The sequence below is a fragment of the Notamacropus eugenii genome, chromosome 6 (genome assembly GCF_028372415.1).
Source record: "Notamacropus eugenii isolate mMacEug1 chromosome 6, mMacEug1.pri_v2, whole genome shotgun sequence".
NCBI classification, from domain to species: domain Eukaryota; kingdom Metazoa; phylum Chordata; class Mammalia; order Diprotodontia; family Macropodidae; genus Notamacropus; species Notamacropus eugenii.
Window position 1 is genome coordinate 257,662,739 of NC_092877.1, and position 144,179 is coordinate 257,806,917.

General features: G+C 37.4%; 2 long non-coding RNA genes across 2 annotated transcripts; one reads left to right on the forward strand and one right to left on the reverse strand.

The window, feature by feature from the left end:
- The first annotated feature begins 5,902 nt into the window (after positions 1 to 5,902).
- On the forward strand, positions 5,903 to 115,940 carry LOC140512817 (uncharacterized). Its single transcript, XR_011969940.1, has 4 exons — positions 5,903 to 6,005; positions 32,336 to 32,546; positions 99,790 to 99,893; positions 115,148 to 115,940. It is a non-coding gene; the product is annotated as an uncharacterized lncRNA (long non-coding RNA).
- LOC140512818 (uncharacterized) lies at positions 26,013 to 64,228 on the reverse strand. The gene is made up of 3 exons (XR_011969941.1): positions 64,123 to 64,228; positions 29,105 to 29,209; positions 26,013 to 26,426 (listed from the first exon to the last, which is right to left on the reverse strand). It is a non-coding gene; the product is annotated as an uncharacterized lncRNA (long non-coding RNA).
- Positions 115,941 to 144,179: the final 28,239 nt, after the last annotated feature.

Here is a 144,179-nt window from a genome sequence, read left to right on the forward strand (position 1 = left end):
TAACTCTCTGTTTAACTTTGCAGATAGATAGCATTTTCCATCATATATTCTTCAGAGTTGTCTTGGATCATCATATTACTGAGAACAGCTAAGTCCTTCACACCTGATCATCTTAAAATATTTCACTTTGCACCAGCTCATATAAGTCTTTCCAGGTTTTTCTGAAAGCATCCTGCTCATCATTTCTTATAGCACAATAGTATTCCATCAAAATTACATAGCACAATTTATTCAGTCATTCCTCCAATTCCACCCAATTTCCAATTACCTTCCACCAGAAAAGGTTTATTTCCTTACAGATAGATCCTTTCCCCCTTTTCTTAAAATTTCTTTTTGAAAGTCCTTTTCCATTTGACCAATTCTACTTCTTTTCCTCATTGACTTTTTGGACCTCTTTTGCCATTTGGATTAGTCTATTTTTCAAGGTGTTATTTTCTTCAGCATTTTTTTGGTTCTCCTTTAGCAAGTTGTTGACTCGCTTTTCATGATTTTCTTACATTGCTCTCATTTCTCTTCCCAATTTTTCCTCTACCTCTCTTACTTGATTTTCAAAATCCTTTTTGAGCTCTTCCATGACCTGAGACCACTGCATATTTTTTTTGGAGGTTTTGGATGCAGAAACATTGACTTTTATGTCTTCCTCTGATGGTATGCTTTGTTCTTCCTCATCTGAAAGGATAGAAGAAAATACCTTTTCACCAAGAAAGTAATCTTCTATGGTCTTATTTTTTCCCTTTTTGGACATTTTCCCAACCAGTTACTTGACTTTTGAGTCCTTTGCCAAATGGAGGGTATACTCTAGGGACCTGTAAGTTCTCAGTTCCTCCAAGGTGGCACAATCAAGGGAGAGGAGTTTACTCCTCTCTTAACCTGCACTCTTTTCTGTGAGCAACCACAAGCACTATTCTCTACCCAGTACCAGCGAGTAGGGTTCCCTTTCCACCATCACCACCAGCTCCACCATGCCAGCATTCCTTCACATCCCAGTACTGCCACTCAGGGCTGAGATTCAGGTCAGCTACTTGATTCCCCCAGGGTCTTTAGGCTGAGGGCTCCAAAAGTGGCTGCCACCAGCCTCGGACTGGAACTAGGACCAGACCCATGCCACCCTCTCCCCTAGGTAAAAGAGCTTTCTCACTGACCTTTGAAGCTGTCTTTGGCATTTATGCGTTGAGAAATCTGGGAACTGTAGCTGCTACCCGTGATTCTGTCCCCTGAAGCCTGCTACAGTTCTGTCCATGTCTTGCTGTGACCAAGGCCAAGCTGCATTCCGCTCTGAGCCCTGTGTGATAGACCTTTCCTGTTGGCCTTCCTGACTGTCTTGGGCTAGAAATTTCCTTCACTCTGTTGTTTTGTGACTTATGCTACTCTAGAATTTGTTTAGAGTCACTTTTTACAGGTATTTTATGGGCTATGGGGGGAGAACTAGAGTAGGTCAGTCCTTCTACTCTCTTTAATGTCTTTTTGGATACAGACCTAGTAGTGGCACTGCTAGGTCAAAGGATATGCCCAATTTTATAGTTGTTTTGGCATAGTTCCAAATTGCGCTAAAGAATGATTGAAAAAGTTCACAACTCCACCAACAATGTCTTTATGTCTCATTTTCCCCACATCCCCTCCAATATTTGTCATTCTCCTTTTCAGACTAATTCTTATTAGTCATTCTAATGGTATAAAGTAGTACCTCAGAATTGTTTCAATTGGCATTCCTCCAATCAATAGTGAACTAGAGCATCTTCGCATATGTCTGTAGATAGCTTTGATTTCTTCATCTGAAAATTGTTCATATCTCTTGATAATTTTTCAGTTGGGGAATGTCTCCTATTTTTATAAACTTTACTCAGTTCTCTATATATTTGAGAAATGAGGACTTTTTCAGAGAAACTTGCTTCAATTTCACAGTTATGATTGCTAAATATAGTTCCCTCCATCCTATTCCCCAACCCTGTTTATTTTATTCTCTCGCTTCTTTCACCATGTCTCTTCTCAAAAATATTTTGATTCTGATTACTGCCTATTCTAATCTGCACGCCCTTCTATCAAAGGTCCCCCTTTCTCTTATCCTCTTCCCCTCCTACTTTCCTGTAGGGTAAGATAGATTTCTATACCCAATTGATTGTGTATTTTATTCCTTTTTTGAATCAATTCTAAATAAAGTTCACTCACTCCTGCCTGCCCACCTGCCCCATCTTCCCTTCCATTGTAAAAGCTTTTTCTTGTCTCTTTTATGTGAGATAATTTACCCCATCCTACCATTCCTTTTCCTTTTCTTCAAGTGCATTCCTCTTTCTCATCCCTTAATATTATTTTCTTTAGATATCATCTATCCATATTCAACTCACATCTGTGCCTTCTGTCTATATATACTCTTCACTGCCTTAATAATGAGAAAGTTTTAATGAGTTACAAATATCATCTTCCCATGTAGAAATGTAAAACAGTTTAACCTTAGTAAATCCCTTATGATTTCCCTTTCCTGTTTACCTTCTTCTCTGTTTCAATGTCTGTTATTTTTTCCCTGAAGAAGAATACTCAGTTTTGCTGGGTAGGTGATTCTTGATTGTAATCCTAACTTCTTTGGCCTCTGGAATTTCATATTCTAAGCCCTTAGATCCTTTCATGTAGAAGTTGCTAAATCTTGTGTTATCTTGGCTGTGGCTCCACAATACTTAAAATGTTTCTTTCTGACTGCTTGCAGTATTCTCTCCTTGACGTGAGAGCTCTGGAATTTGGCTATAATATTCCTGAGAGTTTTCATTTTGGCATTTGTTTCAGGAGGTGATTGGTGGATTCTTTCAATTTCTATTTTTCTCTCAGGTTTTAGAATACCAGGGCAGTTTTCTTTGATAGCTTCTTGAAAGTTGATGTCTATGCTCCTTTTTTTGATTACAGTTTTCAGGTAGTCCAATAATTTATAAATTATCTCTCTTGAATTTATTTTTCACATCAGTTGTTTTTCCAATGAGATATTTCATGTCTTTTTTCTTGATTCTTTTGGTTTTCTTTTATTATTATTTTTTTTAGTTCTCATAAGGTTATTAGCTTCCATTTTCTCAATTTGATTTTCAAGAAATTATTTTCTTTGGTGTTTTTGAACCTTCTTTTCCATCTGGCCATTTCTACATTTTAAGGAGTTTTTCTCCTTCAGTGAATTTTTGTGCCTCTTTTATCATTTGGACAAGTCTGCTTTTCAAGGCATTCTCCTCAGCTGTTTGTATCTCTTTTGCCATTTGGCCTGTTCTGCTTTATAAAGGTATGATTTTCTTCAGTTTTTTTTATGTCTCGTTTACCAAGATGTTGATTCATTTTTCATAATTTTTTTGCCTCCCTCTCATTTCTTTTCCCAATTTTTTCTCTACTTCTCTTACTTGATTTTCAAAATCCTTTTTGATCTCTTGGCCTGAGGCCAATTCATACTTTTTTTTAGAGGCTTCAGATGTAGGAGCTTTGATTTTATCTTCTTCTGAGTGTATTTTTATCTTCCTTGCTACCATAGTAACTATCTGTGATCAAAATTTTTTTCAGTTGTTTGCTTATTTTTCCAGTCTATTTCTTGATTTCTAACTCTTTGTTAAAGTGTGGCTGTGCTTCCAGGTAGAGGACACACTGTCTCAAGTTTCAGGAGTTTTGTGCAGCTGTTTTCAGAGATACTTCTAGGTATCTGTAAGTTTTCATTTCTTCTAATGTGTTATGATCTAGGCAGAGGAGTTTACTACTCACTTGGCCCATGCTCTTGTCTGTGAGTGACCACAAGCACTCTTTTCTGCCATGGAATGTGACAAGGGTACCTGTTCCCTTTCAGCTGCAAGCTCTAGTTTCTAGGTTTCTCCTCATCCTGGGACTGCCATCCAGGACTGTAACTTGAATCCAAGTATGGGCAAAGCACCAGAGTCCTGCCCCGCACAGCCAGAAAAGAGACCCTATAATCTCCTTCTGACCAGTAGTTTAATCCTCTTATCATCTGTGGGCTGAGAGCTGCGGAAGCAGCCACTGCCACTGCTGATTCAGTGGCTCCCAAGGCCTGCTCCTGGTTTGCTTGGGTCAGAGCTATGCTGGTGCAGCCTATCCTGGACTGCACTGTACTCTCACCCAGGTGTGCAGACCTTTTCTGCTGACCTTTTCACTTATCTTTGGCTGGAAAATTATTTCACCTTATCCTTTTATGGGTTCTGCCACTTCAGGAATTATTTTATGGCATTATTCAAAAGTGTTTGGAGGAGTTTTGAGGAGAACTCAGGCGACCTTGCCTTCTTGCCACCATCTTGGTTATAGGGAATCTTTGAAAATCATTTTGTTTAGGAACACTTCATTGACCGAAACTTGCTTTACTTCCTGCTTTTTTTCCTTTCCAAGGATCTCTTTGATGTTTGGCAAATTCATTTTCTGCAGTGTACTGTTATTGACAAGTCATCCCTCTGTGTTTTTTGACATCATAATAATTTTCACAGGAAAAATGCCAAAGACATATTTAGTCTATATGGAACCTTGTTGTCATGCCTGCAGAGAACCTTCACAGGCCTTGTGCCAGCAAGATTTTAGGTACGTACCAAATCACTGAAGACATTTGGGTACATGGACATGGGGCCACTGTGGTACACTTAAAGGTAGATGGATGGTGAACAAAGAGGTGTGACACTGGGCAAAAATACTTAAAAACTGATAAAATATGTATAGCAGAGGTTGTCAGCAGCCAATAATAATTTATTTAGCACCCATTTATGTACTAAGAACTGTGCTAAGTATTAGGGACAAAAACAAAAGAAAAGGACCATTTATACTCTTAGGGAGCTCACAGTCTAATGGGGAGACAATATGTGGACAACTACCTATAAACGAAGTTTGTAGAGGATAAGTAGGAAATAAATACAGAGGGAAAGCACTAGATTTAAGAGGGATTAGGAAAGGATTCCTGTAAAAGGTAGGATTTTCACTGGGATTTGAAGAAAGTCAGGAGGCGGAGATGAGCAGGGAGGACATTCCAGGAATAGGGGACAGTCAATAAAAATGTCCATTGCGAAGACATGGAAAGATTTGGTAAGAAATCCTTTCTCTTAGATGATGGACTTATGAAGTGTGATGATCTGAGAGTGAGCATCTGTGGAGTGTAGGATCTTCTAGGAGATTTGGGGTAGGGAATATGGCCATGACTGCTCCTCTCTGAAGAGTGAAACAGGATGTGTTACATTGTGCCTCTAATGTGCTTATTGTTACGTTGTTGACGTTGATCATTGTTGCGTGCTTCTGTGATTATGTCTTCATGTTTGTTGTGATCATGTTTTTCATTTAAGCTTTCATGAGCAAAATAGCTGTTAGGTCTTAGAATCACTGTAAAATTTTAGACCTGAACCCTCAGAGTGGGCTCAATTATTGTAGGAGTACTTGTTGAGTTAGAAAGACAAAGATGTTGAGAATGTCCTATGAGGTGAAGAGAACTATTCATAGAAGATACAAAATACTTCCTTCCTTCCTCCCTATCTCTTTTCCTCTTCCCCCTCCTCCCCTTCTCTTTCCCTTCCCTTCCACATTTCCTCCCTTCCTCCCTTCCTTCCTTCCTTCCTTCCTTCCTTCCTTCCTTCCTTCCTTCCTTCCTTCCTTCCTTCCTTCCTTCCTTCCTTCCTTCATCTCATTATGGGTATGAATCTGTGCTTACACGAATCCAGTGATTTGACTTAGTTTCCTCCATCCCCTAGCAATTCTCATTTGTTCTGTCCCTATCTTGTACATCACTGGTTAGGTTCACCACTAAAAATGTCATTACTTTAATTTCTATTTACACTTTTGTTCGTTTGTTTGTTTTGAGACCGTCACCCTATCTCACCCAGTCTGGAAGTAGTGTAGTGGCCTTCATAGAGTGATCCCAATACTAAGTGTTGCAGAAGCTTCAATGTGCATTTTTCTGACCCTTTTTATGCAGCCTGGTACAGTCACCTGATTGGCCCTAGCTCAAAGCTCCTGAGCTGAAGCAGTCTACCAGCCTCATCCTCCTGTAGTAGCAGAGATTACAGGTATGTGCTACCACACCCAAAAAGCACACTATTTTTTTTTATTTTATTATTAATGTGACAGATATCAACACATATGAACATCCCTTCATACAAGGAACAGGAAAAAGAGGACTTTATGTCAAGCTCTTACATAGAGCTCTTTAAGCGCAACTTTTATTTAAGTATATTTAAAATTTATTATGGTAGTTACAACATCAGTGTCCTCTGCTGAACTTTCTTTGGCCCCCTTCTGCTTATTTTTAGTGATAAATTAGCACTCTTTTCTTCCTTTTAATGCCATTACTTTATAAAGTTATAAAGTGTTTAATTAGATTAGATAAAAGGTAATAAAAGCAAAAGCATTACTACCATATGATATAGATGTATATTTCATCTGATTTGGCGACTGAACCCTTACGGAAAGTAGTCAAAGCTGTAACACCATAGATTTAGATCCTGAAGGCACCTTCAGGTTCATCTGGTCCAAACCTTTAATTTTACAGATGAGAAAACTGCAGTCCAGGGAGTCTGCAAATTTTCTGAGGGAGCTACATGTTCAGTAATTCAATTAATTCTGTAAACATTTATTAAGTACATATTATATATAATGTTGGGAGTCTTTCTCCTGTTCTAGCCCTGAGATTAGAGTTCAGTTTTTGAGTGTTCCCATCTGGGGAGCAGAAAAGGCAATTTACTTATAAAGAGGGCTGTACTGTCTCTGTCAGGAACCATGGAGTGACTGGTGGCTCTCCTGGAAGACACATAGGGTGGAACCAGCTGGGAGGAGGCAGCCTGTGTTGATTTGCCTTTCTTGTTTTTATCCATCGTCTCTCTCTCTTCTGATTGGGTGGGGACAACTATCCTTATCTTCAATCTTTCACTTCTGGAATAGGATCCCTTCAAAGATAAAGATATGTGGATAAGGGATCTGCCATGTCCTGGAAAACCTTCCTCTACCTCCCTTTTTCTCACTCATACCCCTTTTCCAGTGTCTTTGAAAAGCCCACAATTGAGGGACGTGTGTCCTGATGTCATTGTTTACCATAAAGTCTACCATCGGGAGGAAGTATGGCCTTACCCCAATTCCATAACTCTGCTGCTAGAGATAACTGCTACTGTTGGTGCCTTCTCAGGCAAACCACTCAGGGCACTCTGCTGCTAATGAGCCTTACAACTTTGGGAATTCACTTGTTCTTTTTATGTCTTCGTTTCTCTATCTATAAAATGAGGGTTTGACTCATTGGATTTATGAGACTGCCAATGGGGTCCGTGACATAGAAAAGTTAGGGATCCCTGGCCTAAATGATCTTTATATCATTTGAAGTCTTCTGACCTGAAAATTCTCAGTGTAGTAAAAAAAACCTGACGGATTTAGAGTCAGAAGACTTGGGTTCAGATCTTACTTTTCTTACTTATTACTTGTGTGACCATGAGCAAATCACTTAACATTTTTGAACATCAATTTCCTCATGTGTAAAATGGGGATAATAGTACTTGTGGTACCTCCTCCACAGGATGGTGAGAAAGTTGCTTTGTAGATTATAAAGTAATATAGAATTATGAATTATCATGATATGGATGCTGCTGAATTTTATTTTAACTTCTTGTCTTTCACGATCTGTCTTGACTACAGTCACATCCATGCTATATTTGCTGGTATCTACTAAGCTAAGTTAAGGAGACCCATTCAGAATACCCCTTTCTACCAATCATGTGTATTTCTTCTTCCTCTCTAACTGAAACTGTAGTTTGTGTTCATCACCTCTGAGTAAAGCATCGAAGTGACAAACTTTATTGAATGGAAAGAATTATCCAACTTCACAGATAAGGAATGGCAGTATATTTATTACTCTAAGGCCACATTTATGTAATTCAATGAAACAAACAAGTATTGGTGCCTAATATTTCTAAGGCACTGCACTGGATCCTGGGGATTGAAAGATGATAAAGGACCCAGACCTTGCCCTCAGGCTTATGCTTTAATTGGAAGGACAGGGAAATAAGATAAACTATGATAAAAATAATAACTGGGATATAAAGCAGACTGTGATAACTGGCAAAAGTGGATTTTGGACAGTATACGAAAACAAATTTGAGGAACATTTGTTCTAACTAAAGTCCTGGCAAATAAAAGGAGCTGTTGTATTTGTTCATAATTGTGCCTTTTAACATGGTTGATGGATGAAAACCAGTTTGCCTGGTACAGCCCTCCCATTGCATGTATTCAAGGTGAATAAATTCAGAGGCTGCGCCTTATTCCTTCTCACCCACCATCCCTAGTCTTTTGCTAGATTGGCACATTTAGCGTTAAGTTCCTCACATCCTTTCCTCTCATTCCTCATTCCTTATTACATCATTTTACTGGCTCAGTAGACAACAGGGAAGTCTTCCGTTGGTGTCCGTCAACTCCTTGTCCAAAATTCTATACAAGTTTGAATCTTGAAGAACTCTAAACCTTCTCTTGGTGAGATGAGGACTGTCCACCAAGACTGTTGCCTGTTGGAATATGTTCTCCTCCTCATCTTGTGAGTTGTAATAAAGTCTTGTTAAATGCTATCTCTATGTGGCTCTTAACCCAAACTCTCCTGTATGCTAATGCCCAAGGAAATTATCAAGACAATTCTGTCCTCAAAGAACCACATTTCCTGGATTAGAATCATACTAGTTTGATTTACATAAATATGTTCTTAGAGCATCAGATCTATGTAACTAAATTTGGAGAAAAATGGATGGCAAATAATGTTGACTGAAATTTTTTGTTTTAGCTTAATTTGCTTATAGTTGAATAACTCTGAGATGTCTTCACAAATGTGGTCCCTTCTTTCCAGCCTCTGTGCGTTTTTGATATGAACAGTACCTCCTTCAACTTAATAAATGTTTCCTGAACTGAACTGAATTTAATGTCCACGAAGTGGAGAATTCAGACAATCATCCTGATACTTCAGACCATAAAAGCCTTGCATTCAATAAATACTTGGTAATTGACTATCTGGTAAAGTGGATCTTTGGATCTGAGTTATCCTAGTGAAAGTATGAGGACAAAGCCATGGACACAACATAGCCCCCGTAACTGGCTGTGCTTGGGTTAGATTAATTACTTGCTCCCTCCTGGAATTTCTTCCAATATATTCAGTTTCACTATGTTTTGACTGCTTATATGGATGTCATAGCTCTTCTATCAGCCTGTAAACTCTTTGAAGGACAAAGTCTGTGTTTTATTATAGCTTTATTTACCCAATGCCCAGTATAATTCCTCAAAAAGAATATATATTAAATATAGTTTTATTGAATTGAATCAAAAAGATCCTCCTGGCATCAGACAAGGGCACCCTGTCTGGAGGGGAAATGCTTAGTAAAGTTCTTAATTTTTTTTTCTGGATCAAATAGGAGTATCTGATTTTAAAGTTAAGAAAATGTCTACTCTTCTTCACCATCATCATCTGTCAAAGCATTTGGATGCTGTCCACATAAGTATCTATTTAAGGCCATTTGACTCCACACGGTCCATTCAAAATGCAATTTAAAAGCGTTCACCTAATCTATTCCCCCCTGTAAACAATGAGTCTAGTTTGATTGTAGACAAAGAAATATTGGCAAATTTTTATTGGAGGGCTTTGAACATTGGGCAAGAAAAGAGCATCTTCAGGGGACTGGCTAAACACTTTGAAAACCCTGAGGAGCTTTGTATCTAAGCCTAACCTATAACCCTCGAACAGGTTTCTGAAAACAAGATCTTTCAAGGCCCATCGAAAAGACTGGTGTGCAGCAATTTGAAGAATGAGGTTTCCCTTTGTGTCAGATTATAGAACTCAGCTGCTTTGACCTTTATGTTCCATTCTGTTTCCAATTTAAGCAGGGGAATTATTCATCACTGGAAAATGGTGTTCTCTGGATCATCAGTCCTCCTCAAAGTGCTAACTTTGATCATCAAGTACATAGTGCTGAGAATACCACTTCATTCCTAGCCCATCCTTAACATAGCCATCAGCTGCCCTTTATTGAGGTTGACCCTCCTGGAAGTGTATTATTGGCTAGGTTAATTTCGGGGTTGTGGTCACTGAAAATGACTCTACCCTTTAACTTCAAATTCTTACTTTGCTTTTACAACTCACACTTTTTCTAATTCCTTTCAACTTTAGGGTTTTTTTTACATAAGGAAAAGAATTGAATTTCTTCTTTATTTAAGATACAACCTGATTGAGTAGAACATCAATGAACCAACAATCATTTATTTAATGACTTTTATTAAGTGCTAAGCATTGTGCTAGGGGATACAAAGATGAATTTAAAAAGCATTCCTGCTTTCCAGGAGCTGGCCTTCTATCAGTGGAGAAAATATGTATGTATGTATTAAAGCTTTAATAATATAGTAGTTATGTGCCAGGTGGTGTGCTAAGCTCCTTCTTTGATCTTCACAACAGTTCTGGGAGGCAGGTGCTATTATCCCCATTTCTCAGATGAGGAGACTGAGGCAAACAGAAGTTACATGACTTGCTTGGGGTGACACAGGTAGGAAGTGTTGGAGGCTGCATTTGAACTTAGGTCTTCCTGACTAGACCCAGTGCTCTATCCACTGTACCATCTGGCTACCTACATTTAATAGCTTAAAGCTTCAAAGACTGTTTGAACATCTTGTATACACAGTACATGTATTCATATATGAATAATGCATATGAGTATGTATAATGTGTATATATACATGAATGCATCATATATGTGTATATGTACATATAGACACACATGCATATATATATACATATATACATATTTATATACACATACACTATCTCTATCTCTCTATATAGCAGCTAAGTAGTAGAGTGGATAGTGGGCTGGGCCTGGAGTCAGGAAGAATTATCTTCCTGAATTCAAGTCTGGCCCAATACTTACTTTGTGGCCCTGGGCAAGTCACTTAACTCTGTTTGCCTCAGTTTCCTCATCTGTAAAATGAGCTGGAGTGAGAAATGGCAAACCACTCCAGTATCTTTGCCAAGAAACCCCCAAGGGGGGGTCACAAAAAGCCTGACACAACTGAAGTGACTGAACCATATGTGTAGTGGATAGAGAGTTGACGGAGTCAGGAGGCTCTGAATTCAAGATCTACATGTGACACATAGGTTGTGTGAACCTCTGCAAGTCAGTTAATCTTTTGGTGCTTTAGGCAATTCTCAAGACACCAAGGTGGGAGAAGGTATTGACCTACATTGGTCAAGCAAACTTCCTTATCCTGGAGTTATATACCAATGAAATCACAAGTCCAGTTCTGGTCTTTATGGTTGGTTAGTTGATTGGTTCTGGCCCTTCATTCTCGAAGAGGAGCCAAATAACATCACTATGTTATAGTCAAGTTTTACAGTGTGTCCAGCTGTGGCTAATCAGACCAATGTGAGCTCAGAACTCTCTAGCACAGGTCGGGCACAGATAACCCATTTGAACATTTGGGGTGGATTCTCTAAATTTGCACATCTTGTATTTCTTTAGATCTACTTCAGTTCTGCTTTGCTCCTGGAGGATAGCATCTTCTCTGATGAGGGTACACCATGCTGGGCAGTCGTATGCCAGCATCTCCCATGTTACACAATCAGTTTCAGAGCTCTTCAGAGGGACTTTGAGAATGACCTTACATCACTTCTTCTGACCACCATGTGAATGCTTGTCCTGTGTGAGTTCTCTATAAAATAATCTTTTAGGCAAGCATACGTTTGGCATTCAGACAATGTGGGCAGCCCGTTGGAACTGCACTTTCTACAGGAGAGTTTGAATGCTTGGCAATTTAGTTCAAGAAAGAACCTCGGCATGTTGATACCTTATCTTGCCAGGTGATCTTCAGAATCTTCCTAAGACAATTCAGATGGAAGGTATTCAGTTTCCTGGCATGGCTCTGGTATACATAAATATATATATATAGAATATACACAAAATTAATACATGGTAGCCTGGGGATTGAGGGGGGAGCTGAGGGGAATTAGGGAATTTTTCATATAGAAAATGGTTTTTAAGTGAGTCTTAAAGGAAACAAGTGATTCCAAAGGACAGAGATTTAACTCAATGCTACTCCACAATATGGCCAGCCAAGTCATTTATGAATCCTTCACTAGCTTTTCTTACCTTCTATTGTGGGGACTATATAAGAACTGACAAGTAACAGAAATCCACATGTTATTTTCCATTCTTATATCCTTTTCTTTGAGGATCAAAGACTTTCCCTTCTAGAAGGTCTTTTTTTCATGGACTTAAGATCTGTCTCATGTTGCTATGTGGGCAAGTATTACAGTTTTAAATGATTCTACTATTACCTATCAGCAAGGGGCATAATGGATAGAGCACTGGGCTTGTAGAAAGGAAGACCTGAGTTTAAATCTAGCCTTAGACACTTAACCAACTTTGTGACTCTGGGCTAGTCCCTTGACCCCTGTCTATCTCAGTTTCCTAAACTTTAAAATGGGGAGAATAATAACACCTATCTCCTAGGGATGTTGTGCAAATTAAATGAGATAATATCTTTAAAGTGCTTTGTAAAGTGCCTGGCATATAGTAGGTACTTAATAAATGCTTGTTTCGTGCCTTCTTTCAATTATTCCATGTGATATTTGAACTGATATTTCAGTTTAATTTCCTAAAAGACTTTTTTTAAGGTCTAAAAAATAATGAAAATTCGATCTAAAAATCAACTAGAACAAGATTATATTATGTATATAATTACAGTTTGGTAGTTTACTAAAAAACAATTTGCTGTTGTGTGTTTTCAGTAACAGCTTATGTACTGAAATTCAGATATCTGGCAATTTTACCTGTCTAGGACATGGCTAGGATAGGAAGTGTCAAAAATAAGTGAATAAATAAAAGACATCTAAGCAGTCAAAACCCATGTACTAAAAACTCCTTCACTTTATTTATGGAAAAGACTCCAAGATCTTTATCTGAAACTTCTTTCCTTATATTTGACACAATATTCTAACAGATTTGTTGAGTTAGTTTCCAAGTCCACAGCAGATTAGAAAAAGTAAGTTAGAAGAAGAGACAAGGCCTATATACTGACAATAGAGTGACATTGGGGGGTTCAGGGAAAACTAGCACTTCTGGTGTCAGGGCCTTCAGAGCTCTTTCAGGGCTGCTGTAACAGTAAGCAACTCAACATACACAGGGGAGCCTGCTATCACAGGTTCTTAGACCTGCGTTCATAAAAGGAAAGGCAACTTTTGAGGGGTTAACAATCACTTTAATCAAGGACATATATCATTCCTTTAACCAAGTACATGTATCATTCATCTAGTTCAGGGGAGTCAGCACCCTGAACTTCAAAGAAAATGCAGAGAAATCAAAAGTCAACATACATGGCTTCCTTTGCCTGACCATAATTCAACAGATAGGTCCAACTGTCTGACCATAGTTACCAGAGAGGGAAGCAACAACATCTGGGTTCTCAAAGCTGGGGCAGCTTCCCAGAGGGCATCATATCCTTTGAGAACCAGTGTCTTATTAACAAAAGGTGTGGACCTTCCTACAAATCTTCCCAGGCCCAACAATGGATGGGAAAGATCCTCCTTAATCACATTCAAATAGAGGCATTGTACTTCTTGATTATACTAAAACAAAAACAGCAATTTTACAGCTGGGCTTCCACCTTTTGTGTCCACCTTCACCTAACTCTCACAAGTGTCTCCAAGAAACTGCAATATGTCTAGTAAGCCACATTGGCAGATGGGCTAAACCAAGGTCAAGGTTTCAAATTTGTTGGTGACTTGGGGGATGTCTGCCCTAAGCATATGAAAACTCCCCCTGACTAGATGGATGAAAATATTTCATTTCAAAGGCCATAAAGGCAGTTGAAGCAGGCACTGGGGAGCACTTTGAACTTGGTCAAGCATCAATGACACCAAGGTCATCCACTATATCCTGGACCATGACCAGTCATCTTGACTTTTGTCCTGCCACTGTACTTTGTTAATTTAGGAATAAAAAGTAAGGTTGATGACATTGTGCAACTCTGCCTCACTTAAATCCAGTTCACTCACAAGTCAAGACATCACACTCCATGTCATTAAACGAAAGGCAAACAACAACAGGAAAAATGAAAAATTTAGTATGAAGATAATAATGGGAAACCATGGGGGTTTTCCTGGCAAAGATACAGTTGTGTTTTGCCATTTCCTTCTCCAGCTCATTTTGCAGATGAGGAAACTGAGGCAAACAGGTTTAAGTGACTTTCCCAGGGTCACACAGCTAAGTGTCTGAGGTGGGATTTGAACTCAAATCTTCCTGATTCTGAGCCTGGCACTCCATCCACTGTACCACCTAGCTGTCTGCTAATGTGCAATCTTTTCTTACACATTATTAAAGAGATAGTTTTCTAGCCTTTAGAAAAAGAAGTGGTGGTCCCTAAGGCTCATTATAGCTTTATCAAAGACAAACCATGATAGACTTATCTCATTTGCTCTTTTGACAGTTATTAGACTGGTAGATTAGATGTATGTTATAGATAGACATACTTTACCAGAAATTTCACAAAAAATCTGAGAAAGTCTTTCATATTAACCTTGTAAACAAGATGCAAAGATATGGGCTTAATCATTTGTGTGCTTGGTTAGATTTAAAATGATGACTCTAAGGGTAGTGATTATTGAATCAATGTCAACTTGAAGGGAGGTTTCTAGTGGAATGACCCAGAGATTTGTCTTTGGTGTTATGCTTTCAAAAGTTTTGTAATCTAGGATATGCATGGATGTTTAGATGTCACACCTGTTGAAGTTGCAGATGAAGTAGGAGTAATAAATTGTACATTGGGTAACAGAATCAGGATCTTTAAAGATCTCAGTAAGCTAAGGTAATGGGTTAAATTGAAGATGTCATTTAATGGGAATCAGTTTAAAATCCTATACTTGAGTCAACAAAAGAAAACTGTAGAAGCATAAGATGGAGGAAGCATGACTAGATAAAGGTTGGTGTGAAAAAATCTACTTAGTAGATTACAAGTTTAACATGAATCACCAGTGTGATATGGCAGGCTAAGGAAAAAATAATGCAGTTTGAGGATGAATTGAGAGGGATTATGTCCATAATGAAAGAGTTGAGGGTCCCACTGTATTTTGCTCTAGCTAGGATACATCTGGAGTACTAAGTTTAGTTATGGGTACAACATTTTAGAAAGAATATTGACAGGCTTCAACCTGTCAGGCTTCACCTAAAAATTGGTGACTAAAAAGTGAAGGGAATGAAAGACATTCATATGAGTTTCAGATGAAAGAAATGGGGAATTTTCACCTGCATCATTTTGGAGGCAGGGCATGATAGCTATCTCCAAATATTTGAAGTACTCTTATGTGACAAAGAATTTACAGTGCTTATGCTTAGTTCTGGAGGGAGAGTTAGGGAGTAAAGCATAGAAGTTGAAGAGAGGAAGATTTAGGCTTGAAATAAGGAAAACTTTGTAACAGCTAGAACTGTTCAAAAGAGAACATGGTTGCTTTGAAGCGGGAAAGGTTTCCCTCTCACCATAGGCCTTTAAGGAGAAGTTGGATGACTGTGTCAGGGATGATACAGAGGGAATTACTGTTCAGGACCAGACCATAGTAGATATTCCCTGTGGTTCAAGTAGTCCCTGAGGACATTAGCCCAGGATAGAAATGAATCTTCAGAACTATCACAGGATTTAGAATTGGAAGAGAATTTAAAGACCTCCCAGTCAACCTTTTTATTGTAAAAAGTGATATACCTCAGAGATTAAATAGTTTGCCCAAAGTCACACTGATTTCTTTTATCTAATAAACAAATCTACATTTCATTGTCTTTTGCACTAAAGGAGATGTTGAGACATGCCATGATTCAAATTCAGGTCCTATAAAGAAATATGAATTATCAAAAAATGTGAAATTATGTTTGGAACCCTCTGGAGTGAATGTCAGGAGAAGAAGTGATAACATTTTAGAAAGTTTCCAGCCAAACTGGTTAATTTTTTTTAAAGAATATAATTAAAATGGTAACTCCTGGTTATATTTTGTTAAGCACTTTAGAGTTCATAAAGAACTTCCTCACAATGGAAAGCAACAACTCATTGTAAAGACTGAAAAAACAAGTGAAGTTCCAAACAATTTGTTCAGTCATGGAAATCAGTCTTCTGACCCTAATTTCTGATTTTCTGACTGCAAATACAGTACTTTTTGCCCTATTACATACATAACATTTTTCTTAAGAATTTTGCATGTTATGTATAGACATATACATGCAAAGAAATTTATTGTGTATATACATACAAGTGTACACACCCCATCCAGACTATGATATCCATTTAAATGGCTAAGACTTTGAGCTAGTACATCAAAACATATACCTTGAACAGAAACTGCAGTTGGTCAGTGAGATGGACTTAGAATCAATTAAGATGAAGAGAGTGGGCTGCATTAAATCTAGGAAATTGTACAGTACTGCTCCCTGGCACAAAAACCATCTTCTTACTATAATGTCGCAGGGATGCTTATCAATCTTAGAACACCACGATTCTCAAAGAATCAAAGTGATGAGTGACTCAAAAGGAAATGGAAAATTAGTCTATGTTCCTTTCTGATTTAGTGGAAGGGTGAGATTAGAAACCATAGTACTGAAATTCCAGGCAGACCTTTGTTCATCCCTCTGAACCCTGATGCCTAATAACTCTTAATGGAACTGAATTCCTCTTGAGATTTCTCTAAATATACAATATATGACTAAAGTGAATCCGGATGCTTTCAATGAGACCAGTAACTGAACTGATCAATCTGTATACCCAGTAGCTCGTTCTACTTATTCCCTACAGACACTATGCCTGAAGGGGGTGCTGGAGAGCAGTATATATTGCTAATATACCAGTGTGCCTCAGCATCCTTCTTTATAAAAGGATCAATGAAATGCAGATTTGTTCTTTTGTCATCTAAAAATTCCTCAACTACATAAAACAGAACGCTAATAATTATAGTGGCTTATTGTTGAGTGCTTTAAGGTTTGCTTAACATTTTAAATTCTATTTGATTTTTCACAACTTTGCAACATAAATGTAGCAAGATGGTACAGTGGATAGAGTGCTGGACCTGGAGTCAGGAAGACCTTACTTACTAGCTATGTTACCCTGGGTAAGTCGCTTAAGCCTTTTGCCTCTGTTTCCTCATCTATAAAATGATCTGAAGAAGGGAATGGCAAAGCACTTCAATGTCTTTGCCAAGAAAACCCCAATGAGGTAACAAAGAGTCTGATGTGACTGAAACAACTCAGCAATAACAGCAACAATTTAAATTCCCCCATTTTGCAGATGAAAAAGCTGAGGCTTAGAGAGGTTAGCTGTCGTGACAGTGGTCTCAAGGCTAGTAAAGATATGAGAAAAGATTTAAACCCAAGTCTTCTGGACTCCAAATCCACTGCTCTGTCCATAGTAAGAATAGAATTTTCTCTTGTAGGCTGTAGCATAGTAGAAAGAGTTAGAAGTGGGAATCAAGAGATCTAGGCTCTGGCTCTGCCTCTAACTACTTGGATCAATCCACTTATGTACCTGAAATCTCCATTTCTTTACTTCTAAATTCAGATGTTAGCTAATCCTGCTCAATGATTCCATGAAAGAACACCAAGATTGGATCCCATTTCACATCCCTAGATGGAATTTAGGAAAATTATTTTTTACTATTAGTCCATATCCATGTCCACATTCTCTACCTAGTGATAGTATAATTAGATAATTTTCCAGAAACAATCTGCAAGGAGTTTGCAATCCAGACACCACTGAATGCACCTAGATCTTACATGTTGCCAAATTTTGCTCTCATCCAAAATCAAGATGTTTCATCATCTGATGAGATGCCACCAATTGTCAAGTGATAATGAATGCAGCATTAAATTTCACCTCTTTAAACCTCTATTACAAAAATTCCTACTTCTTCTTAAGTTTCGCTTTTGAAGATTATTATCTGGTATAAGCTTAAGTTTATAACCGGAAATTTTAAAAGAAAGAAGTTATAGCTGAACCAGGTCAGTTATTGGAAACAGGTCAATGTCGAATCAAGGACATCCTGTTTTGATAGCTACAGAAAGCTTCCTATTTAGTCATGTGACCCAATCTTGCTTAGGGGTTTTTGTATTGGAGGAGAGAATCACAGACTTTTTGAAACTCACATTCCAAAGAGTAAATGTGACAAATTATGAGTATTGTTATTGTGTAGATAACATATATGTAACATATTATATATTAATACTAATAGTAATAGTTATTAAATTATCAGAGATATATAAACAGGCTAAAAGTACAGGCTAATACTGTTGTTAAAAAACACAACTACATTTAAATATCAATTTTCACAAATTTCAAATTGCAGGTAACAAGAACTAATTGACATAAATTGTAGAGCATTTCTTAACCTTTTCTGTGTGATGGACTCCTTTATCAATCCAATGACGGCTATGGACTATTCCATATAATAGTCCATATGGATTATTCCATATAAAATTTAAAAAAAAACACACAATAAACCAGGATTACAAGGGAAATCATTTATAATGAAATTTAATTATCTAAATTAAAAAAAAGTTTGTGGGGATCAGTTTAAGAATCATTATCATAGAAGAAGACCCTTCATCAGGTGTGGGGAACCTGTGGCCTCAAGGTCATATGTGGCCCTCTATGTCCTCAACTGCAATCCTTTGACTGAATCCAAACTTCACAGAAGGATTTTTTGTTCCTAAGAAAATTATTTACAGGCAAAGTTAGTTATAAACAACCTAAGAGGAAATACTATCTCTCTTTCCCATAGCAGCTTTCTTCATCAAGTAGCATACTGTGTATGTATGTGTGTGTGTGTCTGTGTGTGTGTCTGTGTGTGTGTGTGTTTCCCCAACTAGGGAAATTTGATCTTAGCAGTGCCACCGATGCTTGGTAGGATGGGACTAATGACAAGAATTTGGCTTTGGACTGGAAAGGGAATAGAATAGAGGAAAGTCTGGTTGGGTGAAGTGGGCAGGTAGAATGATGGTCATGTAAAAGTAGTATTATATATTAAAGGCATATACTAATGTGAAAAAATATAAGAACCTGAGGATCCACAGAGGTAAAAGCAAAAGTAATAGTGGTAGGAATAAACTACAACTAAGTCCTGGTTAGTGCGAATAATGAATCCCATGAAGTGCACTACTCAAAGTTATGATTATATAAGTTATGATTGAAGTCTAATGGAGAAATGCAAGATGAAATAATTTGATCACTTCATGGGATTGATTATTTGCACTAGTCAGGACCTAGCTCTTCATATAACTAAGGAAAAAAGAGGGAATTAATTGCCAAATTTGGCAATCGATTACAAATTTGACTTGGCAGCTTAACATTGTAGTATGGAATACTTCAATTCTGTAGATATGTTCTGTCTCTTACTCTCTTGCAAAAACAGAGTGACCGATAACATTGCGACATAATAAAAACAATAGCTAGTTTTTATAGAGCACATTACTGCCTTATAAAGTGCTTTATATCTATTATCTCATTTGATCTTCACAACAATCCTGTGAGGTCGATATGTCAAGTATTACACCCCCCTTTTGTAGATAAGGAAATGGAGGTTCTTAAGGAGGAAGCAATTAGCCTAGTGTCACACATTTGACTGAAAGTTTCATTTTGATCATTGTTTGTGGGATATATTTAAAAAGCATTTTGGTTCAGCAAACAAAATTCAGCCCTAAAGGCTCTCCTCCAACAAGTTTTGGTCTTTTACTTGTCGACATTTTTGCCAGTTACTTGCATGTAGATCTAACTGACAAGTTTGTCAAATCTAAGGATTCCAACGAATAAATGAATGAGTAAAAAAGCATTTATTCTGTGCATACTATGTGCTTATTAATAATGTGCTAAACTCTGGAAACAGCAAATAGAAAATCCAATCCTTGCTTACACTCAAATTGGGGAAGATCATACATATAGGAGAGTTCAAATGCAAGAAAGGATGGAAAGGATGGGAGGTTCTGAAGATGTAACTCTAGCAGTTTTTAGAGTGCATCAGGGTTTCTGCATTAGAAGCTAGGGAGACCAAAGGAGACTACCTCACTACTATTAAATAAAAGGAAATTATCCGAAGGGTCAGAGTAGATTAGGAATTTTGAGATTCTTCTGGCAGGGGTAGAGATGGGAGAGGACCAGTGTGTGGCCTGGAAGGTAAAAGAAGAGGGAGGCAAGAAAATCCGGTAAGGAAACATCAAGGGCAATCCTCTTCTTGGCATCAACTCTGGTTAGAGCCTTCCAGGAATCCCACTAGGAGGGAGTACACTCCAAGTATATAGACAGTGCAAAGGCACTGGAGATATAAGGCCATGTTTGATGAAGAATATAAGTTTGGCTGGACTGTATCATATCTGCAGAATAAGGAATAAGAAGACTGGAAATGTGGCGTCCTGATTATGAAAGGTTTTAAATGACAAAAAGAGTTTATATTTGATCTTAGAGATAATAGGAAGCCATTGGAATAGGGGAATAATATGTGATTAGACCTATATTTTAGAAAAATCACTTTGACGTCTGAGTGACAGATGGATTGGAGAGTAGCGCTTGAGGCAGGGAGACCAAAGAGGAAGTGACTACAATAGTCTATGAGAGAGGAGATGAGTAACTGGTTGGAGGCTGGGTGATGGAAAGAAAAGGCAAGATATGCCATATGTTGTGGAGATAAGAATGACAGGATTTGGCAACCAATTGGATAAGGAGATGGTGAGTGAAAGTGAGGCATTCAGGATGATATGAAGGCTGTAAACCTGGATGACTGAGGTGGTGGAACCCTCTTTGGAAATGAGACAAGACAGTGGTTAGCAAATTAGTGAATTTGAGTTAGCATTAGATATTTATCATACGGGAGATGCATTAGTCCAAATATGAGGTGAAGATTTAAACTAGGGAAGTGACTGTGGAAATGGAAAATAAAGGATCACTCCAAGGGACATTGGGAAGAAAGAATCAATAGGAATTGACAATTGATTAGATGTTGGAGGGATAAGGGACAAGGGAGAATTAAAAACCAAGAGGCCGTTAACCCATTAGTGAGTTTTTATTAAAAGCCTACTATGTGCTCAGCACCTTTGTAGACATTGTGGGAAATAGGGAAACATATATCAAGGGTCAGTGCCCTCTAGGATTTTTTGGGAGATGGCATGTAAGAAAAAAGAGCAAACAGTGTAAAAACACTGATAAAAAAGTATTAGACTTTAAGCTCCTTGACAACGGGAGTTGTTTCATTCTTTCTTTGTATTTCGAGGGCTTAACACAGTGCCTGACAAAATAGGAATTTTAAAAGCGTTTGTTGATGGATAGATCACTAAATTGTAAAGCATAGAGGATGGCTATTTATGGGCTTAGAGGGTAGAGCTGTAGCTCTGGAAATGTTTCATGGTGGTGAGGCTTTTCAACTGGGTCTGTAAAGGCCTCATAGATTGAATCCTTGATCTCTCTCCCAACTCCTTCATCTCTTTTATCTGACCTTAGCCTCTGGGTTTCTAACCTTGACCTGGAAAATTCCCCTAATTCCTACTTACAGTCTTTGTTCAGTCCTCAGAACTTGACCTCTAAGGTCCTTACCAGAGCCTGGGAATCCAACTCTCTTGTCTTTGTTTTTGCTTATCGTTTTGGACTCTGATTTTGTGAGCCTGATTCTTAATTGTAACTTGGACCCAATTAATCTGTGGAGAGCTGCCTCCCCACAGGAGGCGTCAGAGTCGATTTCTAAGCCATAGTGCTTCCGAGAACTGTTTAATGGACATACTCAGCTACCTAAGGTTACTCAGGCTCTGCCAAAGAGCATTACTACTGTAAAATTTAGTCACTATGGCTTGTTTCCAAGGTGGAGATTGGGGACAGGACCCAGAGTCATTGATTTCACCACTTATTCCTGGGCTGTTTGGATAAGCCACAATCAAATTAACAGTTCAGATTTCATAGTCTTGTATCTGGTTCATCCCAATCATATAGCCTCAGTCTCAATTAAGTCATTTTCTCTGCAATGGGAGGGAGTCTGTTTTGTGAGTGTGCTAGAATATATGCATATATCAGCATTATTGTTAACTACATATGCACGTACATATATTTATACACATGCTCACATGTGCAAAGATGCAGTTCCAAACTTAATTAAAAATAGAAAGCAACCTAAAGTGTGCTGGTATTTTCCCTGACTTCAGCATGATCTACCACTTTGACAAAATTTCATAAATCTCCGGCAATAGAAAATTCTACAGTACGGAACCATTTTATGTTGCAATATTGGTACTTAAAATATTCAACAACTTTCATCATGTTTTGCCTCTTGGTACATGGAATTTTTATGTATTTAATAGTTACATATGTTATATATTTTAAACAGTATTTTTTTTACTAATGGTCCCCTACAGTACATTTTTCTGAAACTCTAACATCTGTGTTTTGTACTCTCAGCTTAGGCTCATCCTCTTAAATTGAACACATGCAACAACAGAAGATGGATTAGTAGTTATTTTTAAAGTGGCCGCATCCCATGGAGAAGGCTTCCATGCATTCAAGGCTAGGGGAAGAATTGCCTTGGCCTCTTCTTTCCTTCTCCTGGCCCCTGTCCCCTTGGTGGGAGGAAGGGCAATTCTTGATCTGGCATGACTGAGACGGATGCTGCTGCCTTCAGTGCCATGTTTACAGCAGGTACACAGAAACTCAGAGGAAAGGAACCATAGGGAATGTTCATTTGTTATTTATTTATGAACTTGCCATGCCACATCATGTAAAATTAAAACCTTTAGCTTGCTACTGCCCCAGTTGCTTGAACGACAGTCTTTTTTTTTTCCTTCATGCTGAAACAGGCTTTAAACAGCCAAGGCCACCCACAGGCTCAGGCTGGATGTTACTGTGTATTTGCTTTTGGTTGCTGGCTACACTGAGTTTACCTGCCGAAGCATTCCTAGAGTGAAACTGGTCAGCAGCCCATGCAAAAGGTCTGGACCATCAAAGAGAATGTTAAAGAAACCCAATCTTTGGGCTTGTGTATGCATGAGAATCAGGTGATTATTCTAGAGGTTGAATTGCTTTCGTGCTCTGGATAATGAAGAAATTTACTCAAACATTCATTTATTATAAATTGGGGAAGATGGCTCATCGCTTATGGAGCATCATGCTTCAGAGTCCAGGGGGTACCCTTCCTGTAGGAATTCATAAATAATCCATACAAGGAATGAAAAGGTTTTGTAAGCACTTTGGACATGTCTCTTTTCCTGGGGAGCAAATATCTACTCTCCCTCCCTGAGCTTTTAAGGTACTTTTAAGAGTACTATATCTTTGAGACAGAAGACTGTATGTTCTTGAATTAGGACCGCCCCATCATATCATAAACTTGGAGCTGGAAAGGGTTTCAGAGTCATTCTTTTTTGACAGATATTTATTAAGAGCCCTCTGTGTGCAAAGCACTGTTCTGGATGTGGGAGAAGATATAAGGTTCATATAAGATAGACCTCTCCCTACCCTCATGGGGCTTACAGGTAAGTAGAAGGATTAAGCTATTAAAATTGATAATGGTAATGTACATGATTTACATACATTTTACGTACATTTTAGAGGTAAAACAAAGGGTTTTCTAGTATAACCATTCTCCTAATCACGAATCCAGTCTGCAGAATCTCCCAGAGGGGAGAATTTAGCTCTTGCTTGAACACTGCCTGCCTCAGGGAGCTCATCCTTTCCAGACATAGCTCACCTTACTTTTGTACAGTTGTGATCATGAGAAAGTTTTCTTATGTGAGCCAAAGTCTTTCTTCCTGTACCTCCCTCCTCTCACCCCTGTTAGTTCTACTTTTACCTCCTGAAGATAATCAGATAACTTTAAAAGTTATTTTTTTTATAGGACAACTCACCTCATATGTGCTCAAGTTGTAGTCTGAAGAATATCAGGAAGGTTCTCCTCCAAAAACCCAAATCCAACAAATATCTTCATTTGCCCAGTTTTTGTGCTTGGAAATTCCATAGTACTTACTTACTTGGCTTAAGATAGTGAAGCTCTAGTTTATAGGTGACTTCTGGGAGAGGGAGAGGCAAGAAACTAAGCCTTAATTTTCCTTCTATAAGTGAATTAACTATTCAGATTGGCTATCAATCAAGCTGAGAAAATGGACTGCAAGTATGACTGCCTGTGATGAGTTGGGTCGGGACAGATAGGGAGAGAGGTGAGAGAGAAATGTAAGACCTGGAGGATTGTTGTTGTTCAGTTGTATCTGACTGTTTGTGACCACACTTGGGGTTTTCTTGGCAAAGATATTGGAGTGGTTTGCCATTTCCTTCTCTAGCTCATTTTATAGATAAAGAAACTGAGGCAAAGAGGGTTAAGTGACTTGCTCAGGGTCACATAGTTAGTAAGTGTCTGAGGCCAGATTTGAACTCATGAACATGAGTCTTCTTGATTCTAAGCACTATGCTCTATCCACTGCACCATGTACTTGCCCTGAGGTGTAGGTGGGAAGAGTGTTGAAAAAAGTCCAAAGTAAAACACCGCTTCAGAAGGATGATGAGAATGGAACACTGTTCCAAGTTGTCTAGAGCAGTCAGAGTTATAGTATGACTACTGTGTGGAGGTACATGGAGGACAGCGGGATATAGGAAAGGAACAGTAAAAAATAGAAAGGGAGAAGGCAATGAATCAAAGTTGGGGTACATATGTGGAGAAAGGAAAGATTAAAAACAGACTTCGGGATGCCCTAGGTCGAGTCCTCCTCTTGAATTAAAAAGATTTGAAAAATAAAAATATATAGCCATCTATGTTAAATCTATCTTTGTGAAATTTGTGTGTTCATATTTAGGTTAAAATATATGTAACCATGAGTTGAATGTGGTGGTACTCACCGTTACTACCAGCTGAGGCTGATGGACCTCTTGAGCCCAGGAGTTCTAAGTTGCAGTGGGCTAAGCTAATGAGATGTCCATATTAAGTCTACCATTAATATAGTGAGCTCTCTGGAGAGGGGAACACTAGACCACAAGGTTGCCTAAGGAAAAGTGAACTGACCTAGGTCAGAAACGGAGCAGGCTAAAGCTTTTGTGTTTATCAGTAGCAAGAGTCACCTGTGAATAGCCCCTGTACTTCTAACCTGGGTAAGATAGGAAGGTCCAGTTTCCAAATAAAATGAAATAAAATAAGAATGCAGAGACAGACAAATCCTTATACATGAAATGAATAACTGGACATCTATGGACTTTTGATAGCTTTTTAAGGTAGTTTTAAAATTTTACTCCTTTAACACTAATTCTCCTGTTATTCTTTATATAGTAGGGAGGAAGGTACCGTGATGTTTTGATGGGGATCTCTCATCTCTCCTACAAACAAGGCCTAAGAATACTTTATAGATTGGTACAGCTTCCATTTGGGCACAGTATCATATCATCATGAGATGTCTGGATAGGGCTGTCACCAGGACAAAGGGGCAAAATTCTATGGCTTAGTCTTGTTCCTTGAAGTTTTGTTTTGTTTTCATTTTTTGGTTTTGTCTTTCTATTCACAGCACCTAGCATAGTCCCTAACACACAATGGCTCCTTATCATATTGATTCTGGGTTCTGAAATTGATGGTAGTATGTAGACTGCCACCAGACCCTAGTAATGGTCCCCATTGAGGGAAGAACCAGTTATCTACTTCTCTGGTGCTGCCACATACTTCAAGAAAAATATGTAGTCTTGCCTGTCCACCCCCTTTGTGACACTTTTGCCATAGAAATAAACAGAGCAGTTTTATTTCTACCTTAATAAATTGCATATGATATATTTAAAACACAGACTGTACATAATAGAAGTTCACTGTTTCTTCTACAAGACTCTTGGTTGGGTTTTTAAAAAAAATATATTGAATGATTTGTTTTGTTGATGATTAAGTTCTCAATAAAACAGGGAATTTAATTTTAAAAAATTCATAATGTTTACATGAATGAAGATGAATAGGTTCCCCAAAGCACCTTCTGTACCCTGGAAGTTGAGCAGGACACAGAAAGCTCCTGTACACAAGGCAAGATGAGCCTTCCACTAGCTCTTACTAGGTCTTACTCAAGGGCCTCAACTGCACTCTGAGTGAAGGTAATTGGCCTTAGGCATGATAAATTCAGCCCAATGATATTGTCCTGAGGGGGGAAAGTGAGCTGATTGTCCTTCTTGAAGGCTTTATGAAAGCCAGAGGCCTTCTCAGTGGGTGCAGTGTCTGGACATTATAGATGCTCAGTGAGAGGTGAATTGAATTCAATTTCTTGTTCCTCAGGTGACACTGAAAAATGTTCTGTTCCTTTAAGATATTAAGACAAAGGTACGCAATATGTTAGAGGAATGGTACTGGAAATAGGAAGCAGTGGGGAACATGTACAGAATTTGGAATAGAAGGATCTCAATTCAAATCCCAGTTCTTCTGTTTATTTCCTGTATGGCCATGGATAAAATTCTTCACTCTTCTGGGTCTGTTTCCTCATCTATAAAATAAGAAGGAATTCATTAGATGGCCCCTAAGTTCCCTTACAAGTTTAAATCTTTGAATTTAAATCTGGTTTTATTGAAATCCTACCCTTCCCACCTTTGGGGACTGCTATGGTAGCCCCACCAATCTACGAAGGACCCTGTCCTTTCACCTGATTGCTCACTCACTTCCATGTCATTTTAATATATCCTGGGCCTATGTGCCAATGTGATGTGTATATTGGCATTATACAAGGGTCATCTTGGAGACCATCTTTTATCCAGTGTACTCCCTTAGTGGGGATATTGTATGTTTGTCCTTTCTTGAAGAGGACCATGTCATCAAGATAATGACATGACTTGCAGTTGACTTTGATTTGGGTGAGGGAGGATTGTGCAAGGTCACCAACCTCATTTTCTTCTCCCACCATAGATATTACAATACTCTCAAGTGAAAGACAGGGAAAAGAATTCCTATTGGCTGTTGCTGTCTGTTGGTTTTCAATGGTGTAGTCCACAGCTCAGGCTTTTATTCTTAAGGTTTCAAGTGATTTAGATGAGTCTTTAGAATGTTCTGATACATTTGGTTTTGAATAATTTTTTTTAACATATGGAACCAACCATGCAGCACTGTGTCATAGTGGATAGCATGCTGGTCTCAGAGTCAAAAAGATTTAGGTTTAAGTTATACCTTCCATATACACTGGATGTGTGCCCACCTGAACAAGTTAACTAAACTTTCAGTGCTCTAGGCAGCTCTTGAAGATTAAAAGTTGCTTATTCAGATGATTGAGAGAGTTTTCTCATTGGGAATTCTGTGCACCAATGAAAACACAGGTCCACTGGGGAAAAAAAATAACTAACCAACAGAACTCTAGAAAGTTTCACAGGCAAGATTGCCAATTTTTGCTCACTATGAAACTAACTAATACAGTGGGAAGAGCCTTATAGCCTCTTGGTTAGGGAAAGATTTTGGAGATCATGGCCAGTGAGGAGGTGTGATCATGCCTTCTCCCTTCTTAGCTTTCTCTGGGGTTATCTCAGGTGAAACCAAGACAAAGGTTGGGCACTAAGTGAGAGAAAATACTTTGGGCAATTTGGGATCTGGCAATTATAATACACTTCTCCTGGTGCTACAAAGCAGGAGTCCATGAAGTTGAATTATTTTACTCACCTGAGAAAGGCAATAATTCCCTATAAATATGTTGCCTGGAGAGTATTATTGCCCTTATAATATGAAATGGAATTCATGAATTAAAAAGAGGGGTGAGGGGGATGGCCCACCCTGTGCATTTGCTCGCTATTATTAAAGTGGGTATGACATCCGTCATAACCAATCAGACAGACCTCATAATGTCCAAAGCATTGCAGATGTTTCATAATTAAGTAATGAGACAAGACAGGGTGTGAATTGTACTGTATTAATTCATGCCGAGGGTGGTGGTGGCAGGCTAGAGGCTGAAGATCCAGTCCCATTCAAGGAGACAAATTGGAATTAATACTGTTCTACTTTCCCTATAGAAGATCTGATTATGATAGTTTGGTTATTAAAAACAAATAAAAGAGAGACACTGTATGGATTGATGAACTAATAAGAATTAAGTTCAGGGCTGTTTGTTAATCAAGAAAGTTTGTGCATTCTCTTTTCAGTATGTTTAGCTCTGCAATGTTACTCTTGCAAATCAGTCACACCATTTGATCTCTTCTATCTGTTTGTTTTCTACTCATTCGTCGCTACATTTAGATCCTAGGCTTTTCCATACACATTTCACACATTTGCATCTGTCAGGAACGCATACTGCGTGTATGATGTAAAGGGAAACAGATTCTCTTCCAGCTTTAGCTCTTGATGTTCAAGTCTGTCTACAAATCACCAAATGCTATTTTAAAAACAAAACAAAATGAAACAACCCCAGGGTTTCTGGTTTTCAGTAGTGTATTTGGCACAATGAAATAGACATAAGTTTTTGGTAAATATATGTCAAGTCAGAATAGATCTTTTGCTCTTTTCAAATTCAGAAGGCATTCCTAAGCTTAGAATGATAGAGATTATATTTGTCATGCTTTTATTTGACTATTGACTGTAGAAGTCTTTGAATACTGCCAGGATATGTTTAAGCTTTATGGTTTCTAGAGTAGAAGAGTATTTTAATATTATGGTCCCCTTGATGTACACATATATTATTCCAGAACATAGGCTCCCCCCAAAATCGATCAGTATCTACTTAACTTCTTGAAAGCTTTATTTAATTGGTCTCTAAGCCATTTTTTTTTTTTTTGGTCAGCATGCTCCCATTTTGTCTATACACACCATTTCATGGTTTGCCAAGCTTCTGAGTGAGCAGGGACAGTTGGTAAAGTACCTTTTCCCTGTTCAATCAGTCAACAGCCATTCTTCCACTCATTACCCCCACTTCCCTATATCCACAGTTTAAAATTTTTGAGGAAATAAGTAGTCTTAAAAAAGTTTGGGAGCCCCTACCAGTGTAGCACCATGGAAAAAAATAAATGAGGCAGGAAATGTTTGTATCCATTAGCTCTTCCCACATCTCTCTATATAAGTTGTGTACTTTGAAGGTCTCCAAGGAAAAGAGTATGGAGTATGGAGAGTATGGAAAAAGTATGAGTAGAATATACTTGCATAGAGAGGAATAGAAGAGGAGTTGTCTTCTTCTTGGTATAAGTCTCCACTTACTGGATCCCTAATTCTTGGGAAAAGTGTTTCTGTGTATTTCAATGACTTTTGGGCACTTTCTCAGGTTGTTATGAGGAGACTTCATTTCCCAGTTGTCCCAGAAGTCTAGAAGATTTAAGCAAACATTTATTAGTCAGTACATTTACTTATTTCTGTAATATTGTATTGATAAAATATTGATTTAATATAATTAAGCACCCTATATTTCTAGTGTTCATGTGGCTCAAAACTTTAATTGAGTTAATGAAAATTCATGCAAAAAATGGATAGCTAAACATTTCTTTGTTAGATGTGTAATAACAAACTATTACAGTGCATGTGTAAAAATTAAGAGATCAGAGAGATTATTTTTTCTTATAATGGCCTCCTTAGTCATAGTTAGAAATATAAGAAGTGATTTCCCTAATAGGAGTTCATCCTCTGATTTGAAGGCTAACAATGTTTGGGAAAGGAAATATATTAAAATAATTTAATATTTTATCATAATTAATAGATTCATCTATAAGGGATACGTTCAAAGATTAGAAGCTAGCTACACATATGTAAATGTATTAAATTAAGAAATGCAGGAGGAAGATGAGAACATTGTTCCTTGGATTTACATTTATTCCTATACCTTTTTTTTACTTCGTGTTCATTTGCTTTGGAGTCCCAAAGAGTTTTAGAGCTGAGAAACTAAAGGCACCTCAAATCTAGAGTGACCCTTGGTAGCTTTGTTGGAAAGTAGCACCAATAAACTAATTTTTACTGGGTTCGATTTAGCAACTTAGTATCAAAGAGAAAACATCCAGGAATTTCTAACCCTAAGTTGAGGTGTAGCCTATGACAGAAACCTTGCCCTTAGTGAAAAGAAAGTTGAGATTTAAAATGACAAAAGCAGATCTGAACAATTGGAAAAATAGTGATTGTTCATGAGTGAACAGAGCCAACATAATAAACATGACAATTCTACATAAATTAATGTACTTATTCAGTACAATATCAATTAAACTACCAAAAATATTTTATAGATCTGGAAAAATAATAACAAAATTCATCTGAATGAACAAAAGGTCAAGAATACCAAGGAAAGTAATAAAAATAAATGTGAATGTAGGTGGCCTACCCTTGTCAGATCTCATACTGTATTACAAAGTAGTAATTATCAAAACAAACTGGTACCAGCTAAGAAATGGAGTGGTGGATCAGTGGAATAGATTGGGTAGAGATGGTGATGTGGCTTTAAGGTCGGAGGTTCTGGGTTCAAGTCTCTTGTCTGATATTACCCTTGTGAGATTGGGTATACAATACACAGAAGGTAATGACCATAACACAATACTTTGTTTTGGTTTTCAGTTATGTTTGACTCTTCATGACCCCATCTGGAGTTTTCTTGGCAAATATACTGAAGTGGCTTGCTGTTTTCTTATCCAGCTCATTTTACAGAGGAGAAACTGAGGCAAACAGGATTAAGTGACTTGCCTAGGGTAACACAGCTAGTAAGTATCTGAAGTCAGATATGAACAAAGAAAGGAGTCTTCCTAATTCCAGGCTTGTTATTCTATCCACTAAGCTAGTGTTTGATAACTCCCAAGATGCCAGCTTTTGGGACAACGACTCACTATTTGACAGAAACTGCTGAGAAAACTGGAAAACAGTTTGGAAACTAAGTGTAGACCAACATCTCACATTGCATAACAACAGAAGGTCAAAATGGGTATATGATTTAGACATAAAAGGTGACACTATAAGCAAATTAGAGGAGTATTAGAATAGTTCACCTGTTAGATTTATGGATAAAAGAATAATTTGTGGCCAAAGAAAACATAGAGAGTATTACAGGGAGTAAAATTGATCATTTTTATTACATTAAATTAAATTTTAAAAGTTTTGCGCTAACAAAACTAATGCAGCCAAAATTGGAAGGAAAGCAGAAAATTGGGAAAACAATTTTACAGCAAGGCCTTGTTTCTCAAATATGTAAAGAACTGAGCCAAATTTATAAGAATGCAAGTCATTCCCCAACTGATAAATGGTCAGAGGATATGAATAGGCAGTTTTCAAATGAAGAAAGCAAAGCTATCCGTGGTCATATAAAAAAATATTCTAAACTACTATTGATTAGAGAAATGAAAATTAAAACAACTTTGAGGTACCACCTTCTACATATCAGATTGATTAACATGACAGAAAAGGTTATTGATAAATGTTGGAGAGGATGTGGAAAAATTGGGACACTAATTGTTGGTGGAGTTGTGAACTGATCTAACCATTCTGGAGAACAATCTAGAACTATGCCCAAAGGGCAATCAAACTGTGCATACCTTTTGATCCAGTAATACTAATACTAGATTTGTATACAAAAGAGATTTTTAAAAAGGAGAAAAGGATCTATTTGTACAAAAATATTTATAGCAGCTCTTTTTTTGGTGGCTAAGGTTTGGAAATTGAGGGAATGCCCTCTCTTAGGGAAAGGCTGAACAAGTTATGGTATAGGATTGTAAAGAAGTACTATTGTGCTATAAGAAATGAGGAGCAGAATGCTTTCAGAAAATCCTGAAACTGGTGCAAAGTGAAATGAGCAGAACTAGGGGAACACTGTACCCAGTAACAATAATATTGTATGATGATCAACTGTGAATGACAAAGATCCAACTTAATTCTGAAGCACTTATGATGAAAAATGCTGTCTACCTCCAGAGAAAGAACTAATGGAATCTGAATGCAGATTGAATCATACTATTTTTTACCTTTGTGTGTATGTATGTTTTGTTTTGTGTGTGCATGTATGTTTTTCCTGTGTATCCTTTTACAATATGACTATTGTGGAAACACATTTTGCATTAGTGCACATATATAAACTATATCAAATTGTTTGCCTTCTCATTTAGTAGGGCTGGGGAAAGAGTTTGGAACTCATAAATTTTAAAAATGAATGTTAGAAATTTTTACATGCAATTGAAAAAGTAAAACATCTAAAACCAAAAAATTTCAATTACATTTTTTAATAAAATACCAAAAAATTAAGGTTGGTGGTATTAATTGGCTGAAACTATTGTATATTCCAAACAGCTTGGTTGGAGCAAAGCATTTCTCTCTCAAGAAAAAAAATACCCATTCTAACAGAACTTGAGAACTGGATAGATTCTCCCAATTGTGTTAAAGCTTTATCTTCCAAAAGGGCTTTAGCAAAAAGGCCCTTGTGGTTTTAAATAAAAGATTAATGACAGAGCCAATTCCTTCTCTTTTGAGGACCCTAGATGAAGAAAGAGGCTGGAAATAAAGCAAAGTTCCATAGCCTTGTGGACAGTGGACCACCAGAGCGTCAACAAGTGGCAATCAAATGATAACAACTGAGAGGAACTCCTGGAAGAAACTACACATCCAGCAGAAACTATGTGCCTGGCCATAGTGACTGTTAATGGAATCCATTTTAGAAGACAAAACTGCGTATTCTTTCTATGTGAGTCCTTTCATGAATATTCCATGGCTAGCTATGCTCCCTGGGTGTATGATTCTCCTCATATATTCCTTAAGCATTTTTCTCTTGTTGGTTTTTCCATTTGTGTAAAACCTTAACCCCGGTTAATTGGGAGGTGATCTTTTAATTGCTTTTTTATGAATGTTTTTATTCTTTTTAAGAATGTTTCATTCTTATTACTCTAGTTGCTGTCCAGTTGTTTCAGTCATGCCCAAATCTTCATGACCTCATTTAGGATTTTCTTGGTAAAGATACTGGGAGTGATTTGTCTTATCCAGTTCATTTTACTGATGAGAAACTGTTACAAACAAGGTTAAGTGATTTACTCAGAGTCAAATAGCTAATAAGTGCCTGAGGTCAAAGACGAGTCTTCCTGGTTCTAAGTTCAGTGTTCTATTTACTGTACCCCCTGACTCCTGTATGATTTCACAATAGGGCAAAATATGTAGTGAAAACATTACTAAACTTGGAGTGAGAAGATTGGTATTCAAGCCCTGGCTCTGACATTCTGTATGTGATGCTGGTCAAGTTGTGCCTCAGTTTCTCCTTCTGGAGAGTGGGATAATATTTTAGCTGATTGCTTTAGGAGCTATTTTGAGGGAAGTGCATTTTAAAACTTATTGTAATGCATGACTGAGTTATTATCGTTACTTGTGACGATGATAATAATGTTAGCTATTTCAATGTATCAATGATTTCATTTATGGGGGAGACGGGTTCTTCCATTGGTACAGATTGCAAACTATTCATGACTTCTTTCTGTACAGTTCTTATGTGTCTTTCCATAAATCCTCCACAGAGAATCTGTTCGATGAGATGGAAGCCTTCCTTTAGATTCTTTAATATTTTATGGATACCAGGGTAACTTTCAGGCTATTCATCTGTTATCTCTCACTATAGGTAAAAATAATGGTGATGATACTAATGATAGAAACCATATACTATACAGAGCCTAGATAGCATGTTGAGTTAAAAAAAAATGTTTTCAAATATCCGTTTGTAAGAGTTCATGCCAACAGGAAAACTTATTTTTGTTTCAATTTGTATTGTGGATTCTTCTCCCTCTCCCGAGTTTAAATTTTCTTGTACACTACTGAAGAAAGGAAAGAGATTTTTACAGCTTCTCTGAGAAACTCATTGTTGTCTTTGGGAAAGTCACTTAACTTTCTGCCTCAGTTTTCTCATCTATAATACTGGGTTAATACTGTTTCTATTACCTACCTCACAGGGTTGTGAGAGAAAATAAACTTTAAGATACTAGAAAAATGTGAATTGTTGCCATTATTACTGATGGTTAGGAAGGTTTTCCTTATTGTCACCTTAAATATTTACTGAATTGATTCAATTTCTGTTCATAAATTTTTTTTTCTCTAAGTAAATACTAGGTGCTCACTTTCATGTAGAAAGTGGCTATCCATACGTTCAAAAGGTGTTTAATTTTCAGTCATTCCCTTCTTTTTCTAATTTCTCAGTTTCTCTGTAAAAAAAAAAACCCAACACAAATTCCATGCTCTAATCAACAGAAGCCAAAGTTAAGCCATGAAAACACAACAGAAAAGCAGAGTTGCAAACTTAATTGGAAAGAGAATGTAACAGGAGATCAAGCTACCTGAGAAAACAGAAAGATCCATTTGGTCAGTTGCTGCACTGAATTATTTGGGGTTTAATTTTTTTAAAGTTTGTTTTGGATTAAAATATAGCCTTACACAATGTGACAAAGCAGAAGGACATGGATTTGGAAACAGAGGACTTTGGTTTGAATCTCAGTTCTGCAACTTACTTCCTGTGTGATCTAGGGCTAGTCACCTCTAGGTCTCAGTGTCCTTATCTATAGGATGAAGGGCATGGGACTCAACGACCTCTAAATTTGTGATCCTATGAACTGCCTTGTGTTCTCTTCCCTCACTGCTCTACTTCGGCCTAGCATGCCTATTTGTCTCCATTTGGGAGCTCAGGTGTGTCTAGACTCTCATGCTAGTTTATAGCCCTGGGCAGGAGGCATATCAGAAACTCTTGGCTCAGAAAACCTGTGTCTTAGCAACAAGTCTCATTCACACTGGTGGTGCTTCATGCCCGTAACATGGACCCCTTGTATGGATTTCTGTCTTTATCCCCTAGTCTTCCAACCTTGCTTTGTGATCCCTACTGCCTGATCTGTTAGATTTTGGACCTTGCGCGACAGCCTAATATGATAACTAACATTTATGCAAGTGCTTTTATGATGATAAAGTGCTTTACGTGCATGATTTCATTTAAGCCTCATTACAGCTCTTTGAGGCAAGTAGACCAAGCATTACTTGTGGATGAGATGGAGGAGATCAAGGTTAAAGAATCTGGCCAAAGTTACATGATGAGGGACATAGCGGAGCCTTGAACCCAAGTCTAATTTCAGTTCTCTTTCCTACTATACCACATTGCCTATTTGATACCAGGCCCCCCTCCCCACTTCTTGCCTTACCTGATCTGCCTGGACTCAATTTCTTGCATTCTTAGACCCATGCTATCCACATATTTATTTTTTAAATCAAATCTTATTTTTTTAATGAATAGAAATCAGTTTTCCTTTTTGCTCAAACTCCTCCCTCCAATCACATAGAAAAGAAAAGAAAAAGCAAATTCCTTGCAATAAATACACATAGTCAAACAAAAAATGGTTCCTCATTGGACATTTAAAAAAATTATATCTCATTCTGCATCCTGAGTCATTCACCTCTGTGTTGGGGGGTAGACATTTGTTATCATTTTTGCCTTCTGTAAACTGGGTGGTAAATGTGTCTGCTAAAATGCCATCAAATGGAAAACTGTACACAAGAAAAGAATTTTTAATTGAGTATTAATAGCATCTGAGAAAGGGCTTTGTACATAGGAATTGAAATAATGTGTTGAATATGGTGCTGAATCACCAAACATTCTAATCTTCAAAGAGAAAACATCAATGGTATCTGACTAAGCTGCTCACCAGTAAAATAGAATATGAAAGCATGATTTTGTGTAAAGGTTTATGAAAGACTGCAAAGATGGTGTTAGGTTATTATTTAGTGTAGCAGGAAATGATCAGAAGGGACTTTGTGTTTTGTTTTAGTTAACTAAGGCTTTGAAATTTTTCTTGCATTCATAGGATCACAGATTCAGAGCTGGAAGGAACCTTTGAGGCCATCAAGTCTAACCTCCTTATTTTCTGTATAAGAAAAGTGAGACAGAGAGAGCTTAAGATATGTGCCCTGGGTAACATAGCTAGCAAGTAATTGTAGCACCATTAGAACCCAGGTCCTTCTGACTCTAAGGTCAATGTCTTATCTCTTACATCATGCTACCTCGTATTTGTTAAAATAAAGGAATGATTGTATTATTTATCTCATTTTTCAAAAAGGATGTTAGTTGGATATTTCAGGGCTTACTCTTTAATATAAGTAAATTTTGTAGTGAGACATTTTGAAATGCCCACGAAAACATAGTTAGTATAAACAATTGACTGGTCTAAACCATTCAGGATGATTGGAGAGCCTGGCTTTTACATGAATATTTACATATCTAAGGCTATAGTACGAATAATATTAAGCCTCATAGTCTCACCTCTTAAACAATCAAAACATATTTGTAGTTTAATTTTAATGCACATATTTTTTCCATTTGAATACTCCATGATTAAAAGTTCATGGCCTTGACAATATTATGTAATTTGAGAAATAACCAACAATGTCCGTGGTGATTAAATATTCAACTTTGCAATTATTTTGTAACTTTTGTTCTGCTCTTTGCTCACTTTAAAAATTATCATAAAATTTTGAAAGATGTCCTCAGTGTAGAATATGTCCATAAAATATTAAATATTCAATTTTCCTCTATCATGGCTTGAAAAATTCATAATTACATGATGATCCACATAATAACTCATTCTGAAAAGTCATATATGGCACTCCCTCTGTGACTGAGTTAATAATTTACTGCTGTGTGGGATTTTCACTCGGCACTGTTAGTCTTGGGAACATTTATTAAGCAAATGTTCATTTGCAAAGATCAGGATGTGAATGAAGAGGGTAAGAATTTAATGAGGAGTGACAGACAGGTGAACTGATTCCATATAGAACTTGAGGACAAGAGAAAGCCCAGAGCTTTATCTTTCATAGCCTCGATAGACACATGAAATGAAATATAGAAGGCAGAGGGTGGAAGAAAAAAAATACGATACTTTCCTGGAAGGGCCAACAGAAGGATAAATCAGTGGAAATCAGGATCACAATGCAGGCTGGTGGAAATGACTCCACAAATTGTGGAGACTTAGCGCAGCCCCAGCCTGCTTGGCTGCTTTGGATTGGAAGAGTTTTGCAAGCTTCCAAAGGGGATGATTTCTGGCTGCATTGTCTATATTGTTTTCCACGTTCCAAATCCCACCAACATAACTGACAAAGACATAGGCTTTAGCACAGATTCCTTATTTCAGAGTCATAAAGTATTTAATTCACATTTTCCTTAAAAGACGAAAGCAAAATTGTTCTGTGGTACCTAGAATTATGTCTTATAAAAAACGTCTATATGAATGGTCCAATTTCCAACATTTTGTCCAGGTCTACAAAACGGCAGCTCCTGGAATAGTTGAAGTAAAGCCTCTCCTCACCAGTTTCAGCTTGAATTAATGGGTAACTGAGGCCATGTAGACTTGGCCTTCCCATGCTGCCTCAGGCCAATCTCATTCTATTGCAAGAGCAGCAGTGGGCCTTATCATAGAGAGGACACCTGTTTAAATGATGTAGAATGGGTCTGGGAATGAAAAATGTGCCTGATTATCATCATCCATCTTAGCATGTATTGAACACTGGCAATGAGCTACAGAATCAGAAAGATAAGCTTTGGAACTTCTGAGTTCTAGTGCTCATGAGTTTCCATATGCATCTTTGGTTGATTCATTCAGTCCTGGGGACAATTGACTAACCTTGCTTTGCTCTCCTTTTTTCATTTGTAAAGAGATTGAAGAGCTGTTACAGAAAGGGTTACTATGGAAGGTTATACAAACAGAGAGGCCCTCATTAGTCTGGAGTCAGTTTGATTCATTTTTCTACAATAAGAGGGAGGGAAATGAAATAGCCTGGACTACTCACTATTCTTCTGATCTCACCCTGGTCTATCCAGTCTTTGTGCATTTGGGCATACTGGTCCCAATCATTGGCATAGGTTTATATTCTCTCCCTCACCCCATCTCCACTTCATTAAAATTATGTCCCTCCTTCAAGATCTAGCTTGACATCTTCCAAGAAATCTTCTCTCATCCCTCAGTTAGAAATTCTCTCTCTTAAATCACAGATCCACTCCTAAGTACTTTATCATTTAGCAGTTTGCATTATGGTTTTTGTGAACAGGTTTCCCTCCCTCTCTCCACGTTTCCCTCTCCCTCTCTTCTCCCCCCCCCCATTGTTGTAAGTTCCTGAGGGCAAGGACTATAGCATTCAGTGACATTTACATAATAGGCATTTTAAAAAAATGACAAATCAAATTTATCGAATTATTATTTTCTTTCTAGTTTTTTAAATGTAACTTTTTTTGAGCCACTAGAATTTATTTTCTCTTCCACTCTCCACCAAATGAAAGTAAAATAGAAAAAGAAAAGTCTTATAACAAATATCAGAATCAAATGATACAAATTCTCACAAAAAAATGAATCTCATTAAATGACCTTTTAATGTCTCTTACAGTCCCGAGGATTCTCTGAAAGTAGGGAAATAAAACTGAACTAAAAAACCTGGCATATAGTCATCATTATATATTAAAATGCAGATATTAATACTGTGTTTCATCCTTGAGCAGGTGCCTGATCTTTGCAGATCACTATCTCATAGTCATGTGGGGATAAAAAAAGATAGTTAAACTGGAAGCAGAACAGAGTCTATGGTGAGAGTCTTTAGAAATGTTTTCAAGGAGTAAAGTCTAAAGATAATTCAGATACTGCTTACCCAGACAGTAGTGACTTTGAATTTATACTCTCTTTTGATCCAAATTCAAACTGTTTGTCAGGTAAGTTACCCAGATCACACCAATGCCTGTATCAACTAGAAACTGTGACTATTGTCCAGGATTCCTAATTCAAAAATGGTCAGACAGATGTGTATACAGACATGAGTGTGTATATATATATGTGTGTGTGTGTGTGTGTGTGTGTGTGTGTGTGTGTGTGTATGTGTACATATACGTGTGTGTGTGTGTGTGTGTGTGTACGGTGTTCTCTATGTATACATACACACAAGTAGGTGGTATAATGGCTACACTACTGGCCCCAGAATCAGGAAAACCTGACTTCAAATCTGGCCTCAGTCACTTAAGCTCTCTGTGACCCTGGACAAGTCACTTAATCTCTGTCTCAGTTTCCTTATCTCTGAAATGAGGATACTAATAGTACCTACCTCCCAAGTTTGTTGTGTGGATCAGTTGAGATAATAATTATAAGACTTTAGCTATTATGAAAATTATTATTATTAACATCACCACAATGATTGATATAAATTTATTCTTTTTATTAGAACAAAGATAAAGTAATATTCTTTAATTCTGAAACAAGAGGGTACGTCCATTGCAAGTTACCTGATGGGTTGGGAACAATGTCTTTCTAGCTATTTCTGAAAGAAGAGCTTTCATAGAGTAAGCAGTTGTTTTCTTTATTAATGAAAGTCATTCAGGGAGTACTGGATCCACTGAGGTTGGTGTTTCTCAGTGAGTTCTTTCATCTGTTGTTCAATTTTCACCCTAAGTTTGTTTCCTTTATGCTGTTTCAGAGAGGTCTCAATGCCCACGTTAGTGTTCCTCACTAGTAAGTTTCCTTTGGAGGTAGGCAATGGTGTGGTCTAGTGAAAAGTACTCAAGTCTGGGGGATAGGAGGCCTCAGTTCTAGTTGCCGCTCTGCCTTTAAGTAGGCCACCCAACCTACATTGGGCATATCATTTAGCTACCCCAGGTCTCACTTTTATCAACTGTCTATATGGTTGAGGGGCTAGGTAATCTCTAAGGTCCTTTCCAAAACAGTGAAATTGGGTATAGAAGATATCAAAAAAAGAGTATTGAATACAATAGCATTTCAGTGATGAGGGCACAGTATTTAGAGAGAATATGCAGATTTGGTCTTTCTGGTAGATTATACAGAACATGCACAATATTTGCTACCTACTGCAAATTTGACACGTGGAACTTAGGAAGCCAGTTTTTGTCCATGACAGCCTGCGTGAATGACATGGTGGTCATGTAAAGTCTTTTGATTGAGGAGTCAGAAAGAATAATGACTCAGCAAATGATGAGTCAGAATTGAGAGGGAATGAGAAAGGTTTAAGAGGAAGATCTCTCACTCTATTTCCTGTTAACTTTTGGGTGAGAAGGATTGCTGTGAGCTGCTGATTAGAAGAAAGGCAGGCTTCAGAATGTCCCACCTGGCTGCCATGTGTCTCTGAGCACATAGTAACTCTTCATTTTTTCATTGTATTTCTTCTTTCTTGAACTTAGGTGAATGAGTACCTAGAGATGGAAATGACTGTGTTATCACCTTGTGAGCTTTCAAAATGTTGGAAGAGCCACCAGAGGTCATCATATAACCAAAGTAAATAGTAGGGGCTACCAGAGCTGGTAGCAGTAGTAGATGGATCCATTGAGGAAAAAAGTCTTGAGTAGTGACTTTGTTTGACCAAGTCCATCAGTGGAGGGATGCATCAACTGAGTCACTGAATCCTACAAGGAGACAATTTAGCTGACCAAGGAATTGACTCATCCATTAGCAACATCATATCCAGAAACAAGTTTGGTATAGACTGCATGAGATGAGAAAAGGACTCTCAGGTACCCTTCAGTCCCACATGTACATCACAGCCTTTGTGCTTTAAATTTGATTCTGTTTTCCCCAGGGAGTGTGTGTGTGTGTGTGTGTGTGTGTGTGTGTGTGTGTGTGTGTGTGTGTGTGCATGTGCGTGCATGTGTGTATAGAAGCAGAGTGTATCCCTCATTTCATGTATATTATTTGGTAACTATTTCTCTTGCTATCCCTTTTCTTTTGGTACAAATTAGTTGATGTCTCCTGGTTGGTTGATACTGGGAAAATGTCAATTAGTTGAATGATGGGATTTCTCACATGATGGGGGGTCATATGTGATACTGTCATTAAATACAACCCTTCAGGGTTACCCCTAGATTTCTGAGGGAAAAAGTAGTCAGCTGCTCTCTGGGACCTAACTAGTTAGTGTATATGGAGAGTTGGAAGAACAGGCCCCAAATGGGGCATTATATTAATCATCAGAGAGTGATGCTAGTGTTTTATAGGCTGAGAGGGACCAATTAGAAAAATCATCTTTTCCTGTTGCTACCCCTATCTTCTTTTAGAGATAACTGCAACCATGGGCAAGTCACTCAACTTCTTAGTGCCACAGGCAACTTTCTAAGACTACAAGTTATAGAGGAATAACTGATCTCCATCACTGGAGAGGCTTATACCCCAGAAGATCCCCAAACCCAGGTCCAGACCAAACCAAACCAAACCAAAGAAAAAGCATGCAACCAGTAGTCTAAGAGTGAGACAGACTTTCCCTCCAGAGTCCTTTTGGTTCTAGACACTAAATATAACACAAAATAGTTAATGAATTTGAATATTTTAGAATTCAACAAATAATAAAAATAAATACAAATAAAGGTTTTTTTTATTATTTTAAGAATATCTCTTAAAAGTACCATAAAGCATATTATCTGGGAAGTTGATGAATTAAAAATAATCCAGAAAGATTTGCAGGATAAAGATGAAAATCTCATTGTTATATTGGTATTCACAAAATGCCTATGGGAACACCTAGAAGGGCTCCAGAAAGTTAGAAAGGTCCTCCACAGAAATCTGTGCAAACCATGGACAAGAGAAGACAAGGAAGGACTGTAATGTTCACTGTTGAAGGTGTTAACTATACCGATGAGATCATAAATTTATTGAAATATGTTTTTCACAGATCATTTCCTACTCTTGGATATGGTGACAGATGATATAGTATACAGCTGACATCTGGGCCTTTGTTAACCAGTTTGATGATTGGTTTGACCAGCATACCCCTTCTGGAAATCAGGAGCACAAGTATAAAAAGAATGTGAAGTCTTTATAATTCTAAGGTAAAAAGATAGAACCCTAGAATTGCCAAATGGGAAGGAATCTCAGCTTCCATGCAGTCCAATATCCACTCAAAGCATGCATGACTCCTATTTGAACTTCTCATGTGCATAATAGTATAGAATTTACCTGAAGATTACCGGGGATGGAGATCTCACTGTCTCATGTCTGTTGTGTTTTAAGAGAGCTCTAAATGATTAGGAAGCTTCCCTTATGTTATGCAAAAATATGTTTCCTGTAACTTCCATCTAGGGTCCAAATTCTGCCTTTCTGAGCCAAGTAGAAAAAGCCTGACTGTTCTTCTGCATCTCAACCCTTAATATATTTGTCTCCTGTAAGTCTTCTCTTTTCCTATTGAAAATTATAGTTTCTTGTAATGAATTTTTTTGGATAAGCCATTCAAAAAGAGACTAAATATTAATGTCCCTAGAAATAAAAAAGTTTAAATTAGTAGTCTTGAGCTAGCTTATGATTCTTGTGAATCAAAATTGTTAAATTTTCAATGTGATCATTTAAAAATCTCATAAAGTGGTAGACCCAACATGTCAAGGCTGGATTTATTGTGTTATTGAATGTCTAGACTTAAAAAGTGTTTAGAGAATACTTCTGGAGAAAATGCTAATGATGTGGATTAAATTTAAAAGTAATTCATTCATTTTCAGAGAGCCAGTTGTTGAACATTCCCCGCGACACACCTGCTTTTACCGGAACCCTTGTCCATTCTGGAGTACTGAGCAATGACTTGACACAGTACATTTCAATAATGTCTTTTTCTCATTGGTTATGTTTTGCTCTATAAATGCAGATTATTCATTGCAGGAGTGACAAAAATATGCGCAGCCTTTTAATGAGTGAAGTTATTAATCAAATGAACCCAACCTCAAACTTCTAAGCCTCATCCTTTTCCATTGGTACAGTTACTAAACTAGTATGTCCTGGATGATGGCAGTTCCATCACCAATATAGAACATATCTGCTTATGCTTTCAAATGCTCATTTCATGAAAAGACTCTTAATTGTAGGAGAGAATATTGGAAAAAGTTTTTGTATCTAATAGTCTATAGTGTCTAGGTTCATTTACGCATCAAAAATATATCACTAATAAATTAGTTTTTCTTCATATGGTGGATATAAATAGAATACTCAGTGTTGTATACGATGTTTGTTTATAGTTTTAAGTTACAACAATGCTATTGCTTTATTTATAGCCTAGAGAGAAAAAATCTAAACTTATTCTAATAGGATTAAAAAAATAAATAACCTTACTAATAGTTGTAGTGAAACCAGTGATGGTTGGTTGGTTGTTGTCCTTCGTCTTCAAAGAGGAACAAAATGACATCACCATTTGTAAAGTGAAATTTCAGTGTGTCCGACTGTGGCTGATCAGACCAATATGAGCTCGGAATGCTCTACCACAGGTTGGGCACAGATAGTCCATGTGAATATTTGGGGTGAATATCCCAAATCTGCGCATCCTGCGATTACTTTGTGCTGTCTCAATTCTGCTTTGCTCAAAGAGCACAGCACCTTTTCTTATGTGGGTACACCATGCTGAGCGATCCTGTGCCAGTGTCTCCCATGTGGCACAGTCAAATCCAAAGTTCTTGAGAGAGACCTTGAGAGTGTCCTTGTATCGTTTCTTCTGGTCACCATGTGAATGCCTGCCCCATGCAAGTTCTCCATAAAATAGTGTTTTTGGCAAGCGTACATTTGGCATTCGAACAACGTGGCACCCCCCATTGGAGCTGCGCTCTCTGAAGCATAGTTTGAATACTTGGCAGTTCAGCTCAAGCAAGGACTTCAGTGTCTGGTACCTTATCCTGCCTGGTGATCCTCAGAATCTTCCTGAGACATTTTAAATGGAAACAATTCAGTTTCCTGCCATGGCGCTGGTCGACTGTGGGCAGTGTTGCCTTTTTTTAGATCCAATGCAAAATAAGTTCACCATTAATAGATATATGCACAAATACCTACGTTATAGCAAAAGTATTTGTTGCATATGTATATATAGTGATATCATTAAAAGTTACTAATAATGCAAAATATTCAATAATATTTTGTGGCTGAAGTGAAAATATTTTGTAAAGTATGTAAACCTAAATCAAGACTCCACTGAGCTGCTCAAAAATTATTTGGTTAAAGGGTAAATACACCTTGTACATCATAATGAAAATCTTATAGGTGTGGGTGGAGATTAACACTTCAGGCTGTCTACAGAATATTAATAAAATTCAATATATTTTCTAAAAGGTATAATTTATATTTTGTGGAAATGAGACCCTTTTCTAATAAAATTCTTCTGTCCTTCATTCTGTTCATATAATTTTGCTATAAATCATCCTGTAGGAATTTTTTTCCCTAAATATTCATCTCAGAGAGAGCCTATTTAAATAAGCCCTCTTAGCAAGATTTTTTTAGAATTAAAATTACACCATGAGCAATACTTCATCCAGTATGCTTCCTTCTTTAGAATTTTCTTATGACTAAAACAATATTTTGTTGAATTATATTACGGTAAAATAGCTGATTTAAGTTGATGCTTCCAGTATAGAAATGCTACATTAAAAAAGATCAACAAATTCACGTTAACCATTTTAATTGTACAAGTCCCCAAACCTCTATGAGAGCAGCTCATTTCTTCTCCACATCTACATATATAGTGAAAAAAAACCTAAGGGCATTATATTCTGCTTCACCAAAAAGGGAGGAAGAATAAGAAAGGAGAAAAGAGCTGCTGGTCATATTGGGTTTCCTTGGTTTCTGATGAACTACAACATTATGGTCTTTCATAATTTTTTGAAGGTAATTTTTCCTGTCTGGTGGTCTTGTGAATAATTTGTTTTTGTTTAATGATGGATATGCAAATAATCATTAATTTGTATTTTTAGGGAGTGAACGACAGTAGTGAGGTTAAAGAAAATTATCCGGGAGTTTATACACACACACACACGCACTCATGCACACACACGCACTCATGCACACACATATTCTTCTGGATTTTTTAGAGTTTCCTTTAATGGAAGATGAGAAGCTTTGGGGTTATCGATGGAGAATTTCAAGGAGATCACTGAGACACAAGCTGCATAACTCTGATAAACTTTTTGGTGGCTTCAGCAAAAAAAAATAATGGTTACCTAAACTGGACAAATTAGACTTCACCTTCTAGGATCTTATACTCACCGAAAAGGTCAGCCATTAAGACCTACTGCTATAATAAGTGGAAGCTGAGCTTGGGGTAAGGAGGTTTGATATAATTTTTTTTTCATGGTAGGATGATATGAATGAATTAGTGAAAAAGCATTTATTAAGCTCTCCTATGCAAAACTCTCAATGATCTCACATTCTAAAAGGCCAGATAGAAAGGGCTAGACGTCTATGGAGTATATTTGCAAGGTATTCTCTTAAGTGTCATTTCCCTTAACGGAAATCATAAATGTTTCTAATGTTGAACCGTTTGATGTTTCAGGAATTTTGGTGGTGAGCAGTTTCTTTTATGGGTTTTCAGCAGCTGTACCTACTGAGGAAATGAGAGCTGAATCACCTGTAGAAATGGTTAGTTACCTGGTTGTATCTCCAGGAGGATTTCTTCTCTCTATGCATCTGGACTCATGAAATCTAAACAGCCTTGAGTTTATTTACCTTCTAAGTGGAATTCAAACCAGGAGAGGGTACTGAGTTTGGAAACTTTAGGACCCAGTGGAAAAGTGGTACCCAACAGAAGAGGAGAATTCTATTCATAGTTAATAAATCATAGTGAGTTGTTTTATTTTCTGTATTGTTTTCTGTTATTTATTTTCTGTATTGTTTATGGGTTCCAGGGCTTCATGTGTTCTTTATGTTTACTACAGTATCTGTGGGTTCTGTGTCTTCATTTGACCTGGGGTAAAATACAGGCTATCTCTGGTAAATACATTTTTTAGCTTCAGTTCCAGAGTCAGGAATCTATACTTCATCCTAGAGACAATGGAGAGTAATTGGAGATTTTAGGGAGCAGCTAGGTGGCACAGTGGGTTTGGGTTTAGAATCAGGTAGACTCATGTTTTAGTTCGAATCTGGTCTCAAACACTAGGTATGTGACCCTTGGCAAGTAACTTAATCCTGTTCACCTCAGTTTCCTTATTTATAAAATGAGCAGGAGAAGGAAATGGCCAACCACTCCAGTATCTCTGCCAACAAAACCCCAAATGGGTCACAAAGAGTTGGATATGACTGAAATGACTCATAAACAACAACAATGCAGATTTTAGAATTAAGGAGTAAGCTTTAGATATTCAGATCTGTTGACTCTATATGAAGGATGAATTCAGGAAGGGAGAAACTGGTGGCAGGAAGCCAATGAGAAGATCATGTATTACTAGGGCACATGTGAGTGGTAACCATTTGAGTGGAGAGAAGGGTATGAATATAAGGGATGTTGAGGTTGTAGAATCAATAAAAGTTATTAATTGAGTGTATGGGGAAGGGGTCAAGTGAGGGAGAGTGAAGGGTTAAGGATTACTGCAAATTTCAAACCTCAGTATTTCTCTACCTCTGGAGGAGATAACAATAGAAAAATTTGGAGGAGAGTCATATTTAAGGGGGAACAAATACTTTTTAATGCTTAATTTGAGTTGGTGGGAAATCCAAGTGCAGAGGATTAGTATACAGGGGAAGAAAGAATCGAATTTAGGGAGAGTATAAAGGCTGAATACCTAGGCTTGGGAGTTACAATGTAGAAGTGATAATTAAGGAGATGAGATCACCAAGACAGATTCTGTAGAAAAGAAAGAAGAGTGCTCAGAATGGAACCTTGGGGAACTCCAAGTTTAGAAAGTGAAAGATGGAAGATGAATCAGGAAAGAAGATTGAGGAGCCATCAGAAGCTGGAAAAGACTAATGTGACTGAAGATAAGGAAGGAGAAAGTATCCAAGAAATGGGCTTAGTCAACAATGTTAAAAGATGTAGAAAGGCTGAACAAAGAGAATGAATCATGAGAGGACACAATCAGATATGTCTAAGAAGAGACCACTGGCAACCTTTTGGAGAAGTTTCAATGTGGCAGTGGGACTGGAAGTCAGATTACAAGTGACTAAGGAAAGACTGGATGCTAAAAATGTGGCGGCAGCATAGACTACTTTTTCTAGGAGGTTAGTAATAAAAAGGAAGCCAACTAAATTGGCAGAGTCAAATGTCTTTGTTTCCATTTCTTTGAATATTGGATCCCTAGATCTCATTGTAATCAAGAAGTGACTTAACAAATAGGGAGATACTGAAAAGAAAGATAGGAAATGATCAAAAGAAAAAGCTCCTTGGAGATAGGAAATAATGATATTAGAGATACAAGTGGAGAAGTTGACCTTGGATAGGAAAAGAGCCACCTCATCATCTGATAGCAAAGGGAAAGGGTTAAGATTCAGAGAGGTTTCCAGGTGTGAATTAGGCGAAATGAGGGAATTCAGAGGACAGAGCCTCAAATTTTTAAGTAAAGTAGAAAGCAAGATCATTTTCTAGGTGAGTGGGGTGATGGGAATATAGTAACCTTCAAGAATCTACAGATCCCTCCCCCATGATGTGATACCAGAAGAGCTCTTCAGGGTCAATCAGTTTATCAATATCAATGTCAATATACCAACCGAACAGAAATTGAACTAATTTCATTGTTCTCTGGCTCCTTAATGCTTCTTAATTTCAGCAAAAATTAAGTTTGGTAAAAATATTGTCATTTTTTCAGTCATTCAGACGTGAGACTTTCAAGTCATCTTTTGATTCATTCTTTTATCTTGTCTCCTCTAGTAAATCAGTCAGAATCCAGTGAGTAATCTACTACCAGTTTGGAGTCTCAGCAGCATCTCCACTATAGGCATGAACTCTCACTCTTTCTACCACCACCCCAAGGTTGATTCCTCCCATATCAAACTCCCCGTGGCTTTCCTCACTCAGGAGCAAGCCTCATTTCTCTGCCAATCCTTACCTCTTCATCTGCAAATGAACTACTCAGTCTTACATTTTGTATTGCAAAGAGTAATGAATTTGGCATCAGGTAGATGGGTTCAAATCCTATCTGATATATTTGGCATGATTTTGAGAGTCTCACAGTACTTTGTACCTTCTTATGGTCAGAATACATCTTACATATTTAGTTCTGGTGGCTACATTTAAGGAAGGACATTGGTAGGCTGGAGAATGTTTAGAGGATGGTAATAAGGACAGGAAAGGGCCTTAAAAATCAAATTATATCAGGACCATTTGAAGGAGATGGGAATCATTAGCCTAGAGAAGAGAAGACAGAATGGATATTATGATTTGGCTGTCACATGAAAGAAAGGATTAGATCACTTGGCACCAAAGGGCTGAACTAGGAATAAGGGGTACAAATTGAAAAGAGACCAATTTAAGTTTGAGGTAAGGAAAAAACTTCCTGGTGATTAGAATGATCTATGAACAGAATGAATTTCCTCTGGAGGTAGCTGGTTCCATGTTATAAGTGATAGTCAAACAAAGTCTAGATGGCCATTTATCAGGTATGTAGAGAAGGGTCTCTGATTCAGATATGTGTTGGGCTACATGGCTACCTGGCTGCTTGGTGGCTCAGTGGATAGAGCCTGAGCCTGGAGTCAAGAAGACCTGAATTCAAATCTGCCCTCAGACATTTACTAGCTGTGCAACCCTGGGCAAGACACTTAACATCTATTTGCTTTAATCCACTAGAGAAGGAAATGATAAACCACTCCAGTATCTTTGCCAAGACCTCTGCAGGGTCACAAAGAGTTGGACACAAATGAATGACTGAACAACAGCATGTAGCTCTGAGATCCCTCCCAACTCTGAGATACTGTGGTCTGTGATTTTTATATTGGGAGATTTCATTCATGGAGCAGTTGTCACTGGAAGAGGAAGGAGGATATTCCAAGGGGTGTGGGCAGTGGACAAAGGCATGTAGGCAGGAAAGTACAGGGTATATCCAGTAAATAGAAGAATGCAGGTTGCTTAAGTTTAGAATTAACATAAAGGAGTAATATTTAGATAAGACTTGAAAGAGAGTGATGCCCAAACGTGGAGAGGCTTGAATGTCAGGTGAACAGCTTGATCTTATTTTAGTGGGCAGTAGGAAGTGACAGAGGAATGACATGACCAGATATAGTTATAAGAAATATTATTCTGGCAGTGGAACAAAAACGGATTAAAGGGAGACAGGGTGGAGATAGGAAGATAATAAAAGGCTATTTTTGCAGCAGTCCAGGCAAGTGGCAATGAGAGCCTTCCCTAGGCTGGAAACACAGAAGAGGGAAGATGGGAGAGATCCTAGGGAAGTAGAATTGACAAAGCATGGCAAATACCTGAATATGAGAGGTGAGAAAGAAGTAAATGAGACGTCCAAGGTTTCAAACATGAATGAATGGTGTTGCACTGAATGAATGTCAGAAAAAGTGAAGTCCAGCAGGGGAGTGGGTTTTTAGGAAGAAAGAAAAGAAATTTGCTTTTTGGCCTTACTGAGTTTAGGTGACAGTACAATGTCTGGGTGTAGATCACAAGGTCATAGATTAAGACTTCGAAGTAACCTCCGAGGCATCTAGTCTAACCACCTAATTTTACACATGAGGCAACCAAAGCTAGGGAGATTATGACATTTGCCTAAAATCACAGAGGTAAGATTCGAAACTAGGTTCTGACCTAAGAGCCAGTATTATTTCATTGTCTTGCAATATATTCCATAGAAAGTTAGAGATCTGTATCTTGAGATGTCAATGTCTGAAAAGATAGATTTGAGAGTAACCAATCAACCAATCAAAACATATTTATTATGTACCTACTATGTGCCAGATACAAGTAGGTGCTGGGGACACAAATGCCCAAAAATGAAATAACCTCTTCTCTCAAGAAGTTTACATTCTTATTTAAGGGGAAAAATGCATGTGCATAGGTAAGTTTATATAGAATAAGTACATGCAGAATAAGTACAAACTAATCCACTGTAGTTAAATATAAAGTAGTTAGGGAGGGAAGACACTGGTAATTGATGGGGAGAAAACAGTAGCTTTCTCTAGAAGGTGGTGATCAAACTGCTAGGTGGTGCAGTGGACTCATCTTCTTGAGTTCAAATCTGGCCTCAGACACTTAGCGGCTGTGTGACCCTGGGCAAATCACATCATCCTGGGCAAATCACATCATCCTGGGCAAATTTGCCTCAATTCCTCATCTGCAAAATGAGCTGGAGAAGGAAACGGCAAATCAATCCAGTATCTTTGTCAAGAAAACTCCAAATGGGGTCACCTAGGGTTGAACATGACTGAAACAATGATTGAGTTGCATTTTAAAGTAAAAGAGGAATCTATGGAGTAGAGGTGATGAGATTCTAGGTATGGGGGCTGGTAGTGGTCCTCAAAGTATAGTCTATACCAGAGACACTTTTAGTATGTCCACAAATATAATAATATATTATTTGCCTATTAAATACTCCTTCATGTTCTATCTATATATCTGTGTGAGATTGCATTTTCTTCATATACTGTAACTAAAAGTATATATCACAACATATTGAATGCAGAAGCAGAAACTAGCGCCTAGTTGTCTTCTATTAGTCCAGACATTAGATATTTATAAAAATATTTGAAATAATGCCCCTCTTCTCATTCCATGATTTTTTTTAGGAAAATAGTTATTTTTCTTAAATATGTAAAATTTATATTAACATATAATTATTTTATTATCTCAAAATAGATGAAAACATTTGAAAATTTTGCTAGTTTTAATTCTAATATAGCAAGTATCAATAGATACAGCCTACATCAATATCAGGTCTTTGGAATTCTCAGTAATTTTCAAGAATGCAGAAAGGGTCCTGTGATCAAAAAGTTTGAGAACCACTGATCTTCAGTATAGTTTAGTATAGTGTTTACTTCTGTAAACTATCAAAGATCAAAGCTATACTAAGATTTTGAGACTTTCATTCAGAATATGAGAACTGAAAAGAAGGACATTGGATTTTAGAAAGAGATGTGTCCTTTGAGAGAGCTATTTCAGTAGAATGGTGGGGGCAGAAGACAATTCACTATGGCTGAGGAGAAGGTGGTTGGTAAGAAAGTGGAGGCATGAAGCATAAACAACTTTTACCTATTTAGTAATGAAGGAAAGGAGATAGGACAGTAGCTAGAAGGGGTAAAAAGATCAAAGAGGTTTTTGTTTGGTTTTTTTGAGTATTGCAGCAACGTGTTGGTAGCTAGTTGGCACAGTGTCAGAAATCCTGTCTCAGATGTGACTTAACCATGTAAATATGGGCAAGTCATTTAAACTCTCTCAGATACACTCCTCATCTGTAAAAGGGATAATAGCACCTACTTCACAGCGTTGTTTTAGGGACTAAACTGACTCAGGGAATAAAGCATTCAGCTTAGAACTAGAAAATTCCAATTTATGAGCTCAAATTGGGCCTCAGACACGTAAAAGCTGTGTGACTCTGGGCAAATCATGTAACCATGCTTGCCTCCGTTCCTCATATGTAAAATTTGCTGGAGAAGGAAATGGCAAATCATTCCAGTATCTTTGTCAAGTAAACCCCCTAAATAAGATCATGGAGTTGGACATGAGTGAAATGACTAAACAATAACAACTGAGATAAATTATCCAAATTACTTTACAAAACTATTGTTGATGTAAATGATAGGTATGATAACAGTCATTGATGATGATGATGATGATGATGATATGAAAGAGTCAATAGAGAGGATTCTCAAGTCTCAGCTGATCCTAAAGATGCTGTGGAACCATCCTGAATTTTTGGAACTGTTTTTAAACTAGATTTCCTTAACCTGGGGTGCATGAACTTGTTTAAAATTTTTTTGTAACTATAACTAAATGTAATTAATGTCCCTTGTAATTGTATGTATATATATATGTATATATATATGTATATATATATATATATATATATATATATATATATATATATATATATATATATATATATACACACACACATTTAAAAGCATTCTAAAAAGGGTCTATATCCATTAACAGATGTTCAGAAGGGATCTATGACACAAAAAAGATTAAGAACCCTTTCTTTAAACCAACTTATTTTTCTTTCATGACTGGGATTCTGTTCTGATTCAGACAATAGATGAGAGCTCTAGACATAATCCAAGAAGAATAGTTCAAACTCTCTTCCTAAAACTTGTCTACAAGATAAGTACCCAGAATCTGAATTTTAGAATAAAACTCTGCTAAATGGTCCCTGGGAGTGAAGAAAGCACAGAACTGTGGGCCTTCATGATTGTCCTTCAGATTAATTTCACAGGAAGCAGCAATTTTATAGCTTTAAAAAACTATGGAGCAATTATCTTGTATCATGACATAGGACTTCCTTAGGCTAGTCACTTTTGGAGGTCTTTATTAGATCTATTAGAGCCTTTTAATTTGTCTTTTCTGAGATGAAGAAGCCATTTATTAGGAAGACTATGACAAATACCACATGGTACCTGACACAGGAAACACAAATTAATAGTATTTTTCATTTTATTTCATAATTCCACAGCAATATTCTGGTTATAAAACCTATCCAAAGAATATATTGGCAAAATCCTATATTTAATATTATGTGCTATAAAACAAACTAAAGCTGAAAACACTAGTTTTACCTGGTTTAAATATTATTCAAGATTCCAATAGAACCACACATACATTGATGGCCTTCCCCTTTCTAAATCTTTTTTGTTTGTTTTGTTTAAGTAGCAGCTACCGAGCTCAACATAAACATATGGAGAATTTATCTCATTGACCTTTTTAATAACTTATGTTAGGAGTGGTGTTGACAGAATGACTTCATTTGTCAGTTTCACTGAATAGTTAACCTTTTGATTACCAACAGTAAGCAATGAAATATTTCTCAATATTCCAGGAAGGCTTAGCCTTTGAAGCTCTTTATGCAATATTAGGACAATTTCTCCATATTATCATTTTTGTCTCTAACATTCTAATTCCTTCCTTGCTAATGCAGCACAAAGAGCCTTCTGATCTAAAGACAAATACAAATCGCATTTCACGGACCCCTGAATATAATTCCAATAAGGACCTCTTCGATTTACTATTATCCCAAGTCTATCAAAGAAGGTTCTGTTTTGCAATAGAATCAAAGAAATCCACTGTTTCTATATTTAATTAAGCCCAATTGCTCTCACAATTTTGAAATCTTCATTTTTTTCCTTCCCAAATTAAACTCCCCATGCAATGCAAGTGACCAAAACAAATAATCTACGACCTACAAACAAGAACACTCGCATTCCCTGAAGAATTACTTTCTTTTTTCCTCTAGGTTATACATCTTTGAACCTCTCTTTTCTATAACGACCTTCTGGTGCTCATTAGCATGCTGATTACCATTAACACAGCTATAATGCAGCAATTTTCTTGGTGTATGTCGGGGAGAAATGCTCATCTGAAGGCAGTCGAGGGACGAAATTAACTGCATAAATCTACAGCACAAACTGGATCTTGTCCAACGTTGCACAAGTCATCCTTCCTCTGCTAGCGAGGTGTGACATCATCATCTCGATTCCCACTGATGGCTTAATAAGTATCTCAGGGTTTCATGCTACTTAATTCCTTGTCATCTCTGTATTTTTTATTTCAGCTTAATTTCTGGAACGTCTGACCACCTTATTACCATGTCTCATAATATATATTTACCTTTTATATTTTATCTGAGTACCCTGGTGACTGTGGTTTAAGATTTATGTCTACTTTTCTTTTTACATCTTTCTTTTTTCCACATTTACATCTTTTAAAAAAAATATATTGGCCAATAGAGTAGGACTTTTTATAACACAGACACATTTACTGAGCTAAGAACTAGGCTGAGATATGGGAGCCAAGTTTATGTCAGTGTTTTAGGAGACTGTAATAAATATTGCTATTCGGGATGGCAGAATTTTATGAATATTCATGTAAGGAAGTGAAGTTCAGTCCATAGAATGGAGGTGTAAGACTGCCTATGTGGTAAGATTTCCTGCGGTTCCTTGACTTCTTTGGCCCCTGAACGATGGAGGACTACTAAATTCTCAGGAAGTGTTCAAGCTATTGAAAACACTCATGTGATGTACTCAAAATCTGTATTTGGAGTCTTTCATGGATAGTACTTTCAGGGTGATAAGTAAGGGGCAAACTGAATGATTAAGTGGGAAAGATTTACTTTCCATACTTGAAGTTGAATGCTTGAATGATCTGAATTGGGATCTAGAATGATCTAGAAATTTCATTACCAAATCCCAGTTAAAATAACAACCATGAAAATTACTACTATTTCATCATTATAATAATAACCACCACCACGAACAGATATTTCTACAGCATTTTCAGTTGGTAAAGGGCTTTTTATGAACATTTGGTGATTTGAGAGTTTTGGCAACTCAAGGAGGTTAGATATAAATCTGGGGAGGTTAGATATAAAGAAGAAAAGGAACATGGCACATTTTTAGTATTGCACTTGGAGTCCTTAGAATCCCACTTCAAACTAGCTATGTGAGAGTGGGCAAATCATTTAATGTTTTAATCTCAGTTTCTTCATCTGATATTCTTTCCTTCCTTACCCCATAAAAATCTCTCTCTTCCCTTAAGCTGAAACTTAAGGATCATGTTCTTAATGAAGTCTTTCATGATTCCCCCAAAGACTCATGTCCTCTTTCCCACTTCTATTTACTTTGAATGTATTTATATTTATTTTTATGTAATAATAATACTTTTTTTGCATTGAGGAGACATGTTGGCAGCTAGTTGGCACAGTGGATAGAGTGTCAGATTTGGAGTGGGAGATCTGAGATCAAATCCTGTCTCAGATATGACTTACCTATGTGACAACATCACACAACTAGCAAGTGTCTGAGGCTGAATTTGAACTCAGGAAGATGAATCTTCCTGATGTCAGCCTCAGAACTTTATCCACTATGTTCCCTGGCTGCCCTATCATATAGATAATGGCTATAAATAAACAATAATATAACAAATAATCTATACCATAATTATAATAGAAGGCATTGATGTCACATTTTACAGTTTGCCAACTAATTGAATACATAATTTTATTTGATTGTCACAATAACAGGGTGATATAAATTTGCCACCTTCATGTCAAATGTAAAAATAAGGAATGAGATGATAATCTCATTTTAAAGAGGATGAAACTGAGGCATAAAGAGGTTAAATGTTTTGCTCAACTAGTAATTGGCAGACTCAAAATTTTTGAGCCCAATTCTGATTCTTTTCTCTCCCCCACTCCCCTCCCCCAACTAGGCTGTTGAAAGATAATTCTCAAGGAAGAAGATATATTTCAGTGATAGTATCTTGCTGACCCACATTCACTTGAGCCATGTAGAAAAAAAGGTTTGTTATCCCAAGTGGACTATTGTTTTCATAAAAAATAACAGCAATTCAAAACTGCCACTTTATGGTAGCCATAACCATATTGCCACAAATTGCCTCTTGAGATAACACTTCTAAGAACTGAAGAGGTCTAATTCCCTCAGGAATTCTATTGCCTCAAAGGGTCCACAAATTATCCAAAGAACAAACTGTGGGCTCACAAGAGATCATCAAATTCCACGCAGGATAAGTGAGCCAAACTATAGGGCAAGGCATGTTAATTCATGCAGCTAAGATTATAGCATCTTTATCTGCCAGAGCATTGATTCCGGTGGCTAGTTTGTGACAGTGTGACAATCTGTGAAGTCAAAGACAGAACTGTTTTTAGAGCCAGTCTCAGATCCTATATAGACTTGTTGGGATTCAGATAATAAAAAGTTCAGTTACTTGGCAAGGGCTCTTACAAAGAAACAACTCATATTTATAGTGTTTGAAATCTAACACATTTCTTCCCTTGCAACAATATTGGGAAGTAGGAAGTGGGAATCTTATCTTGATTTTTACAGATTAGAAATCTGAGGTACAGAAATTTGTCTAGGTGTCTCCTGAACTCTGAGCACTTTTTTAAATTTGACAACATCTCTTTTATTTTTTAAGATTCATTTATTTACTTTTAGTTTTCAACATTCACTTTTACAAGATTTTGAGATCTAAGTTTTTCCTGCCTCTCTCCCTTTCCCCTCTCCAAGACAGCATGCGATCTGCAATAAGCTATACATGTATAATCATATTAAACATAATTCCACATTAATCATGTTGTGAAAGAAGAATCAGAACAAAAGGGAAAAACCACAAGAAAACAAACAAACAAAAAAAGAGAAAACAGTATGCTTCGATCTGCATTCAGACTCCATAGTTCTTTCTCTGGATGTGAATAGCATTTTCCATCATGAATCCTTTGGAATTGTCTTAGACCATGGCATTGCTCAAAAGAACTTAAGTCTATCAAAGTTGGTCATCTTACAATGTTGCTGGACAGCACCTCTCTGGGATGCCAATGGTCCCTGCCTAAGGGCTCCTCTGGACCCTCCTAGCTTTAGAGTGATTATCAATAGTAACTGCTGTTGGTTCCCACCCAGCCTGATGTTTTTGTTTTTCTTGACCTCATTAAAGGGACCATGTTGGCTACTTCTTAAACGGGCCTATTCAATGAATGGGCGTTGCCTAACCCTAAGTGAGTACCAGCAAAGACCTTGGCCTAAAGGCTCAAGGTCTCCCAATGCATCCTGGGCTATCTCCAGTCATCCTGAGGAATATCTGGTCCCTGGATTTAGATGGCTCTGGAGGAGAAGTGAGGCTGGTGACCTGCACAGCCCTCCCTCACTCAAAACAAAGTCAAGTGCAAGTCATGTCATCATTTGTCTGATGGCTTGGTCTTCTTTGGCAACCAAGGATGAACACAACAAATGAATGACAAAGAGAAAATCAGACTGTATTGTTATTTCCTTCTCAAAGAGGCCCATGATGTCAGGGAGGTGACATCATGCTAGTGCGTTGGATTTAAGTGAGGGAAGGCTGTGCAAAGTCACCATCCTCACTTTCTCTTCCAGAGCCATCTGAGTGTAGGGGCGGGATATAGATCAGAAGGACTTGAGATGGCCCAGACTGTACTACAGTATTTGTAGAAGACAAAGAAACTATGGCCAAGCCAAACTATGCTGGAAATACATGCAAATAATTAGATGAAAAGAGAAGGGTATAAAGAAGGATGAAGGGGGAAATATTTGATGAGTAGCTACGTGGTACTGTAGAGAGTTGAACATGGAGTCAGGTAAACCTGAGTTAAAATCTTATCTCATATACTTACTAGCTGTGTGACCGTAGACAAGTAATTTGACTTCCCTTTGCCTTACTTACCTCTTCTGTAAAATGGGATAATAATAGTATCTACTTCCCAGGATTGTTGTGAGAATCAGATGAGACTGGAAGTACAGTACTAGCACAAATGAAGTGTTATATAAAAGCTGTTATTATTATTTTTATTAGTATTTGACGGTCACTTGAAATTCATCTCCAGGTTAACAAATTAATGTTGGTAAGGATCTTGTGTTAGTGAGAACATGCCTCCCTTATGTCTTACTCTTGCCTCTGGGTAGTAGAGCCATGCTAAGACTCGTTTATACCCAAAGACTAGGGCAATCTTATGTAACTGAGCTTCAGAATGATTCACTGACTTGTCCAGTGTCACAGTTACTGTTTGAGGCAGGAGTCACACCCCTAGATTCTTGATTCCAAATCGAATGTTCTTTTCACTAAGCAGCAATACTTTTCTGTTCATACTACTTTTCTCATTCCCTCTCTAATTTCTGGACCTCTGCTGGAATCCTTTGTCTAAACTATTGCTCCTCCAACATTGAATATATTTTCCCCTCTTTATTTACTATACAAATTTCATATATCTGCCATGTGCTATATCCTTCACGAGGCCTTGTTGAGTTGAACTGAGAGAAAAACGCTTATTTCACTGAATTGAAGTCTCACTTGATAAAACAGATGTGCTTGGAACTTGTTAAATGGCTGGATTCAAAAAGTAGTTTAATGAATTAATGGCACGAACTATGTTGGAAAGATCTCTAGTGTTCTAGAGAATTGTGTTTGATCTTGTACTACCTAATAATTCATTGATGACTTAGACAAAGGAATATATGACATACTTGTCATATCTGCAGATGACAAGAAGCCGAGAAGGATTACTAACTCACTGAATGACCTTCAAGATCTCCAAGGTTCTTAGTAGTCTAGAATTTGGGGATAAATCTGTCAAGATGATATTTAATAAAGGTAAATATAAGGTCTTTCACTTAGGATCACAAAAAGCAGTTTTATGAGCATTATAATAATAGCTAACAGATGTTTATTGTTTTAAATAGTGATTCGCATATATTCATTTGATCCAGACAACAGCCCTATGAACTAGGTATTATATCATCCACACTCTTCAGATGAGAACCTGAGGCTGAGAAAGGATAAATCAGTCAGTCAGGCAACAATGTTCCATGAATATAATAGACTTGCCCAGTGTCGCACAGCTAGAGCGTTGTCTGAGGCAGGATTTGAATTCATGTTTTTCCCCCAATTTTTTAACATTTTTATTTAAAGTTATGAGTTCTAAATTCTATCTCTTCCTTTCTCCCCTCCCCCTTCTGCCCATCCTGAGATGGTAAGTAGATGCAGGTTATACATGTGCAGTTATGTACAACATTTCCATATTAGTCATTTTCTGCAAGAAGACTTGAATAAAAGAAAAAAATGAAAGAAAGTGAAAAACAGTATGCTTCAGTCTGCTTTCGATCAATATCAGTTCTTTCTCTGGAGGTGGATAGTCCTTTGGGACTGTCTTGGATCACTGTATTGCTGACAACAGCTAAGTCATTTACAATTCTTCAAGCAACATTCCTGTTACTGTGTACAACATTTTCCAGGTTCTGTTCATTCCACTATGTATCAGTTCATGTAAGTCTTTCCAAGTTTTCCTGAAATAATTCTACTTGTCATTTCTTATGGCACAATAATATTGCAATACAATCATATACCACAGCTAGTTTTAGCCATTCCCAGTTGATGGGCATGCCTTTGATTTCCCATTCTTAGCCACCAGAAAATGAGCTGCTATAAATATTTTTTTTACAAATAGGTCCTTTCCCTTTTTTTGGATGTCTTTGGGATATGGACCTAGCAGTGGTATTGGTAGATCAAAGGACATGCACAGTTTTATAGCCCTTTTGGCATGGTTCCAAATTACTCTCTATAATAGTTGGATCAGTTCACAACTCTACCAATAGTGCATTAGTTCCAGTTTTCCTATATCACCAATATCCAACATTTTCTTTTTTTGTCATATTAGCCATTCCGATAGGTGTGAGGTAAAACCTCAGAGTTGTTTTGATTTGTATTTCTCTGCTCAGTAATGATTTAGAGAATTTTTTCATATGACTATAGATAGCTTTGCTTTCTTTGTCTGAAAACTGCCTGTTCATATACTTTAACCATCTATCAATAGGGAAATGACTTATCTTTTTGTACATTTGCCTCAGTTCTCTATATATTTGGAATTCATGCTTTCATAAATCCAAGTCTGGCACTCTATCCAACATACCATGGGACTGCTTCCTAGAGTGCCTAGACAGAGCTTTGTATGAAAGTGAAATAGCAGTTTTAGTTCACTGCAAAGTCCATATGAGTAAAAAAAATACAACCACCAAAAATACAATGTTATAGTAAGTTGCTTTAGAGAAGCATAGGATCCAGCACATGGGTCATGATAGTGTTGCTTTGTTCTGTCCCGGGTAGACAACATGCAGTCAGTCCTTGGTGCCACAGTTTTGTAGGGATATTGATAACTGAGAGATCATTTGTAAGGCAAAACCAGAATGTTGAAGCTCCTTAAAAATAATGCCATATAAAGATTGAGTTAGGGAGCTGGAGATAATTAACATTAGGAAGAGAAGATGTGAGAATAGCTGTCTTTTAGTTGTTTGTGCTTCGTTTAGAAGAGAACTGGTGACATCATGGGGTAATGTCTAGACTCGAACTGGACTTAAGTGAGATAGAGTTGCACAGTCATCACCCTTACTCTGTCTTCCAGAGTCATCAAAGTCCAGTAGTAAGAGAAAAGTCGGGATGACTGGCAATGGCTGGGTATGTAGCAGATGACCTTGGTGTCTTCCATGTCTGACCAAGCTCTGAGCACTCCACAGCACCTGCTTCAGCTACCTTCATAGTCATTGGAACAAATTCTTCTCATCCACCATTCTGCCAAGGAACTTCTTCACATGCTTGGGAGTAGACATCCCCCTAACTCACTGATGAGTTTGAGGCTTGTTGGTTAACCCCCAGCTTGGATTAACTAGCTGCCTGCTGAGATAATTTCCTGGGGTGGGGCTGCTACAAATTCTGCAGTTTTGTGGAGCCACAGGTGAGAGTTAGGTGAAGGTAGACCCTCAAGGTGGATAAACAGCCTTGAAAAGGGCTCAGCAAGCCTTTCTACCAGAGGTGATAGCCTTCCCTGAACACTTCACATCCCCCTGAACATCTACACACCCCTGTCTTCAAGTAAGAATGGTTAGCCTTGTTCTGCTTGGCCCCAGAAGACAAGACCAGGAACAATGGGTGGAAGGTCAGTTACCCTGGAAGGTAGTGAGTTCTCCTTCATTTGAAGGCTGGTAATCATTTCATGGATGTGTTGTACAGGAGATTGTTGTTCAGGTATGGATTGGATTGCAAGTCTCTGAGATCTTTTCCAGCTCAAGACTGGGATACTCTGTGATTATCTAGGTGGCTCAGCTCAGCAACAGCTGAGACATGATAAAGTCCTGCAAATAAGGGAATATCAGCTATTGTCAGCTCCATAGGCAAACTTGATGGGGAAAATGTTTAGTGGTAAAAGCTTTAAAAGTTAGTCCGTTTTTCCCAGTGCACTCCCAGTTTGGAAGGCTGTTGCTATTTAGTTCTCATTATGGAGGCATCTAGGTGGCTCAGTGAATAGAGCCCTGGGCCTGGAGTCAGGAAGACCTCAGTTCAAATTTGTCCTCTCTCACACATTAGCTGTGTGACCCTGGGCAAGACAATTAACCTCTGCTTGCCTTAATCCATTAGAGGGGGAAATATCAAATCACTTCAGTGTCTTTGCCAAGAAAACCCCCCTACAGGGTCACAAAGAGTTGGACATGATTAAACAATAACAAAGTTCTCATTATACCTTCTCAATAAACCTCCCTTTGTAAAGATGGATTGATGTTAATAAATTAAATGATATTAGGCTGATGTTAATTGGTGATTCATAATGAAGGGAGTGCAATGGTGCAGCCCAATGTGTACTACAGAAACCATACCCAGCTCCTAAGGGTTACTACCCCTGGAGCCCTGAGGGGACAAGGGGCCAATCACTCTCTGGCGATTTGACTTGCCAGTTCAAAGTAGGCATTAGGACAATGAGCCCAGAAGGTAGTACGTGCAGCATGACAAATGTTGCTTCAGTTCCACTTACCCCTAAAGGAAGAAGAGTATAGTCAAATACTGTTGATTAATGAACTTAACTTAAATTTCTAGCCAACTTCTAGAATGTATTCGAAAGGGATAGCTCATAAAGATTTAGAAAGGGAAGCAGAGATCATGATGAGCCAGCATGGATTAACCAAGAACTAAATTCATTCAGTTTCACACTGTCCTTGTGTGTTAGAAGTGGGATTTAAACCTAGGCCTTGCTGGTTCTTAGACTGGCTTACTAGTCACTATGTACCACTGGCTCCCACTGAGAACCCTGCAGGTACTTAATATATACTTATTCATCAGTTGAACCGGTTTCCTTTCATATATATACATACATACATATATGTATATACATATGGGTATATGTAAATATGTATAGGTATATGTATATGTATAATAGATAGAATATGTCTATCTATTTATCTATATGTATATATGTTGTTGTTCAGTCATTTCAGACTCTTCATGACCCCATTTGGGGTTTTCTTGGCAAAAATACTGGAGTTGTTTGCCATTTTCTTCACCTCATTTTACAAATGAGGAAACTGAGTTAAACAAGGGTAGGTGACTTGCCCAGGATCATATTGTTAATTAGTGGCTGAAATCAGATTTGAAATCACAAAGATGAATCTTCCTGACTCCAGGCCTGGCACTCTATCTATTGCGCTACCTAGCTGCCCTGAAGATATATAGACATATACTATATATAGTTCCTAACTATATATGTAGATATATTCATATATTATATTAATGTAGGGTTAATGGTGGGTGGGAGGAAGAGCTAAAGATCTTTCCCATCCATTAATAGGCCTCAATACCTTTTGTTAATTTCTGTTGAGGCACTGGGTCAGAAGGTCCTGCCCTCTGGCTCTGAAAAGTATGTAAGTACTCTGAAGTGAGGTTTTACTTTGGAGCTTACTCACTGGAAGTGTTTATTCGGCGAGATGAGACTCTGGGCAGTCACCAAGGAGCTTCCCTGGGCTTTGAAAACCCAGATGTTGATTCTTCTGTCTCAAGTAACTATGTATATAATGGTCAGGCAGTTGGATCTGTCTGTTGATCTGTGACAGATGTATTGCTTCTGGTCAGACAGTTGGAAGCTCTGTCTGTTGGCTGATCTTTGTTTCTCTGTGTTTTCTCTGACATTCAGGGTACTGACTTTTCCCCGTGAACTAAGTGAATGATACATGTGCTTTATTGTCATGACTGCTGGCCTCTGAAAAGTTGCTTTCCTTTTAGAAAAGACATCTTTTAGAAAACATCTAAGAACCTGTACAGAAAGCCCTCCTGTGTATGCCAGTGTCCTTGCTGATACAACTTATTCTGAATATAAGCATTTATTAAGTGCCTAATATATAAGCTGTCCCAAAAATCTTAGTTCACTTTTAAAAGCTTAAAATTGAACTAAGACTTTTGAGATACTCTACCTATGTGAAACATTGTATATACAAAATTAAAAAAAAAAAACAAGTCTATCCCTTCCTTCAAATAGTTTACATGAACTTTAAGTTTGTTTTATAGAGTAGACTCCAAATATTTTTATTTTGAACATTCTCTTTGGTTTATGTCAAGGTTAGCTAACTAGGTGGTAGAGTAGATGGCTTACTGGGCCTTGAGTCAGAAAGATCTGAGTTCAAATTCAGTCTCAGACATTACTAACTGTGTGATCTTGGGCACATAACCAAGTTACTTGCTCACCATCTGCCATCGTTTCCTCAACTGTAAAATGAGAATAATCATGGCACCCACCTCCCAGGATTGTTGTTAATATCAGATGAGATAATATTTGTAAAACATATAGCATAACCCATAATACCTAGTAGATGCTTATTTCCTTCACTGATGCAGGGACTAGTCAAGTGTCGTTGGGTGATAATAATAACTATGGAATTTATCATTCCCAGTTTTCCATATGGGGTAGCTTCTCTACTTTGGGAACAGAGGGGTGCTTCCAGCTGCCACAGGGCAGGCACAGAGCCTGAAAGTTGGAGAAGGAGAGTATAATGGTAACAAAGGCCGTCCATGCCAGCGTAAAGTAGAGCAAAGGTAAGAATCTTGGAGGGAGTAAAAAAAACCTCTTCTCTCCTCTTTCTGGAGGAGATGACATAGATATTAGGGGGGTAAATTCACTTCCAACGTTTATTAAGTTTACCTAGGTACAAAGCCCTGTGCTAGCCATTGGGGAATACCAAACAATCATCATCAGTTACTAAGTGACTGATCTGTACAAGACATTGTATGGGTGCTGGGGATACAAAGTTGCAAAAGAAACAAGATGTATGAGATGAGACAGTCCCTGCCTTCAGTGAGCTTCAAATCTAGTATAGATGATAGCACCTGCCTCCCAGGGCTGTTATGATCCAATGAGATATTTGCTGTAAAGTGCTTAGCACTGTGCCTGATGTATAGCGAAGAATACATCAATATTGATTTGCTTCTCTCTCATTCCCCCAAGTACGGGATGGCTGGACGAACACACCCATAGTTAGAACACCATTGAGTCTATGTTAAGAATCCTAGGTCAGACAGTGGCAGGAGAGAATTGAAGTCTAGCTGAGGGATCGTAGAAGACTTGTGGAGGGAGTGACTCTCAGTCTAGGCTTTGAAGGGAGAGAAACATTTCAGGGTGAGGAAATGGAAAGGGAGTCTGTTCTAGCCTTGGGAGTGTACTCTGAGAAATAGCAAAAAAGCAGAAAAGATAGGATGAGATTGTGATACTTGCACTACTACAGTTTGGCTAGAACAGGAGTGGGGACCCTGCGGCCTCAAGGTCACAGATCCTCAAGTGTGGCCCTTTGACCGAATCCAAACTTCACAGAACAAATCCTCTTGATAAAAGGATTTGTTCTGTAAAACTCAGACTCAGTCAAAAGGTTGCACTTGAGGACTTAGAAGGACACATGCGGTATCAAGGCTCAGGCTCCCCACTCAGGGCTAGAACATAGAGAAAAAAGATAAAAACCAAGTTCCAGGAAACTTTTCATGCATTGTCTTTGATTCCCTCCTTCCCCGTATACCTGTCTTTCTTCCTTTTTGATACATTTGGGAACTATATAGGTTCTTTTTACCTTTCAGATAAGTCTAGCATACACATCTTTTCCTAGATTTTCTTCTTTCTGCTTCCTTATTGTCTCGTGCTGGTACTTGTATTGGCTTCACAACCTGAAAAGATATAGCCTTAATTTAAGAAACATAACCAGAATAATTTTTAAGAAATCTTAAAACCTCAGAGCATTTTTTTTCACCATTATTGTGACTGACATATTCTTCAAAGAAAAATTAAGTTGATTTTTTCAAAGAATCTATGATCCCCTTCCCTAAACACGCTTTGAACCTTTTTTGATGGGATAAGCAGTATTTTTCAACAATAACAACAAAAAATGTTAACAGAACTTGAAAATCAACTTAGCTTTTGGTCATAAATCACATTTAGGAATCTGAAACATACAGCCTGGAGCCATTTAGTGTCTTTTCTGTTGTATAAATTTTGTTATATTTTGTACTGGGAGTGGGGTCAATATGGTCACAGATCGAAGACTGGGCACTTTGGCAGCAATGAAATCAATGCTGTTCTGCATTTCCTTTATTGATAGGATCTAGAAGACCACACTTAAGGCCCCAGTCTATGCTTCTATTTGGACAAACATCATTCCCCAAAGTAAGTGTTAACTGTTTGAGAGCTGATAGCCAAGAGTAGTTAATTTATCTTTTCTTAATGCCCTCCCCCAAATATCAAAGGAAGATCTATACTTGATGAAATAACTCACTATAAGATTATGGGATCATAGGATTAAAACTGCAAGGAAACTTAGAAATCATCTAGTCTAACCACCTCCTTTTAAAAATAGGAAACTGAGGACCTGAGAAATTAAGTGATTTCCCAAGCTCATAAGGGTGTAAGCAAAAGAGCCTGGCTTTCAGCTTAGTTCTGTGACTCTAAGTTCTAATGTGTCATATTTTCTCCTTAAGGAATTTGTAGAGATTCCTCAAAGTAACGGATGGGGTTTTCTTCACAAAACACAAAGCCCTTCTTGATTTTCTTCTTAAATTCATTATTATTATTAGTGTTTGAAATGGATAGGGAGTGGAGGCTAGAGCTTAATTTGTCTGCAGAAGGTTCTGACACTGTTCCACAGTTTTTCAAGAATAGATTTCATTGTGAAGAATTTCATCCTACAGTTTTCCAGGAGAGTTAGAAATTGTGAAGAAACCATCCCACTTTATAGTCTTATAGGATTTAAATCTGGATGTGGTTTTAAAGATAGTTTAGGTAAAGTCATTCATTTTACACAAGGGGAAATTGAGGTTATGACAGGTGAAGTCACTTGTCTAAGATCAAATGGGAAGGAAACAGGGTTGGAATCCAAAACTAGGTCCACTATTCCATGTTTCCTTATTCCCTAGTGAAATTACCTCCAAAGTACTCTACTCTTCCTTTCTTCTGATACCCTAAAAGTGTGTGACAATCAGGGCTATTATAGGGTATTAGATAGTTCTTTTTTGGCAAGAACTAAATTGGTTGTCTCTAGAAATAGTCACATGAGGAAAGCCATCTTACAAATGAGAAAACTTGTACATACAATAGTTCAAGAGATTTGAACTCCCTAACAAGGAGTTGGTGACAGAGACACCTAGTGAATCTCACCATTTACTTGTCAGTGTTTAGTCTCTGGGGCCATCATTAGCAAATGCCATCGAGGAAAACTTGTAAGTTGAAATGTATTCATCTAAGCTATTAGAAATTGTGGGGGGTGTGAAATACTCTTGTGATTTGATATGATTTTCTTTTTTTTGATCTGCTAATTTGCTAAGATAATTTGAAGAAAATTGAAAGGACACAAGGATAGGATATTCATTGGAGAGGGCACTGAAGGAAGGGAGTTTCAAAGGTTCTCATTTAGCACAAATTAATGGAAAGAATATGTGGCTAGGAATCCAGATTCTGAGTTCTAGTCTCTACTGGGCCCTGGGATTCCTCATCTCTCTGGGACACGGGTCCTTATACGTTAAATAAAGGTGCCTTTTCTTATCTTCTTCAAAAGTCTGGAGCATAAACCAAAACGGTAGCAACAAGAAATGGTGGAAAGGACGATGGAGGTTAAGTAATAAGAATCAGGCTCAAATCCCAGCTGGACTACTTGCCAACTGCATGAACTAGAGCCTTAACATTCTCTTTCTATATTGTGATCCCAAGTGCTTTGAAAAAAGTCAAAAGTGATAACAGAAAGAACACTGATTCTGGTCAAAGGTCATATGTTAAAATCCGATCTCTGAGAGTTGCTACCTTGGACAAGTCAATTAAAAAAATTCCTTGTGACTCAGTTTCCTCATTTGTTAAATGAGACCATTGGATTGAGGGGCCTCGGAAGTTTCTTCTGGCATTAGACCTATGATCCTATGACCCATTTATTTCTCAGTTTACTTTGTGTCCTAGAGCAAGTTCTCCTACTACTTTTTTTTCTCAGAACTGCAATACTTTTAAAAATGGAAATGTTCATTCTCACTTGCTTCTTAGAAGGAGTAACTGTTTGTAGATGACAAGTTCCATGGTTGTACATACTAAACAGAATATGGGGATGTGATGGAAATCGGTGATGTTCTTTTTATGTAGCTAAGAAAACAAGTACCTAAAAGAGACCAGGAAAACCAAATACTCTCCATGTCTTTTTCTCCCTTCCCAGCTCCTTTCTATAAAGTGTGCATGGGGATTTGTGTTTGTGATTTAAGTTGAGGGGGTCAGGTTTGTTTGTGACAGACAAGCCTTTCTTCTCTCTCTCTCTCTCTCTCTCTCTCTCTCTCTCTCTCTCTCTCTCTCTCTCTCTCTCTCTCTCCCTCTCTTTTACTGTTGCCTACTCTTTTTACTATTATGAGACAGAAAGCAGGAAGAGGGAGCTTGGATTCTGGTGATGGTGGGGAAAGATGATGTACCATTTTTCTACTCTTTCTTTTGAAACTATCTCTAAGTTGAAATTTGTATATGAGCTCATTTGTTGCTCCTAGGAGTGACATAGTCAAATGAATGCCAGTGAGTCACTTGGTTCTTTATTTTTCTAATTTCCTACAAAAATTTCTAAATTCCTAACTGAATGATTCCATGGACAAACGGACATGTGAAAGCAATGACTTGGATGTGACAAGGCACCTGGCCACTTGCCTCTGTGGTTCAGGGAAATTGTACCCAGAGAGTTGCTTTGGAAATGAGTCAAATGAACCCATGATGGTAGAAACTGATTTACTTCTCTAAATTTAGGTAGGAGACATAGAAACCTCCTGCACTCATCAGGGTTTATAGAAGGCTGTTATAATATTTCCACATCATCCCTCCTTTTATTAATTCATCCAAGCAGGCTATTTGCTTTTTGTCCTGATGCTGCACATTGAGCAGACATCTTAATTGAGCTGTTCATAATGACGCCTAGATCTTTTTTCCTGAGAGGTGCCAGCTAATTCGGAGCCCATCAGACCCATTAGTGTGGAGGAGAACTTTAAATGGTCTCTTTCAAAATGCATTACTTTTCAGTGAACTACTTTGGAGTTCATTGGCCAGGGCAATGCCCAATCGATAATTTTTTTAGTTCCTTCAGGAACACCACAGAATCCTACAGTATTTCAGAGTCTTAAAAATAATTTTATGAGCTCATGTTTTAAGCATTTGACCAATTTTCTACTTTTCTGCATTTAATTTTTGGGAGTTTATTGGGGGGAAGGGGAGGACCCTGAGGTTTTTATTCCAAACCAAGTTTTCATTTGGAGACTTTTTCATCTTTTACCTCAAAACTAAGAAGCATCCTGATATAGTAGATAGCTGTCTTCAAAGTCAGAAAGGTCTGGGTTCAAGCTCTTTCCCTGATACATTATGTGATCCTGGGTAACTCTCCAAACCTTTTGGTTGCAGAAAAGTTAGAGATGAATTAGTAAAGAGAGTTTCTTCATCTGGGTATTCCTTATACAATGAAATTAGAAGTCTAGTCCCTGTCTCTCTATGTCAAAAAGATCTGACTGTAAAACTCTAGGTATTGCAGCTCTCCCAGAGAAAAGACATACAGAAAATCATTCCTGCAGAAGGAAACCTCAGGTAGAGTGAAAATATTTTAACATTTTGCTGAATGATAGGTCAGAAATGGAACCTGTATCAAGCCATTAAATCTACCTGTAATACCTTCACACTGGAAATCAGACCTGTTGGCCTTGACTTCCAGTGCTCTTGCAAAACTTGCTAAAGGCAGCAGAGGCAAGTGGAGGAAAGGGAGGTCAGTTTCCTTCTAAAAGACTGGATGTCCTTTCTTTCTCAAAACCTTCCCCTTTGGAGTCAGCAGGGCACCCCTATCAGTCTAACTCATTGTAGTAAAATACAGATGCTTCCTTTTAATTAATTAATTTAAATTCATTAATTAACACATTAAATTCACAATTAATAAAATTAATTGACAAATATAAATAAAATGGCTCTTTTGAAAGCAAAAAAAACCCACAAAAAATCTTCATTCATTTAAACATTATGTCAAGCAAAACACTGGTCTTATTTGACTGCATTCTGTGATACAGACATGAGTGTAAGCTTTCTTCCTTTTAGAATCATAGGAATATAAAACTGTGAAATCTAACTAAAAGGACAGTCCTATAGGGGTCTAGTCCCTTTTCTCTAGATAGGCTTAACCTTATTCTTTCTGAGGAACTGGGTTTACAAATTATTCTTAATCTGTAAGGGCAGAGATTCTACTCTCTGATAATTCAATCCTGTCACAGACATTCAGATTTTTCTTATTTAAAATTACAAAACTAAACAAAAATGTCCATTAACCACAATGCTTGGGAAACAAGTTGTTCTGAGTAATGGAAACTTCCGATTAATTAGATGACTTCTAAGTACCCTTCCAACTCTGGCATTTTATGATTCTTCAGTTCTAACTAAAGGCAAACAAAAAAAACAATTAAGCCTTTATTTTCAATCCATGTTATTGATTGGGAATTTTACTAAAATATATTAGCACATTTTCATGCTTTAGTAAAAAAAAAATTCATACTTGTCTAGTATTTTGTTTTGAAAAATACTTTTTACCTAACTACCTTGTGAGGTAGGTAGAACAAATTCTCTTATCCCCATTTTAGTCACTCAGTCAACAAGCATATGTTAAGCTTTCAATATGTACCAGACATTGTGTTCAATGCTGGGGATATGAAGATAGGCAAAAACCAGTCCCTGCTCTCAAGGAGCTTCTCAAGGGGAAGCACACATGCAAACAATTCAGTATAAACAGGATAAATCCGAGGTATTCTTGGAGGGAGGGCATTCAGATGAAGAAAGGACTGGAAGGGACTTCTTGTACAAAGTGAGACGTTAGCTGAATGAAGCCAAGGAAGAGAGGAGGAGGAATGACATTCCAGGCTCAGAGGTTCAGCCAGTAGAAATTTCTGGAGTCAGGAAATGTTGAGTCTTGTGTAAGGAATGACAGGGAAGCCAGTATCACTCACTGGGTCTCAGAGTAAATGGAGGGGAATAAGGTGTAAGAGGACTAAAAAGTTAAGAACAGGCAATGTTATGAAAGGCTTTAAGAGCCAACCAGAGATTTTATTTTTGATTTTAGAGGTAAAAGAGAATCACTGGATTTAACTAAATGGAAGCAGGATGTGTTTGAGATCACTTTTACCTCAGAAAGTTGGCGAACATAGAGTTTAAGTGATTTGCTAGTAAATGCCCGAGCTGAGGCTCCAACCTAGGTCCTCTCACTCCAAATCCAAGGTGCTTTCACTGCTTATACTTTGAGGATTTAATCTTTTTTCTTCTGTATTTTTAATGTTCTTTTTGTAAGCTTTCATTTTCCAGTAAATCCCCTACCAAACACATAATAGGACTCTCTCGTGACAAATTATCCTTCCTGTACACAAATAGCATATATATGTATATATATACACACATATACATATATATATATATACACATGTATGTTTGTATATATTTTTCATTTTCAGGATCACTGTAAAGTCTTGGGTCATTCTGAAACTTAATTTTCATTGTCCAATGTAGATGTAGAGTGTATAAGATTGACTAAATGTGTAGTAACCCCAGATCATACCATGCAAAGTATTTTAATTTTACATAGCTTCCAAATATCAGCTTTTTTCCTTTTGTTTACCTGCACTGGGATACAGTAAAAGAATAATGTTTCTTATATGCTTCTGTTCAATTTGCTCCTAGTTAACAAGGAATTTTCCTGCATTATTAATATGTGACAATAACAATAATTTTATCATCAATAATAATAATTTAGCCCATTTGGTGAACCAAACATGTAATGTAGTTTATTTAATTAGTTAATTAATTTATATAGTACAAATAATAATTTAACATATAAACAAACATTATATGCTAGGCACTATGCCCCAAAATACCACCACTCTTGCTATTTTAGGTTAGATGCCATTTCATTGAATTAAATGCAGTCAATAGGTTGTATTTGATTTTGATCCTTCAAATAATTTAGAGTAAAACTAATGAGATGGGGACAGCATTGCAATAGTAAGCCTGCACTGTTAATAGTATTTGAAGATGTGCATCTTCTCATTTTATTAAGAAGCTGTCAACTTGAATATTATCATAGATAATGAGCTAACTCTTCTCTGTGGTTGATGCTTTTTTTTAAAAAAAGAATATTCTCATATGTGACAAAAAATTAAGGACAAACTTAATTTCTACAAACCCACATGGTTTTCATCCTTTTCAGAACATTTTTTCAAATAAGCCAGAACTGATGTTGCTGCTGGTTAGGAAAAGTCTCATAAGTTGTAAAGAATTTTATTCTAAAATCATTTAATGACTGATAATAGCAAAGCACCATGCACAATTAGGTGCTTAATGGGTGTTTCTGCTGATAATAATATCTATTGTACATGGTGAAGATGCCAATATCCTCAAAGAAAACTTCAGTGATTTGTCTACCTTAAGATTGAAACCCATGTTTTCCTGGTTCTATTGATTGGTCCCAGATCCATGAATCTTGTCATGCTTTCAACAGACCTAATGACACTGAATGACAGTTGATGTCAATATGAAGGAGCTGCACCAGGAGGATGTCAGAAAACAGTCTCCCATTTTTCACTAAGATGCTCCAAATCTTTTATTTAAAAAAACATGTAATCACTGGTCATTGAAACATTGTTTAATGACAACTTACATTTGTAAACTGCTTCAAGATTCCGTAAGCACCTACTGTATAACAACTCCATGAGATAGATAGTTCAACTACTGTTATTAGATATAGCTGACGCTCGTAGCAGAAACGAGTGAGAAAAGCCTTCATAGTGAGGAAACTTCATATATTCTAGTAATTATCTCTTGACCTACCTTTCACTAACTTATTGAGAATTTTTATTTTTTCACAAAGCAGAATAGAATACAAAATTATAGCAAATAAACTATTTCTAGATCTCTGGTATTCAACTAAAAATTATAAATGTGTTTCTATTTCATAGCTTTCACAGGTAAGACTCTGGAGGGCAAGAACTGCAGGTTTTTACATATTTTGTGTAGAATTTAGTATGTAGTAGATGCTTTCCTGATGTTGACAAAAGTAATGAAAAGAAGGCAGCAACAGAGAGAACCTTAAAAAATGTCACAGCAAACCAAACAGCTGGAGCACATGTGGTTGCAGGCAAACAGAGTCACTGGCTGTGTAATCTCTTTATATTGGTCCAAGCAGTCCTAATAATTCCTTACTACTGTCTGGTGAAAGCTAGACAGTAGTAAGGTGCTGGTCATTACAGAACTAGCTCAATTAAAGCTTCTAGTGAATAGAGCTTTTTGAGTTAAAGTTGGAATGATGTGATAATTGTGTTTGCAGTCTAATAAAATCAAAATGGCATTGAGTAATGATAAAAGAAAAATGAATTGGCACAGCTGAAAGAAACCTGTGGCATCAGTTGATGCAGAGGTTCAAAGGAGAGAATCACAAGCAAGAGAATTTTTCTTTCCTATAAAAAAGTAGGAAAATGGTTTTAACGTCCAGAGTTTTGAATTCAAGATGAGATTAAGAAATCAAAAATGAAAGATAAACAGACATTAAGTAAATAGTGCAAAGAAAAAAGCTAGCAAAAATAAAAGCCCATCTAGATTTGTTGCCAGAGGATCAGAGGGGAAAAAGGAATGAGCAAAAATTATGGAGGGCAACTAGGTGTGCCTAGAATCAGGAAGACTCATCTTCTTGAGTTCAAATCTGGCCTCAGATAATTACTAGCTGTGTGATCCTGGGCAAGTCACTTAACCCTGTTTGTCTCATTTCCTCATCTGTAAAATGAGCTAGAGAAGGAAATGGTAAACCACTTCTCTATTTCTATCAAGAAAATCCCAAATGGAGTCATGAAGAATTGGACACAACTGAAAAAAGATTGAATGACAAAGTGTGGTGATATCATGTCAGCTCCAGAGATCCTTCCATTTTACCACATTGCCTCTCTTTCATTAATACGGTGTAGAGAAGCGGGTAAAGGAATTAGCTCCGCTATTTGCTGTGGTAGAGTTCAGATTAGATGTTAAAACTTGCATATTAATAATAATAGCTAGCATTCATATAGCGCATTGAGGTCTGAATATCATTTAATTAATCCCTTAATGTATATTATCTCAAGGTAAGCCCTCATGAAATTCTAATTTTGTCTCCATGGTGGGGATAGAGGGGGATTACTGCGGGGGACCCATATTGCTACATTGAGGGTGAATAAGCAAGAGATCCATGGATAAGAACAAATCTGTTAACAGTTTATGCAGATTAGAAGTTGAAATGAGAATGTTCAGGAAAGTCTAGATTCCAGGAATATGTCACAAAGGTGTTAGTAAGTGTTCTGACACGCTGTCTGGGAAATAGTGCTATAGACAATGACCTGATTATTTCAAACTAATACATTAGTAGAACAAAATTCCAGAATAGGAGAAAAAGGAAAGGACAATGTCTTGCAATTATAATAAGATCTGACCCATAGAAGAACTCCCCTGGAAGATTAATGGTGAGAGCCATCTTCCAAAGTCACAATTAAAAGAAAAGAATTACTATTAAAATTGAAAAGAGTTTTGTAGTCTGTATAAGTACAGAATATTATAGTCTAGCCTTAGAAGATTTCCCTTCTTCTTGCTGCAATAGCCATATGGTAGTTTGTTCTTTAAATGTCTGGTAACATGGGGTCACTGTATTATTTGGATTCTCCCAGCCAACCTTAATTATGTTTGCTTATTAGTATCAAAGGGGAGAAACCTTAAAGTAGATTTCAATTTTTAAAGGCTAGACAGCAAGAATGGTCAGAAAATATCACCCTGGATCAAACTAGCCATCTTGCAAAATAAAAGTCTTAAAAACTGGTTAGGACAGTCACATGTTTTGTTTCTTTCATCTCTCAATTATTTGTCAGGACTTGGAGAAGTATGACTTTGGGAGGATAAGCAGTCTGAAGGTTGTGATCTCACAGAATCTCAGAGTGAGAATGACCCTCAGAAGATGTTTTTACTAAGGTTTATTCTATTCTGTTCAAGACTTTCCCCCCTACAACATTACTGACAATTGACCATACATTTGTAGACCTGTGTAGAGGGAGAACCCATCCCCTCTGGAGGCAGGCCATTCTACTTTGGGACAGTGTTCATTGTTAGGTTCTTTTCCTTACAGTGAGTGAGAAAATGTCTCTTTGCAATGCATTTCTCTTGTTTTGCCCCCTTAGCTGTAGATAGAACAGCTCAGATACTTTTTCTTCATGACATCATTCTAGGAAAGAAAGCCACCATGTACTTTGATTCGAACATCTTTCCAAACTATAATAAACCTAATTTCTTCAATTGACCCTCAAATGGCATGGCTTTCAGTCCCCTACCCATCTTGATATGTCTCCTTTGGCTGTCATACTCTTTTTCCCCTTTCTAAGAAACAACTGGGCATGCTCATGGATTTGTTCTTGTTCAACCCTCTGATAAGGCACAACCATATCTTATACTTTCCCTCAGTAGTCAGAATAATGTGAGTATGTGGGTCACAATAAGTATTTATTAATTATGTTATTTACTTGCTTTTAAAATTAATTTTTAAAAAGTTACATCTTGGGTCTATTTTTATTTTCAACTCTCTTCCTCGAAACATTTGGAATCTGCCTGGTATACTCTGAAGTGTGTGTTGCGTTTTCTTTTTTTTCAAATGCTAATGCAACAAGAATCAGACAAAATCTACCTTAAAATCATAGAACCATAGAAGTTTGGACATGGAGGAAACTTTAAATACCATCTTACCTAGGCTCTTCATTTTTATCAGGGAATCTGCTACCCAGAGAAATTGAATGATTTGTACAAGGTCCATAAACTACTTAATTGAGTAGTTGGGAATTATAGTCAATAATCAAACATTTATTAAGTGCTTATTATGTGACAGGCATTGTTCTAAGTGCTAAGGCAGTTATTGTTGTCAAGAAACTCACAATCTAATGGGGAAAGATAACATATAACAAAAGAAGTTAAAAAGTGGGGTAAGAGAGACTGAAGAAGTCTAGCAACCAGGGTGGAAAATGATCTGAGGTGAGATTTTCAGAGTTGATTTCATCTTACCGAATATTAGTTTCTCTAGATCATGAGGTCCAGAAAAGTAATCTAGTGGGAAATGATGATGTGAATTCTTGGGGTTCCTTCTTCAAATGATAATTTTGTTGTACTGTATTTGTTTGAAATAAATGGGTCATTACCTCTAGCACTATTTTACAAGTAGCATTTCAGGACACCTACAAAGATGTTACTAACATATTCTTATAAACCAGACATTCCTTACCATTCTTGATTTCCACTTCTAGATTGTTGGGGATGGAAGCTCAATTCCATGTGGACAGTCTCGGGCGGGTAAAGGTGGGAACTTCTAAATCTTAGAGTTCTCATGAGGCCCCCCATGAAACACCAGGGAATCGAGGAGTGAGACCGAGCTATCTCGTGTATTTCCGCCTCTTCCTGTGAGAAACGTGATGGGAGGAGCATCCCCGCCCTCGAGACTGTCCCGGATCTGGGCACACCTATTGTTATCTAACAGGCACGGTATTCAGGTGCAAACTACATGGCTGGAGAGCTTAATTAGGGTCAGGAAAGCCTGAAGGCGCTCTTAGCGCGGGAGGGGCGTGGACAGGACAGAAGGCTCCACTTTCCCTCTCTTCGCTCTTCCCTCCCCCTCTCTCCCCACTTACACTTCTGCTTCCAATCTCTTATTGTAAGATCTTTGCCTCCTTGGGAGATTCTTCGCTCCCTCCTAAGGAAGAATTCCCCTGCACTTGTAACCAGAACCCTGAATAAAGCTTAACCCTTGTTCGACTCTGAGAGGTCTCTTCTCTCATAAGACTATCCGGTTTGGCCAGCCGAAGACCTGCGAGAAGTAAGGTAAGAAGACTCGGGTAGCCCTCAGGCCTCTAGGCCTGGCACTAGATTGCTCAAACTATGTGTCCTCTCAGTGAAAGAACTATGAAAAAATAAAAAAATATAAAATCTCTAATAAGTGGCTAAAATGAAGATGAGTCCCAATAATTTTTCCCAGAAAGAAAACAAAATATGAGATTTTAATCTAAGCAACAGTGAAGAAAACTGAAGGATGCAAATAGATCCTAAACCAAGATGCTAATCAAATTTCTTGATGAATAGTCTTTTTGGGTCAATGGTTGGGAGCCACTTTGATCTTTCTTCTAAAAGACCAAGAAAAAAAAAGAAGCCACCTATTAAAATTTCATAGATTATAATGAATGATTCCTGTAATAAAATTGCCTCTAATATCTCCTGACTGTTAGATAGCCTGAGTTGACCTGCAGGAAGAATTTTCTTTGCAAGGATACATGGAAGGAGGATCATAAATTGAACTACTTCAGTAATTTATTGGATCTTTGGAGTTCTGAACCTTTCTTCCTTTAAACTGAAAATTTAAAAAAAAAATTCTACTCAAAGATATGGGAAAATGAAGAACCTATTAAGGAAGTTGATTTTAATCCTACTTTAGCGTCTCTTATAGGAGCCAGGAATTGAAATTTTATTAAGATCCTTAATTTCTTATTCCTATTGTATTTATCTCTGCCATACAATTAGTACGTGCTTATGGCTTGCTGTCTTCTCTAGTATTTGTATGTCTTGTTTTCCCAACTATACTGTAAGCTCCAACTATACCGCATAAGAGCAAGTAATATATAATAGGGTTCATTTTATAGTACCTAGAAGACTGTGCTGGGAATATGGTAAATGTCCAATAAATATTTGTTGGCTAATTGTAACCACTCTTCTCTTTCATTCTTATTGTTCTAGTATGATAGGTGCACAGACTGCATTCATGGGGACTTTAGAGGTTACTAGTCCAACCTTTCTTCCAAAGCAGCAATTGTCTCTGAGACATCCTGGCCATATGGTTATGCCTCTACTTGAACTTTTTAGTGTCAAGGCACACAGTATTTCAAAATGCAGTTCTTTCTATTTTAAAACAGCTTTTTTGTTAGAAGTTTCTTCCTGCATTGAATTAAAATATATTTCCCTATAACTTTAATTCATTGATCCTAGTTTTATCCTTTTCAACAACACAGAAAAAAATGCATTCCTTTATTTAAATGGTATTTTTCCCAATATCTGAAGGTAATAATCAAATGCCACCTAATTCTTTTGTTTGCCAAGGTAAATAACACAAATTCTTTTAAACATTCTTCACGTGACAGGTTTTCTATACCCTTCATGCTCCAAGCCCTCTAAATGAACTCCAGTTTGTCAATGACCCACAATAAATGTAGTTTCTTCTCTGTGTCCTTCACCTCACTTCCTCTTTCTCAATCCATAAAGGCTTCTTATTCTGAAAGGCTCTTTCATATTACTCAAAAGGTATTATACTGGCATATTAAAATGAAGTTAACTTTCAATTATTGATGTGAAGATTATATGTGGAAATATTTCATTCAAGTTTGGCTTCCTTCCTCATGACCTAGCCTGCTCTTAGGATTCTGACCCCATTGATTCCAATAGGTAATTACTACATGCTAATTTTAATATTTGCTTAATTTGGATTGTAAATCTATTAGACAAAATGTCCCATTTGATAGCTGTAGGTTCAAAAATAGGAAATGGACATAAGCAAAGACATTAACTCTGACTAAAACTATTTCATAGAGAAGTTTAATAGGTAGTAAATACTTGATCTCTTTGCTAAGTGTAGAGCTATATCTTCCATGTGTAATGCAAATTCATTGCAAAATATTACTGAAGAGAGATAAGGTTACAAATGATATAACCTCTGAAAACAATAAAATCCATTGAGGGAAAAATTAGCATACAGAAAGCTTAGCGTAAGACCCATATAAGCTAGATCATTCTGAAAGCAAATGATAATTTAATTCAACATTTATTCAGTACTTACAATGTTCAAAGTACTAGGAAAAAAGACAGTTCCTATCTTCAGAGATCTTATATTCTACTAGATGTGACTGGAAGGAAAGGAATAACTAGATAAGAAACTAAAAGTGGAAAAGACACTATATAAGATGAAATTTGGAGGAAGGACCAGATCTAGCAGAATTTATACTGGTAGTGACATGATTCTAAAACAAAGTGCATTCAGGGTTAAACTTTTAAGATATCTCCAAGGAGAAGATTCCAAAAGTGTGTGTCATGGGGGAGAAATAAGACAGTATTTTTATTTTTTTTGAATGAGGAAATGAGAAGATAGTATAGCAGAAACTATTGACCCATATGCATTAAAATCACAATCTAAGAGTTATAAGGGACCTCAGAGGCCACGTAGCCTAACCCAAATATGATTCCCTTTCACAACAGTTTCAAGAAAGAGCAATCCAATTATTTGCTTGGATGTCTACTGTACCACCAATGGCAGTCCATTCCACTTTTGTATAGCTCTCACTATTCAGAAAATTTTCCTTGCATTCAGCCTAAAACTGCCTTTCTGTAACTTATATCTTTTACATTGAGACTGCTTTTTAGGCTCAAGTAGAGCAAGGACAATCCTTCCTTCACAAGATCACCCTTCAAATACTTGAACACGACTACCATGTCCCCTTTCCATCTTTATCTTCTCTTGTCTGAGATGAATACAACTAGTTTATTCAAGCTATCCTCATATGGCATACTTCCTAGTCCTTATAACATACTTACATACTCACCCAAAAAGTCTTTATGAGAATGATCTACATACTCATTTAAGTTATCTCTGAGGAAAGCCTGAGAGAGTCAGGGGCTAGAATTTATAGATGACTATCTACAGCAGACTATGGTCTGTTATTATTGATTTTTAGAATAGTTCATAATTATAAAGTTATCATTTATGTAGCACTTTATAAACATTATCTCATTTGCTATTCAGAACAACCCTAGCAGACAGGTGCTAGGTGCTACTGAGGCAGACAGAAGTTAGCAAAATAGCACTACCACATCCGTCCAAATCATTGAACTACCAAAAGAGCTAACCTTCTAACTCCTTCCTGTGGCTAAGGTGGGATATGGGGGTAAGGGAACATTTTGGCCAACTCTATGATGGCAAGAAAAGAAAAGAAATGAAAAAAGCTTCTCCCCCAAAACATCTGTTAAATGTGGAGAACATACCAGAATAAAATAGTAGATCCAATTTCACTCCAGTGATGCTATGACTTCTGCCCACAGATATAGGTATTATTTTTCTCCCAAAACATTTGATTTCCAAAAATGTATGGACATAATTTAAGTGCTACACTAAGTGAATTCAGCTAAATAAGTTAATTAAAAGTGAAATATACAAAGGAGTCTCCTTTTTACCTACTTAAGAAAGGTTACTGGTATATTTTCACTTTGCTTTGGGTCTAGAGGAAATATTTTACACAGTGAAAAGGTAGATTTGTCTCCTGGTCCATTAAATCAACTGGCTCTTGCCATTCACAGAATGAAATGATTGCATACCACAAATTGGATGGGATCTAACCTTTTTTATGTAGACTTTGAATAGTCATCATTTTGTAGCTAACACACACACACACACACACACACAGAGCAATGAATATGACCCATTGACCTATAGAAGGAAAGGGTCAATAGACCATTACCAATTCCCTTGAGGTGTGATGGTGTGATCTATGGTGACTTTCTCTTTGCGACTGCCACTCTAGTACAACTGCATCAAAGCTACTTGGTGACGTGACAAACTAATCACTTGCACAGAGTAAATTCTGCTGCAGGCATTTATTTGACAAATTATCCAATTTTACTAAGCAAGGTACCTTGGAAGAAGAAAATTCTGCATAACAGGATTTAAAGGAACCATGTGACCATGTATTCACAGTAGTAGTAGACTAAAGTAGTAGTAGACTGATTTCTGTGACTGGAGTTTTCTATTGATTGACCACAGTCTTGTTGAGGATTTCTGATAATTTCTTGTCATTGTTTATTCAGAACAGATACCACAGAAGTACAGTAATAATAATAACTGAGATTTACACTATGGTGATTCAAGGCTTGTAATCTTTTTCAAGTCTATCATCCCCTTTGGTCCTCACAAAACCCCTGTGTGGTAGGTGCTATGGTTATTATTATCCCCATTTTACAAGTAAGGAAATTAAGGCTTAGAGAAGAAAAAAATGAGTTGCTACAGGTCCTGCACCTGGTAAGTGACTCATGCAGGATTTGAATACAAATTTTCCTGACCTCAAATCTGTTTTGCCATACTTCCTTCCATGACTTGAATTTTTGTATTGAATTATTTATTACTATTTAGGGGGAGGAGAAGGATACATTTCTATAACTGTTGTGTAACGATCTTAGAGAAAGGTTGACCTAGGCCTAGAGTCAAGAGCAGTCTGTTATGGTAATATTCACTTCGGTAGACTCATGAAGTTGTTTCATTGAGTAGGAAACTATGATTTCGGTTCAACTATAGTGCAGGAGTCATTTTATCTAGTAGAAATATATTCTGATTCTTAGGTAGCCACAGTTAATTCTAAGGCAAGTTTGGTCTCTTTAAGTAGACAGATCCAAAGTAGATTCAAACATAGCTTTTGTGCCTCATTTTACCACAAGTTTAGTACAAATAAATATTTGGGATACCAATTTGTCATTTCTTAGCATTGTTGGTAGGTTACTCTGACACAAGAGAGGACAGGGGATGGGAGGGTTAAGAAAGTGGAGGAGAGAGAATTGGGAGGGAAGAAAGAAGTCCCACCTTGTTTCAGCCTTGAGGAACTCAACAGAATCAATAAATAGGATAGAAGCTTCTCTGAATCCACCTTTTTGGTTCTTACTGTATTCTATTCATTCGTTTGTTCATCCATCCATCCATCCATCCATCCATCCATCCATCCATCCATCCATCCATCCATCTATCTATCTATCTATCTATCTATCTATCTATCTATCTATCTATCTATCTATCTATTTATTTGTGATGGGGCTGAAATTCAGTGGCCACTCATGGTCCTGTCCTCACTGCTAACTGGTATGGAAACTTTGACCTGCTCCATTTCTTACCTGATGTGGTTCATTCCTCCATAGGTAGCTTGCTGGCTTCCATTCCCAGTGGTTTCCTATGTTGATGTCAAACTTAGTACAGACATGTGATTAGTTTTGGCCCTAGGGCAGCCTGAATTCCTGAACTCAAGCAATCCACCAGTACTAGCTTCCCCTAGTAACAAGGACTATAAATATGCACCATCATGCACAAATCTTGCTATAATTTGCCAGATTTTCAGTTTTCTTCAGCTTATAATAGAAGCAGAAGTTGGGAGTCATAGCCAGGAAGAAATTAAAGATAAATCACCATTGCTGATTAATAGCAAGAAAATCTAGGCATGTTGCCACCTCATTCTCCATTCCACTTTCATCATTCTCCTCCCACTACCTCCAGGGACATCATCGGTTGTCTTGACCTATTCCTTGCCACTGGACCCCGATGACTGGAGGAGAGAGTAGGGCTGATGATTTTACACACCTCTGCCTCACTTAAATCAAATTCACTTGCAAGTCAAGACATCACCCTCCTGATGTCATTGATCTTCAAGCACGAAGGAAGAGCAATAATTCATTAATCTCTATGTTTTAGGATCTTAGTTAAGTCCCTTGGACTCTGAGTAAAGACCTTGAGAACCTTGATTTCTGAATTACCTGGAGAAACTACAGAGGAATATAATTCCAAGAAAAGGTCAATGTTACCTTGAACATTAGCATTACCACAACTCATTCAAGCTTAAACAACTATAAGCAAACTTTCCTTTTTCGGCCAAGGGCATTCCATTCCCTCAGGTTCAACAACTCAGAAGTCATTCTTGAATTTGCATTTTCACTCAGTCTCCATATCCAGCCAGTTACCAAGTTCTGTCTATCCCACCTATTCAATATTTCTCACAACTGTTACTCCATATTTACCCTAGTCCAGACCCTCATTACATCTCTTCTGGATTTTTGCAATGGAATTCTAATTGCTTTCTCTTTATCCAGTCTTTTCCTTCTCCAATGTGTCCTACACCTGCCAAATTGATACTTCTTATAAAATACAGGTTTGACTATGTCAGTTCCCTCTTCAAAAAGCTTCAATGACTCCCCATTGCCTTTAAGATCAATACAAATTTCTTTGTTTGGCATTTAAAACCTTTCACAATTGTACTCCAGTCGAATTATTTAGGTTGATTACACATTAGTCTGTCTTATATACTCTAATCTCTTGGCAAATTGACTGTTCACTCTATATGAGATTCCATTTCCTGTCTCTTGTACAAGCTAGCTCATCTTGGAAATATTCTCGGTCCTCATGTCTACCTCTCAAATACCTTGGCTCCCTTCATAGCTCAACTGAAGTAATACTTCTCTCAAGGGGTCTTTCTTGATTCCCCCAGTTATGGGTACCCACATCATCCAAAAAACCCTCAACACTATGTATTAATTTTGTGTATATCCTGTATTCAGCTGTGAACACTTTGTAGTCATCTAGTAGAATATAAGCTTCTTGAGGGCAAGGAATCTCTCATTTTTGCATTTGTATTCCTAGCATTTATTATACATATTATTACGTAATGATACAGGATAAGTGCTTGATGACAACTGATTGATCATTGATTTAATATGAAAAATAATCAAATGAGGAGTTGAATGAATATGTGCAAATGGAGATGAGTCTGGATGATCACCACAAAAAGGAAGCTGAGCAAATTCCCATGAAACCAGGCCTTTAGGAAATTTCTAAGGGGCATCAGGGCACTGCATCTGAATCATTTGTTCCCATATCTCCAAAAGATAAACAGTCTACGTTTAGACTGAATTTTCAACACAAGCCACCTTGATCACCTTCTGGATGATATCCTGCTTTAGTGGTCTCTTTCTAAAATTTGGTGTACTGATAGATTACATTGTCACTCTTCTATTTTCAATTACTTCACAGGGAATTATGAATGGGAACACAGAAGGAATCATTTTAAAGGGAAGGGGAAGGTGAAAGGGACAAAGATTATTTTAAAAATTTGGAAGAAATACGGGTAAAATTTCCTCTTTTCCTCATACATACCAATGCAATGCATTTGAAACAAGGGCCTTTGGTTATCCTATTTGTTTCCGCAGGAGTGCTGATAAAGCTCCAATGTTAAAAGCTAACACAGTTACCTTTATTATTCTCCCTGCAAAATAAAGCTTACCCAGTCCAGAAAAGGCTAGATCCTTAGGGGGTCTCAGACAACAAAGGCTTTCCTTTCCTGTGAGCCCTTAGGAGCCAGGAGTCCAGGCTCATCCTGAGACAAATCAGATGGCACATGGTAAAGATTCTCTAGGTGCTAGAAAAAGACAAATTGTATTTCCCTTTAACCCTCCATGGATAATCAAAAGGAAAGGACATGTAATTAAAATGACATTTCTATGTGAACTATCATCCATTTTCAGGTTGCAAGTCCCCTCCAAATCCCACCCACTTCCCTAACATATGTGTTGCACAATACATTTGTAACCAAAGTCCCTAGGTATGAAATGTTTTAACCAGACTGCAGATAAAGCTCTTAAATTAAATGCTAAAACTCCATTCAAATTTAAGTTGGCAAAAGAGAGAAAAATTATGAAATTATTTGAGATAATCATTCTTGACTGCAATCCTTTCCAATCCTTATGCCTGCTTGTCTGGGAGAGTAGTTTCTAGCAGTCATTCTTGTGAAAATGATAAATTCAAATGATAATAAGTTAGAAAACAAAAGGAAGTAACCAAAAGCAGCTGCTTGGCGATAATAATAATAGCTAACATTTATGTAGTGCTCACCATGTTCCCAGCACTGTGCTAATTGCTTTATAATCATTATCTCATATGATCCTCACAACAAACCTGGAGGTAGGCACCATTCTTATCCCCATTTGTGTGTTCATCCTTTGTTGCCAAAGAAGACCATGCCACCAGAGAAATAATGACATGACTTAGTTTGACTTTGTTTTGAGTGAGGGAGGGCTGTGCAGGTCACCAGCCTCACTTCTCCTCCAGAGCCATCTGAATCCAGTGACCAGATATTCATCAGAATGACTGGAGATGACCCAGGATGAGACAACTGGGGTAAAGTGACTTGCCCAAGGTCACACAGCTAGCGAGTATCAAGTGTCTGAGGTGAGATTTGAACTCAGGTCCTCCTGACTCCTGCACTGGTGCTTTATCCATGGCACCACCTAGCTGCCCCTTATCCCCATTTACAGATGAGGCAAACAGGTTAAGTGATTTGCCCAGGGCTGTACAACTAAGAAATGTCTGAGGCTGTATTAGAACCCAGGTCTTTCTGACTTTAGGCCCAGTGCTCTATCTGCTATGCAACCAATTGCCAACCACTCTCCTAGTAACTAGTGATATTAAGACAAAAAATGAAATAATCCCTGACAAGACCACCTTGGCATCTACCTCCTTCCATATCTAATTTAGGAACCTATATACTAGAACTATATATTCCATCAAGTTATATCACCTTATCACTTTTTCTTTAAACTAAACCCCTGAGTTCAATGGTCTATAATAGGACTCCTGACGGATATATTGGTAATGTTAAAAATAACAATGGACTTGGAGTCAGAGAACCCAGGTCGAAATTCTTCTCAGTTGCCTCCCCCTTGTCTCCCTTCAGGCCTCTTCTATCATTGGTGAGTTCCTCCCTTTACCTCCTTTTTGGAGAAGGGCCCAGAGCTGCTATCTTGGATTTCATCACCACATCCCCAAGTCAGCATCCCCCTTTTGCAGCTTCTTTTTATATTATTATGTTTTCCCATTAAAATATATGCTTCTTCAGGGCTGGGACTGTATGTCTTTTTTGCATGCATTATGTCCCCAGCACTTAGCATGGTACCTGGCACATAAGATGCTTTTTAAGCATAGTAAGTGCTTAGTGTTGACTGACTATCCTCAGGCACTTAATGCCTATGGGACATTGACCAAATCACTTAACCTAGCTCAGTCTAACTTCCCTCACCTATAAAATAAGGACATTGTACAAGATTGTCTCTAATGTCTGTTCCTGCTCAAAATCTAATATCTCTTGGAACTCCCTCTTTCAATGAAGATCAGCATAGTCTTAGGTATGGTGGAGAGGAGGGGGTTGTAACCAAAGGTAAATGACTTGTCCAGGGTCATGTGGTCAGTATATGTCAGAGACGGGACATGAACACAGGTTTTTCCAACTCTCTGGCTGGTTCTCTATTTACTAAGTCAATGCTGGTTTTCAACAAATTCAGTCTTTAAAAATCCAGAAGCATTTTGCTGCCTCATCATTTCTCACTGTAGCTCAGAGATGGTACAGAAATGCCTACCTTCTTCAATTTGATACAAGAATCAAACAAGCTATTTCTAAGGAAGAAAAAAAAGGAAAACAATAATAAAGAAAGAAGCAGGAAAGTGAACCTCACCCAATTCAGTTCTACTGACGAAATGACCCTTCTCTTGAGGTCAGTGTTCTTACATATTTGTCCAAGGTTGCTGGATCCCAATCTCCTGTCAGAAGCAATCTCAAACTTGTATATATCTTTGGGAATTAATGGTAGTTGAAGTGAGAATGGCAGGTAGTGGTGGAAAGAATTCTCTTACCCTCTCACACAAAGGCATCGTTCCAAAGTACTGATCCATATGGGAGAAGCAGTTCCATGAGGTCTTTTCCATCTGACCAGTCCCATGAAAACATCACCTAGTTTAGAGAATTTTAGAGCTGGAAGACACTGTAGAGACCATCTGGCATTTAGGTCCAAAGACCTATATGAGTTACCAGGGTCACACCAGAGAGTGGCAAGTCTGGTACTAAAACCAGAGCCTCTTCCAACTCCAGGATCCTTTGGAATACAAAATATAGGCCCACAGACTGTTCAGACTGCATAAAGAAATCGAATATCCTGATTCCCGACTCTCACCCTCAGCTCAAACACCTTTGCTGAAAGGCATCAAAGTGTTTTATACTAAAATCAGAATTAGGTCTTTTGAGAACTTAAACAGTTAAGAGTAAAACAAGTCAAAATTGCCTCAAGTCACTGGAAAAAACAAAGGAATGTAAATCTAGAAGCAGAAAGGACCTCAGAGGCAAACTAGTTCAACCTCCACATTTTACAAACGAGAAAAGGCAAACTAGGGAAATAAAATGACTTGCTCAATTATCAGAGGTTGCTCAGGGTTATACAAGTAGGAAATGCCTGAGGTTATATTTGAACTCAAGTCTTTCTGACTTCAGGCCCAGTGCTCTATCTACTATGCTACTAGCTGCCAAGTACACTCCTAGTAACTGATGATATTAAGACAAAAAATGAAATAATCCCTGACAAGGCCAGCTTAGCATTCACCTCCTTCCATATCCAATTTAGGAACCTATCTATATATTAGAACTGTATATTCCATCAAGTTACATTGCCTTATCGTTTTTTTAAGCTAAACATATGAGTTCAATGGTGTATAGGACTCCTGACAGATATATTGGTATTGTAAAAATAACAATGAATTTGGAATCAGAGGACTCAAGTTCAAATTCTACTCAGCTACCTCCTTTACAAATTAGGTCTCCTGATTCCAGAGCCTGTGTTTGTTCCACTGTACTTCTTAGAAGCTTTAAAGTTGGATCACCAATACCCCAATCTGAGGAAAGACTGGCTTTCAGGGAGGTCCCAAGGTGGGGATGTAAGACGAGCCCAGCTTCAAAATGCAAAGTCCCTAGAAATACACACCTCTTCATGCAAGTCACCTTTCTCACCTTGATTTCTGAGTCTCCAACCTCCAATCCCAAATCCTAACATTTCACTTCAAGAAGGAACATTGAAAAGAAAGTTGGTAGAGAAGAAAGGTTTCTTCCAGAAAGAAAGGAATTGGTTAAGTAAGTTAAATAACGTCATGTGATTGTGTTCTAATTTCTGCCATTCGACCAGCCCTGTGGGTGTCCAGTGATCTCCCAAAAGAAAAATGAGCACATATTTATTAAATTCAGCATTCACACCCAATTCTGTTACCATAGTTCCTCACCAATGTTCATTATTACTATTTCAAGATGGTGATTTATTTTAATACGAATACTTCCTATTCTCCAAGTGAAAAAGGTCACCTGCCCAACTCCCACTGCACAGAAAACGTAACAAAAGCCCGCTGAGCTCTGGTGAATTATCTGTCACACAGAGTCCTGAAGTCCTTGACAGAGTTGGGATTAAGCCCTGGTGACTCTTTCAAATACAGTATTTATAATTTTTTAAGGATTTTAAAGGCTTTTTTTTGCTTCTCTGTACAATGTTCATTAGTTCTAATCATATTATGGTCCCAATGTAGCTATTTTAAAGTGAAATTAAAAGGCAGCCCAGTTATGGAGGGTAAGAATTATTGAAAGAGGTGTCTGGAGAGCTATTTAAAATTTTCAAGTAAAAAAAAAAGAGCTGTTCTTTTCCTTTTAAAAATTAAGAAATCAAATACAGAAATGGTCTAATTTACATTAATGACCTCCAATCTATGAAACAATTTTTAACCATTTGAAAATGAAAGATCGGTGATTATATCTATGAGTAGGTGGTGATAATAATAAATCTGGGAGTCATCAACGTGTTAAGTAGGGGTATATAGCATTGTTGGCTATTGTCTTGATCTGAAAGTTGTCATAGGCAAAGATTATCCTTCTAGTCCCTTACAGCACCAGTTTGACATCCTCAGTTGGCCTTAAGGAGTTCGTCAGCATTGAGAAGTAGTATTTTTCTCCTTCTATATGTAAAGCCACTTCAAAGATATGGCCACTTGATGGGTGCTAACCCTGCTTAGCTCTCAGCAGAGGCTTTACTCAGGATATTACAAAGACACACTGGGACAGAGCCATCATGGATATAGCAGTGGTAAAACTTCTATTTGACCTCAACAATCCTAAGTGTTTTTGGAGGGGAGGGGAAGGAATAAAATATACCTTTTGAGAGGAAAATAATTTTATTTATTTATTTTTTTTACAAAACTTTCCCAAAAGATATGCAGTAAAATGATGTTTCTAAATGTTAAATTATCTTCTTTCTCCCTTTCCAAAGATATTTACAACATTTGCTTGGTCACTAACTGTATCGATAAGGCAACTCTGAGTCTTGATGATCTCATCTACAGAATTCAATCCATTCAACAAACTTATTAAGTCCCTCCTGTGTACACTGCACTGTGTTCAATTTTAGGGAAGAGAGCAACTTTACTTAAGGCATGGTAATAAGTGATTAATAATAGAATTTAGATTGAAAAGGACTTTAGAGACTGTTGAGTCCAACCCCCTTATTTTATACATGAGGAAAATAAGACCTGTAGAAGTTAAGTGACCTACTCGAAGTCCCACATCTGAATTGTGTCTGATCTAAGATCTGTACTCAAGTCTTCTGGCTACAAGTTGAAAGACTCTCCCCCCCCCCCACCATTAGAGAGTCAGTATGGTTTAGTAGAATTACTATTTTCCTAAATAGTGGAAGCAGCTCTGACAAATTTTTAGTTGTGGGGCCATGGGCAAATCATTTCCCTTCTATGAATCTTAGTTTTCCCAACTATAAAATGGGCTAAGAATATTCTCTGAGATGATCTCACAGAATTGTTTTTTCAAAGGCAGCAACTTATATAGTCTAAAGTAGAGGTGCCAAACACCAGCCCAGCTGCCCAGCACTCCTAAATGTTGCCCCAACCAGATTAAAATATATTTGGGAAACATTTAACAAAATTTAAAACAAAATACAGTAGAACATAGTTAATGTTAACATGTTGTTGATAAGGCAATATGCATCCACACAGACCCTTATGTATGGTATGGTGGCTCCTAATTCTAATCGAGTTTGACACTCACTGCCCTAAAGCATTATATAGTCAGTTATTATTTCTACTACATCGTTACTTCTCATTGCACTTATGGTCATGAAGAAGTATGAAACACAGGCTTTGTGAGGTCCAAAATAATTGGGTTCAGATATATCTTCAAATTCTAAAATTCTGTGGGTCTATGTTTCTATGAAAGAATTAACAAGGATAAGGGATCATCATCCACTCAGCTTAGGCGAGAAGTCACTTGTCAGCATGCAAGTGCAGAACAAGGCATATCTAAATTCTTTTGGCCCTTGAAAGGAAGAGAACCTGGACCTTTATCAAAAATAAAATTTATACACACTGCAGGAGGCCTTTCTTGATTTCTTTCCCCTGTTGCTAATAGTTTCCTACTCTCAATAACTTTATATTTATGTTGTACGTATTTATCTATCTGCAGTTTCCTTCCAGTAGACTACAAGCCTTGTGAGGGCAGGGACTTCATTTTAATCTCTCGGTAGCCTTGGTGCCTAGCCTAGTGCCTGACACATAGCCTGAACTGAATTTATCAAACTTGATTCCCATTCTTAAATCTGATGCAAGCATTATGAAAGATCACTGTCAGATTGTGTTTTTAAAGCAATTCATACATGTATGTATTAGGATGGATTGGCCTATGGAAGCCTATGGAATTGATTTTATATGTATTCAATGACCTTTAGATGATCAATGGAAAATGGAATATTTCCAAGGAAACAGATTCTTGGGTTGTCCCACACTTATTGTCAGCTTTAGAACATTCTCTAGGGAAAGGATGCTGACAACGCTGATGGAAACCGTTTTCACATGATGAGCTCTTAGGTTCATTGAAATGATATAACAAGGAAAAGCTTTGCCCAGCAAGGAGAGGTACACAAGCTATATTTTCCAATAAGCTGACTTCATTGATGATAATCCCTATGTTTGAGACTAAGTGGATAGAATGCTCTTTTGGGGATCAGGAGGCAAGGCTCTGAATCGTGCCTCAAATACTTACTTATTTACAGTACAACCACAGGTAAGTTACTTCCTCTTAGCCCCAGCTTTCTTATCTGTAAAACGGGGGCAATAATTACAGTAGTTTTTTTTTTTTTAAAAAACACAGGATTGATGTAAGAATCAAATGGAATAACAAATGCGGAGTACTTTACCAACCTTAAGGCAATACATAAATGTCAGAGATTTTTCTTCCTGATGGAATATGATTTTTTAAGTAATTAGTTTTCTTGGATGGGGCAAAACTGCTTTGTAGAGGAGTGATTCTAAGTTTCAGCCCATTTTCAAAACACACAAAAACATTACTATTTTTTAAAAAGCATCTGAATAGAAATTTATTCAGTCAACCTTGTTAATGCTCTTAAAGGTCATCAGTATTAGAAAAAGTGGACATGACATGTCCTCGTAGAGTTTCTGTGGAAATGCGAATGTTTGAGCCCTGAAAATTCCCCTTTGATTTAGCCTGGGCCGAGCTTTTAATCAAAACTTCTTTGCGCATTGTGTGGACACAGCGCAGCCTTGCTGTATCAACTTTATGCTCCAATAAACAAGACAATAATGACAAATTATCAAAGCAGGCCTCAGATGTGACCCTCAATTGGGAGAACAGCAATTTAATGAAGACAAAAGCTAGGTGAAAGCTGCTAATATCATTTACGGATAAACAGATTTTCTCAAGAGGCTCCTAGCTCTGTCCCCCAAGGACTCATAAACCTGCATAATTCCATTTAAAATATTGTGCAATTCACTAAATTAGTCTTTGAACATCCTTACTATCCAATTACGAAGCCCCAGCATGGACAGAATAATGAAATTTTTCAAACTGTGGAATGCATGTGGTCTTAACAAACTTATGACAAACACTGAAATTAGCTTTCAATTTTGAGGCCCCGGCTGCCTTCTCTTCATGCTTCAAGCCAGTGTTGCAACAAAAAGCACTATTGCCATGGCTAAGCAGAATGGAGGAAAAATAAATCTTGACTTCCCCAGAATTCACAACACAGTCTACCTTCAGGAAAAAAAATCATAAGAAGTTGAATGATGTTTTTGCATTTGCAAGCTATTTGGCCCGCTTAAAATCTAGTAAAAAGCTTTACTGAATAGAGGGCACGAAATGCCTCCTGGACAGTTCTATCTTCCAGGCAGGCAGAAAAAGGCGAGAGTTTGAGGAAGTGAAATTTATTTCTGTTCAAGCATTGCAAGCTACATTATTAAAGTCATTTGTCATGCTTTGAATATTTCTGCCTGATTCACCATTAAATTGGCCTTCTAATTACCAACTTTGTCATGAAAAGTGGTTGGGACTGCTTCATTCACCAGGAAACTTCAATTCTTTAATCATTACTTGCCCCATATGGGGAGAAAAAGGATACATTTTTATATTTAAACCTTAAAATAAATGATGTGCAGAAAATTATGCTTAAAATATCAAATCGCCATAAAATTTTAAAATGTTGATTATTATTTAGAATGTGTCTTTTTGAGTTATGAGCTCATTTGGATGAAGTGGAGCCTTGGTGACATTAACCTATTGTCTCGTTAGATGACAGTCTTGGTGTCACCCACATAACCCCTTGTGGGAGCTCTAGGGACCAACAGGTACCAACCCTTATCTAAAAATGCCAGGAGGCTCCTTTTTCCTCTTCATTTTCACCCACTCCCTCAGTTTCCACACTCATCTCACTCAATCTGCAGAAAATATCAGAATTCATAGTTGTCCATAGACAGCACACTGTGAATTTTAAGTGGCCGGGTTAATGTGAGAGGCTTGGAGAAATGTGAGTGTCTTCTACCTGTCTGTCACATATACTTTAAATTCCCAAAGAGTGGTGACTGTGTCTCTTGTGTGTCATGTCTATTCAGGACCAGAAACCACAATATCGCATTGTGGGGGTCATATGAATATTCTCATCAGTTGGTTATGGTAAGTGGTTCTACTTTTTGTTTACAATTTGTACTGATTCGCTTTGGTTTTATGTTACTTTCATTTCCAAAGGTAGTCCTTTCTCCTCTCAGCTCCTAAAGAGTTATCTATTACAACATAGAATAAAAACCGAAAAGAGACAAAAGTTCAGCAAAACTAATGAATATATCAACCAAGACCATGCGATGTTCCACAGCCATAGTTCCCCACCTCTGTAAAGCAGGAAAAGAATTATGTTTTCTTCTCTCCTTTTCAGAGCCAAGAACAGTCATAACTGCAAAGAGTTAAGTGCTTTGGTTTTTGCTCTATTTACATAGTTATACTGATATAACATTTTAAACTATGTACTGTAATCTTTCCTAGGGCTTCAGGGGAAAAAAGTATATCCTATTAACAGAGTGGACAGGATACTGACAGAGGAAAAAGATCCATATTTGAGGATCATGGGAGCCCATTAAAAATAGCTTTTATTGGTATCTTTTTTAACCTAATCTATATTTCCCAACACATCTCTTCCCCTTCCCCTTCCCAGAGAGGCATGCTTTATGACAAAGAACAAACAAGGGAAAAAACTGTTCATCAAAACTAATCAGTGCATGAAAAATTCTTGACATTATATACAGTGTTGTACACCTGTCATTAACTCACTCTGCAAAGGACTGCAAGGTCCACTCTCAGTTTTCTTTTGGAGACCCAGTTTGGTCCTCAGAGCTTTGCAGCATTTCCTTTTTTTGGTGGTTCTTTCCCATTGCATTGTTGTAACAATTGCACTAGTTTTCTTTCTTCTGTTTACTTTACTTTGCAACAGTTCAGATGTTTCCCCGTGCTTCTCTCTAATTCATCATATTCATCATATTTTACAGTTCAGAAATACTCCATTATAATCAAGTACTACAACTCGGTGAGCCATTACCCCAACTAGAATCTAACAGGTCTGCACAACATATGGTCCATGAGTCACTTGTGGCCCATCAAAGGATTTTGGGTGGCTCTCATGTGACCCATGGAAACCAACCATGTCACACAGATTGGTTGCCGCCACGGGTAGGTGACAGCTTCCCGAAATCCTTTGGTGGGCCACATGCAGTCCACAGGCCATATGTTATTCAAGTCTGATCTAAGAAGAAAGAAAGGACACCTGGGTCCTGTAGTACTAGAGGTGTGAATTCCCCTAGTGACATATTTCCTACATGTATCCTGTATTGTCAGTAAACTTTAAGTTTGTTCCCACTCTTCTCTGTGAGTTCCTGCTCACAGTTACTACGAATATTTTTCAGAATTTATTTTAATTTATGGGTGGTTGAGAGATCTTCTATAGATAATTTTCTTGCCACCATAATGAAATGCCTTTGCTTTGGGCTAATTGTACCTATTAAAGGTGAGCTCACTGGTAGTGGGGCTCGAGTTACCTATCTATATCTATCTATCTATCATCTATCTATTGCTATCTATATTTAGATATAGATATTGCTATATCTATAGATATATCTAGCTATAAATATCTGTGCATGTTATCTATCATCTGTCTGTCTATCTATCTATCTGTCTATCTATCTGTCTGTCTGTCTGTCTGTCTGTTTGTCTGTCCGTCTGTCTATCATCTCTCTCTCTACAGACAAAGAGAGAGAATTAGTTGTCATCCCTTGAAGATTTAATCTCCAAATCTGAAAACTAAGTTGGAGAGAGGGTAGCCCCAGAGAGGTGTTACACGTCAAAGTATCAAAGTAAATCTGAGATATTAAGACACCTAAGGGAAATTCAAGATCCATTTAAAGGTATGGTTGTGTATGCTTAATTTTTTAATTAATTATGAAAACCTCTCCCGTACTCTGAAAATTCCTCCCACCTCATTGCACACTATTCTCCTTCTCTTATTTGACAGTCTGGGGCCAGCCAAACTGTCCTTTTTTCTGCATCTCACACAAGACATCCAATCTCCCTTTTCTACGCTTTTACATTGGCTCTTGGAATGCTTCTCCTCCTCCTCACATCTATATCTTAGAATCTCTCCATTCCTTCGTGCTCTGTTTGGGACACCTGCAAGAAGCCTTTCCTGATACCACAAGCTGCTAGTGCCCACCCCTCCAAAAGAAAAAAAATACTTTTTATTCTCTCTATATTTGTATTTCCCTGTCTCTATCTTATATCTTATTTTAGATTGTAACTCATGGGCTCCTAAGGATAGGGACTGTTTCATTTTTGCCTTTATCACTAGGACCTAGCAAAATGTCTGACATATAGCAGGAACTTAATAAATGCTTGCTGCTTGATCGCTTCTGCATTGGTATAAAAAATCCTTGGCTTGTCAACCAAGCAATAAACAAAGGCATTCCAGTGCTCATGTTTCACTTTAGTTGGAAGCCAAAGGCACCTATGCCTTTTCAGGTCCCTGGGATGCTTTTTTGGATCCTAGAAAACAAAACAAACAAGCACAGTTTGGAAGCCGTGTTGTAAGAACTTGAAGGGGCGTGAGCTTAGCTTCTTGAATATAATATACTGGGCTGACAGCATTTATTTAGCTGAAGAAGCTGTCATCTGATTTACAGTCAGTAATTAGATCTAGCTCTGCTTTTGGCAGATATAGGTTCAACCCGACTTAATGGTTTTTCTAGGGAGCCACAGGTCCTATCCCCAACTATTTTTCTTACATCTTTACCCCGGGTAAAGAAATTTCTTACAGCTTTACTCTAGCATTCTACTTAATGACAGCATTTTAGACCATAAACACACCATCACAAAAGTCAGGAGCACAAAGCTCCTCTACTGGGCAAATGAACATTTTTGCCTATTGATTTGCCATCCCTCAACTCTGTGTATGATGACCCTGCATTACTGAAATTTGCCTAGGCTGGTCCATGAAAGAAGCTGAATTCTCCCTCCTTCTAAATGGATATAAAAGCAAAGTAAAATAGGCAAAACAGAATCATTGGCTTAGCACAAAGAGAAATAGAAACTCAGAAAATGTGTGAATTTTATCAGTTAAGATGGCCAGAATGGATAATGTAGCCCTGATTATTATTTTTTAGTAAGAGGACCTGAATAGTCCCAATATGGTTATCTTTGATGATCATATCAAACCAGAAAATTACCAGAACTCCACTTTATACTTTGTAAACATAGCCTTACAGAAAATTGCAAAATAGTTTCGAAGCATCATAAATCATAGAATCGCAAATCTAGAGCTGGAGAAGACTTCAGAGACTACCCAGTCCAACCCCTTAATTTTACAGGTAAGGAAACTGAGGCCCAGGGACATTAATGTTCAGATTTCTTCAGCTTCATACCCACAATTACCTAATTTTGGTTTTGCAGGATGATAGCACCTCAAAACTCAATAATAATAAAAATAACAACTCACATTTATATGTCACTATTAAGCTTACAAGACACTCAGTTGTTGGTCTGAAGACCATTGAATTTAACTAATGAAATATAGAAGGACCACATATGCCCAGCTGCAGATTCACCATAATCTTGTAACCAGGCTATAGATTTTGCTTGAACTTATTTGTTATTACTACTTAAAAAAAATTGAAGGTGATCAATTATTTTAGGACTATTTTCACCGTATTTGAAATTATGGACCAGTAAGTAAAATCAATAACTGAAGGACATTGGTAAAAGAAAAGGAAAAAAAATTTCTTCCCACATAGAGGATGTCCCAGAAAGAGATCAGAGATGCCCTGCAGGTGAATTAAACATTGTTTAAACTAGATGTTGAGAGAGAAAAGTGAGTGCTAAAAGGCCTCATTTTTTAAAAAGGTTAATATCAGAGTATCATGGACAGGAGTGTTACAATTTTTTTTTCATGTCACCAAGAAGAATATGCATGAAATAAGAATCATCTGAAGGGATTGGTTTATAATTTAAGTCCATAAAGCCCTGGGTTATTTAGTGCCTCAGAGTGTCCTTATGAGCAAATAGGAAGCTAATTAACATCTGTTAGGTAGGATAGGTAATGAGTGACCTATAAAAGAAGAACTATAAAATTGAGATGATTTACATGAGTGATTCATGGAATCTCACTACTTTATAGTCACCTCTTAACCATGTCAAATACTCTGAGGGCCACTCTTTCAGCAAATTCTCCCTTTCAAGAGAACTTTAAGTTTAAACTTTAAGGAGAACACTATTATAAGTTTTAAATTTGAATGGGACCAAGGTATAGAATCCTAGAGTGAGTTGGGGGAAGAAGTAGAAGAAATGTGGACTAATGGTATAAATTTAAACATAATTTGACCCATTTCTTTGCCTTTGCCAGACTAAGAAATTTGGTAAGTCAGAGCAGAACTGTACTGAAAAAGAACCACAAAGTTCTATATTACTGACTTTCAAGTAACACAACAGCCTAAAAGGTTTTTTATGCTTTCTCTCTGACTCTGGAATTTAGTAGGAACCTGTTTTCATTCTTTTGGTTTTATTTTGTGATTTCTTGGTTTCTCATAAAGTCATTAGCCTCCATCTGTTCCATTCTAATTTTGAAAGAACTATTTTCTTCAGTGAGCTTTTGGACCTCCTTTTCCATTTGGTTAATTCTGCTTTTGAAAGCATTCTTCTCCTCATTGGCTTTTTGAACCTCTTTTGCCAGTTGAGTTAGCCTATTTTTCAAGGTGTTATTTTCTTCAGCATTTTTTTGGGTCTCCTTTAGCAAGATGCTGACCTGCTTTTCATGCTTTTCTTTCATCTCTCTCATTTCTCTTCCCTGTTTTTCCTCCACCTCTTTTACTTGATTTTCAAAATCCTTTTTGAGCTCTTCCATGGCCTGAGCCCATGGTATATTTATTTTGGATGTGTGGGATACAGAAGCCTTGACTTCTGTGTCTTTCCCTGATGGTAAGCACTGTTTTCCTCATCAGAAAGGAAGGGAGGAATTATCTGTTCACCAAGAAAGTAACCTTCTATAGTCTTTATTTTTTTTTCCCTTTTTTGGGCATTTTCCCAGCCAGTGACTTGACTTCTGAGTTTTCTTTCCACACCCACCATGCCTCCAGATCCACCCAGCTAGCAATTGGGGTCTGAGATTCAAATGCTGCTTCCCAGCCTCAGGGCTTTGGGAGGGGGTGGGGCTGCTATTCAGTGTGAGATTAAGTTCAGGTGCTCAGGTGGGGGCAGGGCTGCCTCACGGGGCTGAGTTCCCTCAGGGGGTTTAATGCAGAGACCTTCAACAATGGATCCAGGCTCCTGCCTGCTTTGGGAGCCCCTGTCTGCTGCTGCCCTGCTGCTGCCTCCCGAGGGGGCCTGAGTTATGGGGACACCCCACTCCCCTCTCGACCAGCCAAAGAGACCCTCTCACCAACCCTTGTCATCTGTGGGTGGAGGGACCTGTGCGGCCACTGGAGATTCTGTCCCTGAAGCCTGCTTGGATCTGCTCCCCTCGGTGCTGCGCGGCCAAGGCAGGGATGGGCTCTGGTCCAGGTCTGGTGCATGATGGACCTTTCGTGTCAGGTTTTCAGGTCTCTCTGGAACAGAAATCTTGTCTGCTCTGTTGTTCTGTGGCTTCTGCTGCTCCAGAATTTGTTGGGAGTTCTTCTTTACAGATATTTTATGGGCTGTGGGTTCGGAGCTAGCGTATGTGTGTCTTTCTACTCCACTGTTTTGGCTCCTCCCCCAGGAACCTGTTTTGCCAAACTTGGACACCTCATTTAACTTCTCAGAATCTCATATCCTCACCACATCTCCTATTGGTCATATATTCCACCTATCCTACCTAAGAGATGTTGACTTGTTGACAATATTAGTAATAAGTGACAAATAAGGCACTTTAATAACTGTCATATTTGAGTCTCAAAATAACCTTTTGTGAGTACTTAAACTGAGGCCCAGAAGTTTGGAGATAATGGAGTACTCAGGACCTAGCAGACTTAATTTGTAAATCAACTTTTAAGTGTTTCCTCAATAAGTACATTTCTCCACAAAGTTTTTAGCCTTATGTTGGAAAGAAACAATTTTATTTAAATTATCATTATTTTATATCGAAGTTATTTCTAGCTTAGAGAGAACCCAAACTGGTATAGTCCTCTATCCCTTTTGCCATGAATCTACCCCAATACTGTATGATTTGAGGTTTTAAAGGAACATTGAACAAAGATAGGTGTTAAATACAGTTTAGGTTAAAATTAAAAAATGCTAGAATAGCCAAGTCACCTGGATCATTCCACTTATTTCTGGAGCAAACAAAGGGACCTTCTCTCTTCCATCTGTATTTTAATCATTTGTCAGTGGAAAAGGATAGGGTCCACCCCAATCACTTCACCTTGGTGGGAAGGCAGTGAACTAGACAAATAATTGCTCTGTCTCAAAAGATTGGATGCCACCCTTAATCTATTTCCTTAAGAAAGGCCCTTTTCTCCTTGATCTATTATTTAAGGATTTTGGAAACAGCTTTTTAGAGTCAAGTTATTTCTTAATGATTCTAGAGAGATAATTTTAAAAAATATCCTTCTAATATATTTTTGGGGTTCTCTTGGTAAGCATACTAGAGTTGTTTGTCATTTCCTTCTCCAGTTCATTTTACAGATGAGGCCAACAGGGTTAAGTGACTTGCCCAGGGTGACACAGCTAGTAAGTGTCTGAGGCTAGATTTGAACTCAGAAAGATGAGTCTTCCTGACTGGTAATCTATCTCCTGTGCCACTTGGCAGCCCCTTTATTTTAGTACTCTTCTTTTAAAACCTTGATTGAAAGATGATTTTTATTCACTTAAAGACTATTTTTTTTCTGGTTCCTTACAGGTTTCCTTTTATCCTGGCAGACATTATCTCCCACCACCTTCCCACCTTCCTTCCTTCCTTCCTTCCTTCCTTCCTTCCTTCCTTCCTTCCTTCCTTCCCTTCCTTCCCTTCCTTCTTTTTTCTTTATCTTTCTTTCTTAATTCTCTTTCTTTCATTCCTTCTTTTTTACAGTCATCAATTTCACTTAAAAATGATTATTTCACCATAACCCAACATAAAATGCCTTGAAAGCCCATCCCTACAGATTAAACTATGACCTTTCAATTAAATGGCAAATTAGGCTCAAGGACAATTGATACATTGGGGCAAGCTCTTGGTATATCTGATGTTGGGCATCATAGATATCCTATGATCTTCCAGTCGTAATAGTAATCACAGGGTTGCCTGATGACAAGGCAAAGGGCAGGCAAGCAGGAAGCCTGGGAGGGATCTGAAGCTAGCCAAAGGCCTTGATTTCAGGAAGTGTGACCAGTGTTAAGGCCAGCAGCCTTTAGCAAAAAGGGAGACTGGGCAGTGACCTTAAATGAGGCAGGAGAAGGAAAAAGAAAGAGGTTCAATCAGGAGGGAACCAGCACTTTAGGGCAAATAAAACATAGACCTGCCAAGTTAGCAGTTGAGGATTTAAAAAAAATAAATGATGATCTTGCTTTTTTTAATATCAATGCTCTGAATCTTTTTATCATTTACCTAAAGAACTGTTAATTCATCTTTCATGAATACATTAGAGCAAGAGAGTTTTCCCATAGGCAAAAGCATTATACTTATTTGCAAATGTCTTACATAATGATGTGAATGCTATGCATAGAGATATGTTTTGGTGAAAGTTTAGCAACAGTGCCAAGAGCTTTCCATTGTTTCCTTAAATACTCAACTGTAAAAAAAAAAAAAAGGAAAAAAATCAGGTTATATTTTTTTGACAGTCATTTTTCAGTTGCTGGGAAAGGTTGATATGTGTCTTTAGAATTCAATAGACAGGTTAGTTACACTGATTGTTGGCTAATGGACAGGCAGCATTTGTTCCTTACCTAAATGAACCTGCTTCATGTTCTAATTGTAAGTTCCAATAACTTTATTTTTTTTTAAAATCCGTTTATTCAGGAAACAATGCCAGATTTTTATTGGCTCTTCAAAAGTGTTATTAATATACCATGGAGTGAAAATGAAACTGGAAATCACAGCTGCAGACCCAGAATTTATTGTCATCGTTTTATTTTGCTTGTTATGGCCTACTCTTGTCTAAGGGTGCTCCAGTAGCAGCAGATGCTGAATTCATGAAGAGTTACATAAGGACCTTGTTGTCAAACATAAAAACAACCCATTTAGTGCCTGCTTTGCATCTACACAGGAATTTCCTTTTCATTATCCACCAGCTCCTAGAAGCTTATTATAGCCATTGTTTAATATGTGCTTGGGTTTTACAAATGACACTTGTACAAGCCTCATGGGGCTCCTGAGAGAAGCAGGGCTCCTCTCCTTCCTCCCCTTGTGTCATTTCTGTTGTGAACCTTTATAATTAGCCACTTAACAAATTGAGGAAAATGAACCTTTGGCTGCAAAGTGCACCCTCAAGTTAAGTCAACCACATGGCCAAACCAGATAGATGGGGGGGGGTGGGGTGAAGTCCTTAAATCAAGGTTCGTATGCTTGAAGGGTTAAAAAAAAAAAAAAAAGAATCCTCAGGGACTAATGGTCCAAAACAGGGACAGTGCAAGTGATCCTTGGGATGGCAAACTATCCAAACAGATATTAGCATAATCAGGGTACAGGATGTCAGGAAATGTGCATACATTGCCAACAGTACTAATGACTATTTCTTCTTCATTCTTTTCCTTTGCAGTGGGGATAATGCAGGTAACTCAGAAATTGGCCATTTTGTTAGGAAAACAAAAACACTCAAACTTAGAAGATACATGTAAAGAAAATGGACTCAGATCTTAGCTGGTGAGTATTCATGGAAAATGGCACTCTTTTAAACCCTTAGTGAAGGCAAGCATATCTGTAGTGGTAATTTGTGGAGGTGAATTTAAAAGTCAGGTACTATCTATAATGATAATTATTTTTGGATTACTAATAGGTTTCTAAATGTGTACTTCAGAGAACATATAATCTCAAAGTCCAATATGCATAAAAGAATTCTTCAAATTCACATTCCTACAAAATTTCATCTTTCATGTATACTGATTTACTCTTTTATAGCATATTAACTTAGGGTTTTATATTTAATTTTCTAAATTATTAAATAAAGGGAAGGAAAAATCTCTACCCCATTTCTTCTATTAAGGACTGACTTCAGCAGAATATTGTATATTTAGTGCCTTATTCAATACATAAAATTCATGTAATACCAATTTCCTTAATGTTAGCTCACTCTTCTTCATCTACCTTTTCTCATTGTTAATTTTTTTAAAAAATACTTTTGAAAGCTTTTCTTAGTTATTATCCCCTTACTTTGAAAGATGAAGCTACATTGATTTAATGCCATATCTAAGTAAAAATGCATAAGAAGATTTTTATATCCAAATGGGGAGAGGGGAGGAATTTCTGCTTAATAAAAAAGTTTTAGAAATTAGAGTTCTAAAAGATGAAATTTTTCAAGATGATGTACCACTTTCTTCTTTATGATGAAATCAGATTCTTTTTGCAACTAGAGGACAATAAAACAGAGAGGACAAATTGGTTGGGAGGATCAGTGAAACAAAATATGATATCAGAAAAAACAACTATTAATTGACAAATTCAAATAAATTTCATTTGCATTTAAAAACAAGTATTATTAATTAGAGAAACTTAATTTTTTTTTTTTACCATACTCTTGGAGAAGTACAAATGTTTTCTCTGTGTTCAAAATAGGAAAGAAAACTGAGTCTATAAACTTTAGGCCAGTGAGCATATCTTGGACTGATACAAAGAGCTATAAAATGAAATGGCAATCACAGAAGCCAACACAGCTTGACAGATTTATTACCTCGCTAAGTAAGAGAGACAGAGGGAGAAGGGAAGACAGACACAGACAGAGAGACACAAACAGAGAAAGACAGACAGAGAGAGACAAAGGGAAGAGACAGGGAGAAAAAAAGAGAGAGAGAGAAGAGGAGAGACAGAGACAGAAAGAGAACAGTGACATAGACAAAGAACATCTATTAAAAGCTTGTATACTCTCAGACTTTGTGCTAAGTACTGAGGACACATGACGTGTAAAAGCTAATAAGATAGTCTTTGCCCTCAAGGAGTTTATATTCCAATGGAATATGGAAAAACATAAAGAAGCGATAGAAATGGAGTCATAGGTGAGGTAGGAGAGATTCTAGGAAGTATCCAAGAGATTCTAGGAAGTATCCCAGTTAAATAATGTAAAAAAAAAAAAAAAAGATAATTAGAGCTTAAAATAGGATCCTAGTTTCTGGTGGGGCAAAATGGTCATAGAGTAAAGTTGTCATAGTAGGGAGACTCTAAGGAGTGTTATATATAGAACTTACTGAGATTTCATCAAAACCTTTGAAAATAATAATAACTAACAGTCACATAACGTGTTATGTGTTACAAAGCACTTTACATGCTATTGCATTTGATCCTAATAGCAATCTTGTGAGGCAGATCCTATTATTATACTTATTTTACAAATGACAAAACTGAGGCTTGAGAAAAGTAAAAATGACTTGTATAGTTATCACTCAACTAGGGTCTAAGGCAGGACTTGAACTTGTATCTACAGCCAATTCTTTATCCTTTATGCCAAACTGTTTATCATGTTATTATTACAAACCAGAGATATGTTTTAGACAGCTGGTCAAAATAGAATTGGTTGAATGATTAATCTCAAAGAGTAGTTATTAATACTCAACTGAGGGCAGCTAGGTGGTACACTAGAGTACCAGGTCTGAAGTTAGGATGATTCATTTTCATGAGTTCAAATCTGGCATCAGACATTTACTAGCTGTGTAAGTTTGGGCAAGTAACTTAACCTCTGCTTTCCTCAGTTTCTTTATCTGTAAAATGAGCTGGAGAAGGAAATAGCAAACAATACCAGTAACTTTGTCAAAAAAGTCCCACAAGGGATCACAGAGTTGGACTTGACTAAACAACAATCATATCTATTTGAAAAGAGGTCTACAGTAGAGTTTGGCCTTGGGTTAACATTTTTATATATGCCATGGACAATGACCTGGGTATATTCTTATAAAATTTGCAGATGATACAAAGCTAGAAGAGAGGAATAGCTAATGCCTAGGATGACATAGTAAGGATTCATTCTTAGGGTAAAAAAATTCATTGAATGATCCCTTTTCTCTCCCATTGACATCTCAAAATCTCTTTATCAGTCTCATTTTCTCCTCCTTCCCTCCACTTTCTAAGAAAGAGATAGCTTTTCTTCTCAAAGGCCAATCCCAGTGCTTGTATCTTTAATCCCATGCCCTCCTGTCTACTTCAGAAGATTATCCCACATTCATCCCACTCCTCTTCTCTTCAGTCTCTCCCAATCTACTGACTACTTACAAAGTAAATGTGATAATATTTGTAAAACATGCTCAGCACAGTGCCTGGTACATAGTATGTACTTTATAAATACTTCTCCCCTTCTCTTCTACCTACACTAGCTGTGTGACCTTGGGCAAGTCACTTTACCCCAACTGCCTCATCCTGGGTCAACTCCAGTCATCCTCATGAATATCTGGTCACTGGATTCAGATGGCTCTGGAGGAGAAGTGAGGCTGGTGACCTGCACAGCCCTCCCTCACTCAAAACAAAGTCAAGTGCAAGTCATGTCATCATTTCTCTGATGGCATGGTCTTCTTCGGCAACAAAGGACAAATACACACGTATCCAAATATATCCTTGCCTATACTTAATAAACTCTTACCTTTTATCCCTTCAAACTGTGAACCTCTATCTCACCTCCTGTGTGTAATAGTCAAATTTCAAGAAAATCAGTCTATGCTAATTTCCTCTATACTCACCTCTTGTAATCCTGCTTCTGACTTCACCACAACTGCAGTTGCTTATTGAAAAGTCACCAAAGATCTCTTAATGACCAAATCCATTGTTTTGTTCTCAGTCTGTATTCTTCTTGACTTTTCTTTCTGTGCTATTTGGCATTGCTGACCACCCTCTGTTCCTGGATACTCTCTTCTCTCATGAAAGTGTTTTCTTTTGGTTCCCCTTATTCCTGTCTCATCACTGCAATTTTATTTTCCTTTGCTGAATAGTCAAGCGCATTCCAGCCCAAAACCATGGAATGGAAGAGTAAGCCTATCCTATGCTGTCTTCCCATCATTTGCCCATCTCCCTCCATCTACGGTTCCTCTCTTAGGGATCTGAGTTTCTATAATTGTGATCTCATTTTCTGTTGTATATTTCTGAATAGATTTTCTGTAGGTATCTCAATATCTCAAATTCAACATGTCAAGAAGAAAACTCATCATCTTTCTCCTAGAAACAATCTCTGTAACTGCCAAATTTCCATCAAAGGTAATTAACATCATCCCTTTAGTCTCCCAAGTTTACAAACTTTGAGTCATTCTTAACCCTTCCATTTCCCTTACCCTTCATATCCAATCCGTTACCAAATTGTGTTAATTCAACTTCTTTTGTATCTAGCCTCTTCTCTTTACTCACATGGCCACCGTGAGTTCAGACCCTCATCACTTCTCACCGGGACTATTGCAATAGTCATCTAACTGCACCTCAAGTCTCTCTCTTCTCTCATCCATCCTCCACTTACCTGCCAAAGTGATATTCTTATGGCATGTTTCTGACCATCACTGCCTTCATCAAAAAACCCTAAGCAGAGGGTTCCTAAACTGGAGTCTGAGAACTTTTTAAAATATATATATATATATATATATATATATTGATAATCATTTCAATAGAATTGATTTTCTTCATATTCTTTATGTATTTTATGCATTGAAACACATAATTCTGAGAAGAGGTACATAGGCTTCACCAGACTGCCAAAGGATCCATGAAATACACACAAAAATTTTAAGAAACTCTATTTTAATGATGGGGCACCTAAGTGATGCAATGAATTGAGCATTGGGTTTGTAATCAGGAAATCTCATCTTCCTGAGTTCAAATCCAGTCTGTGACCCTCAGCAAGTCACTTAACCCTGTTTAGCTGGGTTGGGGTGGGGAGAACATAGGGGGTAATCCATGCTGGGTAGAGTCTAGTCCAACTTTCACTGTGAGCATTTATACCTCAGAAATCAGCAAATGCTACAAATCAAGGCATGATTTATTGTTTTGTTGATTGTCTAGACTTACTGACAAAACTAGTAGAGAAAATGGTAATAATGCAGATTAAATTTAAGTGCCATGAAAAAAAGAAGTGTCATGGGCACATTTTCCCCCTGAGAGTCAGATGTTAAATATTTACCAACATACTCCCAAGTTTTACTTTCCCCATCTTGAAAATAGGTGTAATGACACCTATATTATTTACCTCACAAGACTGTTGGGAGAATAAAAACAGGCAAGTGTATATAGTACTTTGCAAGTCATAAAGAACTATTTAGAGTTCAGTTATATTGATAGTCTCAATGTATTCAGCTCTCATCAGACCACAGATACAGGAGGACTATCTTCATTTTGGGTGACCCATTTTAGGAAAGGAGAAGGGAAAGGAATAAACATTGATTAAAGCATCTACTATGTGCCAGCTACTGAGCTCACCTTTTTACTGATGTTATCTCATTTTATTCCCTTAGCAATCCTGTGAGGTAGATGTTATTATGGTCATCACTTTATAGTTGAGAAAGCTGAGGCAGACAAAGGTTAAGGGATTTTCCCAGAATCTGAGGGTAGATTTGAATTTAGATCTACCTGACTTAAGGTGCGCTGCTACATCTATATTAATAATCTGGAGACCTTCTGAAGAAAAATCAGAATTTCCTCAAAATGATAAGACATGGATTATAAAGGTATTAAGTTGAGATTTGAACTCAGGTCTCTGACTCCAGATGCAGTGTTCTTTCCAACACTTCACACTGCCTCTTTAGCTAACTTCTATCACAGGGTTTAGTTCTTGTCAGTCACATATCCTCTTGATCCTGCTCCTTATCATATCTTTTGTTATTACCTTCTACAGCTGTAGCTTCAATGTCACCAGATTCATTAGGTGACACAAAAACATAACCTGATCTATCATTAGCAGGCATTTCAAATAGGATATCGCTTCTATTTTCCTCAAAATTTGGTCTCTGGGACTCAGATCAAATTAAAATTTAAAATAGCATCAGACCCTAAAATATCTCTTTTGAAAGATGGACAATATATTGTTTCCTTCATATTTTGTGTCAGTTAATAGCACAATGAAGTTGTTATCATGATTTTCGGGGATGATTTCTATGCTTTCTAGGATTCCCCAGACCCTCATGTTTGGAGGCTCACGTCATATAAGTAATAAAGCTAGAAACCAGCTCTAGGTGAGGAATATCTTGCACATAATAGGCACTTAATAATTGCCCACTGAATTGAGTTAAGGAGAATTGCTTACAAAATGTAGCTCTCCCTTCTAATATCACACCCTGAAGACCCTTCTCCCAAATATGTATAGTCAAGCAAAAAAAAAATTCCTTCATTAGCCATGTCCAAAAATGCATGTCTCACCCAGGTTTTTGAGTCCATGATCGTTTGAGGAGGTAACTGACATTCCCTGTCATTGGTACTCTGGCATCACGGTTGATCATTGCTCTGATCAGAGTTCTTCAGTGTTTCAAATTTTTTCATTTTCACAAAACTGTTGCTATTATATGAGTTGTTCACTTCAATTTTCATTAGTTCATACACTCTTTCTATGTTTCTCTGAAGTTGTCCCTTTGATCCTTTCTTACAGCACAAAAATATTACTTTATATTCATGCACTGTAATTTTTTCAGCCATTCCCATGTGGATAAGCAATCCCTTAGCTTCCAATTCCTTGTCATTATGAAAAGAACTTCTATAACTATACAAATGGATTCTATATCCATATGACACATATCCATATATCTAGTAATGCTACTGCTGGGTGAAAAGGTATCAATAGTTTACTAACTTTTAGGGTATATCTCCAAATTATTTTTCCAGAGTTACTGAACCAATTAATATCTCTACCAACAGTTCACTAGTGTTTGGGATGGGTGCAAGTACTATCTTGAAAACTTTCCTTTTGGGGAAAGTGAGTTGGAGCATTTTTTCATAAGGTTATTTATAGCTGGGAGTTTCCCTCTTAAGAACTGCCTGTTTATATGCTTTGACCATTTATCAATTGGAGAAGGCTTTGATGACCGTCTTTTCACATCTGTCTGCAGTCACTTTCTTTGTCATTATCTACCACCACTCTCTTGCCTACTGCCCTTGGGTTCTGTGTACACTGTTAATTACTCTAGTTTCCAGTGGATCTTCTAATGGCTAGGATGCATGTCCTAGATTTATACATTCACTTGGGCACCCATCTTGGATTATTCACTTAATTAAGCAGGAAAGAATAAATACAGCAGAAGCTGTATTAAGGGATCCAGAATAGACAGTTAGGATGTGGTATATCCATCTTTTACCTAATCCTTCAGCTTACAGAAGTCCTTGTCTCATCACCAGGAGGGAAAAGAGACTGAGAGATTAAACGTTTGTCCTTTTTGTATATGTACTCGGTTATGGTTCAGGATGTTCTGAGTCATTGATTTTTCTGGCTCCAAAGCCACTTAGAAGGGAGATTTTGTGTCATCACACAGTATCAGCCAATACATGGTTCAAAACAGGCTTCCAAGGTTCCTTACATTGGCTTGGAATAAGGATGGGAATAAGTATACCAAAATGGAAGGGAAAATTCCAGCATACTCTTTTACTGGGCCCTCACTCCCCCATTACAAAAATAACAGAAAACTCTAAGCTCTCTGCCTACAGCCTAAAAAGGCTGCTATAGTCGTAACAAAGATGATGAGGACAGCTAATAGCTAACATTTATAGAGCTTTTACTATGTGCCAGGCACTATGCTAAGTGCTTTACAAATATTACATGATTTGATCCTCAGAACTCTCAGAGGTAGGAACTGACGTATCTGTATGATGATAAGTTCTATCTCCTACCAGAACTAAAAACGTATTTTTGTTCTTTTTATGTAAAATGTTCTCCCAATGAAGTTGGAATTTAGGAAAGGTGGCTGAGGAGTGATAGTCTGACCATTCAGGAAATGTGTGAGCATGTCAGGCACTTTCTGACCTCTGATTCCTCTCATTCATTTCCCTAATGTGGAATGCTAAAGTTCTTGGGCCAAGTTCAAAGCGCCATGCTCGAGAGGCCTTCCTTAACCAATCCAACCCTCACTCTTGGCTTCTTCTTTGAATCCTATAGCAATCTCGCAGTCAAGACTATGAAAATTGGTGCCACTCTCATTTGGCACTCAGATGCTACCTTTATCAGCTCTCATGTATTTCTGTTTTATCTTAGCACCTATGAAAGATTCTCAAGGAAGAGAACATGTTTTATACTTATTTGTACATCCAGAACCTACTACCATGTTTACCACATAATAATCATTCCAAGTTTTTTAATGACCCTTATATTTCCCAGTGAATAGAGGAATCAGCCAAAACTGGGTTCAAATCCCCTCTCTGACACATCCTAGCTATGTAACCCTTAGAAAAACAGTTAACCTTACAAGGCTCTAGACAACTCTCCAAGACCATAAATTACAGAGAAGGTGCTGATTTGCATTGATAGAGGAGTTTTCTCACATGAAGTCTCCTATATCAAAGAAATTACAAGTCCCTATCCCTATTGCATGTAATATTCTTAGGCCACAGTAGACCTATCAGAGATTTAAGGAAAGTCTTATCTCATTACATTGAAGTGGGGCATCTGTTAATGAATTTCCTAGCTTCTGACTCTGGAATTAACCTGCTAAGGTGGTCATTCTATCTGTAGGAACTTATGAAAACCTAATTAGCTTAATGGAGTGAAGAGGAAGCTGTCAGCAGCCACCTTGGATCTTAATGGAGTACTGATAACACTTTCACTGTCTGAGAATCCTGCCCTGCTTTGCGAGGATAGAACAAAAGTCAGGACTGGTTTTAAAGTTCAAGTAAGACAGGATAATAAATGTGTTTAGCAACAGGATGGAAATATATGTGCATACTATCTTACATTTATAGGCACTTCACTAAAAATTACACCTGCCCATAGAACAAAATGTGGCCCATAGTACAGAAAGTTCAAGTACATGAGGAGTGAGTATGTCTATTTGTAAAGAGTAACACACTGTAACACTTAAGAATTATGTTCTTCCTTTCATCCGGTTTTCTTTCAGGGAATTAAACACTTCCCTAAGGAACTTATAAATTCCTAAGATCCAGATTTTATGACATAGGAATGGCTGATTTATTCCTGAAGTCGGGCAACAAGTGACAGTATTCCTGAAAGAGTTGAGACCTCTCTTGCCTTAGAACCATAGTAGTGGTTGGGGGAGGGGAGAAGCAACAGTGGAATCCATCACCTTACTGTGTTTTTCTCACAACATCCCTGTTAAGTCTGAAAGACATGATAGAACAAGAAAGGCTCCAGAAATCTCAGTAATTACAGCTAAGACTTCTATACATTGGGGTGGGAGGGTTCTTAATCTGGATCCACAGAGATTTCAGTTGGTACCTGAACTTGGTTGGGAAAAAATTGCATATCTATTTGCATTAACATCTAACTAAAATTTAGAATTTTCTTAAATTATGAATTTTTAAAAGAAACATTCTGAGAAAAGGTTTCCTAAGCTTTACCAGACTACCAAAGAATCCACGATACAAAAAAGGTTAAGAACCCCTCTTCTAGAGTTTCCTTATAGACTAATTCATTTCATCTTTGCAACAATCCTGTGAGGCATATAGGGCAGGTTATTTTTCTGTCCAGTTCACAAATGCAGAAACTGAGGCCCAGAAAAGTTAAATACCTTGCCTAAAGCCACTTAGCTATTAAGTGGTCAAATTAGGACTAGAATTGAGAGCTTTTAATTTCTACTCAGTTTTCCTCTTCTCTGTCATGATGCCTCTTTTCTGATGCAAAAGGAACATAGGAAGGTTTCCTGATGCCCACTACAGTGTTTTGTCCATTAGAGGGTGTGGCTTTGAGACATTTCATTATTTTCAATAGGTTTAAAAAGTTCACGGAGACCAGATTGGGAAACCCTGGTTTAAATGGATTAAGGCAACTACATGACCTTGATTAGCACTGTATACCAAAAAGAGCACTGGATTTGGAGACCAGAGTTAGGGCAAATCTTGTCTCTGATGCTTAATACTTGTTTGACTATAGGTAAATGACTTAAGCTCCTGAGCCTCAATTTGTGAAACGGGGATAATACTACCTAACTCATAGGATTGCTATGAGGGAAATATTCTGTCAATGTTAAAGGGCTATAAAAATGCAAGCTATATTAGTATTAATTTAGGGATGGCACACCACTCTTCTCCCTCCCTATTACCTATTCTGAAATTCCTATTCTAAAACTGTCTTTGGTTAGCAATTACCACTTCCATCATGAGGCATTTGACGATCATGCACCTTTCACTGCTATTTCTATTTCAGTTGTCCCAAAAACAATGTTCTCAGTGCCTTATTGGTGTGTAATAAATGTTTATGTAAATGATGATGAATTATGATTTAAAATAACAATTTTAACAGGCATTAGTGATAACTAACTACCCCCCTTTTCCTCTTCCTGAAGTGGAAGCATGTTTCCTTATACTGTGAGAAAGTTTGAGGCCCTCGTCATAGCAGGACTATCAGTTTGAAATAGATAATGCTGAACTTTCATTTCCAGAGTTGTCAAGTGAATAATATTCCCAAGATAGTAAATGTTTGTAAAAAAAAGAAGACTGAGTGCAGAAATGTATTGCATCTTTTCAAAACACTATGACCGTTTAGTAATTTTATAACTTCTTCTATCAATTTTGCATATCATTCATTCTCAGTGGCAAGTTGAGATCTTAAGAATACAAGTCTTAACTACACAAACATGATAAATAGAAACAAATTAGACGTATTACTCTATCTAGCAGGAGGTATTGACCTATTCTAAAATGCATTATTGGACCAATTTTAAAACAAAAGAATCAAAGTCATTGATTACTGGTTGTGGGAATGTTGCCTTCATCAATAGCTGAGGTATTTTGAACTCTTTTCAGGATGCAATGTAGAGAACTGAACTGCAGTCAAATAAACATCATTTTTAAGCAATGAAAAAGAAAGAAAATTTATATATATATATATATACACATAAGCATGTATATATATTTCTAAAGAGAACAGTTTAAACTCTGACATTTTAAAATTTGAAGCAAAAGAATTTTGTTAAGTAAAAGTTTTAACTGCATTAATTTACCTATAAAATGAATTACCTGGATGTCTCAGTATCAGCCTAACTGAGTGATGACAGGCTAGGCACCAGACTCGTCACAGTGTGAACAGTTTTTCAGCCACAGTCCTTCTCAAAATCTAAATCAAAGAGAGTATTACCATCTCCATTGGGGAAGAGAACTTCTTGATGGCCAAAATTACAAATCCTTAAAATATCCTTGTCCATTAACAATAAAGTCTTTTTCACCTTGCAAAAACGTTTTCCCTTCAGGAGATTATTCTGAGAAATGAATTTCAAAATGTTTTAGGGAGAAAAAACTAGTAAATAAGCAAAATCAATTGCAGAGACAAAATCTCCCTCCCCAGGTGTCAAGACTATAAGTGTTTTGAATGGTAATGCTGCTGCTACATTTAAAAGAAGGGGGTATTACTGTGATTTGGGCTTTCGCATAGAATATACTTTAGAAAGCATCTTTTTTTTCAACAAGCCTGTCCCTGACACATAGCAGTCTTATTCCATGCATTTCTTCTGCTTCTTAAATCGAATACTTTTTTTTTTTCTGGGGGAACTGGATAGATCATCAAAATCTCAAGTAAACAATTCCTTCTTTTCCTGTTGAAAAACCGATAGAATTTTTAGTCCTGCCCAAGTTGTCTAATTGTATAAGTAGAGGGCTATTTATGGAGAAGAAAAGGTAACACGATAACTTGGGGACTGAAATCAAAGTTAACACAGGCTACATCTCTCACTCAGGAAAATCTCCCTTTGATTTAAAAAATTGTTAACGTCTTTGACAATTTGTTATCCCACCCGTCTCCTATCCGATTTTTTGTGAGTTAGAGATATTCCTTCTTCTTAAACAGGTCTAGGGGCCCGTTGAACATAGAGCAGACCGTGTGATATCAGTCTATTAGCCAGCCCCCTCCTTCAGCTCAATGCATATTAATGGAAGTCGTCCAAACTCTACTTCTCCTCTCCTCACTTAACAAGCGTAATAATAAATGAATATTTAAACTAGCTGCAGATATATTAAATGGAAACAAATAGGTTTCATTTGTAACAAGTGCACACAGGTTAATTAACAAGAAGGAGCTTTTGTGTTGAAACAAGACTCCCTGATGCCGTGCGTGCAGGTGCCGTTAAGGGCCAATGGAGCTCCATAGGATAATTAGGGAGTACCATTGTGCTTTTCCGTTTGTTAACAAAGTGCTGCCTGCGATTTGCCTAAACCTATAAACCATCATCTGTGATGCTCAGCAGCAATTAAGTGACAAATATCTTCTCATCGGAGACTGGGGAAAACAAAAGAGACATGAGAGCATTTAAGAAGCCAGATGGATGTTGTAGAATGTCCTCTCTTTCAATAACAGTATAAAACTGAAACATATTTGGTACAGGAAAGGAGTGGGGAGGGGAGTTACGCTAAAAAAAACCCACCACCACCCAAAACAAGTAAGATGGGCGTTCTGAATAACTGAAGGAGTGCCTGTTAGAACAGTCTTTGATTCTAAACTCTTGTAGTATTTAACAGGTCTGAGAGAGCTGGAGAAAAATGCCACTCCTCTCATTACTGAGTCCATTTCTTTCTTGGGTTCTGACTACACCCACAAATCGTAAACCATGGAAAGAAGAACATCTCTGAGTTTAGAGAGGAGAAAGGGCCGAACAAACAGCAGTGTTTTCTCTAGGGTATAAGGAACTAATTAGTTTCCCAGAAATAGCTTATTCCTGAAAATGAGAAATCAGCAAATGTCTACCCCCCCCCCTCAATTTCGCTCTCTGTCTGTCTGTCTGTCTGTCTCTCTCTCTCTCTCTCTTTCTCACACACACACACACACACACACACACACACACACAGAGTAATTTTCAACCAAGCAGTCCCTTCTCCACTAAACAAATTGATCTCAAAGTTTTGAGGATGTAACATTTAAAATGCTTCTGTAAGTATGACAATAATTCCAGGAGCTATAAACTTTACAAAGGCACTGTTGAATTAGCTCAATTAGTTGTCTGGTTGGGAGAACCTCCAAAAAGTTGCAGAAGCTCTTGTTTTTATAGTTAAGGTTCTTCAGGGCATTTAGTTGCCTACTTTCAACGATGTTGTCTGACCAGTCTGTAATTGGTAGAGCTAAAAGGCTACTCAGTAACATTAAAAAACACAATTATGAATGTATGAGTTCCACTAGCAAGTCAGTAGGTGGTTAGTTTTAGTTGTGTTTTTTTAACTTCATTGCCAAAATAATGGCATTTACAAATGTTTTCAGGAATCATGGAGAAACTACTGCTCAGTGTGTTTTAATATAGTATTAGGTCAACAGCTCTCTTGAAAGAACAAAATCAACCCAGGGCCAAACAGTCAGACAGACCTAATTAAATACTCCAGGAGTAAGGAAAGCAGTTAGATGACTAGAAAAGGCTTGACCCTTTTCTTTGTACTTTGCTGGATTTCTCACTACCTTTGCTACTTTCCTCTGGATTTATTTTTTTAATGAATTATTTAAAAACAGCCATTTCAGATCTACAATTAATTTTCAAAGAATTGACAACAGTTGGAAATAATCACAACTTGAACAGCTTGAAAGTGGTTCCTATCTTGTCAGGGAAATAGAATCTGTCCTCTGGTGACAGTCTCACTAATCCCCTCTTGGCATCTGCCCCTCTGCATCTTCTTTAAAATACCAGTGGTGAACCCCTATTTCCAACAGGGACAAAATGCAAATATCAGAAGGCAGCTTTCTTTGTTTACCTAGATATTTTTCCTTTTTATGAAAGGATGGGAACTCATGGGCTTCATTTCAGTAGGTTAAAAAATAGGTTATAGAGTGTTGGAACTTTTTGTTATTAAAGAGCATAGTCCTGTGAAGAGCTGAAATATTTGCCCTATACAGTGTCTTACAAAAAAGAAAAGAAAAGAAAGTGCTTAATAAACATTTTTTCTCTTATTATTACTTATAGTAAACTTGTGGAGTGGTTAGAACTCTACCCTCAGGAACAAGATCTTGAAATCATGTTACTTGTACGCTCTGTTTCTTATCATAGCATTAGAGGGTTGGAAGGGGATATAAAAAGGCCTTCAAATCCATCTCTCTGCCTTCAGGTAAATCTACAGTCAACTATCTCCAAAAGATGAGAATCTATCGTTGTTCAAAGGACCTCTGGAGAAAACTTCCTTCTGTATGCAATAGAAACATTTATCAATCTTCATAGCTAGGCAAAGTAACAGGGTAATAAACTAGAAGATGGGAAAACCAAGAAACTATGTGACTTGTCCAAAGTCACACAGTCAGTGACAGAGTTGGGGTAGGATCTGAACCTAGTGCCTCTGATCCCAAATCCAGGGCCATTTCTGTCACACCATCCTCTTATGGTTCATTTCCTTTGAAGGACTATAGACTTAAGGTGGAAAGAAACTTATATGACAGCCTTAACTGCCTATTTAAGATACCACCTCTTCACCATAGTCTATGACTCATTTAATTATAGGAAATTTGCACTGGCAAGACCCTTTGAAATCCTCTAGAGGTACTCAGAGAAGTGGATCAAGTAAAATATAACCCCCTAAAGGACTGTTTTTTGTTTTGTTATTGTATCCCAAGTAGCATGCACAATGTCTTCAGCACAGTTGGGACTAATAATTTTAAGGTTGAATGAGACTTACTTGCCCAAAGTCACACTAGCTCATAGGCAGCAAAACTGTGATTTGTACACAAGTATCTTTAATTAAGTCTAGTGTTCTTTCCATTGTCCAGCCTCCATTTGCCTCTACAGAATTTGAATGTCTATTTAACTATATAGTCAATATCCATATGGCTGGCTATTGTTGTGCTATGGATATAATTACATTTCAACTCTGCAATAATAAAGATAGCTAACATTTGTATGTTAGATAATATTTACACAGTACTTTAAGGTTTCCAAAACACTTCATAAATATTAGCTTATTTGATCCTTACAACAACCATCGAGGTGGGGGGATAGATATCATTAGCTCCTTTTACTGGTGAGGAGACTACGGTTGAAGGGGGTTGAGTAATTTGCCCAGGGTCCCATAGCAAATAAACCTGGTTTTGGACTCAAGTGTTCCTGAGTCCAAGTTCAGTGTTCTATGTCCACTGTGCAGCCCAGCCAGCAGCATTGCCTCTCTCCTTCAATTATCAATGCTCCATTAATACATAATACACAGGTGCATATGGGGCCATCACATATAGGAAACCACTCTATGTAATAATGTTCTTTTGGTATTGTAGCTTCTCATATGGAATCCAAGTGAGACCTAAACTTTACTGAATTTCACTTTATGGACTGTCCGTTGGTATTAGAGCAGAGATCTTGAGGCTTGTTCATTATTTAATAGCCATTCAACAGGGAGCACAATTCACAATTTTTTCTTTTCCAATTGGTGGTTCAGACCATTAAACCTAGACCTTCTTATATATTTGTCAACTGTAATGTTCATGGAATAGGAAGATCTTCCCTCTCCATTAATAGGCCTATGTAACCTGCTTTGAGCTGTGGCCCAGCTCATAGCTGTGAGATAGCCTGAGTCACATGGAGCCCATTGTGGGAGGAGCTTGCCCAGTGGAATTTTAGCTGCAATAGAATGTTGGGGAGAAGCAAGCATGAGCTTGGTGGAGGGAGGAATTATGCCTAGGGGAACTTGTTTGTGGGAAGAATGCTTAAGATGTCAGTGCTCTACCTCCTGGTATCCTAATAGTGATGTTCCAAATAAACATTTTGGTTTTGTCTTGGAGAAAGAAAGTTTATTATATTTTGAGAATCTACCCTGGAAGTAGTTATGCATATTCATTGCAGGTGCTATGGGTATTGTATTGGCATTACATCAACTTATTTTATTCTCTTTTCAATTTTCAGGGAATTTCCTTTCAACTTAGGAGCACCTTGATCATCTGTTGCTACTAGGTTGGTTTATTGCTATGACTCCTATTTTGAAGGGGACCAAAGGGGTGATTTTTCCACCAAAACCTCAACTGGGACAGACTAACTCCCTGGATCCCTTTCCCAGAGTAGAAGCAGCAAATACATACATACATACATACATACATACATACATACATACATACATACATATATTCATCCATCCATCCATCCATCCATCCATCTATATATATATATGTGTGAAGGTAAAACCTCTCTATGTGTATATATACATATATAAAATTCTGCATATATATACAATTCTTCCTACATAGGAAGAATTAATAAGTTTAAGTCTTTTGGGGGAGCTATATTAATGGAATGCTTTCCATATTTCAGGTTGTATGTGGAATGTCATTGGGTTCATTACTACTGGGGTGTTTTTTTAAATCCTTCTTTCCTTTTTTCACTAAAATGTGTGTGTATGTTTTATTAATGTTGCTGAAAATAAAAATTTAAGAATTTTTCACTGTCAGGATTTTTAAAAAGTGGTGGGGTCAATGACAACTATTCTTTGATCTGTTTCACAAAAAAAAAAATCATCATATCTTACAGTCTTGGTCAAATTCTGTTATTTTAAACACATTGGGACCAACTATATTATTTTGCTACTCTGAAATTTTGTCATATTTCTTGAAATTAGTGTATTAACTAAGGCTTAATAATGTGGTTTTCTTAAGAAGATGCAACAGTATTTTGCATAATCACCTTTTCGTACATAGATCTCAAATCTGGCATGAATTTTCAATCATTAAAATAAACTTGATCGAAAACAAGTTGCTAGAATGCTAATTTATATATCATATTAATATAATCTATTCTTAAACTGGAAGTTAGTGTATTCTGAATCAGACTTCAAAATATTTCTCTGTTGGTTATGTACGAAGAGCAATATGTTGTTATGGAGCAGGAGTAGTAGGTGGTAGGGGTAACAGCCTCAAACCTGACACCCCCCCCAAACTGTCTTCACTCTTGCTGTCACGAGCATATCTGTAAAGCTGGCTAAGACCTAGAATCCACCATCTCATGAACTCCTTATAAAAAGAGCCTCCTTTAACACCTCCAATCATGTGATCACAAAACAAGTCTTAACTGTGAACAAAGCATCTGACCATGGTTGCAACCTTCACCTGGAGTAAGATGGAAATTTTAGAATGTCAACTTTAAAGTCTTCTCTTTCAAGAGCACAATAAAACAGAAACAAATTTGGAATGAGGGTGGTTTTGGGTTTGAGGAGGAATTCATGTTTAAAAAAAAGATTAGGATGAGTTATTTGAAAAATTGAACTTCATAATGAGTACGCAGTGCTGCTTCTTTTCCATTAGCCACTCAACAATGTCTGGGTAATTGTGGCAACTGGAAACGTTGAGCTCTGTATTTGCTTTTTCAGAATGAATGTACATTTTATGGGTCGCCAGTGTCTGACTTCTCTCTCCTGCTGACTGACTTGTGGTTAGTTCCCTGCTCATTATTCTTTACACCAGAGTATATAGAAGAAAAATAGGTAAAATTCAAATGAGTCCATCTGGAAGGAAATATCTTGACTTGGAAATTCTGAGGGGTAGGCTCTGTCCGAATATTTTAGTTTAATGGGGAAAGGGCAGTGCATCTTTCTCAGAAAGCCCTCAGCACACAGAGCTGACTCCAAGAAGGGAGTTGGCTTTTAACATTCCCCTTTGTTCTCCATAACCGTCATGACTTTTTGTTGTGGTCGTTATTGTTTGTCTGTTTCGTTGCTCTCCGGATCCAGTACTGATTGGGCATGGGATTCCCCCCTCCTCCCTTGGAGGCCTGTGGAGCTTCCATTCCAACTGGATTTTTTTGTAGCCTTTGTTTATATTTTGACATAGCCAGTAGCTGATGGACAACACATAAACTACTGTTCCCACCTGGTAAGCTCCTATAGCCAGCCTCTTCAGTAATAGAGGCAAGACCTAATGATAATTATTAATAATAACCATAGGTCATATGCTGTAGTTTGTTAGTCAATGTCCCCCCTAAAATATAGGGCCTTTTAAGCCCAAAAGGCTATAAAACTGTGTCTTCCCTTTAACCCGGCAATACCAGTTCTAGGTCTGTATCCCAAAGAGATCATAAATATGGAAAAAGGACCCACATGTACAAAAGTATTTATAGCAGTTCTTTTTGTGGTGACAAAGATTTAGAAATTGAGGGGAATGGCTGAACAAGCTGTGGTTTATGAATATAATGGAATAATATTGTGCTATAAGAAATGATGAGCAAGCAGACTTCAGAAAAACCTGGAAAGACTTATATGAACTGATGCTGAGTGAAATGAGCAGAACCAGGAGAACACTGTGGGCAGTAACAACCACATTGTGTGATGACTGACTTTGACAGACATAGCAATACAAGGATCTAAGACTACTCCAAAAGACTCACAGTGGAAAATTCTATCCACATCCAGAGAAAGAACTTTAGAGTTGAATGTGGATGGAAGCATACTATTTGCTCGCCTTTTCTTTTGTTGTTTTATTTCTTCTTTCTCATGGTTCTTCCCTTTAGTTCTAATTCTTCTTTACATTCATGACTAATGTGAAAATATGTTTAATATGCATTCATATTATATATATTATATATTTTCATAGCCATTGATAAGTGGAGCTTATATCAGATTGCATGCTGTCTTGGGGAGAGGAGAAGAGAGGAAAAGTGGAGAAAATTTGAAATTTAAAATCTTATGGAAGTAAATGTTATGGAAGTGAATGTTGAAAACAAAAAATAAATTCATTAGTTAAAAAAATAAAATGTAAAGCCTAAAACTGAGCACCATGCTCTCAATCTGATCTAATCAGGGTAGAGTTCAGCAAGATTATTGCCTCCTTTGTTCTGGACCATTTTTTTTTCTTATATTAATACAGACTCAGATCACTTTTTTCTTCAGTATGAATGTAGCCTAAGATATAGCTTTTTTTCTTTCCATGCCATGCTCTTGATTCCTTCTGAGCTTGAGATTCTGATCAAACCAATTCAAATATAAAATAAATGCTAACGAAGTGCAAAGCACTATACTAGAAACTGGGAGTAAAAAGACAAAAATGAAATAGTCCCTGCCCTCCAGGTGCTTACATTTTCTGGGGGATATACGTAAATCAAAGTATATACAAAGCAAATATGAAATAATTTCAGGAAGGAGTGAAGGACGAACAATTGGAAGAATCAGGATAGGTTTTGTATAGAAGGTTACAGTGAGCTAGTCCTTGAAAGGTGCTGATAATTTGAAGAGGCAGAAGGGAGAAGACCCACAGTTCAAGCATGGGGACAAACCTTTGCAAAGGTACAGAGACAGGAGACTGGATGCAAAATTTAAGGAGAAGACCAGCTTGACTGGAATGGGAAAGAGTAATATGAAAGAAGCCAAAAAGGTAAGTTGGAGCCAGATTGTGAAGGGCTTTAAAATATCAGGCTGTGAATTTTGTGTTTGATTCTATGTGTGTGTGTTCATCCTTCGTTGCCGAAGAAGACCATGCCACCAGAGAAATAATGGCATGACTTGGACGTGCACTTTGTTTTGAGTGAGGGAGGGCTGTGCAGGGTCACCATTCTCACTTCTCCTCCAGAGTCATCTGAATCCAGTGATCAGATATTCATCAGGATGACTGGAAATGACCCAGGATGAGGCAATTGGGATTAAGTGACTTTACCCAAGGTCACACAGCTAGTGAGTGTCAAGTGTCTGAGGTGAGATTTGAACTCAGGTCCTCCTGACTCCTGCACTGGTGCTGTATTCATTGCACCACCTAGCTGCCCCATATTTGATTCTAGATGTAATGGGGAGTATCTAAAGATTTTCAAGTAAATGTGATCTGACATGGTCAGATCTGTGTCCTTAGAATAATAATTGGTGGCTGCGTGGACTCTGAATTGGAAGGGGGGACACACTGGAAGTAGGGAGATAATTTTGGAAGCCATAGAAATAGTTAATGAGTAGTAACTGTGAGTAGAAGTAAAGGAATAGGTGCAAGAAGTATTTTAGAGGTAGAATAAACACTTGGCGACTGACTAGATGAGACAGAGTGATACCAAGAAGTTGTAATGTACTTAACCAATAGGGACTGATTTTATAATAAGTTAAGGCCAAAATGAATCATCTCTTGTAGACATAAGATAATAATCATAATGCAGCTTCAATTCATCTAATGTTTTCTAGTTTTTCTAAGTACAGCTATTATGTTTTGCAAGTCCTCTAAAATTTCCAGATAATTTCTTAAAGGAACTGTTATCTTGTTGTATATCTTTCCATCCTGAATTTGTGTGTTGTGTGCACTTTAGGGGTTTTTTAGCACAAATATAGGACTTTACGTTTATCTCTACTAAATTTCATTGTCTTCATTTTACACATGGGGAAGCTAAGGCTCAAAGTAGTAAGTTAACACTACTGGTAAGCATCAGAGGTGGGACTAAAACCCACCAGGTCCTTTGACACCAAGTTTAGCACTCCTTCCATGGTATCATGCTGTCCTCTCTTAGTTTTGTTTTGTTTTCTACTAAAACTGAATTTTCTATATATATATACATATATATAATTTGTTTGGGGCAGGTAAAACATCTATCTTCTTCAAAATCAACTTTTGAGCTTTTTTGAATTTTGAAAACAAAGTATCTTCAATCAAAGGAGGTTTAATCTAGAATAGATTACAGTTTATTTTCCAAATTTATTACATTTCTCAATTTCATTTAGAAAATGGATAGTCAGATGGCCATACCCTTTAATAGCAAGCTACCTGTTTCCAGTCATCTTGATCTGAATGTCTTGAAGAAAGCTGAGTCATAGCCCTTTAGACTACAAATAACTAGCCCTATCACCATCATCATCATCATCATCATCATCATCATCATCATCATCATCATCATCATCATCATGATCACTGCATATTCATCAATTGGCCCCGATCACTGCATGATTTTTTTATAGCAAAAAGTTCTTGTGATGCACTTAGCTATGCCATTAATCATCTGTTACAGAAATTAAGTAACAATGATGAAACTTACATGTGTACAGTACTTTCACTTTTTCGAGTACGTTCACATTTTCTAATCAATCAATTAAACAATTAACAAGGCATCTATTAAGTGCCTACCATATACCAGTCACTTTCTCAGCAAAGTGTGATAGTCTTTTGCCCTCAAAGAAATTGAAATTCTACTGGAGAAATACAGTATGCTCATAAGTAAGTATATGCAGATGGAATATGTGGCTCAGGATTCCCCCAAGGAGGATAACTATACCTGTCCTGCAGGTATTATCATCCTCATGTTACAGATGAGGAAACTGAGAGTCGGCAGTGAGTGTCGGCACTCACTGAGTTAGACAGTGATCTAGAACTAGAAGAGAAGTCTCTGGATTCAGTAACCAGTGGTTTTTCCACTAGTACATGCTGCCTTTTTTAAAAAAAAAAATCATCTATCAGCTAGCAGAGATAATTGGAAGTTAACTGCAATCTTTGTAAATAGTTAAGTTATTATATGGACTCAGCCTGGATTCTCAAGGACTCCTTCAGGCTCTCAGAAATGTTTTTTTTGGTGAACTCAAGGGAAAATTCCACCTATCTCCTCTAAATCACAGGAATATTTTAGCAGATTTGTTCATATAACATACACAGTGACAGTAGCTTAGTAGAGACTGCAAGCATTGAATCTTGCCTGAAGTCTCTCAAAAATATTACTTACAAGTTTTCTGAAAAATATGACTACTTTTATCTTGCTCAGAAATTAAAGAAATTAAAATTTCTTTGTTGACTTTACAACACTTTCCCCCTTTGTACACCCTCTCCCTCCAGCATCTCCCAAAGTAAGGATAGAGCTGGATATGAGGTAGCTTTGGTAGCATTGGAAATCACAACATGACTCCTAAGGTCAGAGCTGGGAAGGACTACAGAAGTTAAATGATCCAGTAGCTTCATTGTATTGCTGAAGAGAGCTTAAGGGACTTTCCCAAGATTATACAGCTAGTGCATAGTAGAACTTGAACTTTGGTTGCCTACTAGTGTTCTAGTAGTTCTTTCTATAATCTAATGTTTGTTCTACAACACCGTGATGTCTTAATAAAGTTGGAGCGATTCTGAGTATTGGAACCTAGGGATGGCAGAATGAGCAGGAAAAGCCACCTGGGACTGAGCTGCTCAGCTATTGGGGGTAATACCTCCCATTCCTCAAGTGTAGGTGGAGTGTAACAAAGACCAGATATCCCAAGAGTAACAACAAGATGGGTGGATGAGTATTTTAGATACCTCCAGAACTATAACTAGGGCAGAGCCATAAGCACTTTGTCTCAGGGCAGGAACTTTGGAGGGTGTTTACAGAACCATCTTGAGAATTACATTTTTACCTACTTGGCCTCTGGTACTGATAGTCTATTTAAAGTGGAGTACTTTCTCATCACTTGAGCAGCTCAGGAAGCTGGTTGTGTCCTAGGGCTCTCTGAATTCCTCCATTGACGATATTCCACATGGCCCCACCACTCAATTTGCTATTATTTTCCTTAGGTACAAAAATACGCCAGTTACAGCTCAGCATGACACCATTTTTCCAGCTATGTTGCAACTGACATTCAGGCAGATACTTCTGTCCTTTCTTCTGATTGGCTGGTTTCTTCTCAGAGTAATTAGAGTAGTGTTCCGTACCCTATGGCCACTCAATAACTCTGTCTGACTGACTTTTGTATTAAATTCTTGGAGAAAAATGGCACCATTCTTAATAATTTTCCTTTAGTTTACTACTATAGTGCAGCAAGTACTTAAATGATAATATATGAATTTATACAGCAAACATTACATTCTCTAGAAGATAGCTTTCAAACACCATGAGATAAAATACTACTGTCCTTACAACTAGAAGCTATTAACCTAATTAGTATGCTAAGCATAAAATATAAATGATAGTACTGTGTTGTGAAAAATAATTGAAAATAATGGCTGGCTAAATTTCAGAATTATACAAACGATACAATTATTTTACCTTATAAATGTTAAGGTGGCAAGAAGATTGTTAAGTAAATGGATTAAGAAGATATGTTTTAGGGCATCCTGTAATCTCAGAATTACCCAATAGAATTGAACATAAAGCTTTGAGTTCAGTTTAGATCTGCATCTTTAAGGTTGGCTGGGGAGGAAAAGTTTGCTGTATATTGTACTGTAGTTCATTTGAAGGATGCTTGCCTTCTGCTAGCTTAATAAGGATATTAGGCTAAGGCTTTCTAGGGAAAGATTAGGAAAAGGTTGGTAAGCAATGAATGTCAAAAATAGTACAACCCATGAAGGGGCACCTTAAGAAGTTTTCTGGAATATCAGCAAACATTTACTAAGCACGTACCAGGCACTACAGCTAGGCATTTGAAATTAAGGACAAAAATGAAAACAGTCCCCAACCTCAATGAGCTTTCATTTTCCTGGGAGGAAATGTACACAGATACCATCATTTTATTTTTTTATCACTCTTTCTCCCTATCCTCATGCCTTTCTGTTCCCTTTCTTACTTCCCCATCCCTCTGTCTCAGTCTCTTTACCTTATAGCCTTTTTCTTCTCCATCCTCCTACCTTCCATTAATATGTTTCTACCTCTTTATCCCCTGTCTCTTTGGTCACATGCCTTTGGCCCCCATTGTCCAAAATGAAATTACCAGGAAGAAAGGAAGAAGGAAAATGGTACTGAAACAGAAAATACTGAAGCAGCAGATTACGTTACAGGTAGAAAGTACCACTTGCAAGTTGATCTATGGCAGAGCTTGGACAGGAAGGGATCAGAGAGAAGAAAAGTGTGAAGGTTGGAAAAGGAAGGAAGCCAACGATTACTTGATGAACTAAGGAAATCTTGAAAAGAGATTAAATTCATTAATTTTCACATGGGTAAAAATGTCTGACCTTTAAGATTCCTTCTTAATACGATATACTATATACTTAATACTATAATCCTATGACCCCATCATTCTCAACTATCGATTATAAACTTGGGTCCAACTTAGGTCTCTGACTGTCAATGTGACAGCAGAATTCATGGACTTAGAGGAAAGAAACCAGTCAAACCAGTCAGAAACAGAATTAGGATTAGACTACAAAGGCAGCTGCATAGGGTATGATATTAAGTGCAAAACGGGCAGAGGCTGCGGCAAGTACATAATGAGGAAAATTTTAATATCCATTTTCACACATGCACATATTCTAATGCAAAAAATGTTGCCTGCTCTCCATGGCATTTAGTTGTTTTGATTTTAATAAGATAAATGGCATGTATTATACCAAAGGCTCAAAGCTTTCAATGGACAATAACCCCCAGGGGACACAGTCTCCAAAGCTTATTCAGAGTACACGATGGCCTTGTTCCATTCCTAGAATCAGTTACTTGGCATCTTTTGATACCAGCTCAGGTACTCTGTCCTCTGCGAAGCCTTCCCTGATCTTCCCACCTAAAAGGGATCCCTACCTTCTAAAATCTCTCATGACACTGTTTGGAATTCTCCAATGTACTTCTTATACTCGAGCTTGTGCTATGATCTTGTCCCCTTTACAAGAATGTTAAGCCCTTGAGGACAGAAATTATGTTTAATTTTGTCTTCATATTCCCAGAACCTGGCATGATAATCCATATGTAATAGTTGCTAAATACATGTTTGGTGACTTGGGTCATAGAAATCCTCCCAGAAAGTATGGTAGGTATGATCCCCGCCTTGTTTCTACACTGTTTCTGTTGACTTCATGTAAACTCTGTCTTAAATTCTTCACTTGAATTTCAGATTTTAATCTAAAAATCCGCAGAAGTGTCATGACACAAAGTACTCTAGGTTACCCTGCCCTCCTGGGCACTCTCCTGAAATAAAAACCAGAAGGGAGTTCAGTTGTGCTGTACTGGACAGAATATGATCTTACAGCATTTCATCCTACTTCAAGCCCCGCCCCTGCTGTAGTATCTTACTCATTCTCAGGTCATCCCTGCTGTTCTTATATCAGGATCCAAATTCACTGCTGAGTTTTCAGCACCTCACATATACTCAATATCACATAAAACTCACTCCCAGAATACTCTATTATCATTCATATGAACACCTAGGAAACTCTCAATAACAGTTACACTACTATACTACTGCGTGATTCTAGGTCCTTTAAGAAAGCTAGGTGGTACAGGGATAGGATGAGGACAGTTTAATATCCATTTTCATAAATGCATATATTCTAATGCCAAAAATGCTGTCTGATCTCCATGGCATTTAGGTGTTTTGATTTTAATAAGATAAGTGGCATGTATCATACCAAAGGCTCAAAGGTTTGGATAGACAATAACCCCCAGGAAACACTGGGATAGAGCAATGGACTTGAAATCAAGAAGATCTGAGTTCAAAATCAGCTTCTAGAATTTATTAGAGGTGTGATCCTGGAGAAGCCATTTTACTTCTGCCTCAGTTTCCTCAACTATAAAATAGTGGTAATACTAGTATCTACCTCCCAGGGTTATTCTGAAGATCAAATGAGACAATACTTGTAAAGTGCCTGGCACATAGTAGGTGCTTAATAAATCTTTCCCCCTTCCCCTTTTTCTTTCAAACTACCAGTCAACATATACAATCTCTGAGACTGTTTTCTAACATTACTAAATTCCCTTACTGCCAGAACATAAATGTCTTACTTGCTTCCTCCATCCCATGAAAGACAATGAGGAGATTTTCGATGAAGAGACACACAAGTCTTTCCTCCATAGCATACAAGTTACAGAAACACTGATTTTAAATTATTTATAAAGACTTTCTGTAAGTAACAATAGTGAAGTTGAAAGAGTTCTGGATCAAGAGATTTGGGTTAAAATGTCACCTCAGACCCTTATCATTTATGTTATCCTGGTCAACCCATGTTACATCACAGAACCTCAGGTTTCCCACCTTGTAAAATGGGGCTAATATATAACATTACTTAACTCACAGGGTTTTTGTGAGAAAAGTACTTTATAAACCAAGAAGCACTATTTAATAAATCTAAACAGCACTGCTAACTCTTGAATGACATAACTATATAACTCTTTAAAAACTTAAGGAACTCTAAACATGAAAATTTGAGTTAGGATGGCCTTCAGTTTATAGACACCAGATTTTCTCTCCTTCCTCTTTCTCACTCCCTCTCAATTCTCTCTCTCTCTCTTTCTCTCTCTCTCTGTCTCTCTCTCTCTCGCCCCCCCCCACATTTATATTTATTGTACATATCTAGAGAGTTCATTCTATATTATTATAGACATTATAGAAACAGAGCTACTATCATTAAGGTACAGATAACAGCTAAATCTAAATATGTTTTATACTTTTCTGAGTAAATCTATGTTTCCCTTTCCTGTTTACTCTTTTCTTTGGGAATTGTACTTCTAGATTCAGAATTGCTTCAGTCTGCAGACAATTTGAGTGGCTGTCACCACAGGCAAAGTGAGGTGGAAAGTTGAGGCAATTATCTGGATAATTCAGGCAAAACCCCACTCCTCCCCTGGGGTAAAAAGAGTTGTTTTGGGGAAAGGGATTGACTGAGCCAAATTGGCTGTCTATATTGATAAAATTCAGGGGATAATCACCCAACTTTCTATTTTGCCTGTATAGACCCTGATTTATAGTTGATATCAGATTTTTAAATTCCCTAGAGTTAATGTTCATCCCAACAAAGCAATGAGTGGTACAAAATAGTGTGGAAGAAGGAAAGCAAATATAACCTGTTATATCTGAAATTATATGTAAGTAGGATTCCACTTTTGCATAAAACCTTTCAAATACTAATACTTGATTTTCAAATTGTGACAGATATCCTGTAATGATCTGTACTCGTGTGCCCCAAAGAGACCTCCATCACAGTCTGAATCCTCAGACTTTAATGGCAAAAGTCCACTTTTTAAGGCAAAAGGCCAATCGAACCAGTATGCCAAAAACAGAGCTGATGTGGTGGATCCTACTGGAACCAGGAGGTGGGGTTGGGGGCCACTTGGGGCAGAATGTAATTCCCTTATTCATCATTTGTATGAAATTCCATGGCTAATATTCATCCAGAAGCAATGCTGTGTTATTGACTGTTGTCAGAGTTCTGAGGAACAAGGGCACGTAGTCCCATCTGCTTCCACTGAATGGCAGAAGCTTTGTTACATTTCTTGGGCTCCATTTTTCTGACTCTAAGAAGTGTAGAAAGTGGTAGCCTGGGAAAAGAGAGGCAAAGCAAATCCTTCCTCTCCTCTCTATTGCTGCTTCTGTACATGCGAGGGTCTGGTCTATCGCATGCCATTTTAGTTGATCAGGCTTAAAAGACGAACTCAGATTTTCAAGCAGAGCATTCACTAGAGGACACTTATAGATCGTGTTCTCATCCCAATATGGTTCCCTGGGGAGGAGAGTGCACAGTACAAGAAACATATCTGTGCTTCCCATCAATCTAAGTTTTGCATAAAAACAGAAATGTGCCAGGCTATAGACAATGAATGACTGTCATCTGCATAGCAACCAGAAGGTGGCATAATCTCAACAGTGATTGAAGCCTGTCAGGTCAGCTGCTGAACATAAGCAGATTTATTTGAGAAAGACCTCTTTCAAAAGTGCTTATTACCCTGTGATCATCCATTTATTTAGATTAATATATCACTTCTTCCCCTCCTGTATCTTTCCTGCCCACTCCCGCCCAAATAGGTTATAAAACGGCTTTGTTCTTTTTTTCTCTTCACTTTATTCTATTAGCATCATTGTTTGGGGTGTCAATCTTGCCTTATTTTAATTTTCCAACTGAAAATAATTGATTCATGAAATCTTAGTAGAGTATCTTGAAAAGGCAACATGTAGAAAATACTCTTATACCTGCTTACTTACTTCCAGCTGATTCTCCCATCATCAGCTATAAACTTTAATTTCATACTCATTCATTAAAAATAGTTTTATTCATTCAAAGAATAATTAATTTCTTAATTAGTCAAAAGTAGTGAAAATAAATGCCCTCAGGGAATGTGCATCTTCCAAAAAGCTAACTGTATTTTTTAAAATAACAGTACATCTATCTGAGGGAGTACCCTAAATCATATTACATGATAAACTATTGTACTTTGGTCTCTCATCCATTATAAAGGAAGCAAATGATCCCCAGGATATTCCTTTTATCAGTGTGAAAGGAAAATACTTACTTGTACTTTATTGGTTCAGATAACATAGCACGAGTGAGTCTACCGTAAATATCTGAACAATATTCCAACAAGTCAGGACAATCTTCCAAAAGCAACAAGTCTGTGGACAAAGGTGAAAAGGTACCATATGGGTCCTTAAAAGCAAGATTCTTCTCTATGCTCTTTTTTGTGGCTGATTCAAAAGACAAGCAGATCTTGCTGTAACAAACCTTCCGTAATTTGTTTTTCTCTCATTTATACAGAAAGAACAAACTTCAAAACTGTGTGTTTTTCCCAGTCTTCCATCAGGTTTTTTTCCTCTTCTTAGCCTTTTGTTTATCCGCTCTCTCTCCCTCCCCCTAGTAGAGCATCTCTGTAAGCCCTTCCTTTCGCTCTGCCTAGAAGGCATTCTCTCCTTCTGCCCCCTCCATCTGGCCATCACTCCCAGGTCAGTCATGCCTTCTCCCTCCCTGATCCACCAGTATGTCCATCTGGACCGTAATGGGAAAATATTACTATGTCTGAGTAGAAAACTTACTTGTATTTTAAATAACTGCCAATATTTAAATGTTATTGTGCTGAATCCTTATTTCATCTATTTGAACTCATCTATTTGAAAAAAAATGGGTAGAAATCTATAAATGTGATTTTGGTGATAGCCTAAATCTTAAAGCACAAGTTATCCATGGAGCACCAGAACAATAAAAGCCCGCAAACAACACAGGTTCTCCTCTAATAGAAGTGATTTCCTCAGACAAAAGAGCTAAAATCTAAAAACTTAGTAGTCTCTCCATCACTGGAAATTTTATTTTCTAGTCATTCTTTTAATTTTGAACAGACTGTTTCCTTGGCATCTGTATGATTTTAATCAAACACACACACACACACACACACACACACACACACACACACAGAGTTCCTGTAATTTCCAGTTGTCAATTCTGTGAAGCCAGTAACAACTGAAGGAGTCTTTCCCAGTTTCTTTCTCTTTCTTCTTTCTAGTTCTTTTCCTTTTTATCCATAGACAAGAACAAGAAAAATAAAAGTCTAACCTTAAATTGGCATTACAGTATTATGACATCCCTGTGGGAATATTCCAACATATACTCATTCTGGCAAAAAGCAAGAGTCGCCTGTAAACAAGGACCTGAGCATGAGCGTCACATTTAAGGATGCTAGGCCTTCAGGCAACCCAGCAAAGCATAAGACTGGTCTCAAATTGTTAAGGAACTTTTAGGATGCAATTGCTTCCACCTTATGGAGCAGCTAAAGGAATTTGGTTTATTCTAACAGTACTTAAAGTAGAAGACAGCCCAAAGAAAGGCAGAACAGTACAAAAGGAGCTGTTTACTGTGGCAGGGGAATTGTGGTAGGGAGTCCCCATTCTAGTCTTGCATCTATAGGGGGCCTTCTAGGGTTATTCATTCAGATGATGAAGATTCCAGAGCCCAATGTGGTTCACAGGTAAGAAAAAAACATTAAAATGTCTTTTCACTTAACCTTATGCAGCTGGGGGCTGGCTAGTGACTCCTTTATGAAATCCTTCTCATATTCACTTGTACTTTGAGAGTAGAGATCCTCTTTTATATAAAAGATCTCTGACTCATAGAAAAAATTTAATTGAAACCTATACCCAGAGAGCAACTAGATTTCTTTTTTATTCTCCTTAGAGAAAGATAAAGCACTCAATTTATCTGATGTTTTAAGTTAAGAAAAAGGGAACATAAAATTTGAATTTGTAAGTAGAAGAGGCAGCACTGTACTGGGAATCAGGAAGACCTGAGTTCAAATTCTGTCTCAGAATTTGTCTCAGAAACTTTCTAGCTGTGTGACCTTGGGCAAATCATTTAACCTCTTTCCTTCCTACTTTCCTCTGCCATAAATATAAGGGATTGAACTCAATGGCTTGTAAGGTCCCTTCTGACTTTTGATCTGTAATTTTATACAATTTGCTCATACTTCTACTTCAGCAGGGCAGCTAGAGTGAATAAAGTGCTGGGCCTGGACTCAGGAAGACCCATCTTCTCAAATCAATTCTAGCTTCAGACACTTACTAGCTGTGTGACCCTGAGCAAGTCACTTAACTCTGTTGGCCTCAGTTTCCTCATCTGTAAAATGAGCTGGAGAAGGAAATGGTAAACTACTCCAGTGTCTCTGCCAAGAAAACCTCAAATGAGGTCATGAAGAGTTAGACATGGTTGAAAGGACCAAACAACAACATATTTTATCAACCTTTCATGGTTGCAAAGCTCATTATTAGAAATATTAAGAGTTAGAGATAATCATTAGAGAAACTAAAGAGAAAAGGAAGATAGTAGTAGATAAAGAAGAAAGGAATGGGCTAGCAAGAAGAAAGATGAAAGCAGGGAACAGAGGGAGAATTAGGAAGAAGTGTTTCCTTATACTAGGAAAACATGTATAAACCAACATTTCTAGCCTTTTTTTCTTTAAGTAGTAGTTAGCATTTACATTGCACCTACTATGTGCTGGAAACTACATTTACAAATACTGTCCCATTTCATCCTCACTGCAGTCCTTGGAAGTTTTTTGTTCGGTCTGACTCTTCATGACCCCATTTAGGGTTTTCTTTCTTTTCTTTTTTTAAACGTTTTTATTTAAAGTTTCGAGTTTCAGATTCTCTCTCTCCCTACCTCCCTTCTCCCTCGTCCTCTCCTTGGGACAGTAAACAATCAGATGAAATTACGCATGTGAAATTATGTAAAACCTTTCTCTATTAGTCATTTTCACTTTATAAGGGATCAACTTTTATTGCTTTATTTTACTTCAAAAATATAACAGGGAGAAGAGTTAGAAAGATTATTAAGATTTTGGAAATTAAAATGATGAGGAAAAAAAATCTCATGAAGATGGTCTACCAAGGCATAGAGGAACAATCTTTAAGGAAATGTTAAAAGAGTTAAGGTTATTTACTAGGAGACAGATACACATAGAGGGAGGTAGGGAGAGAAATTGAGAAATTGATAAAGCATTGAGGTAGGAATTAATGGGAAACCACATCCTACAACTGACTGGGACTGGGAGCTTTAGAGAATTATTAACTGTTATTTACTGGCCTTTAGAATGGGCATTAACTGATTAGCCACTGTTTTCAGCTCTTAGATAGCTGTAATCCTCAAGTCTCTTCTTTGAACTGAATTACTCCAGGTCCCTACCCAGAGGGAATTCTTCTCTGACACACTACTGCCTAGAACCATGATTGGAGTAGCATCATTGGGTAGGTCAGATGGAATTGATCTGATATCTGGCCTTGAACTGCAAGTTCCTCCCACTGAGTTTATATAAATTTCCTGGCCCCAGCTTCATAATGAGGAATTTATCTGGTCACAAATTAGGAGATCCAAGACATGATTATTCGTATTGGGGTACCTGGCTCATCTTTGTTCATATATACTCCCAAAAAGGGAGTAAGGCTACAAGATTCCAGGAATGGAGCTGACAGCCAGCTTGGTGCAATTTGTTGAAACTGAATCTTTATTCTCTGGGAGAAGCATCTCTTGGGAAACCTATGTCAAGTTAGAAACTTCCTTTAACTAGGTAGTAATTCTTTCCTTAGATGAGAAATAGTTGGTTCTTTTATTAGCAGAGGAAATTTCCTTACACTTTCTTCTTCTTCATACTAAGTAATTTTTAGTTTTTACATTTCCTCATTGTTCTTACCTCCTAAAGCCTTAATAATCTTTCTTATTCTCTCTACTCAAAATTAGGGTTAGTGTTAAGTATTGGCAGTTCTTTTAATAGAAACACTAAAGCATAGATTTTTTCCCTTTCTTGCTGCATTGGATGTTTCTTATTCATAATTTTATTAGAACTCCAATTCATACACCAGAAGGTGAAGTTCATTCTTATTGTTTGCAAGAGTCAGTGTTGCAGAGTAGAAAAACGAGTGGGTGTAGTGCCAGAAGATCTGGGTTTGAATAAATATATGTATCAGAAAAAAAATGCTGCATTCCAAAATTCCCCATAATCTCCAAGACAAAACTACACTCTCAGGTGGAAGTTTGTTTTCTCCTTCTTCAGTTTTCCAATCTTCAGGAGAGCTAACCTGGAATTTCATTGTCCTAAAACTCCAATCTCCCAATAAATCAGGAGTGGGAATGAATGAATAAAGCCTTGGTACAGCAGCACAGTGGATAGCATACTAGGCCTGGAATCAGGAAGACTCATCTTCCCAAGTTCAAATCTGGCCTCAGACACTTACTAACTGTATGACCCTGGGCAAGATACTTAAGCCTGTCTTTCTCAGTTTCCTCATCTGTAAAATGATCTGGAGAAGGAAATGGCAAAGTATTCCAGTGTCTTTGCCAAGGAACACCACCCCTCTTGCCAAAAGGGGTCACAAAGAGTTGGATATGACTGAATAAAGAAGACTTAAATGCATTAGATTGTCCTGACTGTCTCTTAGGTGTGTCCAACACAAAAATGCCCATCCTGGTCACTGAAGAGTCCAGCCACATCTTTAGAGTGATTGATTGTTCACTTCTAAAGGGTCTAATATAATATCGTCACTATAAAGGTCTCTGACCTGGTGGTTAGGTAGGTAATGGCATCATTAAGCAGATAATAACATTTTAAGAATTGGCAGTAAGAAATAAGGCTAAATTTAATGCACCTGTGAGAAGGGAGATGCTTACCTCTTTGCAAAGTTTACATTATCTGCATCTAATGAGATACTGAAAATCTAACGGCTGTTAGAAACACCTACAGTTTTAGGTACAGTAAAATGTTTTATCTACCTATAATTAAAAATTCAGGGTACACATCTAAGACAGAGAGACTTCTACAGTGCTAAGACACAGTCTTTATTAGCATTGTAGAAGTCTCTGTCTTAGATGTGTTCCTCAACCTTTTCACTTGTTAGCCCTCTCTACTTCAGAGAGGTGTCATAAGAACGGATGAAATAAGATGAATGTATGGGCAAATGTTTTGAAGATCACAAAGGGTTACACAAGCATAAGGCATTATTATCCATCCAGAAGTAGAGCTGTGGAAAGCAAGGTATGTTTTGAGTAAAAACAAAGGCAGATTAGAAGAAACAATAGAGGAAACGCAGAGAGGGTCCAGTGTGGCAGATTCAAAGTACAGAGGCTGGTGACATAGCCCAAGGGCAAGATTCTATGAATAAAGAGGAGGTTGTGACCCAGGTATACTGAGAAAGGATTGCTTAGAACTTTAAACCCTTAGAAAACAAATTGAACAATATGAACTACATATGATAAGGCAACATTCCCCACCACCATTACAAAGGAAAAAGGACTCCTTTCTTCTTGACTCACGTCCCTAAGGCCATATATTATAATTCTATCCTGACTTCTTTTTCCTTTCAAATCTGTCTTTGGTGTTTATTCTAACATGATTTTACTTGTACAGAAATTTGGGGGAATAGGTAGTAGACATATATATATATTATACATATATATTTACACACATACATATATGTACACAATATTAATATATGTGTATATATCATAAAACATATATGCACACACATATATACATATGCACATATATATGTATGTGAAGAGAGAGAGAGATATCTATATCCCAACCTATATGATTCTTAGGATGGCCCTGGCCTCTTTAAGAAAAGCTCAACAGTTTTAGAAAGGTTGAAGAATGGGACCTTCAATGGGAAAATAGCACCCATATTTTACATTTTATGAGATGGAAGATCAAACTAAACTGGGTGCCATTCCTATGTCATCACACAAGAGAGGTATATTTTGAGGACACATAATATAAGAGAAAATGAAAGACACCTTTATACCCTCCTCAGTTTGGAGCCTAGAGATTTGCTGAAGTGCTTGTGCTTTGGACTACTTGAATATGACTCACCAATGACTCTATTAGGATAGTGCAAATGGTCTATTGTTGCAATTTAAGAGAGATAAAACTAATAATTTTGCAAAAAATATCAATAAGATCCAAATCATAAGGCTCTCCCACACTTGGTTCAGGGAAGGAACCTTAGTGTTCTTAACAAAGATTTACACTCTTGACCTATTCATTCTTCTCTATAGAAACTATAGACATTTTTTACTGTACTGTCTCCTGCACATAATCAACAGATATGAATCAATAATTCTAATTTATAGAAGGCAACAAACATGGCAAAAACAGACTAAAGAAATAGATAAAAATAATGTAGATAGAACCTGCCAGTGATAAGCACTAGGGAGACAAGTTGAACTTCTATCCTGTCATTGATCTCAAAGAACTACCATCTCCAGAAACATCAGCTAATTCCAGCCTGGACCACTATGAGTTCTTTCTTGATTCTAGAAAATAGAGGCCAATCACTGACCTTCAGCCTGCAACATTTAGGCTCAAATTTCTCTGCCCTCATACTGCAAAACATCCACAAATGACTTTCAGTCTTTTTTCCACGGCCACTCCAAATTAATAATTCAGTTAATTCAGCTTCATGCAGCGGCAGTCAAAATTTTTAAAATGCATACTGCCATGGCCAGAACCATCACCTTGGCAGATTCTGCTCCATTGGTTGCCAGAACTCTTGCCTGGTCACTCCAGCTAATCTTCGTACTAATCTCCCAATCATAGTCCAATCTTATAATTACTCTCCCAGTGTTTACATTCAAATCCATGGAACTTCAACTGCCATCTTGCATTTCTTTATATCCCTGAGGCATTTGGATTATGCAATTTTCCAAATCATTGTTGACATTATCTATTACCAAGAAAGTTTAAATATAGTTCTATCCTTAACCACCCCTTCTATCTGGTCACCCCAATCAAAATCCATTAATAGATCCTTGCTTCTTTTGATATAATGTCTAAGATGCTCTCCTTAGCTTTTGAGGCCCTTAGTAATCTTGCTACAACCTACATACTTATCCATATTATCTATTAGTCCCTAAGATTCGTTCTCTATCCAAGCTTGTCCATGAACCATTTAATGAACAGAACATTCTCATTTCCATCTTAGTGTCTTTGCTCCAGCTATTCCATTTACCTAGAGTCCTTACTCATTTCTTCCAATTATCAAGTCTTATCCTTTCTTACTTTTACTATGAACTTAATAAGCATCAACAAATTCATATTTCCATATACAAAGAAGGGGAAAAATAAGATTGCATATAAAACCATGAATCTCTGTTATGTACAGCTTATTTTTAAAAGTATGTATAAAATTTTAATATGGTAATATCAACACTGTCTTACTTATCAGTATCCCCTTCTGAATTTCCTTCTACTCACTTCTGTAATTTTAAAAAAAATGTTTCATTGATACTATATTCTTTTTTTCTTTTCTTTTCTTTTTCGACAAGGCTATTACTAACTACCCCTCCCCAAAAGTCCTCTTTTGTAACAATAAATGTATTTTCTAGACATTTATAAAGACTGTTACCCTTCATGAAATCTTTCCTGACTGTTCGCTCTCATTAATCACCTTCTCTGATTTCGTAATGAATGTAATCTGTATCATGATAGTTTATCACCTAATTACATACTGAATTTCAGCAATTGGATTCAATTAAGGATCTACTTGTACGATGAATTGTACTACGAGCTTGGGATGCCAATATAAAAAACTGCATAGTCTCTGTCTTTAAGGAATTTATAGCCTAAAAAGAGGGATATGAACTGTATTAATAAGTAAAAAGCCAGATGGAAGGTGATAAGAGATTCAAAGTTCTCTAAGAAAATTTGAGGGGGGAAAAATTTCACCTGAGGGGAATGGGATAAGACACTTGGTGAAGGAGCAGCTGATTTGGAAGAGAGAGATTTCAGCTTCAGAGGAGAAGAGAATATGTTTGGTGCAAGAGGTCATTTTTTTCCAAATGCAGGGAGGCAGGAGAACGAAGCCTTGAGATCAGGGAACAATTCCTTCTCTTATTTCCTGTGGCCTCTTGCATATTAGCCTTGCTAGCTCAACTCTATTGTAAATTCCTTGAGGGCAGAGACTATGATATCGTGCTTTCAGTACTTCCCATTGCATCTAATCTAAGACTACGGATATAGCAAGCTCTTCATAAATTCTTCTTGATCTGGGTCTTGATTGATAGCTATTTAGGGAGATGGCTACTCACCCTAATATGCTAAGATGCTGCTTGAATCTAATAACAATGTTATACCTAGGTTTCCACATATGTATACAACATGGACAAACTATGGCAGCTTTTGTGAAGCTCATCTATTCTTATGTTAGAAATCTGAAGATAGCCAGATATAAATTACAAAAGACTTTTAAGATGTACTATTAAATTTCATTTTCTGAAATAACTTTGGATTATGATGATCTATTACTGCTCCGTATTTCTGAGATACGCTCTTCTTGTCTTGGTCTCAATAGAGTCCCTTTTTCCTTTAAGACAGCATAAGCATCATATTTTATACTTTTCCTGATTCTCCCCTGCCCCAATTGCTAATGTCTCCTTTCCTGAACTAGCTTTCATTGAACAACTTCGTATACATTTGTATTTATTCACTTTATACTTGCATATATTAGTATTTATTCATTTCATCTTAATATGTATTTTATATGATCTATGCATAAATAATACATATATTTCTGATAGGTATATGTATATATGTATGTGTATATATGTATACGTATGCATGTGTGTGTATACTGTCTTCCTCGTTAGAATGCAAACTCTTTTCAGCAGGGATTGTTTCATCCATTCTATTTGTATCCCCTAGCACCGTTGCCTGCACATAGCAGATACTTTATAAATACTTGATGATTGATTGATGACAACTTTTCTTTTTCTGGAAAATGGACAAAAAAATTAAAGATCTGATAACTCAAATGATTATTTAGCAGTGAGAACTGAAGCTTTTTAAGTCTCTATTTACCTAAGCACTTATAATATCTAAAACAGGAAAGAGTTTATTTCTAGAAAGGTAAAAGGCAGTTCCTATTTTCAGAGAGTTCACAACCCAAATAGTTCTATACCTTATAATCTGTGTGATCTTGGACAGGTGTCTCAAGGTCTTCGGTTTCTTCATTTGTAACATCAGAAGGTTGGTCAGTATCACCTGTAAGGTTCCTTCTACTTGCCAATGAGTGAACCCTATACTTCTACTTTCACTTCCTCATTTTACAGGAGAGGAAATAGAAATCTAGAGAAGGGAACTGATTAGCCTGGTGTCACATAGGGGACAAATAACACAGGTGAGATTGGAAACAGATCTCTGACTTTAAGTCCATTCACAATGCTTCAGGAAGGAGCAGTGAAAATAAGCTTCATGAGACTGGGACTATGTTTTACCTAAACTTTATATTTCCTCTAGAACCTAACACATCATTGTACCTAGAGGCCCTATGTATACATGCATGCACACACACACACGTATGTATGCATATACAACACACATATGTGTGCATGCATATGTATGTATATATTTGTTATTCCCACAAATCTTGCTTAATGGATTCATGTCTTCACATACTTGAAGTGGAGCCAAACAATAGGTGATTTCATAAAATCATGGATTTTAGACTTGTCAGGGGCCATAAAGGTCACTTAGCATAATATCCCTTATTCAGAATCTGCCAGATGGTCACTGCTGTCACAGCGCTAACAATCTGCAATTTGATCTTTTCTTTCAATTTATGATGTGCCGTGAATCTCCATTAGCATGTAGTCCATAATAATAGTGATCAGAAAAGAAGCATAGCTAGAGCAGGATGGAGAATTTTGGGTCAAATTCAAGAAGTGAGAAGATTGCATCAGGATTGTCTGAGAAGTCAGGTTCTCTGATGACACCCAAGCAGTCAGGTTGAAAACCTTTGCAAAAGCATTCAAGGATGGAATGGTTCTCTACTCAGAAATGACTGCTTAGTAGATGAGTAGGGCCAACTTCTAAAATTTTATTCCTTAAACATTTGCTGGGGAAGGAAATGGGAAATTATGGACATAAGACCATATACATCTTAAAGAGAAAAAGATTTTTATAAATGAAAATGCCTTAAGAGAGATTTACAATAACTGTAGTTTTGTGAATAAGTACTTATGCCACTGTTTCCTATATTGAAATTACACTATTTATAAGTAGAAGGACATGTCAGGGAAGGATTACTGAATATGATCCTTTATAATTTTTTAAATTGTAATCTATGTTCAAAATTTTTGGATATTTAGTTTAGAGCTATCTAATAATATCAATATTAATATCATTACCTTGAAGTCTGTGTTGTACAGAGAAAATATTGCCTTTAACTGAAAGATAAGCGGTAGTAATATAATAGGAGACAGCTAAGCATCCTTTTCAGATTTTTTGGAATTGACAGTCTGGAACCATTTTTAATCATCTGGTATTAGGGGAAAGGAAAATAACATGACTAAATATAATATGTGATGAAATTTGCCAAATCATCTTGCTCTAGGAAACATTTACTTTTTAAACCTGGCTCATATATCCTCATATAAAGTATCTTACAGAAACAAACCTTGGTAAACATGACTCTAAATGAACATTTATGATGCTTGGGTGACTATCCTCAGTTTCTTCATCTGCATAGAAAGAAAACTGGACTTGACAATTTCTATGACTCTATTAATACTTTACTTATGGGACTGTATAGACTGAACACTATGTTGTAATTCACATCAGTCAGATGTAAGCTATTAGTGTGTTAATGCATCATAGAATCAAAGAATCTGAGAACTGGAAGAAACCTCAGCAGCCAACAGTGCAAGTCAAATATAAAGGAATCCTCATCGTAACAGACCCAACATGGTGATCCAGTCTATGCTGGAAGATACCCAAGGAAGGGGAAACTGTTACCTCTTGAGGTAAAATAGCATTCCACTTTTGGACCTCTCTAAGTGTTAGAAAGTTTTTTCCATCAAACTTAAGATGGCTTCTTTGCTAAGTCCATCCATCGATCCCAGCTCTACCCTCAGGGGCCAAAGAGAATAAAGTGTCTTCTGTATAAAAGCTGTTCAGACATTTGAAGGCAGCTATCATATTCCCTCTGTCTTCTCTTCTCTTGGCTAGCTATTCTCAGTTCTTTCAAGTGCTTTTCATATAAACTCAAGGCTCTTTACCATCATGGTTGCCTTTCTTCCAACACTCTAAAATTTATTAATGTCTTTATTAAAATGTGGTATCCAGAACCAAATACAAATCTCCAGATGAGTTCTGACAAGAGCAGAGAATTGAGACTGGGATCTCTCTATTTTCTCTCAGTACATCTCAACATCACAGTAGGTTTTTTTAAATTACCACATCATACCCCTGGCTCATATTGAGCTTACAATCCACTAAAACCCCTAGATCTTTTTTTAAATCCAGTGGTAACAATGGAGCATGTGTTAACAATCTTCCATCGGGCAACTGTAAAGTTGATTTGTGAACCCCAATATGTTATTTCCCTTAAATACTTGGATAAAGCTTCAAATATTAACATTATTTTTAAAGCAGAACAGAACAGGGGCATGGGACAGGATAACAGGAGCATCCACTATTGTGAGAATGCCACAACCACAGGTCTCTTTTGTTTCTTCCCATGTTTCTTTCTTAATCTCAAACTCTCCGCAAAAAGCAAAACTGTAACAACCAGTTTTATACAAAATACTAATTCCAGAGTAACTCTGTACGCTTCCCTTAGACATACTGATTGAAGCACCCTGAGTGAAAAATATAAAAAAAATATATCTATTTCTATATCCTGATTCCCTTTCTGCCATAAGTGGGGCATAGAAGTTCCATTCAGCAAGTTGTCCTACTGGTATCCTCTTCACATCCTTGTTCCTCTGTGCTTTTTTAAATAGGTTTTATTGAATCCTTTGTTTATATTTACAATCAGATCTGGATATTTCACCCTCTGATTCCCCAACCTAGTAAGTCTTCCTTTTTAACAAAGAAAAAAAATGGTGAACAAAACTGCCATGTCAAACAGTTTATGACTTTTTCATACCCATTGGATTTGTTCCATCTTCCAAATACATCTTGAGTTCCTCTATGAATCTCTTTTTATATTTACATCTTTGCGTGTCCAGGGCCTTGCATACAGACAACAAATAATAATCAGTAAATATTTATTAAACACCCATCATGAGCCAGGTACTGTCTTAGGCACTGGGAATACAAAAGAGACAAAAATACAAAATATAAAGTTCCTGCCCTCAAGGAGCTCACAACCTAATGGCATATAATTGCTTTCTAGGTTTTATAGGAGGTTGAGTGTTCACAGTCACTCCTGGTTACTCAAGATAGTGCTCATTTGCATTCTTAGACTCCTGTAAGAACATAGGATAGATTTAGAGTTAGAAGGCACCTTAAACCTTATCTAGTCTACCAGCTCTATTTTCCTGAAAGGTAAAACAAGACCAAGAGAAGGAGAACTTACTTGCTTAAGGTCACACAGATAATGAGGAGCAAAGGTGGGATTCTAGACTTAGGAACCCAGAAGAGATTCACCCTCAAGATTGGAGTAGGCGACCTGTCCTACCTTGGGAGTTATATTGAACTTTTTGTACACTTCTATAACATGGGGGGAAATTTTGACTAAAAGCCTGGAAGACATTTGCCTTGCTTGTCATATAAAGATGGATTATCTCTGACTGAGGACAGAATGAATGTCCAAGGCATACATCAAACCCTGGGTCATTGAAAGTTTGGCACAAAGCTCTTTTAGAAGGAGTGACTGCAGATTTTCAGATAATTGTAGGTAATATATTAATTGAAGGGGACTTAACTTTTGATTGCCTAACTTAATGTAGGATTTATTCTCTACCAGAGGTATAACAGTTTATAGAGATTTAAAGGTTACATTTAATTTCATCCCATATGATTTATTTTTGTAATTCTTAGGCATAGCGTGCAAATGTGTAGGTCTTTAAAGCTCCAATTGTCAATTTTGCAGCATTTATTAGTATGCAAATAAATAAGATCAGAATTCAAGATAGAAGTTTGGGCTAGCTCTTCATGCTTCATAAAAGATGCTCGGTACTATTTATACTCTACAAGCTAAGCAAGAATTTGTTTTTACTCTAAAATATGGGAAGAAGGTTCTGTCTGAGACTTTTAGATTTCAGCCCTTGTGCCGTCTCCATCATGAAATCTCTCCCTTCTCAGTGAGCCCTTATCCCCAGCTGGGGAAGCATGGTGTGATGGATAGTGTGCTGGACTGGCGACAGGAAGACATGAGCTAGGATCCTACCTCAGAGCTTTTCTAACTGTGCAATTTTCTCAGTAAATATCTTTTCGTAAAAGATAATTGATGTCAATTGATTGTTTTTGTGTTTAACTCTATGTGACCCCCAAAACATGGTTTTATTGGCAAAGATACTGGAGTGGTTTGTCATTTCCTTCTCCAGCTCATTTGACAGATGAAGAAACTAAGGCAAACAGGGTTAAGTGAGTTGCCCAAGGACATATAGCTAGTAAATGTCTGAGACCAGATTTGAACTCATGAAGATGAGTCTTTCTTACTCTAGGCCCAGCACACTGTCCACTGTTCACTGTGCCATCTAGTTTCCCTAAATGATACTTGGTTGCTAATCAAAAATAATGTAATGGAAACACTAACTGTAACTACTGATTGATACTGGAAAGAATATGCTGGAATGGGAACTTGAGCTGATAGCATTAGAGAAGAATCACTCTGATCCTCAAGGTTACCCACAGAAGTCTGAGGGGTAGATATAGCCTTGCTCTGGAGAATGTAACTCATAGGTACAAGTGGGAGTTGGGCTGAGGACCCTCAGAGCTTATAAAGGTTACATGAGTATTAGAGTAATATGTTTTTCCCACCCACTTTCTCCTACTTAGGCCCACAGTCACCTAGAACTTTGGTTTAACTAGAGACTACTATTGTGAAATGCCCCAATGTAGTAGCTACTCCCATTGAGAAACAAGAAAGGAGGTTAATTTCATGATCCTAAATCCTGAAAAGACGCGTTCAACCAATATCCTCTCCAAGGTTTGCTAGCCCATTGACAAATTTAAAAAAGCAAATTAAAGCCAATATATACATGGTGCTAATTTTTGTGTATTTATTTAATGCACAAATTCATTAACAAGACAGGGTTGAGCAATTGTAACCTTCCTTCAACATACTGGCTAGTTGCCTAAAGAGAAGCTGATGGATCAAGATGCTGCTTTAGTTCAAGTGGTTTGGAGACAGGAGGAGGGTCATAGTTAAGACCCTGTTGGAGCAGATTCAGTACAGGGGGCCCAATTACTGCCTGAATCCCCCCGTGCGGAATGTGACACGGATGAGAAAGCCTGCACCTGCTGGAGCCCTACCTGTGCCAAGGACCCACAGCATCGGCAATGTCTGGTTTGTTTGTGTGCTTGTAGCTGAATGCTTTGTGGCTAGCTAGGGAATAGGTAACGGCTTCCCCTCTGGTAGCTGAAAGACTGGAAAGAGGATATAAGTATGATTCCTACTGACAGCTAATGGAGAATCTCCTTTAGAGCAAGTGCAGAGATGCTGCTTTTGGATCACGGGCCCTTTGATTCTCATCCCAGAAAATTGCTTGTGGGGAATTGATCAGTTTCCCAAAACTTTCAGTCATCTAGCTTGTGTCTAACTCTTTTTTGTATAGTTTATGCTATATACCATAAAGGTAGATTACAGTTTAAAGGAAAAAATATTTGCTAGGCTATGGATGGAGTAAATGAGCTTCCAATGAGTCTTTGTCTTCTCTTTCTTCTATAGACAGTACTGTGGTTGCATGGGGTATGGAAGAATGAGTAGGGGTGGGAGAAGTAGAGCAGAAGCCAAATAAAGTGAAAATGATTTTGCAGATTTTTCTCAACAGATTTTTTAATGTCAATCATATGGGGAGGTTCCTGGTATGGAAATCTTGTGACTTAGGGGCTTAGAGAATTACCAGGTAGACACTAAGAGGTTGTAGCTCATCACAGGATAATTATCCACAGAAACATTCATTTTTTTCTCCCTGAACCCTCTGTCTCCCCCATATAGCTTCTGGTTTTCATATAAATGTTATGTTTGTTTCTTTGTTTTGCTTTCACTTAGATCTGGAAAGAACCTTAGAAGTCATCTTGTCTAGCCATCTTATTTTATAAATGAGGAAATTGAAGCCTGGAAGAGTTCCTCATGGTCACAGAGCTGACATGTCTCAAAGGTAGAAGTCGAAGCCATACCTTCCTGACTCCAAGCTTGGACACTATGTCAAAATACCTCTCATGCAAATTATCATATAATAATAATGACACATTTATATGGCATTCATGTTTGTAATATGTTTTACATATGTTATCTCATTTGATTTTATACATATTTTCTCATACGCACATTAGGGAATTCTTAAAAATTTAGTTCTGAAAACTAGATGCTTTAACTTCCAAGTAATAATGTATAGATCATTAAAAAAGAATTCAGTCCTTGAACTTACAGTGTAGGTTTTTGGGTACTGTAGTCCTTTATCTAGAAATATGAAGGTGGGTGAATGGAGACATCTGTTTGAGCAGTCTCATTAGCAACATGAGCTCAGGAACAATGTGATCTTATGACTGGGTGTGTTTTGCAAAAAATGAAACATCAGGTAGTTATCTGGACAATTCAGATAAATATCACTATTCCCCCAAAAGTGGTTTTTGCCTTCCTTGGGTGGGGAATTTAGACCCCAAATAGCAATTATTCACATAAAGGGAAATATACTGACGATGCTCTCAAAAGTATTGCATCTTAGTTCTCAACCTCATGTGGAGACTGAAGACAGAGGAAGCAAGTATATAACTTTCAGGAACTTCTGATATCCGCTGAGATTCAACAATATGCAAATTTATGATTTATGATTATACTAAATTGGAAAAAATGCATGATTTGCTTTATTTTCCATGAAGTCTGTGTTTATTTTTTTCAACTTTTAGTTTCATGAACTAATATTTATGGGTAGAATGTATGTGAAATGAATATAAAGGCACGAGATTTATTTTGTATATTTCATTTGTTCTCATTACTGTAGAGCTGTAACGTATATGTTTGACAAATAATCACCCACATTACCAAATCATCACCACATTAGCTTCCTTGACATCAACTCAGTTGTTGTTATTTTTTTATTTTAATTTCTGGACACTTTCTGAGGAGCCACCTAGAACTGACTCAGCGCTCCTGGACCTTCACTTGGGGCCCAAGACTGCAGCTGCTGTAACTCTACATTTGCCTAAAGCAATGTGCCAGCTGTCTCTGCCCATATTACCCTACAGTAATGTGAACAACTGGAAGCAATAATGTGTCTCCCCATTTGCCTAACAATACCAACATGAACAATAATTCAGAAGACTGAAGATTTGTGCTGTAATTTAATAAACCCCATGCCCATTTCTACAATTGAGTATCACATCTGTGCAATGGATCCTCGAAGTGTAATATTCTTTTATAAGGGACCATTAACCAATCTTAAGTTTATAGGTTTCCTTAAATCTTTTTCATCAGCTGTTAAACTACAGTAAAGAGAAAATTGCCTCTTATGAGACAAGGGATAGTAAAATACAAAGACTGTGATTAAACGTCAATCAATTAAGGATTATAATATAATAAAAATGCTGACTGATGATTAAAATGAATACTTTCTGGGAGAATTTTATAAGCAATATTAAGAATTGTTTTAAAAAGTTAGTAGAATAAACTTCAATTACACCATATTATATGTGAGGGCCATCCACTAAATTACTTTCTTAGAGGAAAAGAGAGAAGAATTATGATGCAGGTGCCAAGATCCCCAAATCAGCATTGTGTCTCTTTACCCATAAGGATGCCTTTTCTCTATCTCTTATTTTACTACAGTCTAACTTCTGGGATTTTAAATCCATTTCTGAATGGAATAAATAACAAAATTTTTGTTTCAGCTGGTGTTCGGCAATCTTGTACAGCTGGGCAACA